The following is a 105,307-nucleotide window of genomic DNA, read 5'->3' on the forward strand; positions in this document are numbered from 1 at the left end:
ATAACTTAAATTTTTTTTTCTGAGTTTTGAATTTAGTTTATGCCAAATGAAGAGTTATAAATAATATTTTGTCAATTTTATTTAAAACTCTAGAGACGAACATTTATCCTGTTTATTTGAAACTATTCGATCATGCACAATTCTCTTACTTGTTTCCTTACCCAAAATTTCTTTGAATAAATAAATAAATTACCAAATTACAGTTTTGGGTCAACTCATATCCTTTGCATGTTATTTGATCATTTTGGATTTGGTGGCCCACAATTCCCCACCATTTTTCAAAATCCAAAAATAATACTATTTTTATAACAGTCGGAATTTGGTGAAGTAAATTTATGAAAAAAAAAAATTAAAATTTTCTAGTGAATGTAGGAATGTAGAAAACCATAAAATTTATCTTTTTAATTGTATTTTTTATAATGAACAAGCTATGGGACGAAGAAAGAAAGTGACCCATGATACGTCACTTTGCCCTATATTTTTGATATGCTATTTTAAAAATCTGTTTGTATTTTTTTTTCAGAAAAAATTATGCGATTTATGCAATTGACAACAATAGTTCATTGAAACCCATCCCCGTATAGAATAGCGTATGCGTGTATAAAAAATAATACAAATTTAAGACGTCTTGGTCATCGTGTGGAAAAATTGAGCGTACCACCTTGAGCGTGTAAAAGAAAAAAAACCAAAACCGCCAAAACGTCACTATCGTTTCCGGTGAAAAATCGGACGGTCGGTCTCCACCAACCTCCTTGGCCACTTGACAGTTCTGGCGAGTTAAGTGTGCCTGTTTAAAATTCGCAGATGTCGCATGTGTAGGTACCACTTGTTTACATACTTTTTGAGCCATGCGTATGGAAAGGGCACATCATAAAATGTGGTGCGAATCATTCATTCGTTCGAATCGATTAAAAGAAAACGTATTTCCATATGCGTCCTTCCGGCATGTTAAGTCGCTTGATTTTCGATTTGACAGAATCAGAAACCAGAAAAAACTGGCACACACGATTTGTATGGGAAACGTCTAGTTGCCAGGGGGTTAGTCTCCATACAAGTTCGTGGCAGTGAAAAAAAGTGCGCGTTGATACCGGGTTTTTTTTTCTGTTTTGCCAAGGAAGAATCGCCTAGAGCCTGTTTCCAGTTTCAGCACATCACTAGGAGGTACGTAACAGCGGTCACCATCCTTTTGCGAATTTGCATTAAAAAATGCACCTTCATTGCAGCGCATACACGGTAAGGTTGGGGTCACGCCATGTGCAAATTTGTACCGAGTCAGTCGACGCAAAAAGGAGGATTAAAGCCAATATCAACGTAAAAATCTCTTGACAGAATGCCATTGTCCACCCCCTAAATCAATTCTTCGATTACCTCTAGGGTAGCCCACATGGAGAAACTCGGAAACTTCGGGCCAGAAAAAAAACTTAAGAGAATTAAAACAAGCTCTCACGCAAAGGCTACCCTTTTCAACTTATTTAACTTTTCCTTAGCGAATTCGATGCTGGATTCCGCAGGCTGCACCGTATCACTACCCAGTGGCAAAATCCCGGTAGGCAGGGTGCCGAATTCAACTGCGTCAGATCGAATCCGAGCGCATCCGATCGCTGCATCAGTGGCAAAAATCTCGGTGGTTCAGAGGCCGAACCCGAGACATTCGATCGCCGTATCAGTGGCGAAAATCCCACAGAACAGTCGCTGAATCCGAGCGAATTCGATCACCGCACCAGTGGCGAAAATTCCAGTGGAACAGCCGCTGAGTCCGAGGCATCCGATCGCCGCACCCGAAGCGAAATTCTGGTGGAACAGCCACAAATTCCGACTGCTTCAGGCTGTATCAGTGGCAAAAATCTTAGTGATTCAGGGGCCAAATCCGACCGCATCCGATCGCCGCACCAGTGGCTAAAATCCCGTCAGCACCGTTCGGCAACGGGTCCTTCAAGATTCGACAATCGGGGAGGAATTGTGCCGGTCAATCCCGTTTAGCAGGACATCTTAGGACGAACGTTCGGCCAGGAAAGCAGAACAAAAGATTATCACATCCCTTCCGGCTCCGAAACGCCACCCGGTGGCCCGTGTTTGTCGTCCGCGCTCATCATGCGCCCAGAAGAATTCGGTTGATCATCCGACAGAGCGAACGAACAATCGAGGAAGGAAAAGGTCACTGTCAGCACATCGTAAAGTTGTGAAAGCCAGTAAGTAACACGCAATCTTGGGAAACATGGGAGGGATGAGGTTAAAATGTTGGCCAATGCACGCAAAATTAATGAGAATCAATTTCTTTCATTTGTGGCCCCGACCACGATCTGCCCTCATAGTAGCTTGCGAGATAACTTTTCAGATCTTGGTACACGTACCTACTGTCAGTTGGATTACAGATTCTTTCAAATGAAATATAGATATGATACTGAAAAACCTTGAGCTTGATAGAATCAGTTCTTGAAGCATCCATTAATTCTGAAGTACGTATCTGTCATCTTTTATGATGCCAAGTGTAACTTGTAAAATGACGTTCATTAGACACCGGTTGTTCTCTACGGGCACGAAACATGGATATTTCTCGAGGAGGACCTGCGCACACTCGGAGTATTTGGGCGACGAGTGTTAATAACCATTTTTGGCGGCGTGCAGGAGAATGGAGTTTAGAGGCAAAGTATGAACTACGAGCTCGCGCGACTCTACGACGAACCCAGTATCCAAAAGGTGCCGAAGGCTGAACGGATACGCTGGGCAGGACATGTTGCGAGAATGCCGGACGACTGTCCTGCAAAACAGGTGTTCGGTACGAATGCGGTAGGAACAAGACGAGCAAGAGCGCAACGAGCGAAGTGTTTAGATCAAGTGGAGCGTGATTTGACGTATGTGAGATGCCCGAGAAGTTGGAGAATGGTTGCCATCAAACGAGTCGCTATGATACACAATACACAAAAGTTTAATCAAGAGTATAAAGTCGAATAAATTTAAATGAAATCAAAAATTCAAATAACTACTATATGATTTAAATCACCGTACACAGAAATAATTTTTGACTATTACGTGTCGCTGAAACCGCAACCTATAAAATAAATCAACCTGTTATTAACAAAACCTATAAGTTGTTCACGTAAAATTAAATGTCACGTAATTTGTTTTTCAACCTGTAAAATTACGGTAAATGTCCTGCTCCTTTTTGTTACAGGACATTTGCGTAAATTTACAGGAAATAATTTTTCTGTGTATATTTATGATTCGAAATATTATATGGCATGTTCCGCGGGATAATATTCTAGAGAAAAATTCATTAACATATATAGAATATGAACGAATGGTCCCCCAGGCTTTTTAAATCCCCGAACGAACAATTTCGCGCGTAAGGCTGCGTTTGATGCCAGGGGATTTATTTTATTTGGCACTTTTGTTATTCACTCAATTTTTTTTACTGAAAAACGAAATGACATGCAAAAAACAAGTGAATAAAGTAAAGGCAATCTGAAGATCAACAATTCTTATCGAGATTATTGATATCAGCTGATCCTACTTGCCCAGGTAATAGGTTGAGTTCGTCTCGAAAACAGAGTAATTTACAAAAACCCGCACTTAGTTCATCGCACTTTGCACCCTTTCATTATTTTGCGTTACCTTCCCTTCAACTCTATAATGCAGGTGTGCATCACAAGCGTTGAGTTTTATCCGGCTAATGACATAGTCGTTATGAAGAATGTGAGAACACGTTCATCATTAAAGGATCGACCCAACTGCAAGTATTTTGCACCTCTACCTTTCGATCTAAGCTAGTGTTGGCTTAACGTTATCCGAAAAACTACTTAGTTCCACTTCCTAACGGGCCACAAATGAACCGTCCAAATTTTTCCGTTAAAACCCACACCTGAATCCGAAAAAATCCCTCCATTCGTTCACATAGATAGCTATCTCTAGACCTCAACAGGTTCGTTAAAGCGCCAAAATGAACGAAACGTTAGAGCTCAAAAATTTTGCACTTTTAATGACTAGACCATGCTTGTGCTAGTTTGATTGCTTGCAGACAACCAGACAGACGAAGGCAGCGCGTGTGCGCTCACACTGATGTTCAGCTATTAAGTTTTATAAAAGGTGAATCAGTCCGTTTCCAGCGGTTGGCGCGATCACATTCAAATGGCGGTTTGATTTTCCATATCGATAGTTTCTTTTCCGTGATTCAGTCATTTCGGAAGTTGGCAGCGCGCGCGATTGACAATCGAAACACTTGCCTGATCTTCAATGAGGGATAACCGATTTTGCCGGGAAAAGTAGAAAGAAGCAGAAAAACCGCTCACGCGTTCGTTCCGTCAATTTTGGCACGTGTTTGCAAGAAGTTTGACGTCGCGTCTTGGCGTATGCAGATTTTCTTCCGAGGAAAAAATCATAGTGGTTCCTGTATTGATTGCATGGTTTTGATGTATGGAAAATTGAGTGAAGACGAGGTTTTATATTTAACCCCAGTTGGCAAACGACGTTGGTGAAAGGCCGCAAAGCTGAACGAATTCAATTGAAGCAACAGAAGCAGCAGCAATATTTTTAGCTGGGTACACAACGCACATGAGTTAATACGTCAGATGACAAAACTAGCATCATGGAGAACAAAGCCTACATAGGAGAAGACGCTGGACAAACCAGATTGGAAGGAACCATCACCGTAAGTAATCGTAATCGGGGTGTTAATGGCTCAAGGATTATGAAGACATTAAGATAAAAATCTTGGCAGTGTTTAATTACGTTGTGCATCCGTCGCAGGTTTTAAATTTAATGAGCTTGAGATATTCTTCTATGAAAATTTTAACAAAGAATCATTATCTACACGTAAAATAATTTTCACTTAACAAATAAGTGACATCTGTAGGAAATTCTCGCCATACGTAATTTCATTTGAATTTTAAGTGATGGGTCAAGTGAATTATACAGTTACAATTGACGTTCGAGTGAAATTGATCTGAATTTCTTAGTAAGTTTCAAGTTAATTATCTCTCGCGTTTTTAAATGAAAGAACATTATATAGAACACCACTTCGAATGTACCTATATGGCCTCCAAAATGATACGTATATACTGGTTTTGCTACATTATATACGATATGTTTACACGTATATTTGCACGTATATTTGCGTTGCAAATTCGAAATACCCACCAAATGGTTGTCTGGGTCACCTCCATTTTTTCGTAGAATCGAAAAACACGACTTCGAATTTGACAGCATGTAAACAATACACTTCAATGAAAAAGTGTGCAAAATTTGGCAGGGGAAATGAGAAGGTTTAAGTTAAAATGAGAGAAACCAGTGCTCAGAGAGCGTGAAAAAGTGCTAATTGTTCAAATTGTTTCAATTTGTGAAGCAGTTGTGGAATTTTGATCATTACCATTCCAAATGTAAAAAAATCCCTCTCCACTGCAACCCCTCGAAATTGGGTTGATTTTTACCCAATGGTAAAAAAGTTATGCCCTGTAGAATGTGTTGCAATAATTTCATGTTTGCCCTTTACCAACTATGCTGTAACCTTGGGAGAGTAAAATAGTTTTTCATAAGAGGCTTATGAAATTTTTTCCATTTTCATACGATGTTCTTATGAATAATAGAAGAAACGGCATTGTGAAAAAATAATGAACACATTCTTTCCACTAGTCGTCGTCGGAAGCAATAATCAATTGTAAATTTTACAAATGTGAATGTGATTCTGATATTCCAATTGGTAAGTTTTCGTTGAATTTAATTTCAATGAATTTTGAGAATACTTGAAAGCTCAATAGATACATTTGATTTTTATATTAACATTTCAGATTGGTCACCGGCAAGAAGCGCAAAGTCAAAGGACCGAGGTGGCAATAAAGCATCTTTCTAACTGGGTGTAGAAGGGCTGCTGATTGTCGCCATGTTATTTCAAACATATATAGCAAAAAATAGAATGATTTGAAAAATAATCTTGAATTATTTTGACTGTATGCGGAATTTTCTGTTCCCATAAGGACCATCCATCATTAAAATCGGTGTTCATCCTTTGAGTTCATTTCCATCATGAGACAATCTTATTATTTTCATTTTTTTTCTTATGGCGCCACTTCATAAGTGAATCTTATATTTAAAATATTTAAAATTCAATTTAGGAAAAGTCCAGTCCGGCTCGGTTGCCCGGATTACATTGGAAAAGTCATATTTTGCAATTCTCATTCTGAAATCAAAGTTTAAAAAACAAATTGTTTTGTAAAAATTTATTACTTATGCGTCCAAATTGAAATTACTCGCAAGTTCATAAAAACAATTATGAAAGGATTTTTGAAAGATTAAATACGATTTAAATCTCCTAATAAATATCGATGAAAATTTTTATTTCAAGTTTTTTTTCTTGATTTCCAATAAGTAATTCCTAGTTTTTCACCAAATTTGCCCAGATATTGCACGGATTATGGTCGACAATTTTGAAATCAAATGCCTTGATTTTCTCACGTTTTATAGATAAAATAGCCCGGATTTTTCCGGCCTGGATACTTGCTGAAAAAAGTTACCTGTAAAATCTTCGAAATAATTTTTTTTCGTATATTTTACTTTGGTAAAAAATTAACTCTTCTTTGCATGTTTTTTTTTATCATTTCCTAACGTTTCTAGTTTTACAAAAATTAAAAAAAAACATTTCTTTCAACATGAACATCATTTCAGATAAGTATGTGTATTGTAACGCAATATTCTAAGAGAGAGGATCGAAGCAACCAGTTGTTGAGAAGTGACGTGTTTTTGTCAAGCTGCTACAAAACAGCTCGAAAAATTGAAAATGTTCGAGAAAAAGTTGTTTATTGAACCTACAACTGAAACAGATTAAGACGGATTCGTACGTTTTTGTTTTTACCAGAGGATATGGAATACTCTTGTGAAAAGAACCATCTAAATGGCGGATGGTGATGAAATTACAGCATATAAAATAACCGGAGCCACCCTCAAAAGATTGGGATGTTATCGTGAACATTTGGTGAGTTTGTTCCATTTATCTATATGTTCCAGTAAAATATTTCGGAAGTTCAACAAAGTTTTTGTCTAGAGAAGGAAAAGAATTTCAAAAGTTCACTGAATCTACCGGAAATTATCATCCAAGACATTCTTTCATTTTTGCCTTGTCATTCAAAATTTTGAATCGAGGTTGTTGAGTTTTCGTGAACGTTATTCAACCGTTATTTTTCAATGAAAAACAAATGTCCAATTCATTCATTCAACTAACCCACGGATACAAGAAGAATAGATTTTCCATCGATGATAATGTTAGCTTATTTGGTAAGATCCATCCTTTTTACTATTTTGAACTTTTAAATTGTATAGGTTGCGTTCCAGTTCTTAAATCATCAACATATATATATTTTTAACCTTTATGAAGCATTTGATAGGGAACTCCACACTTTATTCTTCCCTTTGTTCCAGTATCTTTTGCGGTATTTACCACATGGTTGGCCTGGCCGTAGTAGTATCTGCAATGCATGTTCTATGTAACAGTTACTATGTTGAAAAGAAAAATGAAGAACGCAAGTTTTTCATTTTCCAGGATGCTTACATGTTTAGGCTATGTTGGTAAAAGAAGAAGAAGAAGAAGAAGAAGAAGAAGAAGAAGAAGAAGAAGAAGAAGAAGAAGAAGAAGAAGAAGAAGAAGAAGAAGAAGAAGAAGAAGAAGAAGAAAGAACATTATATAGAACACCACTTCGATTTCAAATACTTACATTACGCTTTCGCCATAAATTTATTGATTGGAAAATTCCATCGTAATCCCAAGGCAGATCGGTTACTACGGCTAGTGCGACTTGTAAATCTTCCCTGCTGAAAACCAGAAATTCTGTCCAGTCCAACCCACAAGCTAAAACATGATAACACTTTTAAATATCTCTTTAGAATTTGCCATTTTGAACTCTGAAAATAAACACAATTACAATCCGACATACACTTGAAATCCAAGTGATGGGGGAGTGAATATTTTTTCTCACTTCAAATTCAAGTGACGACTGAAGTGAATGTGGATGAATTCATTTGAAGTTTAAGTGACTGCCAAAGTGAAATGTATATGTCGCACTTGAATAGAAGAAAATCACTGGCTCCTTGTTTTTAAGTTAAAAATCATGTGTATTTAAAGAGTGAATTTGGGTTCAGTGTAGAATCTGATGAACTATTGGATTTTGTAAAAACTACGAAAATAAGAGCTAATAATTATCAATTGCAGGTTATTTTATTTAACGCAAAGGAAATTCATAGAAACATTTTGAATAAAACATCAGTATGCTACCTAACTTTCAGGTTTGAAATGATTGTTTCTAGAACTGAAATGAATTGTTCACACATATTGATCTATTTTTTAAAGCAGATATGTAGCGCTTGATGATTTTTACTGAACATGAACTAAATACGAAAGTCAACGAGAAACCCAAACAGAATAAATAATTGAATATGAATACAAATTTAAAAAGGTGAACGAGAACTTTTCCAGGATGATTGAAGCAATTTTCAATAACATCCATAAAACTGATTATTAGCTTCAACATTTAAATTCCTTTAAATCGAAAACCATGAATGGTAAATGAAAAAAATCACCTCGACCAGGAATCGATTTCGAGTCTTCAGATTACCTCTCCGACACCTTAGACTAAATCGTCAGAAGTAAACTAGTCAAGCTGTGACTCCATAATTCAGTTGACTTCATCGAGTTGACTTCGCTGCTAGATTCTACGGCAGAAAATGCTCATCGTACCCCGATCAACGGTGCTCTGTTCGACCGAGTCAATACGTTAAAATAAGAACGCGCTTTAAAATTGATTAGAGTGAAAATCAAAAATTGAATGATGGTGAAAATTGAGGAACAATGTGTACATCATGATGCAGTGCAATGTAGATCAAGGTGATTTAACGATCTTAAAATCTTATTTCCCTGTGCTCAAAAATTATAATATTTTCGTTACTTGAGAACTACGATAGATTTTTTTTAAATATTTCGCATAGCTAAGCCCAAGTACCGTCAACTGGGGCATCATGCAACACTTTTCAACTTCATTGGCTTCTTGAAACTTAATGTCCACAGATAATCATACAGCTTGTACATCAAAAGTTTTTAGGTTGGTGAGACATCAAATCGAAATAGTCAGAAAAAATATTGATTTCACCAGTTATTTCTAAATTTACAAAAACATACGATTTTCAGGCTACTAAGAAAAAGGGTAAATTGCAACATACTTTATTTTCAATGAAAAATCAAATGGAAATGTATGAAAATGTTGATGATTGTATTCAATTTGATGAAAAGAAGAAAATATTTAATATTTTATCAAAAGTGCCAGAGATCAAAGGCAGAGATAAAATCATTTTTAATATTCAAATTCTACCAGTGATCAAAATAAAAGGCCAAATAAATAAATTTTTAAGTTCACAATACTTACAAATTATACAATATGTTCAAATAATCATTTAAAACATAAACTGACATAGCACAGGTTGGGATATGGAATATTTTTGAATGATCAAATGCAAAACTTATACAAATAAAAATAAAGATTTCCAAATTTTGTTGAAGTTTATAAAAATTTAATCTCAATTGCGCAAAAAATAAGGCTTCACATTTGCTACTTTCAATTATTTTCGAACTTATCATTCATGAATTAAAAATGCGTGATTGATTAAAAAAAAGATTATTTGTTAAAATAACAAAATGATTGAAACGTTTATAAATTTTCATGCACTTTTTGGATCTAGAAATGGACAAATGGTAGAAACTATATTTTTTTATTCAAAACTTAGATCTATAGGCTTCCGAGAAGATTATGCTTTCAGAACATAAAAATTTAGAACTGGAAAACAAAGACCAATTTAATAAAAATACCTATTTCAAGAATTTATATACAGACCCCGTTCGTTTTTGGCAACATTCGATTTTGGCAACATTCGATTTTGGCAACATCCGATTTTGGCACATGTGCCAAAATCGAACGGTTTTTAAAAACAACATTACCTTTTAGTTTTGGTTATAAGAGGACCAATTTAATTCAGACAAACATCATAAGTACGTTTTTATGCTCTGAAATGGTGACCAAAATTCAACAATAAAAACAAAATATTTTTAAAAAAATTTAAAATACTCAAAAATGACAAAAAGATAAAAAATTCAAAAAGTTAAAAAACAAATTCAAATAAAAGGCTGAATATGACAAAAAACAACTGAAAAATGATGAAGAATGACAAAAACAGCAAATATGACAGAAGAAAACAAATATTATAAACAAAACAAGAAAAGTGCAAAATGCATCAAAAACATGATGAAAAAAATTAAAAATTACTACAAATGGTCGAAAATTTACTGAAAACAACGTTTTAGATAATAATCACAGTTATTTCATAAAAATAACTAAAAAACTAGATGAGAAAAAAAACCGTTCGATTTTGGCAACATTCGATTTTGGCAACACAAAATGTACGGGCATGTTGCCAAAATCGAACGGGGTCTGTAGTTGGACTAAAGGATGATACGGTCAAAATTTGGTCAAGGGAAAACGCGTGTAATTCGGTGAAATCGTTTATTTAAAAAATCAAATTAAATTTCTTTTCCAAGTTTAATAAGTATAAAATTCAGAAAAAAATATTGAGTTTGGCTTCCGCTTTTCCAAATCCGAATTGCCGGGTCTTACGCTTAACCCCTGCCATCAGATTTTGTACAGCCACCTTGTTCACCTTCTTCGCCGCAGAAAGCCAGTTTGCCTTGAACTGCTGCTCGTCTTTAGCAGGTTTTTTGGTCTTCTTTAGGTTCCGCTTGACAATAGCCCAGTATTTCTCAATTGAGCGAAGCTCTGGCGTGTTGGGAGGGTTCTTGTTCTTGGGAACCACCTGCATGTTGTTGGCGGCGTACCACTCCATGGCCTTTTTGACCGTAACGGCAAGATGCCACATCCGGCCAAAACAGTACCGTGTTCCTTCAGAAAAGGCAGCAGACGTTTATTCAAACACTGTTTCACGTAAATTTCTTGGTTGACAGTCCCGGAAGCTATGAAAATGCTGCTTTTCAAGCCACAGGTACAAATGGCTTGTCAAACCAGATATTTCTTCGCGAACTTTGACAGTTTCATGTGCTTTAAAATATCTGGTACCTTTCCCCTTCCTTTTGCCGTATAAAACTCCTGTCCCGGAAGCTGCTTGTAGTCGGCTTTGACGTAGGTTTCGTCGTCCATTACCACGCAGTCAAACTTCGTCAGCATCGTCGTGTACAGCCTCCGGGATCGCGCTTTGGCCGTCGTATTTTGTTTATCATCGCGATTTGGAGTCACTACCTTCTTGTAAGTCGATAGTCCGGCTCGTTTTTTGGCTCGATGCGATGCACAGTTTTAGACGATACACCCAGCTTATTTGCGGCATCTCGGAGAAAGAGGTTAGGGTTTCGCTTGAAACTACCGGCAACTCTCTTTGTCGTCTCGACGGCTTCCGGTTTTCGATTTCCCCCCGATCCAGACTTCCTGGCTGACGGCAAACGTTCCCCAAACACTTTAATTACATTTGTAACGGTTGATTTGGAAACTTTTAACGATTTTGCCAGGTTTGCGTGCGAGTAGCTCGGATTTTCGCGATGCGCGAGCAAAATTTTAATACGCTGCTTTCCTTCCTTAGACGGCATTTTGACAACAGAAGAGTGAATCATTCGACACACACACACACACACACACACACACACACACACACACACACACACACACACACACACACACACACACACACACACACACACACACACACACACACACACACACACACACACACACACACACACACACACACACACACACACACACACACACACACACACACACACACACACACACACACACACACACACACACACACACACACACACACACACACACACACACACACACACACACACACACACACACACACACACACACACACACACACACACACACACACACACACACACACACACACACACACACACACACACACACACACACACACACACACACACACACACACACACACACACACACACACACACACACACACACATACACACACACACACACACACACACACACACACACACACACACACACACACACACACACACACACACACACACACACACACACACACACACACACACACACACACACACACACACACACACACACACACACACACACACACACACACACACACACACACACACACACACACACACACACACACACACACACACACACACACACACACACACACACACACACACACACACACACACACACACACACACACACACACACACACACACACACACACACACACACACACACACACACACACACACACACACACACACACACACACACACACACACACACACACACACACACACACACACACACACACACACACACACACACACACACACACACACACACACACACACACACACACACACACACACACACACACACACACACACACACACACACACACACACACACACACACACACACACACACACACACACACACACACACACACACACACACACACACACACACACACACACACACACACACACACACACCTCCAAAATGCAAAATTGAAAGAAATACGTCAAGTTGATATTGACCAAATTTTGACCGTATCACCCTTAGACTTTGATAATTTTATTTAAAAAAAAAACTATACCTTAAAACTCGGCAAATTTATTTGAAAACTCTAACACTATATGAAGATAAAAAATAAAAGTTTTTGAATATTGAAGATGGAAATTTGTTTCATTAAAACGTTTAACGATTTCAAAAACCTGTTTATAGTATTCAATTGATAACTCAAGAGAACAGCATTCTAACACTTAAAATCATTCTAATAATTCTGGCGTCCTGAACTTGAATCTTGTAAGATTTAGTCCATTATCTTGATTTATCTTTTTTATATCGAGTTTAAAAAGTTAAAATCAATCAAGTTGATTGAATCAATGATACCAAATGAACTTGCAAATCTTATTGAAAAAAACAAATGGTTCTCAAATTGTTTATTATACTTAGCTCTATTAAGAGATGATTTTTTTTATTATGAAGATGAATGATCAAAAAAAAAATAATATTCTACAGTTATAGGAAAATTGAAAAGATATTGTTTCAAGCTTTCTACTGAATTATTTTACTGAATTTATTTTACTGAAGGAAGTTAAGAAAAGAATTCAATTTCATTCAACCAATTTGTAAAAAGCCAGCAAAACAATTTGATTTTTGGTTTAAAAAATATCCTTTGGTTTAAAACTTCTTTAAACATTCGTAAAACTTCCCGTATTCAACAGAATGGGAAAAAGTAAACAATTGAAAACTTCTATAACTTTTATCGATTTAACTTACGATTATGGTGAAAGTTGATAATTAATTTTAAACTTTTATTTAAAAATTTCTTTTGATGATTTTAGGTTTAGTCAAAAAGTGCAGAAACTTCTTAAATGATTTAGCCGATTTTCAAAAGCTGTTTCAAATAAAAAAAAACTTATGGAAAACATAAACTTCTTGCATATTTGGATTCAAGGCACCAAAAATAAACAAAATTAGCTATTAAAATTTGTTACCTTGTGTTATTATTCAAAACGCATTGAGAAGAACAAGAAAAACAAAATAAAATTGAGGCTGAAATTGGTTTTCTGGAAGAACCATGATTTTTATCACTTTAACGATTTTAATTTTAATCAAAATGATAAGTAATAAACTGATGGATATTAGGTTTTAGTCTTTTTTTATGTTTATTGTGTTGACTTTCGTGAGTAGAAAACACATGTGATATGGCTAACAATTTGTTGATGTGTAAATAAATTTCGATGAATAAATTTTTGAAGTTAGTTTCGTATTCAAAACCTGTTAGTTACACTTTCTACTTAAAATTCATTCTAAAGAGCAAGAGTAATTGTGTGAAAAGATTTGAGTTCCAATAAGAAAGGTTTGTTGAATTTCAAATCGAATTTTAAAATATATAAAAAAAAAATTTAATTCGTGTGCATCATAACTAATTATTAATCATAATATAGTGTCGAGAAATGAAATGTTTCTGGCCTAAAGTGATTAAATATTAGATTCCGAGCTGCATATTTAGTACTTCTTCTGGAGGCTGGCGATTTTTGCATTTAAAGCATGCTAGCTGCCACTTCTGGAAGTTTGTACGCTTGAGTACATAAATATGGATGAATCTCTCAAGGAAACATAAGATAACGTTGGATTACACCAAGGTAATGTTAGGTTGCACTTAGGATCTAACATACATACGTGTGTGCTCATCAAATTCTCAACCAGTGTTCACCTGGCGCTTAACAACTGCATAAAGTTAAAAAAAAATAACGCGGGATAATGCTATAAAAGATCTAACAACTGGTCACAGTGTTTTCTTCCAAAGACAAAAAAAATAATCCAAAAAATCTATCATAAAATTTTCCATTTAAGAAAATTACAAGGATGCGCGGTTTCTTTAACCGGTTTATCGAAAAAATAGTCGATAAAAGAAAAAGCACAACATATTTGTCCATTAAGTAACCGAAAAATCGATTGTGATATAAAAACATATTCAAAATTAGTTATTTTTTAAAAAAAGGGATAGGCCCAATCAAAGCTTATGAATTCAGCAAGATTATTTTATTTTAACGAATGCCATTCCAAAACCCTTTTTCGGAATAAAGAAAATAATCATGAACTTTATGTTCTGTGCATAAAGAACTGATTATCTAGTGCAATCTTTGAGCAAAACTCTTTCAAGACCATATGCTTGTAAAAGGTTTCTAGGATTAAACCTCTTGTAGGTGGGTGTCAAAAGCTTGTTTGTGTTTTGAAAATGATTTAATGTGGTTTATACGGCGAACCGTTGTTTTATAACAAAGTTTTGAAGAGCCCTTCCAGTTTCTTTTAACACTTACATTTTTACTTGGGTGATACAATAGTCTACTATCAAGAATTCAGAACGTTTATAAGAGTGTTTTGGGCCTTTAAAAAATTCATCCATGATTTTAGAGCTAGGAGAGAACCGGATCCTCTTATAAAGACCAACTTTTCTCAAAAATGTAGCAAATTAAGAAAACTCCATTTTGCAGTTCATTCGTCTTGTTTTCGTAATTGATAATCTTTGGTTAATTTTTAAACAAAATGTGACTAGCAAAATTATTTTCAAAAGTTTTTTTTTTAATTTTTATTTGAAGAAAAACTATTTCCAATAAGTCAATCGTTGGAGACTCATATGATCTCCATTAAATTACTTGTATTTTTATAACAACTATCAACTCTCAGTTTTTTATCAGGTTTTTTTAAATGTTATTTCTGGGTTCGATTGCACCTTTTGGTCCAAAAGAAATATTTTTAGATAATTAAGATTGCTTAGCTAATTTTTTTTTTTGGTTTTGCATAATTTGATTATCTCGATCATTAACGGTGTGGGCCTCAACCTAGTGTGGGAAGCGTTGTATGAATCATTTTAGAATAAGTCTTTCAAGTCGAATATTGGTTGTTGACTTTGGTTATGTGAACTTTTAAACAATATATTGAGTCAAAATCTTTCAGATTTGAATAAACAATTTATTTAAAAAAATTGGTAAAAACATAACAGTGTGAAATAAAATAAAATAAAGATGATGGATCAGCTTCACATGAAGGTAAATTCACAGTTAAAGTCATGTAAATGATTTGATGTTTATATGTTCATATCATATTAAATGCGCTTAACTGTAATTTATTTTTCTAGGACAATTTAAAAGATCACGTTTCCAACATTCGAAAACATTCTCGCGCGAGCTTTCATTACGTCGTGTAGAGGATAGATGAAATAAATAATAAATAAAAGGATGTGACAATAAAATAAGAATGTTTAAATTGGTCATAAAATAACGAGTTATTGAGTTTTGCGTTTCATCGTGTAAATTGAGAGTGAGTGAGAAAGATCTCAAAGCACGCAAACAGGAGCAAACATTTCAGTTGTTCTACGACTATTGTTATATACGGATGTGTGTTGTCCATGTGGAAAAATAAAGAATGGAAAAAAACTGGCGGATTCGACAATGGCGTAGTTGAGACTCCCTTCGCCAGGTAAGTTAGTGATATTATCGGAAAAGAAAATAACCTTCGGTGATGCTTTCGGATGAATTAATAGTGAAATAAATTGGAAAAATTGTGGGTTTTGATATGGCAGTGCTCTGACGCAGGGGCAGAGCTCTGGTAAAAAGTAAAGATTTTGTTAAAATGGCTGCCTGGAGCTCTGACGCAAGGGCAAAGCTTGAATGCCAGGGCAGAGCACTGACGCAAGGGCAGAGCTCTAGAAATACTAAACAACTGACTCTGACGCATGGGCAGAGTTTGGAGATGCCAAATTTTGATAAACAAGCTATTGAATGGAAAACAAAAAGAACTTTTTAAAAGTTGAGGCTCTGACGCAAGGGCAGAGTTCTGGAACGCAATATTGAATTGGAAGAGATTGATTAAGGGGAGGTTCTGACGCAAGGGCAGAGCTTCAAAGCAAAATAAGAAATCTGACGCAAGGGCAGAGTTCCAACAAAATAGAAGAACTACGGAGCACGGAAAAACTCTGAAAGAAGAGTCGCTTTAGTTTAGTGAAAGGAAGCTAAAACGTACTTAGATTAAAATTGAAGAAGATGGCGAAAAAATAGTGCAATTTTGAAAGATTTTAAAACCTGATATTTAAAAAAAAGGTGATTTAAAAAAGGTGAATGGTTGAAATAATGTAGTTGTGATAAATTTTAAAAGAGTTTTTTTAAATAAAACAAAAATTGAAGAACTAATGAAAAACTATAATTTTGTTAAAAAAAATATATTAAAAAGAAAATGAAAAAAAAATATGTTTAAACCCGATTTTCTTGATTGTGAACTCTGATGTGAATGTACCAAGTATCAACAAAAAATATCCGAGAAAGAAGATTCAAATAAACTGCGTGATTGAGAAGCGTTAAGAAAAATAAAATAGAGAATATAAAAAGGCTAATTACTTGAGCTGGGGTTAGTTTAAAATAAAATAGAGGGTTTGAAAAAAAAAAACAACTAAAAAATTGGTAAATGAATGAGATGGAGTAGCCATGAAGTTTTTATGGACAAGAAATTAGTAAAATTAATTTTTGGAAAGAAAAAAAAATCCCGATTTAAATACACTGTGAGCTTAGAGGTTAGAGGTAAAAGGACATAAACAAGAGATTTTTGAATATAAAAGTGAATGTTTTAAATGGAGTAGTATTGACTTTTAAGCTTTTGAAAGTAAAAGCTGTGAATAAAAAATGGGATAATTTTCAAAGAAAAAGATGAAAGAATATTTTTAAAGCAAATTAGTGGGTTTGAGAATGAATTTGCAAGAGTGGTAAATAATTAAGATGGAGTATAGCTCAGGAAAGCTATGAAAACTAGAATCTTGAAAGAAAAAAAAAACAGAAAATGAAAAAAAAAAGATTAAAACGGATAATTAAAATTAAAAAATCTGAAGTAAAAGTAGGAAGGATATAAAAAAAGCGAAGTGACTAAATATGCGACCTCTGGAAAGTAAAAAACTTCGTAAGTGAAGATCATTTTGATGGTAAAATATAATAATTAAAAAAAAATAAATTACCTTGTTTTGGCAAATTTAAAAAAAAAAGGAGTGGGAGATGGATCAGCTATTAAGTTTTGTTGAGCTAAAACTTAAAAAAAAAAGAATTTCAAGAAGAAAATTGAGATCTCTGACGCAAGGTTAGAAAGAATATTTCCTTGTAAGACATATTTATAAACAAAGATTAATTATTAAAATACAATTGCTTTGACTTGAAAGTCGAGCTTTGGAAAGATAAAACTTCGCAGTAAAACAAAATAAGCTGATAATTTTGAGAAAAGTAACAAAAAGAAGAGAGGCACAAAATGGACCTAACTATTTTAATTAAAAAAAACTGTTAGACGAAAACAGAATTAAAAAAACAAATAAAAACTGGATCAGCAAATGGTTAAAATTGAAAAAGTAAGTGACATATGTAAAAAAAAAAAAAAAAACAGAAGAGAAACTATTTAAAAAAAATATTTACCAACAAAGGAGGGCTTCGAAAAGCATTCGGTTAACTGGATGTGAAAAAAAAAACAGAGTAAAGAAAAAACATGTCTTTGACGCTAGTTTAGAAAGACAATTTCTTAACGTTTTTCATTTCGGTCCCTTTTTCAGAGGGAATGTGGTATAGCTCAGTTGGCGAGTTTGTTGCTTTCTGAGCCGATGTCCGCGAGTTCAAGCCCAACAGCAAAACTTCGAACATAGTTGTACCAGAAAAATTACCGGGTAAAGTCGCGAATGCCTTAAAGATAGTAAAACGACTAAAATCGTAAAAAAAAACTGTCCTTTTTGAAATTTGGTTCGATTTATTAGAATTGATACTTTTGAAAAATAGTTTGATTTAATTTTCTAACAATTCGGCATCGGAAATATAATTGAGAGTAGAGGAGGAGATGAATGTAGAGGATAGATGAAATAAATAATAAATAAAAGGATGTGACAATAAAATAAGAATGTTTAAATTGGTCATAAAATAACGAGTTATTGAGTTTTGCGTTTCATCGTGTAAATTGAGAGTGAGTGAGAAAGATCTCAAAGCACGCAAACAGGAGCAAACATTTCAGTTGTTCTACGACTATTGTTATATACGGATGTGTGTTGTCCATGTGGAAAAATAAAGAATGGAAAAAAACTGGCGGATTCGACACGTCGTATGAAACATCTTAAGATTCACAGAAAACTGCTGCAAACGTAATCAAAACAACTTCAAAATTTGTATTTCACATACAGAATATGTTGTACTGGCTTTAAATATTCTAAATGGAAAGAAGTTACAACTAGTTTATGTCAGTTTTTGTATTCGTAATAAAACTGTTCGTTTACTTTTTGTTTCATACGACGTAATGAAAGCTCACATGAGACTTCTAGATTTGTATTACCTCCTTAAAATCAAGATGTTGAGATGAAAACCTGCAGAAATCAATGTTTATGTCAACTATCGTTTGCCATTGATGAGGCTTCTCGAGCTCGTGCATCTTCGATAGGAATTTATCATTCACACCAACACTCCCCATTCATAATGGCAACGGAAACTCCATAGCGCTCGAGCATCTGCATCTGCACTGAATGCGGGCACGACATTTGAAGGTTGTTGCATAATGCCTACCTAATATTCACCTGCCTGCCTCACCACCGTATCTAAGCTTTTAGAGATGAATCGACGCTTTTGGTTCGAAATTACATCGATGTTGGCTGTTGTTAGGTTGGGTCTTGGAAATATTTGTAAATATTTTTATTTATTTTTTTTTTATTTTAACTTAAGGAAAAAATGAGAAAAGAAATTTAAATAATAGTTAACTTTATTTTTCTATCACTTAGGACAAATTGATCAATAGGCTATGCGATTTTACTCTGGATAGGCAAAACAGATCAGCGATATTCCAGTTTCGAGAGCGTTGAGTCACCCAAAACAAGTTTCGTGAATAGTTAAAGTTGGGGGAACCCCTCTTTTGATGGGTTGCATTTTTTTTGCTCATCGTTGAATGTCGTTTTGAGAAGCTTGTCTTCAGGTTGGCATAAATGTTTGTTCAATCATTGAGCGTATTCAGCTTCGTAAGATGAGTGTTTCCGAAAAGGAATAAATTATTTAAAATTTTGACTCCCTCAAATTATTCGGCTATTAACAAATAACGTAAATTTACTTTTTGTTGATCATATCCTCCTCCTTTCAAGCACACTTTGGATGAAATCATCCATGAAACAATTTTAGCGGTAGCTATCGTTAGAATGCAACGCCATGTCACAAGCTATCAAGAAATGCCTAGTCTGTCGTTGGCATTTTGACCGCAAGTAAAAAATCAACGAAGTTGGGTTTTCTTTACCCGGTCCGGTTTGGTTCCGTTGTGGATTTTCCAACTCACGTTGTGGCTCACGACTAGGGTGAATGACTCATTAGTTGGAGTCACTTACAAAAATAAAACAGTTAAAAAAAAATTGTTTGTTTTTTAAATATTCTTATAGAATAAAACGACAATGAAAACGTTTTAAAGCAAACATCTACCCTTCATGTTTTGGGTGCCAGTTCATACCACCCAAATCGTTGCCACTTCAACAGTGGAAAAAATGGATATGCTTATGCTTCAGTGGTTCGATGCAAGTGCATCAATGAATCTATCGATGTGCCTCAACAGTTGGTAGTGGCAGAAAAATAGACAGTCAGAGAAGCAGTCAGAAGTAGTGTTGAATTTTATGAATCATTCAGTGGTCGCACTGATCGCATTAATGGCGCTGTTATGGCATTTTATGATGTGTGCATCGTTATTTCCGATTATTTAATAGAATGGGAATACATTCAATACAATAACATAGGAAACTTACAATTCCGCATAACAATTTGTTCAATTATTTGATTAAAACTTTTTACTTAGTAATATTTTAGGTTGCTTTAAGGGGGGAGTAGGGTCTTACACTTTCAAAAAATCGATTTTTTTATTTTTTTATTTTCTTATTGTAAAACATTTCAAGAATGTTGTGTCAAATTTTCAAGTCAATTGAAGCAACACTGTAGAAATTATAGGCCTTTATCTCCTCTTATCTGCAAGAATTCTAGAGCAGAAACTTCAAACGCGTTTTATCGAAAGCACATTTTTAAAGTCCGTGGACATCGTCATTTGAAAACTAATTCACCGATTCTTTTCAAATTTGGAACATGTTTTCTACATATAAAATACCAAACCCCAACGATTTTCTTTTTTTTTACTTTAGGAAGATTTTACAGATAAAAATGGCGGATTTTTTCGTGAAAAATCGTAGTTTTTACTTCAAACAGCCACCAAAATTTCATAAATAAAAATTTAAGTTAAATAAAAACGTTGGGGTCCAGAAAAACATCTATTAAAAATATTTTCCTCTGATTTTTTGACTTCAGATGATTCTGTGCTGATATACAGTGTCCACCACAAATCCTGTTTTCTAAAAGGCATCCTCGAAAGTGCTCCGTCACCGGCTCATCTATTATATAAAATTCTCTTGTAACGGTGTTTGTAGTTCTACTCCTCCAAAATGACCCAAACGATCCGAATGAAATTATTTTTAGAATATTCTGTAGCCGTGCGAATCGGTTTATATCGAATAAAAACAACAAATTTGAGACCGCTTCCTTATTTTTTGGTGGAGTCGGAAAAAAGGATGCAAGTCTTTATTCATATTATATTTGACAAAATTTGAAAATTTATCAGACAAATAAAGCGACATGTTACGTCATTATTTAATAGTGTTCGTCAGCACTTTATACATAGCATGAGGGAATGGACTGGAAGTCCATATCATCAAAACACAAATTTGACTCCATTATAAATTCTTTGAAGTTTATAAAAAACAGAGTAAAAGTTTCAGATTTAGAAAAACAAAACTAGAGTTCAATTTAATTTTGGGAGGTGTAGCAAAGCACACCGGGTCAGCTAGTTTTTCAATATTTTTTTAACGAAAAAATTACTAAATGTTCTTTTAACAATGCTTTGTATAATGCAAAAAATTTGAATACATTTGTTTGAACGATAGCTCTAAAAAAATCGTGAAAATGGTGTTTTTTTTTACCCATTAGACCCTACTTCCCCCTTAACTACAATGGAAAATTTAGAAAATTTAGGAAAATGCCCGGAATTGCTAGGCACGGATGGGAGTGGAAAAAAAATCTGGCAACCTTAGGTTAACTAATGAAATTCCTAAAGTCCAGATAGTAAGGTTTTTCCAGGTTTATTTTCACCTTAAATTTCGCTGGAAACCAATTGAAGGATGTTGGACTGTTGTAATTCATGTATCTTAAAATTTCATTTTACCAGTAGTTTTACAAGAAATACACATCCCAAGCAACAAAAAGTACCACATCTACCTAAACGACTGCTTCCAAAGTTTCAACTTCGCTGTACAATAGTTCCAAAGGGAATTGGTACCGAATTATCTTGAATTCATCAAAGTTACATAATGGTCCTCAAATAGCCTTTTATGTTAAATGCCAATCGCACCGTTTCAGTATAAAAGTTACAAAATATTCCTCAAAAATCCTTTTTGAGACACAGCCATTTAATAAATATGAATTGTAAACTAACATTATTTCTGATGTGAACTCAGTCACCTCGATCAAAAAAATTCCATTTTTTACTTCAATTTAAAACATCTTTTGAAAACAATCAATCCTTAAATCCGTTATATCCAATAATGATGGAACTCACAAAATTGACAAAATTGTCAAAATAGAAATAAAATTCCTTAAATGGCAAAAGTGACTTAGCTGACCAGATTGAAAAAATTTACAAAATTTACAAAATTTACAAAATTTACTAAATTTACAAAATTTACAAAATTTACAAAATTTACAAAATTTACAAAATTTACAAAATTCACAAAATTTACAAAATTTACAAAATTTACAAAATTTACAAAATTAACAAAATTTACAAAATATACAAAATTTACAAAATTTACAAAATTTACAAAATTTACAAAATTAACAAAATTTACAAAATTTACAAAATTTACAAAATTTACAAAATTTACAAAATTTACAAAATTTACAAAATTTACAAAATTTACAAAATTTACAAAATTCACAAAATTTACAAAATTTACAAAATTTACAAAATTTACAAAATTAACAAAATTTACAAAATATACAAAATTTACAAAATTTACAAAATTTACAAAATTTACAAAATTTACAAAATTTACAAAATTTACAAAATTTACAAAATTTACAAAATTTACAAAATTTACAAAATTTACAAAATTACAAAATTTACAAAATTTACAAAATTTACAAAATTTACAAAATTTACAAAATTTACAAAATTTACAAAATTTACAAAATTTACAAAATTTACAAAATTTACAAAATTTACAAAATTTACAAAATTAACAAAATTTACAAAATATACAAAATTTACAAAATTTACAAAATTTACAAAAAAATTTACAAAATTTACAAAATTTACAAAATTTACAAAATTTACAAAATTTACAAAATTTACAAAATTTACAAAATTTACAAAATTTACAAAATTTACAAAATTTACAAAATTTACAAAATTTACAAAATTTACAAAATTTACAAAATTTACAAAATTTACAAAATTTACAAAATTTACAAATTTACAAAATTTACAAAATTTACAAAATTTACAAAATTTACAAAATTTACAAAATTTACAAAATTTACAAAATTTACAAAATTTACAAAATTTACAAAATTTACAAAATTTACAAAATTTGCAAAATTTACAAAATTTACAAAATTTACAAAATTTACAAAATTTACAAAATTTACAAAATTTACAAAATTTACAAAATTTACAAAATTTACAAAATTTACAAAATTTACAGAATTTACAAAATTTACAAAATTTACAAAATTTACAAAATTTACAAAATTTACAAAATTTACAAAATTTACAAAATTTACAAAATTTACAAAATTTACAAAATTTACAAAATTTACAAAATTTACAAAATTTACAAAATTTACAAAATTTACAAAATTTACAAAATTTACAAAATTTACAAAATTTACAAAATTTACAAAATTTACAAAATTTACAAAATTTACAAAATTTACAAAATTTACAAAATTTACAAAATTTACAAAATTTACAAAATTTACAAAATTTACAAAATTTACAAAATTTACAAAATTTACAAAATTTACAAAATTTACAAAATTTACAAAATTTACAAAATTCACCAAATTCACAAAATTTACAAAATTTACAAAATTTACAAAATTTACAAAATTTACAAAATTTACAAAATTTACAAAATTTACAAAATTTACAAAATTTACAAAGTTTACAAAATTTACAAAATTTACAAAATTTACAAAATTTACAAAATTTACAAAATTTACAAAATTTACAAAATTTACAAAATTTACAAAATTTACAAAATTTACAAAATTTACAAAATTTACAAAATTTACAAAATTTACAAAATTTACAAAATTTACAAAATTTACAAAATTTACAAAATTTACAAAATTTACAAAATTTACAAAATTTACAAAATTTACAAAATTTACAAAATTTACAAATTTACAAAATTTACAAAATTTACAAAATTTACAAAATTTACAAAATTTACAAAATTTACAAAATTTACAAAATTTACAAAATTTACAAAATTTACAAAATTAACAAAATTTACAAAATTTACAAAATTTACAAAATTTACAAAATTTACAAAATTTACAAAATTTACAAAATTTACAAAATTTACAAAATTTACAAAATTTACAAAATTTACAAAATTTACAAAATTTACAAAATTTACAAAATTAACAAAATTTACAAAATTTACAAAATTTACAAAATTTACAAAATTTACAAAATTTACAAAATTTACAAAATTTACAAAATTTACAAAATTTACAAAATTTACAAAATTTACAAAATTTACAAAATTTACAAAATTTACAAAATTTACAAAATTTACAAAATTTACAAAATTTACAAAATTTACAAAATTTACAAAATTTACAAAATTTACAAAATTTACAAAAGTTATAAAATTTACAAAATTTACAAAATTTACAAAATTTACAAAATTTACAAAATTTACAAAATTTACAAAATTTACAAAATTTACAAAATTTACAAAATTTACAAAATTTACAAAATTTACAAAATTTACAAAATTTACAAAATTTACAAAATTTACAAAATTTACAAAATTTACAAAATTTACAAAATTTACAAAATTTACAAAATTTACAAAATTTACAAAATTTACAAAATTTACAAAATTAACAAAATTTACAAAATTTACAAAATTTACAAAATTTACAAAATTTACAAAATTTACAAAATTTACAAAATTTACAAAATTTACAAAATTTACAAAATTTACAAAATTTACAAAATTTACAAAATTTACAAAATTTACAAAATTTACAAAATTTACAAAATTTACAAAATTTACAAAATTTACAAAATTTACAAAATTTACAAAATTTACAAAATTTACAAAATTTACAAAATTTACAAAATTTACAAAATTTACAAAATTTACAAAATTTACAAAATTTACAAAATTTACAAAATTTACAAAATTTACAAAATTTACAAAATTTACAAAATTTACAAAATTTACAAAATTTACAAAAGTTATAAAATTTACAAAATTTACAAAATTTACAAAATTTACAAAATTTACAAAATTTACAAAATTTACAAAATTTACAAAATTTACAAAATTTACAAAATTTACAAAATTTACAAAATTTACAAAATTTACAAAATTTACAAAATTTACAAAATTTACAAAATTTACAAAATTTACAAAATTTACAAAATTTACAAAATTTACAAAATTTACAAAATTTACAAAATTTACAAAATTTACAAAATTTACAAAATTTACAAAATTTACAAAATTTACAAAATTTACAAAATTTACAAAATTTACAAAATTTACAAAATTTACAAAATTTACAAAATTTACAAAATTTACAAAATTTACAAAATTTACAAAATTTACAAAATTTACAAAATTTACAAAATTTACAAAATTTACAAAATTTACAAAATTTACAAAATTTACAAAATTTACAAAATTTACAAAATTTACAAAATTTACAAAATTTACAAAATTTACAAAATTTACAAAATTTACAAAATTTACAAAATTTACAAAATTTACAAAATTTACAAAATTTACAAAATTTACAAAATTTACAAAATTTACAAAATTTACAAAATTTACAAAATTTACAAAATTTACAAAATTTACAAAATTTACAAAATTTACAAAATTTACAAAATTTACAAAATTTACAAAATTTACAAAATTTACAAAATTTACAAAATTTACAAAATTTACAAAATTTACAAAATTTACAAAATTTACAAAATTTACAAAATTTACAAAATTTACAAAATTTACAAAATTAACAAAATTTACAAAATTTACAAAATTTACAAAATTTACAAAATTTACAAAATTTACAAAATTTACAAAATTTACAAAATTTACTAAATTTACAAAATTTACAAAATTTACAAAATTTACAAAATTTACAAAATTTACAAAATTTACAAAATTTACAAAATTTACAAAATTTACAAAATTTACAAAATTTACAAAATTTACAAAATTTACAAAATTTACAAAATTTACAAAATTTACAAAATTTACAAAATTTACAAAATTTACAAAATTTACAAAATTTTCAAAATTTACAAAATTTACAAAATTTACAAAATTTACAAAATTTACAAAATTTACAAAATTTACAAAATTTACAAAATTTACAAAATTTACAAAATTTACAAAATTTACAAAATTTACAAAATTTACAAAATTTACAAAATTTACAAAATTTACAAAATTTACAAAATTTACAAAATTTACAAAATTTACAAAATTTACAAAATTTACAAAATTTACAAAATTTACAAAATTTACAAAATTTACAAAATTTACAAAATTTACAAAATTTACAAAATTTACAAAGTTTACAAAATTTACAAAATTTACAAAATTTACAAAATTTACAAAATTTACAAAATTTACAAAATTTACAAAATTTACAAAATTTACAAAATTTACAAAATTTACAAAATTTACAAAATTTACAAAATTTACAAAATTTACAAAATTTACAAAATTTACAAAATTTACAAAATTTACAAAATTTACAAAATTTACAAAATTTACAAAATTTACAAAATTTACAAAATTTACAAAATTTACAAAATTTACAAAATTTACAAAATTTACAAAATTTACAAAATTTACAAAATTTACAAAATTTACAAAATTTACAAAATTTACAAATGTTATAAAATTTACAAAATTTAAAAAATTTACAAAATTTACAAAATTTACAAAATTTACAAAATTTACAAAATTTACAAAATTTACAAAATTTACAAAATTTACAAAATTTACAAAATTTACAAAATTTACAAAGTTTACAAAATTTACAAAATTTACAAAATTTACAAAATTTACAAAATTTACAAAATTTACAAAATTTACAAAATTTACAAAATTTACAAAATTTACAAAATTTACAAAATTTACAAAATTTACAAAATTTACAAAATTTACAAAATTTACAAAATTTACAAAATTTACAAAATTTACAAAATTTACAAAATTTACAAAATTTACAAAATTTACAAAATTTACAAAATTTACAAAATTTACAAAATTTACAAAATTTACAAAATTTACAAAATTTACAAAATTTACAAAATTTACAAAATTTACAAAATTTACAAAATTTACAAAATTTACAAAATTTACAAAATTTACAAAATTTACAAAATTTACAAAATTTACAAAATTTACAAAATTTACAAAATTTACAAAATTTACAAAATTTACAAAATTTACAAAATTTACAAAATTTACAAAATTTACAAAATTTACAAAATTTACAAAATTTACAAAATTTACAAAATTTACAAAATTTACAAAATTTACAAAATTTACAAAATTTACAAAATTTACAAAATTTACAAAATTTACAAAATTTACAAAATTTACAAAATTTACAAAATTTACAAAATTTACAAAATTTACAAAATTTACAAAATTTACAAAATTTACAAAATTTACAAAATTTACAAAATTTACAAAATTTACAAAATTTACAAAATTTACAAAATTTACAAAATTTACAAAATTTACAAAATTTACAAAATTTACAAAATTTACAAAATTTACAAAATTTACAAAATTTACAAAATTTACAAAATTTACAAAATTTACAAAATTTACAAAATTTACAAAATTTACAAAATTTACAAAATTTACAAAATTTACAAAATTTACAAAATTTACAAAATTTACAAAATTTTCAAAATTTACAAAATTTACAAAATTTTCAAAATTTACAAAATTTACAAAATTTACAAAATTTACAAAATTTACAAAATTTACAAAATTTACAAAATTTACAAAATTTACAAAATTTACAAAATTTACAAAATTTACAAAATTTACAAAATTTACAAAATTTACAAAATTTACAAAATTTACAAAATTTACAAAATTTACAAAATTTACAAATTTACAAAATTTACAAAATTTACAAAATTTACAAAATTTACAAAATTTACAAAATTTACAAAATTTACAAAATTTACAAAATTTACAAAATTTACAAAATTTACAAAATTTACAAAATTTACAAAATTTACAAAATTTACAAAATTTACAAAATTTACAAAATTTACAAAATTTACAAAATTTACAAAATTTACAAAATTTACAAAATTTACAAAATTTACAAAATTTACAAAATTTACAAAAGTTATAAAATTTACAAAATTTACAAAATTTACAAAATTTACAAAATTACAAAATTTACAAAATTTACAAAATTTACAAAATTTACAAAATTTACAAAATTTACAAAATTTACAAAATTTACAAAATTTACAAAATTTACAAAATTTACAAAATTTACAAAATTTACAAAATTTACAAAATTTACAAAATTTACAAAATTTACAAAATTTACAAAATTTACAAAATTTACAAAATTTACAAAATTTACAAAATTTACAAAATTTACAAAATTTACAAAATTTACAAAATTTACAAAATTTACAAAATTTACAAAATTTACAAAATTTACAAAATTTACAAAATTTACAAAATTTACAAAATTTACAAAATTTACAAAATTTACAAAATTTACAAAATTTATAAAATTTACAAAATTTACAAAATTTATAAAATTTACAAAATTTACAAAATTTACAAAATTTACAAAATTTACAAAATTTACAAAATTTACAAAATTTACAAAATTTACAAAATTTACAAAATTTACAAAATTTACAAAATTTACAAAATTTACAAAATTTACAAAATTTACAAAATTTACAAAATTTACAAAATTTACAAAATTTACAAAATTTACAAAATTTACAAAATTTACAAAATTTACAAAATTTACAAAATTTACAAAATTTACAAAATTTACAAAATTTACAAAATTTACAAAATTTACAAAATTTACAAAATTTACAAAATTTACAAAATTTACAAAATTTACAAAATTTACAAAATTTACAAAATTTACTAAATTTACAAAATTTACAAAATTTACAAAGTTTACAAAATTTACAAAATTTACAAAATTTACAAAATTTACAAAATTTACAAAATTTACAAAATTTACAAAATTTACAAAATTTACAAAATTTACAAAATTTACAAAATTTACAAAATTTACAAAATTTACAAAATTTACAAAATTTACAAAATTTACAAAATTTACAAAATTTACAAAATTTACAAAATTTACAAAATTTACAAAATTTACAAAATTTACAAAATTTACAAAATTTACAAAATTTACAAAATTTACAAAATTTACAAAATTTACAAAATTTACAAAATTTACAAAATTTACAAAATTTACAAAATTTACAAAATTTACAAAATTTACAAAATTTACAAAATTTACAAAATTTACAAAATTTACAAAATTTACAAAATTTACAAAATTTACAAAATTTACAAAATTTACAAAATTTACAAAATTTACAAAATTTACAAAATTTACAAAATTTACAAAATTTACAAAATTTACAAAATTTACAAAATTTACAAAATTTACAAAATTTACAAAATTTACAAAATTTACAAAATTTACAAAATTTACAAAATTTACAAAATTTACAAAATTTACAAAATTTACAAAATTTACAAAATTTACAAAATTTACAAAATTTACAAAATTTACAAAATTTACAAAATTTACAAAATTTACAAAATTTACAAAATTTACAAAATTTACAAAATTTACAAAATTTACAAAATTTACAAAATTTACAAAATTTACAAAATTTACAAAATTTACAAAATTTACAAAATTTACAAAATTTACAAAATTTACAAAATTTACAAAATTTACAAAATTTACAAAATTTACAAAATTTACAAAATTTACAAAATTTACAAAATTTACAAAATTTACAAAATTTACAAAATTTACAAAATTTACAAAATTTACAAAATTTACAAAATTTACAAAATTTACAAAATTTACAAAATTTACAAAATTTACAAAATTTACAAAATTTACAAAATTTACAAAATTTACAAAATTTACAAAATTTACAAAATTTACAAAATTTACAAAATTTACAAAATTTACAAAATTTACAAAATTTACAAAATTTACAAAATTTACAAAATTTACAAAATTTACAAAATTTACAAAATTTACAAAATTTACAAAATTTACAAAATTTACAAAATTTACAAAATTTACAAAATTTACAAAATTTACAAAATTTACAAAATTTACAAAATTTACAAAATTTACAAAATTTACAAAATTTACAAAATTTACAAAATTTACAAAATTTACAAAATTTACAAAATTTACAAAATTTACAAAATTTACAAAATTTACAAAATTTACAAAATTTACAAAATTTACAAAATTTACAAAATTTACAAAATTTACAAAATTTACAAAATTTACAAAATTTACAAAATTTACAAAATTTACAAAATTTACAAAATTTACAAAATTTACAAAATTTACAAAATTTACAAAATTTACAAAATTTACAAAATTTACAAAATTTACAAAATTTACAAAATTTACAAAATTTACAAAATTTACAAAAGTTATAAAATTTACAAAATTTACAAAATTTACAAAATTTACAAAATTTACAAAATTTACAAAATTTACAAAATTTACAAAATTTACAAAATTTACAAAATTTACAAAATTTACAAAATTTACAAAATTTACAAAATTTACAAAATTTACAAAATTTACAAAATTTACAAAATTTACAAAATTTACAAAATTTACAAAATTTACAAAATTTACAAAATTTACAAAATTTTCAAAATTTACAAAATTTACAAAATTTTCAAAATTTACAAAATTTACAAAATTTACAAAATTTACAAAATTTACAAAATTTACAAAATTTACAAAATTTACAAAATTTACAAAATTTACAAAATTTACAAAATTTACAAAATTTACAAAATTTACAAAATTTACAAAATTTACAAAATTTACAAAATTTACAAATTTACAAAATTTACAAAATTTACAAAATTTACAAAATTTACAAAATTTACAAAATTTACAAAATTTACAAAATTTACAAAATTTACAAAATTTACAAAATTTACAAAATTTACAAAATTTACAAAATTTACAAAATTTACAAAATTTACAAAATTTACAAAATTTACAAAATTTACAAAATTTACAAAATTTACAAAATTTACAAAATTTACAAAATTTACAAAATTTACAAAATTTACAAAGTTTACAAAATTTACAAAATTTTCTAAATTTACAAAATTTACAAAATTTACAAAATTTACAAAATATACAAAATTTCCAAAATGAACAAAATTTACAAAATAAACAAAATTTCAAAAGTTTACAAAATTTAAAAAAAATACAAAAATAACAAAATTTACAAAATTTACAAAATTTACAAAATTTACAAAATTTACAAATTTACAAAATTCACAAAATTTACAAAATTTAAAAAATTTACAAAATTTACAAAATTTACAAAATTTACAAAAATTTTCATTTTCATTTTCATTTTCATTCAATTTACTAAATTTTAAAATTTACACTTGAGACTCAAGTAACCCTAACCATCGTCTGTTTTACTCAAATTTGGCATGTGACCTTCGGGTAAGTAAATGTACATAACTCAAAAATTCGACTACTAAGATTCAGCGCCCGATTTCACGTTAAAAGTGATCTTTTGAATACTAAGATCGAAAAACTTGTGTAATAAGTGAACTGAATCAAAGCAATCGAAAGACCGGTGGTTGAATAAAAAGGAATCTTTCGATTGATTTGATTCAGTTGAATCATTCAACCAAGTAGGCTCACAACACAACAGAGTGTAATAAGCAGTGAATCAAATTGTCCTTGATATTGTCTCAAAACAAGCGACAAAGTAGACGTTTATCTTTATTCTCTCTCTGTGCGACAACATTTTGTCTCTTCCGTATGAATAGCATGACAAAATGAAAAAGGTAATCAAGGATTGTCCCGTCGTTGAGAAGATAATGACAAATTCTAATGTGAAATTGTCCTGAAATTTAAAACTTGGGATAATCCGCTTCGCTTATGTGGGTAATTTAATCTATCTGATTTCGTAGTATTGAAAAATTTTGTGACCAGATCCTAACCTATCTGAGAAGAGCTCCTGGCCTAACTTTAAAGGAAACCATGCTAGAAGTGGTACAGGGACACTGGGTAGAGGCCGTGGCCAATCTGGCCGGTTCCGGAACGAAATATGTAAAAGTTTTCAGATTGAGACTTGCAACATATCAATAGAAAGCTCTTGGCCTCTTCATGAAGGGAATGGATAGGAGAAGCGATTCGGTGACACTGTGTCGTGACCATGGCCAATCTGGCCGGTTCCGGAACGAAAAATGTCAAAGTTATCGAATCGAGACTTGCGAAATATCTTGGCTTTTCATGAACGGAATCGATGGGAGAATCGATTCGGGGACACTGTGTCATGACCATGGCCAATCTGACCTGTTCCGGAACGAAATATGTCAATGTTATCGGATTGAGACTAGCACATATTGATAGATAGTTCTTGGCCTTTTCATGAAGGGAATCGATAGGAGAATCGATTCGGGGACAATAGGTCGTGGCATTGGCAAATCTGGCCGGTTTCGGAACAAAATATGTCAATGTTATCGGATCGAGACTTGCGACAAATTGATAGAAAGTTCTTGGCCCCAACATGAAGGGAATGGATAGGAGAAGCAATTCGATTCCCTTCATGAAGAGACCAAGAGCTTTCTATTGATATGCCGCAAGTCTCGATCCGATAACTTTGACGTTTTTCGTTCCGGAACCGGCCAGATTGGTGTCCCCAAATTGCTGCTCCTATCCATTTCCTTCATGTTGAGGCGAAGAGCTTTCTAAAAATATGTCGCAAGTCTCGATCCGATAACATTGACATATTTTGTTCCGGAACCGGCCATATTTGCCAATGCCACGATCCATTGTCCCCGAATCAATTCTCCTATCGATTCCCTTCATGAAGAGGCCAAGAGCTTTCTATTGATATGCCGCTAGTCTCGATCCGATAACTTTGACATTTTTCGTTCCGGAACCGGCAAGATTGGCCATAGCTACGACCCACTGTCCTCGAATCGCTTCTCTTATCGATTTCCTTCATGAAGAGGCCAAGAGTTTTCTATTGATATGTCGCAAGTCTCAATCCGATAACTTTGACATATTTTGTCCGGGACCGGCCAAATTGGCCGTGGCCACGACCCAGTGTCCCCGAATCGCTTCTCCTAACGATTTCGTTTCTGAATAGGCCAAGATCTTTCTTCCAATATCTCGTGAGCTATGATCCGATACCTTTAAGATGGTATTTTCGGAACCGCTTATACTTATATTTTTCAATAGCAACAAACGAATGTTCTGAAAAAATATTATCGGAATCCTTCAGCAAAGAAATTTGTCTTTATCGTTGCGAGCGTCCGACAACGACAAAGATTTAATTTTGTTTGTCATGAAAAGTTCAAGTTGCGACAATGTCATTATCTTTCGATAGTAGGCGATTTTTGATTCACTGGTAATAAGTGATTTTTGAATGACTGGATCCTTGAATATCCTGTATGTTCCATTTCTATGATTTTTTTAATTGGTATAATCTCTCTCAATATACTCTTTTTGGTGCCACAGCATATGTAAACTTCAAAATCAAAGAGATATCAAAAATAAAAGAATAATTTAAAAAACATGCCCAACCATGAGTTTGAAATATTTCAACGTTTGCTCTTAGTAATCTCTGAAGTGAAAAAACGAGTTATTGAAAAATAGACAGGTAAAATTACAATCGCTAGAGTATTATACGATGCAATAACGTAGGGTACAATAATCGATTGAATTAACATTTGATTTTGTAAATTATGACAAAAATGACAATTCCTAAAATTTTGTCAATATTTTCAAGTTTGCCTCACAATTTTGCCATTTTCGTCATTTTTGTAGGGGAGAGTGGGGAAACGTGGGCCACATTGATTATCTCGGATGTGTATTGAGATAAAAATCTCAATCCAACTGTCATAATCGTCGCTTTGCGGCACAATTTTCCCGTTTGTTTGGATAACGTGCCGCTATCAAGCCTACCCCTTTTCTGAAGCATATCTTTTCTATTATATAAAATTCTCTTGTAACGGTGTTTGTAGTACTTCTCCTCCGAAATGGCCCAATGGATTCAAATGAAATTATTTTTAGAACATTCTGTAGACATGCGAATCAGTTTATATCGAATAAAAATAACAGAAAGTCGCACCAATAGTCCGTAATAATTAAATTTGTTATTAATTTGAATCAAATAAAAGTCATGGCTTCCATTTTTTAAGAAGTTTTTTTTTCCTATGGGCGGTTTGTTTTTCGTCTCCAAGGTCGAAGCGTCGCGAGCAAACGTCGCGAGAGGATAGTAACCATGGCATAGCATACTGATAAGTGGGAACATTTGGGCGCGTATTTCTCAACCAAGCATATTTTTAATGCATGTGGTGGGGCTATGAAGCCTAGATGTGATTTTTTTTCTTCTTGATTCCTACCTCATGGTGATGAATGACGCCTAGATGTGACCCGGATTGATATTTTTCCGATCAAATCAAAACCATTTAAACGATTAAAAAAAATTAAACCATTTAAGTTCATGTTAATTAAAGTAGCAATTGTTGTCTGATAAATATGAGCTTAGTACTGATGTATGTGAAATGATGGTATGACTCTTTACGGACGTTTGAAAATACGCCTAGAAGGTGAATTTTGATTCATATCGATAACTAATAAAACAATAAGATTTTTTTGACAGAAATATATCGATTATATTATTTGAACATGTAGACATTTACCTAACTGAAGATGTATCAAGCGCCTTTAAGTTTTCAGAACAACAAAAAAATCCGATGAAAATGAAAAGACACACGAACTGAACAAGAGCCTGTCCTGTTCCTATTTTGGATTATATAGTAAGATTGATGTATTTGAAGGCCGAATTCTGCAAACATAAGATTAAGTTATCAAAAAAATAATCTACTCTTTCATAACAAAAAGTGGGATATGCATTTTCCGTAAAAACAAATTCAGTTTAGATGGTAAACTTCAGCAAGTGCAAACTTTCAATAAAATGTATAAATTATTTCTTCAATAACTAAATATACTCAACTTTTTTATTTAAATCATTCCCTGAAAAACCTGGTTTTTGGAGTAGGCGTTGGCTGGATAAGACGCGAAAAATTTTATCTCGTGTCAAAAATTGGAAATAGAAATTGTTCTTTAATTTAAGTTGTGAGTGACATTTGTGATATTGAAAATGTTTGCAATTGTACCGAAATCCAAGCAGGAAGTTGCTCCATATTTTACAGGATTAAGAATGGTCTGAATGGAAAATGGATCGAAGCTAAGTATCATTCTATTTATTTGTTTGAACTCTGACCAAATGAGTGATTTCTTTTGATAGTTTTCTGTTCATTACAGAAGAATCAATGGGTTTTGGTTTGGATTTTGTCTCTGGCGGGGTCTTGTTTGTGCTTTGCTATTTCTCCGGCTAAATTTCAAGGTACGGGATATTTTTAGAAATTTGGCTGAATTATTGAAAGACAAATTTAGAATTTTATCGAAAATTGAGACCGATCATTCATGCGACAAAATGAGGGGTTACGCGTGCACGCGCCCGTGTGTGTGGTGTGTGTGTGTTTGTGTGTTATAACCTTCCACCATCTACATAAACAAATAACAAAACCCGATTTAATACACTAAATAGTGGATTTGAGCCTTTCTTTCAGATTCAAAACACATTTTTTTTTTTTTTTTTTTTTTTTTTTTTTTTTTTTTTTTTTTTTTTTTCTTATTATAGAGACTTTCAGCCTTGGGCTGGTTCGTCTCTTTCTAAGCGCACATCTTTCGAAGTAATGATGGCTAGCATCTCACAAATGCTAAAACCACCAGACAACAGAAAGTGTACTATGTATGCCATGACCGGGATTCGATCTCATGAACTTTGGCGTAGATGACTTGAACTCTAACCACTACGCCGAAGCCGCTGGCAATTTCAAAACACATTTGTTTTGGGTGTTTTCATCCATAACGGTAGAATGTTTACATAAATCACTTTTGTAAATGATTTTCGTTAAATAAAGCTCTCAAACGGAATAAACTATAGGGGATGAAAAAAAACTATAGGAGATAAAATTTGTCAAATTTGCCAAATTTGTCAAATTCATCAAAAATGTCAAATTTGCCAATTTCGTCGATTTAATCAATATTGTCAATTTTATGGATTTTGCTGGTTTTGATAATTTTGTCGATTTTGTCGATTTTATAAGTTTTGTAATTTTTGTTTATTTGACTCAGTTTTGTCAATTTGTTCAATCTTGTCAATTTTGTCAATTCTGTAAATTTTGTCAATTTGATAACTTTTGTCATTTTTGTCAATTATAATATTTTTTTAAAATTTGTCAATTTGGTCTATTTTGTCAATCTTGTCAATTCTGTCAATTTTGTCAGTTTTGTCAATTTGGTCAAATTTTTCAATTTCGTCGATTCAATCAATATTGTGATTTTGCGATTTTTGTAAATTTTGACGATTTTGTCGATTTAATCAATTTTGTCATTTTTGTCAATTTTAACAATTTCTTCAAATTTGTTCAGATTTGTCAATTTTGTCAATCTTGTCAATGTTTACAATTTTCTAAATTTTGTCAATTTGGTCAATTTTGTCCATCTTCTCAATTGTGAAAAACTTGTCAATTTTGTCAATATTGGCAATTTTGTCAATCATGTCAATTTTGTCAATTCTGTCAGTTTTGTAAATTTTGTCAATTGTGTCAATATTGTCGATTTTGTCGAAATAGTCAATCTTGTCAATTTTGTCAGTCTTGTCAATCTTGTTAGTTTTGTCTATTTTGTGAATTTTGTCAATCTTGTCAATTTTGGCAATTTGGTCATTTTGTCAGTTTTGTCAATTTGGTGAATTTTGTCAGTTTTGCCAATTTGGTCAATTTTGTAAATCTTGTCTTTTTTGTCAAATTGGTGAATGTTGTCAGTTTTCATATATTGGTCAATTTTGTCAATTTTGTTAATTTTATCACTTTTTTCAATCTTGTCAATTTTGTAAGTGCGTCAATTAAGTCAATCTTGTGAATGTTGTCAATTTTGTCAATTGTTTCAAAATTGTCAATTTTGTCGAAATTGTCGATATTGTCAATTTTGTCAGATTTGTCAATTTGGTGAAGTTTGTCAGTTTTGTCAATTTGGGCAATTTTGTCATTTTGTCGGTTTTGTCAATTTTGTTAATCTTGTCAATTTTGTCAATCTCATCAATTTTGTCAACTTTTTCAGTTTTGGCGATTTTGTCAATCTTGTCAATTTTGTCAGTTTTGTTAATTTTGTCAATTTAGTTAAATTTGTTCTTGGCCAGCCTGGCCAAAATGGTTAATGCGTATTTATGTGCCTTTTCCAAAAAAAAAATCCGAAATGCTTCAAACACTACTATGGAGGACTTGGTGGCGCCACTGTTTGGATTGACTCCCAAGCCGTTTTCGTCAGACACCAACCCCAGGAATTGTAGTTCAAACAATAACAAACAAGTTTGTAGAAGATTGTGATGCGATACGAGTTGACTGTGATGAGTTGTCCGCAGTTTAATGTGTAATTTTTTTCGCATTTCTTTGATATATCTTGAACGGAGTATTGGCTAATAGTCGCCCTAACTTGATCGCATCGTCACACAATGAGAATAACAGATAGAAAGTTTGTGACCTTTCTTTCAACTTTTTGCAGATATTTGTTATAAAATATGCTACAGCTTTGCCTAGGACACAAACTTTCTATCTGTTATTCTCATTGTGTGACAATGCGATCAAGTTTGTACTATAATAATAATGCACCTATACACCGTTCCCGATATATCGACAAAATGCGAAAAAATCACACCTTAAATTGCAAATAACTTATCACAGTCAACTCGTATCGCGTCATAATCTTGTACAAACTTGTTTGTCATTGTTTGAACTACAATTTCTGAAATTCTGAGCTTTCTTGCATACTTGTAACATATTTAAGAACACAAAGAGTGAAAGTATGTCTATTTTTCATACATTTTGCCGAAAATCTCCATACAAATTTCAAGTCCTTTGCGCCAGCTCGTGCTTCTGTCAAATGACCTGAAACTTTCAGAAAGTCATTTTTTCACCTAAATGCACAAATTTAGGGGGTGCTGCGTTGAAAAAAATGTCGTAAAAATCATCCCATACAAATTTGGGCCAGTCTAATGTGCATACATCGTCCGCGTACCCGTGTTGTTTTCCCCTTCTCAGAGCAATCTGTTTCTGAATATAATGTTGGCCGAAGTTACTATCGCTTTCGTACCATGCAGTGTGGGCATGACGTACTCATCAACGACTGTAATAATTTCGGGGTCGTACCCCTTGGTGAAAACCATTTTTATCTTTATGATTTGGAGCTTCGGTTCCGAAATTTTTGATAAGGTTCGGTTTCAAACTGAACCATTACAATGAAAAAAATACAACCAATGGCCAGGAAAATTTAAACTGCCGTCTTCCTCCCACACGGTTTCTGTCACGATGACATCAAACCTGAGTGGGAGTGAAGTCTATCTGTTCTCCCTTCCACACATCGACAGGACCATAGTTTTAGCTAGCAAGCGCGTATCTATGACGTCACGTATAATTTGACGTCATATATACGATAATCTTGATTTTAGTGATTGCTGGTTTTGGCTAGCAAGGTCAATTGACACGTTTTTTGGAGTGATGATTTGATGATAATTACTATGAAAATTTAATTTTCAAACTATTTTGTTATTTTTTCTTTCTTTTATAGACCGAAGAAGAAAAAAAAAACAAATTTTTTAAGATAAAAATCATTTTTATTGTACTGCCCAGTTTCGCAAAAACATGCAAAAAAGTTTACAAAAAATCACACCAATACACACAAATACACAGGCATCGTCTGAACTCGACGAGCTGATTCGATAGGTACCTATAAAGGTATATCTAAGACCCATAATTAATGATCTCCCAAATCGACCGATAACTATACCTTTCTGAAAGAAAGGCAAAAAGTTAAAACTGCACAGGTTGATTGTAATATTTTTAAACCTGTACCATATTTTCCAATGTGTGATGCAATTTGGGAAATAAGTTAACTTCAAACACGCTTTGGAGTACAATAAAATATTTTTAAGAATAAACTGAAAAATTGTTACAAAATTTCAGATTATTATGTGAACATACCGAGTTTAAAATACATTAACATTAATCTTTTGACGATTTCTGGAAGAACAGATAAAAATCAATTAAATTCACACTCTCTGTCGGACCGTTCCACAGCCCAGATTAACAAAAATTAAAAATAATTTGTAACCTTGCTTATGACCTTGTTTGAGACATTGTACATTTAAAAATAGCGATTGAAGCGAAAAGTAAAATTCGTGTTTAAAGTAAAAATTGGAAGACTTAAATTATTTCCAAACCCTGTGCTTTCTTGGTTAGTTTTATCTGAGAATGAAACGCATTAAGTTTTTTGTTTAAGATAAATTCAATTCCATCTGTTATTTTACTTTTGATTCATTTAATTATAAAAAAAACCCATCAGTTTGTGTAAATAAGAATTTAATAAACAGAAGAAATATTTAAAGTTGGATAAAGATATAAGATAAAGTAGATATTCTATAGCAAAGTTTTTACAAGCCGTTTGTTAAATAATAGTAAACAAAAGTTATGAATCTGTACACCCAAAATTCAGCCTCTGTGCCAATGGCGTGTAGTCAATTACATAGCATCATTGGTACAAGAAGATAACGCGATCGGTGCTGATTCGATTTGCTCCCACCGGCATTAATCTCCCAAGTTAACCGAATTGCGTATGTCTGAAAGAAACAAAATAAAAACGCTTTCACGTCCCTCCCTATCGCATCACAAGACGAAGAAGGATGGAAATAAATACCGGCCAACACCAGGCACCCAGCGAACCGAGCACTGTGCGTGTGAATGTAGCGAAAGCAATAACAAAAACATCCTTCTAATTCAATCCCTTCAATCTACCGGCAAACAACCACGGCCGAGCTGAGCGTGTGTATGCAGAAAAATCAACAACAAAAAAACATTCCTTCAATTCAATTCGCCGGCAAACAACCACGGCTAAGCTGTGCGTGTGTATGTAGCAAAAGCAACAAGAATATATTCCTTCAATTCACCGGCAAACAAGCACCGGCCAAGCTGCCCGGCTTTAGCAGCTGTGTATATGTAGCGTGTGTATGTAATAGCAGGCAGTAAGCAAAGCACAGTTCTCATTCAATGGGTTTCCCGTTTCCTCCACTCCCGTTCCCTTTCCCGTTTCCATCGCAAGACAAATGAATACCTTGAAAGGTGGCCAAACGCCGGGAAGCCACTGTCGTGCGTTTCTTTTGTGATTGATCGGTGGCAGAATGCCTATGACAAATATCCCTCTTTCTGCATGAAGCTCGTATAGTACACTGGTTAAGATGTCGGTCTGGCAAGACCATTTGGTTAGTGATTTGAGTTCGATTCTCCCTACGGGCGCCTGTGGTTTATATTTTTATTTTCTTGTTTCTGGGATGAATTATCCAATAGGAACGAAATCCCATAAAATGTTTTTCTTGTTTTGCTTGGATGTAGTGGTCATGCATCATTTTAGTTGGGAGCCGAGTCCTTATGCCAGTTACGGTTTTTCAAACATATCATCTTCGGCACAGTGCACATTTCAGCGCATTATCGGCACAGAGATGTGCTAAAAAGGCATTGGATTTTTGCAACCTCTTCTATGGGTGTACTACCGAATCAAATTCTTTTATAAAATAAGAAGAAACGTAGGTTAATATAAAAAAGTTTGCCATTGTTTGATTTTTACACTAGTCAAAAGTGTCTCCTGATCATATCCCTTCACCCATCCTCAAAAAATAATTATTTTCTAGGATGCAGAGGTAACCTCGGTCCTAAAGCATGAATTTGTTCTTTGATCCCTTTCTCTCTATTGACTACTAGGACGTGGCCGGCGCCGTTATTGATGTTTAAAGAGAGAGTATCAGTTTTGTTCATTGTGAATGTGCTGTCAATCCCAGACACCATTCTTTTGACCTGTGGACAAAATTGATGGCCTCGGTCAATCACGGAGTAGCAACCATTGGCGATGTGGAATTCGTTCTACTGAGCCACACCTACGATCATGGAATTCGAAATGCGGTTGTTTCTAAAAAATTTCCATCATTTAAAAAACATCAACAAAGTTTACGAAGCTTATTAAAATACATCGAGCTTAAATATTCTTCAGGTTGTATTTCGAGTTCAATGATTTAGGGTGGATGTGAGTAGTCAATCAAGCTAAGCTAAGCTAAGCTAAGCTAAATCATTCCCTGAAAAACCTGTTAACACGTTTACTGTTTGTTTACATACAATTCAAGTACGTACTTAACATGAACAATGTGTTTTTGTTTTACATATTTTTACAAACACGTGAAAAGGATCTATCTCCATATATGGCGAATCGAGAAAAACGTGTTTGAAAAAAATACAAAATATTTTAAATCGCTAATAATCCTCTATATGTTGGAATAGAGGAATATCAATTTTCATGGAAAAATAACGCGCTATCGTAGATAGAACCTACTTCACGTAACATTTTGTCTAACCTGTTTATACACCTTTTGCTATTTTCTTATTTTTAGCTTAAGTTACAAGCTCGCATTCATTTGTAACTATGTTTTAATGTTGAATAAAGAGTTAAATTGATTATTTTGAGTTTGTTGGCGGAGTAGTAGCGAAAAATGGTTTCGGAGTAAAGGGTGTACATCCGTGTAATGGCAGTTCTGGTTTAAGAATGTTTATAGATCCTTTACTCAAATTGAGTTTTTAATGTAACGGAATATTATTTTCTCAAAAGGGTTTTACCGTTAAGTAGTGCAAGTGTTGGCCTATCGCGAGGTACTGAAAATGGTTTTTGTTTACTTTTGGAGATAGATCCTTTTCACTTGTTGGTACAGATATCTTGTCTACATAGAACAGACTTTCGATCCGCTTTTTAGTTGAAAAGTTTTTTTGTGATTGATATTCCAATGACAGCAGATTTTGTTTTGATGATTTTTTTTAAAGTGAAAGTGTAAAAAATAATATTAACTCCTGTCATTTTACACGGTGGAGCCATGAAACATCTTACATTTAAGAATTTAATCTCCAAAATGGCTAGAAAGGATATTCCGAGTGTTGAATCTGAAGCGGATATTCAAAATTATTAAATGTCTTTGTAAATCAATGTGGTTAAACAGCATTCAGTACCAAGCATTGATTTATTCCGAGAACTGCAGATAAATCAATGATAGTTGATAAAACAGACAAACAAAACAAAAATGTTATTGAAATTATTCCACACTCTTAAATAAAATCGCAAGTCATCACCAACAGCTCAAGAAATTTTGAAACCAGAACATCCCAATGATTCTATTTAAATTTCTAAAACAATTGGTTATGACTTTTAAGAAAAAAAAAAGAAAAAAAAGGCTGTAATTCAGTTCAGTTACAAAAAAAATCTAAACATATGTATGTTTGTTTTCCCTGCTTTCAAAACCAATCGTTTCCTCGATTCATTGGGTTAAATTTCAAAGGAATTTAATATGCATTTTTTACTTGAATAAATAGAAAAAAAAAGTCATTTGCTGTATACAAAATCGCTAGATTTCATGCCATGACAAGTGTTGTTTGGGAACACTTAAAGTGAAATGTCATGTTTATAAGTTTGGTACATGATTTAGATGAAAATATGGATATTAATTCAAACTACTTCGAAAAGTGAGGATTGTGAACAAAAAGCTGTTTGAAAATAGTTATTAAAAAATCTACTTTAGAGAATATTCATTTCTTCAGCTCTAAAAAATATTCCATCCAAAGCTAATTGCTGAAGCGAATAGCTAAAATCGCTGCGTTAGACAAATATTAGGCAAAATTTCCAAAAATTGTACCGATATTCAAAATTCTATTTTCATAAAGTTTCATATGCAATAAATTTCAATAAATGAGAAACTTTTTAATATCGATTTCAACCTTAATTTGAATACAAACAAAGCGGAATAAATCAACTAAAAAGTATACAATAAATGAAACCTACATATTATCAACATATTTTTAGAACAAGTTACAAAAGCGGTTTTTTAGTGAGTGTGTTAACGAAACTTGAGAATAACGGTGGCGCATTAAAGAAGTGAAAAAAAAACGGAAATTTCAAGAAGTTTCTGAATATTTGATAAACGAGTACGACAATGGCGCTGTTGGTAAGTGAACTAGTTTAACGTTCATCAAAAATTGATTCCCTGACGAGGAGTACAATCATGGATTGGCAAAGTTCGGGTGCTGAAGTTTTCAGCCATAATTATTGGACATTCCGATGAAAGATTCGGATGTGCTTTTTTCAAATTCCGATGAAAGACTCGGATCAGTTTGTAATTCCGATGAAAGACTCGGATCACTTTAAAAAAATCCGATGAAAGACTCGGCTCATTTTTAGATATTCCGATGAAAGACTCGGGAACAGTTTTGAAATTCCGATGAAAGACTCGGAACAGTTTTGATATTCCGATGAGAGACTCGGATAATTTTCGAAGTTCCGACGAAAGATTCGGATCCGTGCTGATTATCCGATGGAAGATTCGGAAAACTTTTCAGAATATCGATGGAAGACTCTGAAATATTTTGTGGTAGACTCGGATCACTTTCAAAAATCCGATGAAAGACTCGGCTCATTTTAGATATTCCGATGAAAGACTCGGGAACAGTTTTGAAATTCCGATGAAAGACTCGGAACAGTTTTGATATTCCGATAAAAGACTCGGATAATTTTCGAAATTCCGACGAAAGATTCGGATCCCTGTTGATATTCCGATAAAAGATTCGGAATTTTTTTTTCAGAATTTCGATGAAAGACTCTGAAATATTTTGTGGTTTTCCTCGATCGAAATAGATTTGATTAACATCAAAGTGTACTTGAAGGCTATTGATTAGCATTCGAGCTCAAGTGATAAAGAGAGGTGGAAAAAGTGAATGGGATAAAATTAAATAAATAGAGAAAATAAAGATTAATGGAGAGATTAGAACAGAAAAAGAGAGTAAGATGAAAATGAGATTTGATAATGAGAACAAAAAAAAAAACCAAAGGAGAGGAGAATTAATATGAAGAGAGGAAACCAAAAGACAATATAATAAGAGGAACGGTGAAAGAATTAACAGAGAAGAGAAAAAAAAAGATAAGTGAAAAAGGCGAAACATTTAAAAAATGTGAAAGAAATTATCGGAAGAAGAAAATAAATAAGAAGAAAAAAGAGTAATCTACTCGTGAAGAAAATTAAAAATCGGATATTTCATTGCTAAGGACTCCTAATAATGACTCGATCATACATTTTTGTATATGATGAATATTATTGAGGGACTTGGGAAAGTGAAATACTCCGGAGATAACTCCTGATGGCGGTGGGTGGTAGTGCAGAACCCTGGTGAGAGGTGTAGTGGGTCTTAACACGGTGCTTGTTAAAACTTAAATAAATGGTGTTGGAAAGTTATAAAATTAGTATCCAAGTTATCAATAGCTAGGTGAAAAGGAGTGCTAATTAATTGCAGTGAAATGATATAAACTACTCTTATCAAAAAAGAAATATATTAGAAAGAAAAAAGTGGAACATACTGTGAAATGGAACGGGTTGTGAAAAAAGATGGCCACCAAAATTCATCCACTCGGAAAGCTGTTTGCCCACCTTGGATATCTACTTGTGCTGGTTGAGGAAAACCGTTTGAGGGCGGAAAGAAAATGGGCAGAAAAATGCATGCTGTTTTCGGGTGAGATCGTCCAATTTTAGATTTATTCTCATTTTTCAGCCTCTATTTTTCAATTAATCGACCTCATTCGGTAAGTACCTAAGTGTGAAATATAGATATGCAGGATCTTAGAAGAGAAACCAAAGTTGTCAATATATTGCACCAATACATGAACAAGCTGATAATAGGGTTTTCAGGAATCTATTTTACTTGGTATGCACTCTGATGCTTCATCATAGTTCTAGCAAGCATCACTTATTGATTAATGGTGATAATCTGATAATGATTTTTTTTTTTTTAAGTAATATTTCATCCATTTTCTTCCCTAAACCTTGGTTGCATTCTCGTTTCAACTGGTTCTTTTCAGCATTCAAATTCCTTAACCTAATATCATTTCACCCAGAAGAAAGCAACGGGTAAAATTTGTCACCCTATTTGAAACGCATTTTGCTTCCCGCAATCCGATACTGACACACTATAAAAACTTTATACGCGATATTGTTGGCAGCTGCATATTAACACATACAAGGAAGGCAGGGCAATTCTAACAAGAAACATCCGAAACAGCATGGAACATAAATAGCTGTGACTGTGAGCTAAATTTAGGAAGGTGTGCGTGTGTACCCAGAGTAAATCTGAAATTGGGATAGGACAAGGTAAACGTGCCTTTTTTGTCCAAAACATTGTCATTCGTGTGAAGAATCAACTCAACCGGATTATGAAAGTGCATTCAATAAGAGGTTTTAGAAAATTCGCTGTTCGTTTTGTAGACTTTGGAACTCTGTTTCGCTAACGGATGTTCCAGTGAGAGATACTTACTGGTGGCTTGTGTTTTTCGGTTTTTACTGCAGATATTAACAGGCTGGAAATGTTTTGTGGACGGTTTTTTAGCTGACTTAATTTTTGATATGCGCGTTATCTGTTGTCGTTCTGCTGAAGTGTTATAAGTTTTTATTTATATTTTTAAGGCACTATACAATTGCAAAATCTGAACCAAGAATATGGTTCTTTCCCTTACGCCTACTATGATAAAAAAGAGAATTGTGATGGTGTTGAAATATATGGAGAAAATACCATCGAGACCAAGGAATATTTAAAGGAGGTAGTGCCGAGGCAGCCTTGCTTTAGTATTAGTACCGCCTGTGACGTCACTGTTGCCAATAATCTGTGAATTTATATGGAATTTTTTCAATGTTTGTTAGCAATTAAAAAAAATTGAAGATTTTTTCAACTTTGAAGGCTCACAATTCTAGAAATATTATTGTTCTTCAAGGCTGATACTAAAAAAGTTGAATGTAGTAATTGTTTTGCTTTAATTCAGACGATTGAAGTTGCTGAGGTATCCTAACTCAAATTGACAAAACTTGATAATTAGTTCAAAATTTTGCTTATAAATGTTGAAATCAGTTAGGTTTGAACCGTTGATAAAATAAAATAACCAAAAATAGTATTTTTCGAATCCAACCACAATCTTTTATTGGAATTTAGTAAACCAAAGTTGCAATGGTTTTATTGGGGTTAATTGTTCTAAATTAGAAATTTATATGGTACACCTTGTTAGATTCAAATCATGACGATGAGGTGCACTGCCATAAACTACCAATCAGACCTTTTGAAAGGGGAAAAATATTATTTTTGCTCGTTTCACATAGAGCATGACTGTGCATTCAATAACAAGTTCAAGAATAATACACACTGCAGTCTATTAAACACAAAGAAACCTCATAGCACAATCAACTAGTGGCCTTACAACATAATCCGAATCAAATGGGATTTTAATTTAGTTCTTTAATGTGTTTAACATTGAAATTTGAGTTCTACCAGTATAAACCTTCGACAGCTTGGCAACAGTGACGTCACGAAAAAAATCCAATATGGCTCTCGGCACTACCTTCTTTCAATATTCCTTGCATCGAGACAATGTTATTGGATGGAAGATGATTGTTGATGTGTTGTTGTAATTAGGACCTGAATGATATGTTTAGTAAGAGTGAAAGTAGTTTTTGTACTCTCACGGCACATTGAGAGCGAGAAATTTAGATGTTGATAGCAACGAAACACACCAACAAGAGGCACACCCGTACACAGCCATAAAACAACACATATTGACCCTTTAACTGAAAACAATTCTCATTGGAATATTTACCCAAATAGAGCGTTTCTATGTGAATTTTTAAAAATACACAACATGTTACTGAGGAGAAGAAACGATATTGAAACTCGTTCCGTTTACTCCATTGTTATCATAAAACAAAAATAATTTAGACAAATCCTATCTATTTTAATACATGCATAACTTGATATCCAGTACTCGCCTTCTCATTTGCATGAACAGTCGACTGAAACTTCGATTGGCGAACATCATATCTTGTACTGTTCAATTGATGCTCGGTTACATTGAAAGAAGGGTTCAATAGCAATTAAAAAAGATGGTTTTATGAAATACATTTTGAGAGAAAACAATTTAATAAAAGTGTAGAATAAACTTTTTTTCACAAAGCTAGTCCCCAGAAAGCAAATTAGATGTTTTTTTGCGATTTTCTTATTCTTTTATGAAATTTATTTCGTGTATACAGAAAATACCTATGTACATCAAAAAGTTTTTTTTTATTATTATTACCGGTGCGTTTGAATAGGAACATAGATCAGTTAGTATTTTCCGTTCAGAAAAGAAATATCAAGAATATGCAAAACAATTTTTTTAAATCAGGTTATCAATATTCAAAGTGTTTATTTAGAGTGAATTAGGAATCGACTGGAAATTGAAGAAATAAGTTACAAATCTCAGACGATCGCACTAGTCAAAAGTGTCTCCTGATCATATCCTTCACCCAAACTCCCAACAACATTTTTTTTTGCTAGGATGCAGAGGTGACCTCGGGCTCGGACTCAATGATTCACGGTGGATATGAGTAGTCAATCAAGCTAAGGTAAGCTCTAGTATAATTGTTTATTTTAGGATGCTGTCTTAGCTCTGGGTCCTTTCTCGGCTGCCATACACTTCACTACTTCAATAAAATGCCCTATTAACCTTTTTATTTTGTTTTTATGCTTAGTGTAAAAATTAATATCATGGAAACGATGTAGTATCTTGAATGTTAATTTAACTTTTAGTTTGCAAAACTTTTTGTAATTTACTTTATTTTGCAGAACATTTTACAACTTCGATTTTATGTACTAAATTTTCAAATTTTTCTAGCTCTCCAGAAATGATTTACCGTATGATCTAACGAATGAGAATTTCACCAGATAAGTAAAATAACCATTATTTATATTAAGTATGACATTCATTAACATTATTTAGATCTTTTATAACTGATTTATAGGCATTTCATTAGGCCGGAACAAATTTCAAAACCTTCTTTTGTCACTCGAAGTTCGAACATCGCGAGGGAGGGGATAATAAAAAAAAGTAATGCGAAAAACACATAAAATGCACGAAAGTTTGTATGCAACAAAACTGCATACTGTATCATTGCACAAAACCTATAAATCAAGTAATTTTTCATCGAAAAATTAATAAAATCAACAATACAAAAGGTTAAATAACTCCCATCTTCCACAATTCGTTTTTAGGTCTTGTAATCTTAAGGATATTTGATTTTTTTTTCGAAATTTAAATACTTCAAACTTTGTTTATTTCCCCCTTCGGTATTTTTGGAAATTTCGAGGGGGGGGAGGGGAAGGTGCCAAAAGAAGAAATTGAAAATTGTTCCAGTCCTATTCATATTAAAATTAAGAGTGTTTTTTAAATTTAATTAACAGAATCTTACTTCGAGGCACTCGTGATTTAACTATCATGGTAATTTTTATTTCTTTTGATTTGAAATAAATTAAATAAATATCAACCAGTTCCAAGTCCTTAACTTATTAAATTTGCGTAATATGTTTTGCGATTTCAGTTTTCACTAGCAGTCTTCATCGAAAACCTTAAAATGCTGTTTGGAAGGCTTTTTTAATCAGCCAATAATTTAATCTAATAATTTAAAGGAATCTATTACAAATAACCAGAAGTTTATTTTCACTAACATTGAACGCATAAATTGAAATTAAATTTAAGGAACATCTAGCAGAGGAATCATATTTTCGTTATATCGACATGTTGAATAACCCAAGTGTTATATATCATTTTTACATAAATAACAGATGTTACTATAAGATGTTTCAAATTCATATTCATTACATTAATATTCATATTCGTTATATTCATATTGACTATATTCATATTCATTATAATCAGATTCATTATATTCATATTGACTATATTCATATTCATTATATTCTCGTCTAAAAACAAATCTTTAGGAAGCCTTGGCGTACATACATAGGTACATACATACAAATGTTTTATTAATCATGTTTTTTTCCAGCAAAATAGGATAACTACATATTTTCCAGTTTCCAACTCTTTTGACCATTATTCAATTCTTTAATAAATCCTTTTTTTCACCCATATTAATTATAATTGAAACCATAAACTAAAAACATGTCCATCTTTTATTGGACGTATTAGGGTGCTAAGTTTATATGATTAGGCAATTATATTTATGAAGTTCCTGGATATGTCAACAATAAAAGATGGAAAGACTAATCATAATTACATGACCCATTTGGTTATGCGGCTATGATTGGGCGGGGCTTATTGGCAATGAAAGTAGCCTCGGGATGTGCAGGTGCCATTCTGAAATGGGCTACTGGAATTTCAATAGAGCTAACACCACCAGCACCCGCGATTGAACAATTTTAATCAAACGGATTAATATTGGTTCTTTTGCATAACATACCTGCCAGCTCAGGGGGTCGTTGGATGGATTATACATACATACATACATACAAGTTACAAAAGCGGTTTTTTAGTACGATTATTGCCAAGTAGGATGATTACGACGACTGCTGAAAAAAAAATCAAATTTGCTACGAGAACCTGATACCTGATCATTCGGCGATTTACAAAAAAATCGAATTAAAGAAAAGTATTTAGATAAAAAAGTTTTCATGTAAAATGCATATAAGATTTATTGAAGGTTTTTTATTTTGATGATTTAAGTCCCGTAGGATTGAGTTGAAATTCTTTGGTTTTATTTCGATAGAATGAAGTGGGACAATTCAAGTAAACGGAAAGAAGGGAAATGTAAAAAGCTAGGACATGTTCACAAAAGCGAGACAATTAACAACAACTCAATATTTAATTTTTTTTAAAGTTAATCAGCGAAGAAAAAATGGAAAGTGGACGTCAAGTTTAACATGGTAAGATGAAGTTTACCGGGTCTGCTAGTATTTCTATATATTTTGTACTTAAGTACGCATCGTAAGCCTTCTTTTATTCAACTTGCACAAAAAAAATTTAATAACATAGTAGAACAAGCATCTGCCATTGCATTGAAACCTGAAGTTCATAATATAAATCTGTTCATAGGCTAATGGTATAAGTTTTTTCTTATTCTTTCACATGGAAAAATAATTTTTCATGAAATATGAATAAGTCACTCAAACGCAACCTATTTGCAAATCATAGCTTGTGGGGAATCATGGGCCACATAATGTGGGGTATTTTGAGCCACCTTGTGGTGATTTTATACACATTCATAACTTAAAATACATTTCCTCCGTCTGTAAAGTTTTTTGATGCCAAATGTCAATTCTATTCAATGCGATATAGACGAACATAAATCTTGTCTAAAGAATTTTGACAAAACGTTTGCGAGCCTGATTTCCAAACATCATTTACAGGCCGTAAAAAAGGCTACAATTTACTGTCAAGTGTACAAATCGGGGTTTTTTTTGTTAAAATATTTATTTCACATTTCAACTAAAGCTTAACACACACGCTAAAATAAAACAAAAACATTATGAATAAGACTGCTTGAACAAAATAATCATCAATTAAGGGCAGTATCAAAGCATCATAAAAATAACCAAGAATTTATAGTGAAATTCTTCTCTCGTCCACAGAACGGAACAAAAACCTCAAATGGAACAGCCAACTACACCCACAACAGTACCCTGCCATCCAGTCCCACGGATCCACCCGTGACAGTTCGCGAAAAATGGGGTAAAAACATCGAATTCCTACTTTCCTGCGTGGCCCTTTCGGTGGGATTTGGAAACGTTTGGCGGTTTCCCTATACCGCATTCAACAATGGCGGTGGCGCATTCGTAATACCCTATCTGATAGTGTTGTTCATCATCGGTCGGCCAATTTACTATCTGGAGATGGTTCTGGGACAGTTTTCGAATCGAGGCTGTGTGAAGGTGTTCGATTTGGCTCCGGCAATGCGGGGAATTGGGGTAGGACAAACGATAGCCATTTTCACCGTTATCACCTACTATGCAGCCGTTCTTGCCATTACGGTGCGATATCTAGTGGCTTCGTTCAGTGCGGAACTTCCCTGGTCCAAATGTGACCCCAGTTGGACGGATTGCGTAGATTCTAGCTTCATTGGATCGATTCCCATTGGAAATGGGACCAAGGTTAAGACTTCTGCGGAGTTGTATTTTAAGTAAAGGATTTGAGTTTAACAAGCTAAGCTACTTCTCTAAATAAAAGTGTCTTTTTGCAGAAACACTGTTCTTCACAAAGTGGACAACTTAGATAACGGAATCGGAACCCCGGACTGGAAACTTGTCATTTGTTTGATAGTTGCATGGCTGTGCATCACAGCCATTCTCATCAGAGGTATGAACAAAGTTATAGTCGTTCCCGTAGTATTTTAAAAAAAATTCTTCTCAGGTATCAAATCCTCGGGGAAATTTTCCTACTTCCTGGCCATCTTCCCCTATATAATCATCTTCATTCTGCTGATTCGATCGCTCACGTTGCCGGGAGCTTGGACCGGAATCAAATACTTCTTCATGCCCCAGTGGGATAAACTGCTGACCATCGAAGTTTGGTACCAGGCCGTTACCCAGTGCTTCTTTTCGCTAACGATCTGCTTTGGAGGACTCATCGTGTATTCATCCTTCAATGATTTTCACAATAATATCTATCGGTAAGTTGAAAAAGAACGACAAAAAAATCTTAATCTTACAATCGAAACAAACTTTAAGTTCCTTTGCAATTATCCTATCGACTTTTACTCAAGTGATTTATGATAGAAGCATTTCTAAATAGACCAGCATTTTTGCGTGTTTTCAACTGTCTGGTATTCCAGGCGCACGTGACATTTGCTGGCTCAGAACCATCGTGAAGTAATTTCACGTTTGGCGCCTCAAACGACTTCCAATCAAGTTCTTCAATTCAAAGCAATGAACCCGTATGATATAATAAATTTTTTATAGATGCCGCGGTGTTACATATTACGGCGTAGATTTTAATCGAATGTATCAATTGTTGCAATGGCTAGCACACTTCTTGGTATAACTGGTACTAGAAAAAAGCAATTGATAAAATCCCTAAACATTTATCCTCGTTTTTAAAAGCTTTTCTTCTATACACTGAATATAAAATTTTATAAAATTTGGCTATTATTGATCGAAGCAAAATATAAAAGTATTAGATTTTCAAATAGATTTTCAAGCCATATTTAACAATATAAAGAGCAAACACGAAATTATTGCGACACCGAAAATGTCATAACTATTTTCTTATAATGTTTAGAATCAAACCAAAATTTTATGGAGAGTTTTATACATATATTAACTTCAAAAATCAAAAGAAAAGTTAATCGATGAAGTGTCATCCGAAACCAGTTTTTCTGTTTTTTGTTCATTTTCTTTACATGTCCTTCTCGTCTTTGACTGTCTTCCTGCCCTTCCGAAGTTCCCACTTCTTTATTGCTCAGTATTGCTCCACCGGTCGCAGCTCCGGACAGTTTGGTGGGTTCATGTCCTTTAAAACAAAATGGACAGAATTGGCTTCATACCATTCCAGGACACTTTTAGAACAGTGGCATGATGCCAAAGCTGGCCAAAACAGCGGAGCTTTGTCATGCTGCTGCAAGAACGGCAAAAGGCACTCCTCGAGACACTCAGATTTGTAGATCTCGCCATTTTCTGTGCCCTTTGTTACGAAAGGCTCATTCCTCAGTCCGCAAGAGCAGATGACCTGCCATCGGCCATCAACATTTTTCCCAACTGCCGGTGCGACAGATCAGGAAATTCCAGGTGATTGGAAAGAATTTGTTCTCTCGACTCGCGTTGGTTTGCCTCCATTTTCGTTGAATCGAAAAACACGACTTTTAGTTTGACAGCATATAAACAATACACATCAATAAGAAAGTGTGTAAAATTTGGTTAATGTTTACCCAATTGTCAAAAAGTTCAGCTCCATTTAATGTGTCGCAATAATTTCGTGTTCGCTCTTTATTTGTTATGATTCTTATCGTGATTTTTTTCTCTGGATTTTCATCCCTCTCTTAAAGTGATGCGGTGCGTACTGCAGCTGCACTTTTTGTCATCATTCAAGCTTTAACACTCATCCGCATTAGAGTGTCATTTTGACACTATTGCAAGTTTGAAGGCTTGTAACTTTTTTCAGAATGTTCAAAATACAAAAATTTCTTCAGGGATCCTAAATGAATTCAAAAACTCTTTAATATTGTATCTTTGCTTTTTATGGACGAACCCTACGAGCCTGGACAAAAAAACCCCTTTTCCGACTTAAAGTGTCAATTTGACACTCCAAAAGTAAAATCTATCTAAGTCGTTTGAATTATTATAAATTTCATTTAAAACTTATATAAAAAAAAACCTTGTAATGTCAGTAAAATATGTTTAGAACATTATATATAGCTAAAGCTTCTAGTTTTATCGTTATTCAGCATGAAAGAAAAAAAAATCCGAAAAAACATGCCTCAGGAAAACTGCTGTGGTTCATATATTACACGTCTGAAAAAATAATTGCCATATGCATATGAAAGCTGAAGTTAATGTCTACATCATGGAGTCAAGAAATCATTATTTCTTCTCTCGGCTTGGCACTCTGCCCAAATCACCACCCAAGGCACCTACTCGGAGAGCAAACAAACACGTTCTGCTGGACGTGCTGCTTGTGGTTCAGGAATGATTTTACGTTTATAATTTTCATATTTTTGTGAAATCTCACAGCGTGAATTGTTGCATCTCACTAGAATGAAGATTAAATAAGCTTTCCAATGAATATACTCTTCATTGGTCCAAACAAAGTAAAAGCACTGAAAATCCGGGTACAATCTGACGGTGGACCACCAAAACAGATGAAATTTCAATTTGTTAAAAAATCGCGCAAAATAGTCAACTATGAAAAATACCAGTTAATTTCATTTTTGTTGTATCAAAACTCTAAAGACAAAAAATGTTGAATAAGAATAAATTTTGAAGTCATATTTTTTCAAAAACTCTACCATCGCTCAAACAGTTTTTACTAACAATCAAATGAAAAGTAGGTTTTTTTTTACTTTTTGTGACCATTTCATTAAAAAAAATTTAAAAAATATTTCTTGGCTTCATGATGTAGACATTAACTTCAACTTTCATATGCATACAGAAAATATTTTTTGGACGTGCAATATATGAACTACAGCACTTTTCCTGAGGCATGTTTTTCGGATTTTTTTTTTCTTTCATGCTGAATTACGAGAAAACTAGTAGCTTTAGCTAAATGTAATGTTCTAAACATATTTTACTGACATTACAAAGTTTCTATTGATATAAGTTTTCTTAAGATCGGTTCAACACGCCAAAAGTTATAACGATTTTAGCTTGTAGTGTCAAATTGACACTCCTAGTGCTGATTAGGGTAATGAAACCTGATGCGGATGACTGATGAGAATTAAGAAACCCAATATTCAAAAGTAATTGATTGATATATGGAGATTATCACCGTAGGAACGGGGGGGTGTGGGGGTTAAACTCCCCCCATGAGGGTCCAAAAAAGCAAGCGAGTTATTCTACTCTACGCTCAAAATTTTCAATTCATAATCAAATCATCTCACTTGTTTCTAGAAATTGTTTATAGAAATTCAGTTTTAACCCATTTAACCTATTTCGGAGGTTCTGGTTCCATTTTTTCAGTACCAACACTGTATTTCTATTTTCGTATTTCAGATTCGGTATCCAGTTGAGGTCTCTTGATTTTCAGTTCGAATAATCATAAGAAATTAGATATAAAAAGCTGCATTTTATATCAAATTTAAATCATGCTTTTCACAAATCATATACATTTCCAATATTTCGATGAAAGTTTTCCAAATATGAAATAAGAAGAATTTTGTTTTAAATTCAAAAACGAAGTTCTTAAACTTAATTACTATACAAAATTTATACATTTAAAGCTTCTAAATGGCGATCCCAAATTGGAAACTCAGATTCAGATTCTTCATTTGATATCAGATTCACCATACAGGTAAAAAATAAATAATTGAAATAAAGAATTAAGATCAAACCAGAACTACAGAATTTGAATAAAACATTCATGAATGAAGGCTCTCAAACTTGGATCACAAAAAGCTGATCTGGAGTTAAAATTCGGAAATTGTATTTTTTTACATTCCAGAAATCGTATAGAAATACAGTAACAAATTGAAAGTCCAATTTTTGAATTCAAGTTTAGAACTATGATTCGGAATGCAGATTCAAATTTCTGAAAAATATTTAGCTTTAAAATGAGTTTTCTAATCAACATATATTTGTTGAGAAATTTAAAAGAATATGAACTTAAAAATTTGCTTGTCAATTCTACTTACGATTTTTTTTTACCAGAATAAGTTTATATACACAATTCAGCTGGAAATCACAAATATAAATAGAATTAAGTTTATTTTATAAGTTTTGTTTTAAGCAAATATCCTTTTTTAAAAATTCTATTAAATTTTATTTTCAAAAAATCATCCACACGATTTTCATTATGGAATTGATTCTTTATGAAAAATATTTGTTGTTAAAAAAACATGTACCTGATCTTCACCTAAAAAATTTGCAAAAAATCAATATTTTCTCAGTGAATTGTTTAACATTATTAATATTGCAGTTTTTTAAAGCCAAATTTCTAATCAAAATAATGAATTTGGTTTAAGTTTGCATCAACCAAATTTGATCCGAAAAATTTTTATCGCTTACTTTTTTTTGTAAATTTTATTTATTTTCATTTAAGGTTAGAATCTTGGAATTGGCAAAAGAGTTTGGAAGATTGAGCTTGTTTGATTTGGGTATAGAATGGGTTTTAATTTTAAAATTGAAGGCTACTCTAAAATGATCTTATTTTATGCTCTATTTAATTTGTTTTATCTACCAGACTCTTAAACAAATAAAAAGATTTTTACCATAGATGAAAGAAATTCCATATTTTGTTTTTTTAGGTTTCATTATAAAAATTCAGGCCACCATTTAGGGTAAAGACCACTTTCTAAAGTCATGATTTAATGCGAAAACTATTAAAAAGTATTTAAAAATTTAAAATCATATAGTTACAAACATAATTTGTTTTAATTTTTTTATTCGTGCATTGTTGGAAAAAAATCATAGGTAAAAATCAGTCACTAAAACACCCCCCCCCCCATGAGTCGATTCTTCCTACGGCCCTGTTAATGCAGCCTAAATTTGGCATGTAACCTACTGATAGAGTAATATTCATTTCTAACATGGAGCAAACGTCAGATTTATCATGTTTTATCTTTACCGTTCTAGCGAAATTTCAGTTTCTCTGGCCAAATTTCGTATAATTTCTTTAAAAATACTAGAAACTGATAACTTTAATTCGATAGACCTGTTATTTTAGGAAAACTAATGCCTTTTATGCTTGAAAAAATTAAATAAAAGTTAGAGTTGCCATATTATGAAATCAGTTCATCCATAAAACCTATAAAGTTTATCTAGTCTGTTTTGAGGTCTTCAAATTTCTCTTAACAGATTGCGGACTAAATACAAGATATCTCGTTTTTTCGTTTGCAGCTTGTATGCTTTATTAAGAAGCATAACTCAAATGTTACGAATCTAATAATGATACTTTATCCTGCAAAATTGAATTCCACTCGTTCAGTTTATTAAACTGAATTAGTTAATAGCATTTTTGTGCAGTGATTTTTGATATAAAATATTCCAAATATTGGTGTTCAATGGCTTAGTTTTCTTTGCTGTCCTTAATGTGTTAAGATGCTGATAAGAGCTAAGATTCTTTAACTTATTCTTTTTCACCTGTTTTCGAAAGAGGGTTATTTAACAAACATAATGGAAGCATACAAAAACACTCTATTATTTCACTTTCTAATCATTATAAAACCTTGTTGAACTTAGGGTAAATGTACCTAAAACAACGGCTTAAGGAAGCTGTTTTCATTAATTCAATAGAATTGCCTTCCATGTTGATTTGAAACTGATATTTATTCATTGAACTATATTTCGAATACTGTAACTACTTCATCTGAATTAACCATCCCAGTTTTAGTTTTGAGCTTCTGTATGATTTATTTTTAAAGGTCATTAGACTACATCTTAAAATATCAAAGCCTTATACGAATTTTGATTTTTTTTTGAGTTTGTAAATTCATATAATTCTTACATGCCTTATGTTCAGAGCGTATTACCCTTAAAGTTTATCGATTAGGTATAATGCCCTTGAAGCTATAGGGGGCTAAATGACAAAATTACAAAATTTGAGTAAAGGTTCAAGTGCTGCACTTGTTCCCCTCTAGCACCAATTTGTGTACTGATACTTCTCAACGCGTTTAACTATGTTCATCATATGAACGCTCGTTAGACAAATAGTTTTGTCTGCCTTAAACTAAACGTACTAGAGAGAATTTTGAATCAAAAAATGGCAGAAAAAACTAATACCAAATCTCTTATATCTTCCGAACCAAAAGTCAAAATGTTTTGCGTTCATTAACAAAGTTGCTGAATGGGTTAAACTCTTCGAAAACTTCAAAATGATCCTCAATGATGACAGAAAATCCTGTAGTGCGTCTATTAAATTTTATAATGAAATTGATTTCGAAACGTTCTATCTCAGAAATTAAAACATGGAATCCAAATCTCTCACGTGATTTACAACAAGAATAATGTGGTTTTTGTGTATCATGTGTAAGGTTGCCAGATTGCCCGGTTTTATCTGGTTTCGTCCGGATATTTAATACAAAATTTGGGGAAAGTCCGGTCCGGCCCGATTGCCCGCATTTCGTTGAAAACAGCTCAGATTATGTCCAGATTTATTCACTTTATTTGCCAAATCAAACAAAAAAAAAACAATTATGTGCACTTTTTTTTATTTATGCGTCCAATTCGAAATTTGCTGAGCAATTTTTGATAAAAAAAAGTCTTGAAAGATGTTTTCAAAGTTTAAAATACGATATTATAAAAACTGATGAGTTTTTATGAAAAAAAAATTATTTCAAGTTTTTTTTTAATTGATTTTTGTAGAGTAATTCCCTAGTTTTGAACAAATTCACCCGGATATTGCCGGATATTTTATCGATAATTTCGAAACAAATGCCCAGATTTTGTCTGGTTTTTAGATAAAATTGGTCTGGTTTTTAGATAAAATATCCGGCCCGTATTGGTTCTGATAAAAATTTTGTAACCTTAATCATGTTGTTATCTTTGTTTATTAGTTATAAGAGGTTAATTTTCCTACATACTAACATACTTTTCATATTTAAACCGCCATAACACCAAAACTTGAGCTCCTAGATTAAATGTAACACCATAGTCGAATTCTGGACGTTAAATTCCTTCAAAATTCATATTTTGTGATTCAAACCAGATGAACTATGTTCCTATGTATCTAAATAAATATTACGAACCCGTCCAAATGACGGGCTGCCGCAAAAACAGGTATATCACATACATATGTTTATCCGTTTTAAGAAAAAATTAGAAAAAAAATCTCTTAACTAGAGAATGCTTGTCTTATTTTCATATTAATTTATAGTTAAAAAGATTTCTCCAACACACAGGTTTTTTTTATAAAATACTAAATGAAATTCCAAACCCGTCAAAATGACGTGCTCCGTAAAACTAGTGTTAAAAAGGGATGTCATGAAATGTTATTGTTATGAAAATTTGTATAAAAAAGCAAATGTTTAGAAAAAATAGGATTTCATTCTTTGTCAGTGTCCGTTTCTTTTCAAAATAAGGAAAAACCAGCAGCACTCTGGAATATTATTCTATTTTGGAGCTTTTACCCTCATAATTTTTGAAATTTGCATGAATAAAAGATTGATTTTTTTTCGCTTCGATAAAAGAAAATCCTAAACAACATTACAGCAACAAAGATAAAAATTTAAAAAACTCTGATTTTATGTTATTAAAAAAATTTTTTACTTCAGATATTCAAACTATAGAACTAAAAATTACTAATTCAAAGATTTATAACACGAACACTTTACGTTGGGTTACTTCTGCTAAAATGCTTGTGATGGCAAAGATGTTAATGTTTTTTTTCGTATGCTATTTTGAATGAATTTCTTTCGAAATAAAAATTTTTCCTAAGAAGAAAAAAAATGATGTGAAATCGAGTCCCGAAAAGCGACCTTCTCTTAAGCAACGGCTTAGTTCCGAAAACGACGGAAAAGACATAAAAGTTTATTAATTTGAAAATTTGATCAAAATTCAAGAAATTTGAGTATCTTCAGAGTATTTTCAAATGCCTGTGATCTCTGATTCACATCCTAAGACAAAAATTTCTCCAAAATTCTATAAAATAAAATATTTCTTTTTGATTTAAGGAAACTTGCTATAAACCTGAAACGCTGCCAGGATGATCATTTTCATGTCCTATCATGCCAAGCTCGAAATATTTTAGAATACAATTGAAAAACTGTATTCCTGATTTTCGATTTTTAGATGCGGGAATCACCGTATTTGTCTCTCTTTGCAATCAACCTTAATTTTAAGATTTTAAATTAAACGAATAAGATACACCGGCATAAGTTTGGACGATGGCTATTAAAACAATATTGTGCAAAATTTTTTCAAACTTTTAATGCAGAATGTTTAATTCACTTGTAATCTATCCATTAACTGTGAAAAAGGTACAATTCTGACAACAAAGGATGTATACAGCGACTTTTTGGGAATTTTTCATTTTCAACTATGATTTAGAGTTGGTGTGCATCTATTTCAATTGCAAATTTCTTGTAAACTAACTGGCTCTTGACGAAAAATTCAACATTGAAACAATCTTTTCATTCGAAACAACCAGGAGCCGGCTAAAAAAAAGTTTATTTGCAAATTCGGATCATGAAAAGTTTGGTAAAGTAAGGCTATGATCATTTAGAATCTGGGCAGTTACAAACGTCTGTATTTTAAAAATTATTCATTTGATCGAAAAACTTTCTATGAAAGAAATGAAGGTGTTAATATGATATTTAATGTAAAAATATAAAAAAGATATTTATCAATAATTTCAAGAAATACTCTTTTTTCATAAAATCTCTTCTTAATCGTTGCACACTTTTTTCAGTCATGTATTGATTTTTTTTTTTACCACAGAAGCAAAACCTTTGCAAAATCATGATATTTTACACAAACTCACCTAGAAAAAGCAATTGGAATCTGATTGGAACCTTTTCATGAGTAGGCATCTCAAAGAATTTGATCTCTTAAATCCGGTTTTAACATTAATTTTTTTGTCCATCAGAACACATCTGTCATATTGCATAAAACCCGGATGCACAGATTGCAATCTTTGGAACTGATCTTTATGAGTTATTCACTACGTGTCTACTAGTCAGACAACACTTTTTGCCTGCCGGAAATGGGTTTTTTGCATCATTTAGGGAGTCTGCATTCAGTTATCCCCAATAGCCATAGAATTTTAACCATATTTAAGATCAAGGGTTGCACTCCGATGGTTGGTTTGAACTCCGTGTGGATCCTAGATTGGCTCATAATACTTCTTAATCATTGGTCCGAATAAAAATCAGAAAAAATCAACAGTTCATGTCAACAATGAAGAATTTTCGAGGCGCAAGGAGCAAATTTATGCAAAACTATTTTTACCATGTCTTTTTGCATCGTAAATATCTCAAACAAACGTTTACTTAAAAACCTATCAAAAAACGGCAAAAAAGTCCATTTCATAACCAACACAACGCTGCTAAAGTCTTGCATATCCGAGCTCTATTAAAGTAGCTACCGTAAAACGGGGTAACTTTGATCACCGGGGTAACTTTGACCATCAATAAATTTTTCCACATTGTCATTAATAACTTCGTCTAAAGTTTGAATTTTTGAAAACTGTTTTCTACGTTTGAAAGCCTATTAATATAGTATCAAATAGACAAAATTTGGTTTGTATTTGAAATTTTTCTCTGTTAGTAAAAATGCAATTTCTAAATCTTAAAATATCTATTTTTTTCTAAGGCTCACAAAGAAACAGCTTTCCTAATGATACTAAAAAGCATTCAGAAGCAAATGGGTTGTTGAATGTGAAAGAACAACTTTTAACCTTTGTATATGTACAGTTATAGTACTATTTTTATAGTCGTTTAATGATAAATTTTTGATATTTAAAAAGTAAGGACATTTTCCAAGAGTAAACCGTTATTGGACAAATGGATAGGAATCCTATCAAATGAATAACTTTGAAGAAAAAATGAAAATGGAAATAATGGGAGGGCCTAGGAGAATGTGTGAAGATAAAATTTCATTTGTATTTTGAAGCTTAAACTATTTAGCAAACATTATAATTTTTGCCCCTAGATGTATGCAGCAACATTGTTTTTTTTCGATTAAAAATATTTTCAAAAGAAAACATTAAAAAGCTAGGTAAAATTGATAAATTAGAATTTGTAAACAATCATGAAGGTGTTTTGTATCCTTTATGACCAAGAAAACTCGTTAAAACCGTCAAAATGGAGACTGATCAATGTAACCCCAAAGCATCAATTCCTAAAAAACGATGAAATAGATTTTTAAATCAAATTTAAAGCAATCAAATAAATTTCTTTAACCATTTTTTACGTTCATATGAGTCCAGTACTGGTTTTTAAAATATGAAACATGCCACATTCCCATTAACAGGAAAAATATCCGTAAAATATTGAAAAAAGTGATCAATATTACCCTGGATTACGGTATCACCAAAATAAAGTGCTCAGATACTAAATGATCATAGCCTTACTTGTTTGTTCTGTAGTAAATATATAAAGCTTAGTTCTTTTAGAAATGGGACAGTTACGAATGCGTGTATCTCAAAAAACATTCGTTTGATGGAAATACTTTCTATCAAGAAAATGAAGGTTATGTTATGATATTTCATGAAAAAATATCAAAAAAATTATTTTTCGTTTTTTGTTAGAGAAATTTCTATTTTATTCTTGGTATCTCCCATTGGCCGGCGCACACTTTTTTCAGTCATGGTATTGATCAGTTTTTCCATATTATACTTCGTCAAATCTATATTTTAGGTTGCTTCACCCTCCTTCTTCAATTTCTGATACTTTTCGGTCCAATACTTCTCTTTTAAAAGAAACTGAAAGCATTTTAGTGGATAAAATTGTTTCGAAATTAACAAATTTGATTATTTTTAACCACATTTTTGAACGTTTTTAATGAAATTTCTTTTGGCAAAATCTGACAATAACGAAGTAAAACCATCATAAAATTGAACTTGAAGTAAAATCGGTTAGTATAAATCGTAGGTTGCTGATGGTACATACAAGATTACTCTTTTTAGGCTCTTAAAAACAGCGAAAACCGAAATTTCGTTTTGAAAATTTTTGTTTTTTTTGCAGGAGCAGAATTTTGGCAAATCATTATAATTTTATACAAAATAACCAGCAAATACATACTTTAATATACTCGGGATCTTGCAACGAGCAGACATGGTATAGGATTCAAACGCTGGAATTTGTTTAAAATAGGGTATTTCGTAAGTTTAGTCGTTCATCAGAAATCATCTGTCCCATAGCCTCGGTACTGGCTTTACAGCTTACGAGCTCTGGAACCAGCAAAAAAATGGTTGTTTGAGGTTAGGTTTCAGTGAGTCATCACTAGGCAACACTTTCAGCTTATCGGAGAAAATTGTTTTGGACATTTCAGCGATCTACCCTTAGTTTTTCGCTCATTGAAAATTAAAAATGCTGGTATGAGACTTGGCTTCCCTGATGACCCTCAACCGTAGTTGCCGATCATGTGCTTCACTCCAATGCTTGATTTGAACTTTGTGGACATTATTGACAGTGTTTGCATACTTATCCAACACAAAAACTCAGTAATTCTTTGAATAATCAACGGTTTTGTCAGCTAACAATTTGATAATGACGAATTTTAAAGGAAACTGTGCAAAAAAACTTTTTTCTTTTTCTCTTGCACCGTACATATCTCAAAAACGCGTAAATTTTAAATTTAGAAAAAAATATGTCGAATAGTACTTTTTACAGGCAACAAAATGCTGTCAAAATTTTGAATATCCGATAACTAGTAAACGAGCTATTAGCAAATGAAAGTGTCCCATTTCTAAAAGAACTAAGCTTTATTTACGATAAAATCGAATATCGTGTGTAGCAACATGAATTATACCATTATACACAATTATAATTGAAAGATGTCTTACTAATAATATCATGAACTTTTTAAAAAAATATGGATGGTTCGAGCAATAAAGTAACGTATTCAACCAAGAAATCACGTATTTGTTGAAATATTGTACAAAGCTCATCGCTCCACCGTTGGTCAACAACATGTTCTGCATAACATTGAAAGTAATTTTATCAAAATTGATCCACTGCTGATTTTTAAATGATTTTTTAAAGTTGAACTCAATATATGAAAAACCATCCACACTTAACCCGGTGTACCTTATAACAAAATTTCTCTTTTCAGACATGCCGTCATCATCACCTGGTTGGATACGTTCACATCGATGATCGCCGGATGTATCGTGTTTGGAGTTATCGGTCATCTGGCCCATGTAACGAATCAGTCGGATATCACCGGGGTCGTGAAAAGTGGTCCAGGATTAACATTTGAAACCTACCCGGATGCTTTGGCTAAATTCGACTGGGTACCGCAGCTTTTTTCGGTGTTATTTTTCTTCATGTTGTTTTTATTGGGAATTGGAACCTTGATCGGTATCGTAACTTCCGTCATAACGGCTATCCACGATCAGAACCCCCACTGGAAACGATGGAAGGTTGTGTTGGTTGTGGCTGGGTTAGGATTTTGTATCGGACTGGTCTACGTAACTCCCGGAGGTTTGTTCATTCTGGATTTGATGGATTACTACGGAGCAACTTTCGTGACGCTAACGTTAGCGGTTTTTGAGCTACTGACATTTGCCTGGATCTACGGAGTTGATCGGGTTTGCAAGGACATTGAATTCATGCTGGGCATCAAGACCAGTTTGTTCTGGAGAATTTGCTGGGGCATTCTTACACCGTTGGTGGTGACGATTATTCTTTTATTCAGTATTATCAATTACGAGGCTAAAAAGGTTCCCGCTGGTTACAATGGTGAGATCCAGATTCATAAACTATTTCATTGCATCAACTAATGGCGTCATATTTTTAGCAATGGGATGGATCCTGTATACAATAGCAGTATTACAACTTCCGGCGTGGGCGATGTACGCTTGGTTCAAAAACTCCCACACGGATCCGAGAAAACGACTCAACGCAATCGTCAGTCCCCTTCCGGATTGGGGACCAGAAGATCCGAATACCCGCTCAAAGTACAATACCTTCATGGAGGAACAAGACGCAATCGCGGCTGCCAGCGCTCCCGATAGTTTTAGCTTGAAGTATTACATGCAAAAAAAGTTATTCAATTAGTGATTAGTAAGACAGCAAACTTAAGCAAACTGAAAAACGAAAGACCAAGTCTTTCCATTTGAAACTGAGATTAAGATATTTGATATTCGAAACTATATTTATAAATGAGATCTTGCTTCGACTTCGTCTGAAGGAAGGAAGAGAGGACTGTGCAAGACAATACGAAAGAAAATTGTCATCCAATGTGACTGCAGGTTGTAAGTTATGACAGCTGTTACCGGTTTATTTATAAATAAATACATGCATCATGCATCTTTTCTAGCGTATGTGTGTCAGCATGCTGAAAGAAATTCACTTCTTTGAAAAAGGAAAAAAATGCGAGTACCTAGGTACATACTGATACGAATGTGGTAATCAAAATAAAAATGAAATATAGGAACTTAAAAAAAGTAGAAAAAATAGGGTAGCTTAAATTTAAAATGGGAATATCCTTTATGATACCGTCAACTGGGGCAACATGCAACAATTTTCAACTTCAATGGCTTCTAAAAAACTTATGTTCACAGTTAATCCTACCCCTTATGCATCAAAAGTTTTAAGGATGATGGGGCATCAAATTGGCTTAGTTAGAAAAATTATTGGTTTCTTCAGTTATTTTAAATTTTCAAAAAACAAGCAATTTTCACCCTCCTTATAAAATGGGGTAACTTGCAACAAACTTTGTTTTTAACGAAAAATCTTATGAACACGTATGAAAATTCATAATTTTCAATATATTTGCGATGCCTTAAAGACCATTACGCATAAAAACACCAATTGCAGTAATTTTTTAATCTGTAAAAATTTATTTTCATATTTTTTCGGAAAATAAGGATGCTGCATACATTTAGGGGTTTAATAATAATACGAAAAATTCTGCAAGCTGAAATCATAAAAATAAATGTGTGGGTGAATGAAATTTCAATGTTTACAAACGTGTGATGCAAAACATACATATTCCAGCATATGGAATCGAGATTTACAAGGTGTTTCTTGGATTTGCATTTTGTTGCATTTTGCTCCAGACACCTAACTGAATTATAAAAATATTTATTTAAAAAAATTGAGTGATTGCTCGAAATATATTTTTACACCAACAGTATTGGTATAGCATGAGGAAACCAGTAAAAAGTTTGTAGATGATATTATCAAGCCAATCCGTCATACTGGGTAAAGTTTTTTACGTCATCGAAAAATGTTAAAATTTGTACATTTATTGCTCGATTTTTCAAATTTTATATAAAAATAAAAAACTTTAAAAAACTAGCTTAAGATGCGAGAAATTATGTCATCATCATTTAGTAATCATTAAATGATGACTTTATTACAATACATTAAATTGGAAAATGATTCAGTGTGGTGTTATTTAAATGTTGCATACAACCCCGCTGTTTCATGATGCCCCGTTTGACGGTATTCTACATCACATTCTGGTGGTATCATTTAAAACTGTGGTGAATAAATTGAATAAGGATCATTGCAGCGATAGTAATTTTGTATGTATCGTAAAACGGGTAACTTTGATCACCGGAGTAAATTTGACCAACAATAAACTTTTCCACATTATCATCAATAACTCAGTCTATAGTTTGAATTTTGTAAACTGTTTTCTACGTTTGAAAGTCTCGGAACTTGACGAATTCCAAAAATCGACCATTGTCATCCGTAAAAAGTAGTTTTTTTCGCTATTTGGGCTTTATGGTCGAGAAGACTTGCCTGACAAACCTCTCAGATCTATCGATATTTCATACATAGATGCAAATTTTGAATGTGAGCAATTCTGCCTAGTGATACTAAACTTTTCACGCCTAACTATAATTATTTATCATATTATCAAAATTTAAACCTACCCAAAGCTTAGGGACCATTCAAATATTATGTATAACGTTTAGGAGAAATGAGTATATCAGCTTGTTACGGCTTGTGGATTTGGGACAGGAAACCTAAAAAAATGGGTTACGGGGGGATCGAAAATGTTTGAAAATTGCGTTACGTGATATTTGAACGACCCCCTAATAGTGATATTAGTTTTTTTACCAGTTTATATCCGATAAACAGCATCAGACACATTCCACCGTGATGAAATTCACTTTTCCAGACTTTTTGGAACTGTTGTCATTCTAAAAAGATGTCAACGTTTTTATTTGAAAATGAAAAATATTGTAGCAAACGGTCGCTTATTGAACTTCTTTCAAAATGAATATAATTTGACCATTAATTTCTTTTAAATTTTTGAGTTGTGATAGATTACTTTCGTGACATGGTTTCACGCTAGAATTGAATATTTTTGACTCCAGTACATACTACTTCGATTTCCTGTTCCATCTGTGGAAAAAAGTGGAGAGGGTAGTAATTTAACTACGACCGCTAAACGTAGAATTACGCATATGTATAGAATAATAGAACTTATGGTGTATTTTCGAAATGACCAACATACGACTCTCGAAATTTCAATAAATCACTGACAAATTTCAACAACATAACAGAATTTAACCATGTGACATAAACTTATCACCAGCAATAATCTGAGCAAGCAGTCCATGTGACATAATCGGACCATGCAACATAATCAGGCCATGTGACATAATCCGATCGTGCAACATAATCGACCATGTGACATGATCCGATCATGAAACATAATCGACCATGTGACATAATCCAATCATGCAATATAATCGACCATGTGTCATAGTCTGACCATGTGACATAATCCGAACATGCAACATTATTGGACCATGTGACATAATTCGACCATGCAACATAATCGAATCATGTGACATAATCCGGTCATGCAACATAATCGACCATGTGACATAATCCGACCATGTGACATAATCCAACCCTGTGACATAATCGGATCATGCAACATAATCGGATCATGCAACATAATCGGATCATGCAACATAATTGTTAATGCTAAATAATCCGATCATGCAACATAGATCGATCATGTGACATAATTCGACCATTAAACATAATCGGATCATGTGACATAATCCGACCAAGAAACATAATCGGACCATCTGACATAATCCGACCATGCAACATAATCCGATCATGCATCATAATCTGACCATATGACTTAATTTAACCATGCATCAAAATCGTCCATGTGACATAATCCGATCATGCAACATAATCGACCATGTAACATAATCCGATCATGCAACATAAATCGACTATTTGACTTATCGGATCATACAACATAATCGGACCACATGACATAATCGGACCATGTGACATAATCGAATCACGCAACATAATCTGACCATGTGTCAAAATCCGACCATGCAACATAATCGACCATGCAACATAAATCGACCATGTTATATAATCCGACCATGTAACATAATCCGATCATGTAACATTAATCGTCCATGTGACATAATCGGATCATGCAACTAATCAAACCATGCAACATAATCGGACCATGTGACATAATCCGACCATGCAACATAATCGAACCTTGTGACATTATTCGATTTTGCAACATAATCCGATCGTGCAACATACATGACAACGCCACTTGCGATGACCTGTAGCATTAGACTAAGTCGATTTCGGGTCATTTTTGAATTTCTCAAACCCTGGGGTCTAAAAAACTTCGTTTGGGTCCAAAACTCATCCATGATTTTTTGCAAAATTTTTAACTAACGTTTACATGAGTAAATTTGAACTTTTAGGTTTGTATGGAAAAATTGAATATTTTGTACTGAAAAATCAACATCATTTTTGTTTCGTCTGTGGAACCGATCCAGCTGATGGTTTTTGTGCCAATTTATAAAATTCGTTAAGGAAATTTTCAGCTGAACAACTTTGTCGAAGAGCATAACTTCGTATCTTATTAGACAAAAAAGTTATAAGCTGTTGAATAGGGATATGTCTTTTCACACTGATAAATAATAAATTCAATTGACATCACTGCAGGGTGTCTAGCGAGGTATTGCGTGACTACTTTTCATGCAATACCTCGCGAGGCTCAAGCAGTGATGTTAATTGAATTTATTGTGAATTTATTGTGAATCAATGCGAAAAGACATACCCCTGTTAAACCGCTAATAACTTTTTTTCGTAATCAGATACGAAGTTACAATCTTCGACAAAGTTGTTAAGCGGAAAATTTCCCTTAGGAATTTTATAAATTGGCACAAAAACCATCAACTGGCTCGGTTACACAGAAGAAACAAAAATGATGTCTATTTTTCAGTACAAAATATTCAATTTTCCCATACAAAACTAAAAGTTCAAATTTACTCATGTAAACGTAACTTTAAAATTCTGCAAAAAATCATGGATGAGTTCTGGACCAAAACGAAGCTTTTTAGACCCCAGGTTTTGAGAAATTAAAAAATGACTCCAAATCGACTCAGTCTACTGTAGCATCCCTGCCACTTAAGTCCTCCGCCACTAGACGCCTCCGCCGCTGGCTGTCTACGCTGCTGACCATCTACGCTGCTCACTGGTCCACGGTTGCCTCTGAACTACTGCAAATCGATATCTGAGTCGGATTACCACTGGTGGGCAGCGATGCCACACATACAGATTTTTCGGTATTTATACCGATTTTTGAGAAAATTTTCGACCAAGAATTGGTATATACCGAATACCGATTTTGGCGAAACATACCGATTTCATACCGATTATTAACAAATTTGGTTAAACAGAAAAAGTATTTCCAAAATGCAATCAAAACAATCGTTTTTTATTATTATTGTCAAATTTCGAACAAATCTGAGGTTAGTTCTAAGCTAGCAAGCCTCAGCTTAGTGGATAGGAACATTGTTTCTATGCCAATTGTTTTAAGATGAAATCTTGGTCATCAAAATAGTATATTAAAGAAAACAGCAGTTTCCGAAGTTAATAGATCATATCTTGAAGATGAATGTTGAAACATTAGGAACTAAGATAAGTGTGCGCTCGAGATAAAGAGAATTCAGTATAAAAAATTCAATAACATAAAAATGATAATAAAGCGTTTAAAGTGAATTACACAATTTGGCTGAAGAGGACTGTGTCCTAAACAGAAATAAGAATTTTTTAAAATCGCGATACTAAGCAAATTTCAAATCGCTAATAAAACTTTGCTTTAAGTCTGACTAATGATTGATACGAAGATTAATAACAGATGCTAAATTTTCATAAGAAAAAAAAATTGTAGAATCCTTTACAAAATTCACAAATAATTTCTATGTACAGATTTTCAAGCAAACAGAAAAGAACTAATTTTCAACTACCCAACATTTAAAGAAGCAGCATATTGAAAAACTTTTAACTAATTGATTATTAAATATCGAAAAAAAAATATTTGAACCAGAAAAAAAGCTAAACATGGATTTTAAGATGAGTTGGTTATCAAAACTATAGTTTTTGTTGCTTCGGCATTCTATTGAAAAGGGTAAAAGAAAATTTCAATTTGTCCCTCTATAGTAAACGTAAGACGTAATTCTACGTCAAAAGATATTAATGTCTTCATATATTTAAATTTAGACATCTCAAAGCGGGTTGCTTTCGAGTATCACTTGCATCCGACAGTACAAAATTTAGCACTTCTTGCTTGAAGAAAATAGCGTTTAACTTTTAAGAATTTTTTTCCACTATTCAACGTGACGAAAGTGTCACGAAACTTCAACAGCATTTTCTTGTAACATGCCAAACAGTTCATACGACTTGTTCAAAACTGACTGGTTTTGACAGTTCTCTTTGGTGTGTTTGGAGACATCTGGTGGCCCAGCCAAAATCAAAAATCAGTTTAAAACGTTCGTTGGAAATTTTACACAAGTTTCGTTAGCTAGCTTGTACGTCTGTTCTCTGTGCTAACGTCTTTTTGAATAGGAAATTTCTGAAAAAAAAAGTTTAAATATTTCTTATCTACTGTTGTTTGGGATGTTTTTAATGGTTTTCAATATATGATTTCAGAACGATTTTTATGACACAATCCGATGTTTCGGATCGAACCGTCAATTGAGGCATCACGCATCACTGCACTGTTCAAATTCAACGGCTTTAAAAACACTTAATGTGCACAGATAAACATAACGCTTGTACACAAAAAGTTTTAAGGTTTATGGGACATCAAATTGACGTAGTCATAAAAATTATTGGTTTCACCAGTTATTTTATAATTTACAAAAACCTGCGATTTTCACCCTACTAAGAAAAAAAGGGGTAAGTTGAAACAAATTTTGTTTTTAAAGAAAAATCAAATGAAATCGTTTGAATTTTTTTTATGTAATGGTGATGTTATTACGCATAAAGCACCAATTGCAGCAATTTTGGGTTTCGTTCGAATTAAATTTGAATTTTTTTCTGTTAAAAATGTTTTTAAAGAAAAAGTGTAACGGTGCTGCATACAATTAGGGGTAAAAAAAATACTACTAAAAATTCTTTAAGTTGAAAAAATAAAAACTCATGCTTGGATGGATGAAATTGTCAAATTAACAAACGCTTGATTTAAAAAAAATATATTCCAGCATTTGAAAACGAATCCATGATTTTTATTTGAAGCATTTAGCCAGATTGGTTAACTGAATTATAAAAATATTTTGTTCATCTATAGCTCCATTTTTCAAAATTTCTATGAGAATATAAATCTTTGAAAAATGTGTTTTTTATCATTAAACGATACCTTTATTACATTATATTACACTAAACTGCCATATTGTTGCATGATACCCCGTGATTAGCCGTTTTTAATACCTAAAAATTGTATGCGCAAAAAATGTGGGTTTTAGACATTTGCATGTATTTGAATCGAATAGACCAAAATGCTTTTCAACGAATCAAGAAATTTGAACCAGTTCAAACTGTCGTAAAAAAAAAAATTTTGAAGATCAGAAACTAATTGCAAATAATTCACTGACAAAAATGTAACGATGCAGAAATTTTTTTTTTAAAATCAACAATCCGACACGGTAGAAAAACCTTGTGAAAATAAATCTTTACTTTCCATTTTAGTCACCTCGCGTATTAGCTCGCATCTGGTTGCCCCACATTTCCACCAAGTGAGCGAGTATGCAGTTCTTGAACTTGACCTTCATCAATGAGAAATGCGTTCAGCGAACTGTTTGGCTTCCATTCTCAGTTGAGAGCAGCACAAAAACCATTTCCCCAGCTTGGATTTATTTTTCGTGAATCAACAAACAGTTAAGGTTCACCCGCCATGAGAAAGACAGTGAATGCGAATTTGGCGCAAAAATATTCGCCTTGTGCGTTTGCGCAGCTTTAAAAATAACATGGGGCATTTGTTCCCCTCAAACTTGGGAGAGGGTGAATGGGACTGAAATAAGATTCGAGTTAAGAATGTTGAACTGTGGAGAGTGTTTCTACAACTGAGTTCATTCCAAATTGAAAATTTATTTTATCACATGGTTGTTGTTTTTTTAATTCACACTTAAGGTCATAACGTACTATTCGATATGACCTCCGACGATTTTTCTTCTGCAGATTTTCTACCACGATTCATTTCTTCCCGCAGTGCCTCGATAAACTGTTTGCAGCCACCGGGTGATCCTAGATCGATCTTCACTCGATCAATCAGCCAACGATCAGTCCGATACTTGGAATGGGGAAGAACCGAGAGCGTAGAAATGGCACACGGATACTTGGGATTGACGTGCCACAAATGGCGATTACCAAGTTTGAAAACCTCGTGCGGTTCCCGATAGATCACCCGCATCCGTTGATCCAGCAGCTGCCTAAACTTGGTTAATTGGTTAAAATCGATACACTCCTGGGTCCTGGAAATCAACCAAAGGATCGGATAGCTCTGGTTGTTTCCCGACCTGGTAGAACCCCAATAGACCAGATAATCACTGGTGAAGGTATGGAACATGTTGAGCAGCGGAAACGGAGTCAGCTTGAAGGTTGTATCCGGAAAGGTGATTTCCGAAAGATTGTCTATGAACGGTTTTATGAATGGGTTCGGGTTGGATTTCAGATTGTAAAAGAACACCAACGAGAGTACGCCTCCGACGACTTGCAGAGCTTCATCAAAGCTTTCGTAATCGCCTTTGAAATGGACAACATGAATTTCGAACGGTAGCGGCGACTCGTCAATCGTGTGTTCACTTCCTTCCGCTCCAGTATTGCCCCAGTGAAAGTGCAACTGGGCAAAGATATATCGTTCTTCCAGAAATGCTCCCCGCAGAAATGGATGCTCCTCGTCTTCATATTTGGCACTAAGTATCACCGTTTGACCAGTGTTGGTAACTTTTACTTTCCTTGGCACTTTTTCATAATTGATCCATTCCAGCTCCGGAAAGTTGATAGGTGTAGCGTCGCTGATGTTGATGTCAATAGGAGAAAACTGCATGAATTCGGTATTCGCATAGTGAAAAATCGGATTTGAAATTTCTTCACTAAATGAGGATGAATTTTCCTGGGAGCCTTCGTTGCTCTCTTGCTGATCGGACATTTTATAAACAGAAAGATCGACGAAGCCACGACTCCTTGGATGAAAGACTTCTTGACGCGATGGGAAATTAACACTCAACCTGTATATTATACATGCAGATATAAACCAAAATATGAGCGCTAATAATCATAGCAGCTTTGCCTACTAGCGACACGGCGCATACGTCGCGACGTTGAAAATCATATCGACGTATAGTGAGTTTCCAAGGAGACTTGGAGTATGCGATTGTCTCAGGTGGCGATAGAAATCCCGTGCTTAGAGCAAGTTCACTGGTGTTGGGAAAAAGTGGTAGAAATTTTGTCACTTTTTGCACATTTTGAAAATTTTGCCATGCAAAAACATTTTCAAGATCTGTGGCCTTCCTGTTTTTTAACAACACGTGTTATAGTTCCGCATGCTGTGATGCAAAAATAGCAATATTTCTATCACATTCGTCTGAAATAGAAACAGTGCTGTAAAAAAATACAACGCCAAAAGATCTTGAAAACATTTTCGCATGCTAAAATTTTCAAAATGTCCAAATTTCTACCATTTTTCCCCAACACCAGTGAACTTACTCTAAGTGTTAGTAAAAATCACTTCCATCTGTACCGTTGAGCCGTCAACACGTACGCCGGAGCATCGTATCGTTGCTGTGTACCTGCAGGAACATTTTACATTATTTATTTTATTCTTACCTGTTTTTCAATCAGCACTTTTCAGTGCTAAAACTATTTTCATTTTCTTTTGATCATATTTTTCTCTTTTCTTTCCAGCATGGGGAAGTCATCGGCCGGCTCAAGAGCCGGAAGAAAACGAAATGCCGAACCTAATTCAGATCCATCGCCCAAAAAAGTTGAAATTTTCAATTCATTCGATGTCCTTCATAACCCATGTGGTTTATGTAGAGGTGGGGACAAGACTACCCTTGCACGAGTGTGAGAATCAGTTTTTTCAATGTTTTGATTGCTACGTCACAAACGTTCACGGGCGTCTTGACGTTGGAGTCGCCTTGCGACGACATTTTCCATACGTACATAATACCATCGAGGTTGGGTATTCAGTGGAAGTCATAATAATCAAAGTACTTATGTTCAAAATTTAATCTTATTATCCTTTCTGCAAAAGCAATTAAATAATTTCCAAATGATTCCAAATACTAACACAGCTCGTACCGTTTGTTCATTTTGAGTAGTTCAATTATGAAATTTTTGTTAGAAATTCGACAAACTGGCACTTAACTTTATTCAAAAGGTGATACTACATTTTGCATTCTATATAGGCTTTTTCGGAAATTTGAAACAGAAGCTCTTTTTGAAAACGATAAAATAATTTTTATTTGTGTTCCTAAAAAATAAAAACTGACTTCGGATTTTTATTTTAATAATAATTTCGAACGGATTCTTCTTAAGGCCCCCAACATATTCTACTCCGCCAGCTTCTTCTAGGAACTTTTGACGCGGCTGTTGCTGCTGGTTCTGATTTCATAAGAGTTTTTGCCGGAAAAAATTGAGAGCAGACGAATCCTTTTGCAGCGGAATCTGTCAAACTACTTCGAAAACCCGAAAAATGATATTGAAAACTAAAATTTTAAACGCACCGAGAATCATTACGCATTCCACAACACGACGTCATCTTGAAAACTTAGTAACAAGCTTTCATAGTAACGTCAATAACAAACATTCTGGGACGTTGCTACGGTTTCATTGGTGCGTTGAACGTTCGCCACCGCGACGGCGTCGTGTTACGTCACAATCGTTCATAAACAACTGTATGGATACAACGAACTAACACTTATGTGTTTGGTTGTCCCCACCTATAGATAAACCACATGGCTTCATAACATCGGTGATGAGGAAATATTCATATTTAATTCTGATAAGAGTACTACGAAACCTCTTCTTCTTCTTATACACTTAAAAACGAAAAGGTTCCACCAATTACGGTCACGATTTCAGACTTCAATGCCTTTCGAAAAGAAGTCGTCACTTCCGTCAAGGATGTGAAGATTTCTTTTCAGATCGGTCGAAGGGGAACTGCTCGTATATTGGCGGAATCTTTTAATGATTTTCAAAAAATTTTGAATTATTTGAATAATAAATAAACACCAATGTTTTACGTACGACACTAAAAGTGATCGTCCATTTGAAGTTGTACTTCGTGGTCTTACCGGCGATCAGACACCGGATGAGATCACAACTGAATTAAATTCTTTGTTAGGTTTTTCTCTGCTTCAAGTAATTCAAATGAGGCAAAGAACCAACACGAATAATACCAGTAGTGTTGGTTTTGCTCCTGAGCTCTATTTGATCCATTTTAAAAAGGATCAGGTTAATTATTTGCAAATTCTTAAAAAGGCTTTTCTTATGTTTCATTGTCGAGTCAAATTCGAACCTTTTCAAAAATCTTCTATCAATTATCTCCAAAATATTACGCAATGTCGTCGTTGTCAAGCTTTTTATCATGGCACTTAAAATTGTAGAATGAATGCCACACCACCCTCAGGAGTTACAGTCAAAGTAAAAAAAAATGTCTTGAAAAAACAGTTTTTTGAACCTGACACGTTGTAGATTGGATAAAATGGTTCGCTGTCTTTGAAACAAAGTTGTAAAATGCCACTATCTACAATTGTCTTATACATTACGATGGGTTTAGAATAAGCTTGCCAGATTGCCCGGTTTTATCCGGGTTTGCCCGGATATTTGATGCAAAATTTTGAGAAAGTCCGGTCCGGCCCGGTTGCCCGGATATCGTGAAAAAAGTCCGGATATTGCCCGGATTTATTCACAATTTTCACAAAGAAACCAATAAAAATCAAAGTTTTTGAGTAAGTTTCAGCAAAATCAATTAACGGTATGGAAATTTTCAACGGTTGTTTCAAATAATTTCGCTGATTCACTTTTATAAACCTTTAAATATTTAAGTGTTCCAAACAGTTTTTGGAAGTCTGCAATTACATTAATAAAAAATTAATTTCATTTTTTTTGCATTTTTTCTTTGCTTTTATATATAATAACACCTAAATTTTGCCCGGTTTTTGCCCGGTTTTTGGATTTGAAAAATTGAAATCCATGCCCGGATTTTGCCAGGTTTTTTTGAAAAAATGCCCGGAATTGCTAGGCCCGGACGGGAGTGGGAAAAATTCTGGCAACCTTAGTTTAGAAGTTGCTGAAGCCCTATAGAAAGCATTTAGTGCATTTTATTGGCAATTTTGGAAGACTCGTCCATTGAAAAGTGCACATTTTCGCAACACCCCTTTTTTTGTGATTATTTTTGATGATAAGCGAAACAATTTCCATTTGAAATTAGAGGGGAAATCGGTGGAACTAGTAGAGATTTGAATGATTGAAAATACATTTTTTATATAAAAATTACCTATTTTACTTATAGAAAAAAACGTTGAAAACATTTAATTAACTAATAGTATTGCAGTTTTCTTTTATATGTTTTGTTTTATTAAAAGAAATTTAAATTCGATTTTTCAAATCATTTAAACTCCAAAAAAATTAATGGAATTGATCTGTTAAATTTTGTAGAGCACTAAATTAGTATTTGATATCATAGAAATGAATAATAGAACCGGTTTTTCCAGTACACAGTAGTGCTCTACCGAGTTTAACAGATAAGTTCCATCATTTTTCTTGGAGTTTAAATGATTTGAAAAATCGAATTTAAATTTCTTTTAATGAAACAAAACATATAAAAGAAAACTGCCACACTTTATTATTTAATTATAAGTTTTCAACGTTTTTTTCTATAAGTAAAATAGGTAATTTTTATATAAAAAGTGTATTTTCAATCATTCAAATTTCTACTAGTTCCACTGATTTCCCCTCTAATTTCAAATGGAAATTGTTTCGCTTATCATCAAAAATAATCACAAAAAAGGGGGTGTTGCGAAAATGTGCACGTTTCAATGGACGAGCCTTCCAAAATTGCCAATAAAATGCACTAAATGCTTTCTATAGGGCTTCAGCAACTTCTAAACCCATCGTAATGTATAAGACAATTGTAGATAGTGGCTTGTTACAACTTTGTTTCAAAGACAGCGAACCATTTTACCCACTCTACAACGTGTCAGGTTCAAAAAACTGTTTTTACATGAGATTTTTTTACTTTGACTGTAACTCCTGAGGGTGATGTGATAGAACTTCGACATATTGAACAAACTTATGTATTTTGATTAGATAAACAACTTTGTCGAGGACATCAAAGCCCTAATATGAAAAACAGAAAAGTTAGCATTTTTATCTCGCTATCGGTGGACCCCTTGGCAAAAATTTTGATACTAGAATATGCTCTGTGTAAAACTGAACAATGTTGCTCAAGACATCAAATGTCTATCTCTTCATCCTTGGGCGCTATTAAATTCGTACAGCTAGATTGATGCTCTGCACCACTGTGCATTGGAATCACGACTTGGTAATGCTCGAAGTGATTTTAATGTTACCTGTGCTGATTCTGCGCCACAAACTCGTTGTTTATCGTTCTCAGAGGTGGTTGAAAATGGGTTGCCCTTTCCAGGCATAACTAATAAAAATGGGGAAAAACCAAGTCTCAACGATCATGCGAAGGCTTGGGAAAATCCCCAAAATTCAATTTCAAATACCTGTTCTTCTCCTTCGTTTTATGATCCTAACAATTTTGTTGATTTGGGTGAGATTACTGAGGAAAAATTTAAATTTTTGCATCAAAATTTAATGGAAATGATGCAACTTATGTTGAAAGCAAATTCAATGTTTGAAGCTTACCAAACTTCTTTTAATTATGCTAACAAAATTATTATGACTTTACGATTCCCTCATGGATCCAAATAGATGTTTAAATATTATGAATTGGAATGCTAGATCTTTGCTGGCTAACCAAGATGAATTCTTTTTATTTTTGAAAACTCAAAACGTACATATTGCTGCCATCACTGAAACTTTTTTAAAGCCAGACAATAACTTGAAAAGCAATGTTTTCTTTAAAATTTTGCGAAATGATCGACTTGATCGACAAGGTGGGGGTGTAGCTATTGTCATCAATAGTCGTCTTAAATTTAGACTTCTTCCTTCTTTCAATACAAAAGTCTTAGAAACAATTGGAATTGAATTAGAAACTTCTATGGGGAAAATTATAATTATTGCCGCATATTTGCCTTTTCAATGCAGCGGTGAACAGAAAAATTTTTTGAAGGGAGATTTACAAAAACTCACCAGAAATAAATCAATTTTTTTTATTATTGGTGACTTTAATGCTAAACACCGATCTTGGAATAATATTTCATCAAATTCTAATGGGAATATTTTATTTAATGACTGCTATGCTGGATATTATACTGTTGAATATCCTAATGGGCATACTTGTTTCTCTTCGATTATAAATCCTTCCACAATTTATTTGGTTCTAACGGATTCAGGCGAGCATTGTAGTCAATTAGTTACTCATGAGGACCTCGACTCAGACCACCTTCCAGTAACTTTTTCATTATCCGAAAGTCCCTTTGAAAACCCTTTAAAATCAACTTTTAACTTTCAAAAAGCTGACTGGGAGCGATATTGGAATTTCATTGAACGTAATTTAGATGTAAACGTTCCACTGATCAATAGAAGATATTGATTTGGCTGTAGAAAATTTGACAACTTCAATAGTCAATGCTAAAGCCGCTTCAATACCTAAAGTTAAACATAAATTTAATCAACCTTTGATCGATGATGATCTTCAGTTTTTGATAAGACTGAAAAACATTCGTCGACGCCAATATCAACGTACTAGGGATCCTTATTTGAAATTTATTTATTGCGACCTTCAAAACGAGATCAAACGTCGTTTAAATTTCATTCGTAATGAAAATTTTGCTAAAGCAGTAGAGGACATAAAACCCTACTCAAATCCATTTTGGAAATTAACTAAAATTCTGAAAAAGCCCCAGAAGCCAATTCCTACTTTGAAAGATGGGGATAAACTTTTTTTAACTAACGCAGAAAAAGCTCAAAAATTAGCGCATCAATTTAGATCTGCTCATGATTTTAATTTAAACGTTGTAAGTCCAATTGATGCTCAAATTTCCCTTGAATTTGATGATATTCTTTCTAAACAAAATGTTTTTGAAAGTTCCTGTGAGACAAATATTGATGAACTAAAATTGATTTTCAAAAAATTTGAAATATGAAAGCTCCGGGGGAAGATGGGATTTTCTATATTCTTATTAAAAAGTTGCCTGAAAGCACTTTAAATTTTTTAGTTAAATCTTCTATAAATGCACTTGGCATATTTTCCAAATAAATGGAAAAATGCCAAAGTAACTCCAATTTTAAAACCTGGAAAAAGTGCTTCAGAGCCTTCAATTTATCGACCAATTAGTTTGCTTCCATCTTTAAGTAGACTATTTGAGAGAGTTATTTTGAAGAGAATGATGATTCACATTAATCAGAATTCTATTTTCCCTGATGAACAATTCGGTTTTCGTCATGGACATTCTACTACACATCAACTTTTGAGTGTAACTAATATGATTAACGCTAGCAAATCTGAAGGTTATTCAACTGGTGTTGCTCTTCTTGATATTGAAAAAGCTTTTGACAGTGTTTGGCACAAAGGTTTAGTAGCTAAATTAGCTCGATTTGATTTTCCTGTATATCTCACCAAAATTATTCAAAATTATTTGACTAGCCGAACCTTACAAATAAGCTATCAAAATTCATGCTCTGAAAGGACTCCCATTAGAGCTAGGGTCCCTCAGGGCAGTATACTTGGGCCGATTTTATACAATATTTTTACTTCTGATCTTCCTGATGTACCAGAAGGAAAAGGTAGAAGATTATTTGCTGATGATACTTTGCTTTCAGCCAAAGGTCGGAATTAACGGATGGTACGCTGTCGATTGCAAACAAAATTTAAATTCCTTTTTGAATTACTTGAAAACTCAACTTATTTTATTTCCCCATAAGCCAAGAGCTCAATTTTTAAAGTGTTATGAAAATCACTCCATAACTTTCAATGGGGTTTCATTAGAATGGTCTGATCACGTGAAGTACTTGGGACTCACACTTGATCGGAATCTTACTTTTAAAAATCACATTGAAGATTCAATCTCAATGTAATAAATATACTAAATCTCTTTATTCTCTCATCAACAGGAAATCCAAGTTGTGTCTGCGAAATAAGATGCTGATATATAAACAGGTCTTCCGACCAGCGATAATGTATGCAGTTCCGATTTGGTCTAGCTAGCTGCTGCGCGACGGGGAAGAAAGCCATCCAAAGGATTCAGAACAAGGTTCTGAAAATGATTTTGCGGCTTCCACCTTGGCACAGCACCGAAGATCTTCATCGGATTGCGAGCATGGAATCGATCGAAGAGATGGCCAACAAAATCATCTCCAACTTCAGAGGCAAATCGATGCAGTCTTCCATCGCAGAGATTCGCTCTCTCTACAATTAAGTTAGTTTCTAGGATCTAGGATTAAGTTTATAAATTTTTTTTGCTCTACAGGATATTCTCCTACATATCAAATACTTTATTGCTATAGCATATTTAAATCAAATAAAAAATATTTAGAATTTACTGAATCAAAGAGTTGAACTGATCATAATTGAACTGAACACTTAATTTACTTTAATAATGTAACTTAAATGTAATGATTAAAAGATTAATAAAGACATATTCCAATAGTGTCATATAGACACTCAAGAGCGGATAAGGGTTAAACTACGATACCATTACGAAGTTGCAACATGCAGTTAGACAGAAACACTAGTCATTCTTAAAGCCCACATCTTATTATAGAGCGAAGCTGCCTACCGTCAATCTTCAAAATCAGTAGAGTGTGACAAGACTTACAGTTTGTCTTTCTGCTTCCCACCCATTCATGAACCGCAGCGAATTTAGTGATTTTTTTCAAATTCAGAACTCTTTTATTGAAATGAGATTTATATTTGACATTAGATCTGCAATGATTTGGTTCTTTGATGAAAGGTTCCTGATATCGATTATATACTGAAACTTTTTATTGAACGACATAATATCGACTAATCCATGAAATAACACATAATTTAAAAAAAAAAATCAAAAAAGACTCATTTGACTTTTGAAATATCAATAATTGAAAATCTTTCAAAAAAAAAAACATCACTCATCTGCACACAGTGCTAGGATTGATATGCTTACTTTTCTCTGTCTACACACTAAGATTGCAAATATTCCGCTCGGAACCACGATTCTCTGAATTACAGGAAAACGGCTCAAAATGACACTTGAACTGTCAAAAACAAGAGGTTTTCCTGTAGCACTGGGAGACAGCTAAACGATTTTCGTACCACTCAATTTCTCCCGAAATTCGAAAGAACTCTGCTTCGAGTGCTCAGGAGCTCGATAAATCTCAAGGCAACAATCGCCTGTATCACTGTTTAAATGACACGTGTTTTATTGTTTTTTTTTTTCGGTCCCTTTGGTTGTTCGTTTTTTTTCAAGCCAAGCGAACTTGACCGGTTGGAAGCGTGGGGACAAATCCATGCAACAAGAGCCACCATAGGAACTGCCCATGTCTACGAGGGAGAGATTTATTAAATAAGTAAGTTTTTTCAGATACTTTTATTGCTTTTATTGATGCTCATTTGTCTATTTTGCTTCCCCAGATATGGCCGAAATAAGTGGGGCTAATGAAGTCGCCGAATACAAACAGCAGGAGCTGCTCGAATCGTTTTCGCCAAAGGGTCTACGAAGATGGCGCCTGATTTTTGCTCTGAAACATCATCAGCTACAAATGAACAGACTGCACTAATATGAACAGTGATGTATTTATTTGAATTATGGTAATGGTATAAGGTAATAAAACATAATCATAAAAAATATTTGCGATTATTTTTCTTGAAAATAAATAACCTGAACTGTATGTATAATTCGGAAAGAAACAGTCTTGAGCCTACAGGATAATTGGAAAAAGTCCCTGAAAGTCACAGGGAAAAACCGTTTCGAACATACGGGGCAATTTGACAGTTGTTTTCCTGTAGTGTTTTGCTGTCCTGAAATCGTCCTGTAATTTCAGCTGTTGAAAATACAGGACGAAATCGCCCCGACCACAGGAGAAAAGATTAAGTGTGTAGGGAAATAAGCAAAAAAAAACCTCCACCGGGCGGCGTTCTAGATAAGGGGCTTAAAATCTTGTTCTAAGGAGATGAGATAGACATTTTTTTTTCTTAACCGTCCAACTAGCATAGGCACACATGAAGCTCCAATGTTTTACCGTTATCAGCTCTGTAGGTACCTTGTATGAACCATTCGTGTTGTCAAGGGTATTTAAACATACCTCTTTTGCTGGTGATGATTCAGTTTTGTAGCAGAAAGCAATTGGATAATATCAGTTTTTCAAGTTATGTTGAGCATAGGTTGGAGCGTTTTTTGCTGCAGTTTAATTTTGGTGGTAGATATGTGCAAGTTTTTTTTATTTGTGACTACAGTTTCAATTATAGTTTTTTTGTTATAGATCGTATACTTCTTCGAGTTAGTGAGTCTACAGTCATCAGAAAATTCAGACAATTTTCAGTATAGTCACCATGATCCAATCAAAAGTGAGTGTGTACATGAAAAATGTTTTAAAAGTTGTGGATTTAAACAATTATCCCTCTTTGATTAAATTTTCAACCCAATCCAGATTCATATGAATTTGGATACAGTGTGGAACCGAATCGGAACTTCCATCACGAGAAACGGGACCAAAATGGAATCACCTTTGGATGTTACGGATTTGTGGATGAAAATGGGAAACTGCAGGTCACCCACTATCTGTCCGATGGCCGTGGCTATCGAGTTTTGGATCCCATGAAACCCGTTCAGGTGTACATTCCATTTGAAGCTGCCGACGGGGATGAGCCGATTGAGACGAAGCCCTGGATGGCAACGTTTCTGCCGCGAGGTTGTAGCCTGATCGCGAATCGTCGAGGGCCGGCGATGATTTTTAGACCTCCATCGGCAACTAATTTTGGGAGTCTTCCTACCACACCTGACGTTACCAAAAGACCTGCAACCATCGAAGGATCAGCTTCAGCGGTCGAAATGCAAACAAATAGAACTGAAGCTGACATTTGTAGTGGCAATTTTACCTTTAAAAGAAGTGCAGGAAAAAGTTAATGATAGATTTTTTTAATCTTCCAGGCTGTAAAACAATTATCCATGGTGATCAGTCAGACGAACATTGAAGGATGCAAACCAAGCAGAAGTTGTTTTATGACATAAAAATATTATAAATAGTATTAATATATTTATAAAATTGCAAATATATATATTTAAGGATAAAATATTTAAAACATGATTTTGTAAAAATAACATTTGTTATGGAGGTGTATGCATATAGTAAAGGTATTTCGGCTCCGTTAGATTTTGGGAATACGCCCGAACATTTTGTGTTGCCAAAATCGAGCGATTTTTCTCAACTATTTTTTCCTTATTACTACAAACAAACTGTTATTACCATCATTTAAGTGTGTTTAATTCAATTTTTGATAATTTTTAACCATTTTGTATTTTTTATATCACGTTTTAAATGCATTTAGCACTGTTGTTGTTTTGTTTATGATATTATTTTGTCATATTTGCTATTTTTGTCATTCCTTGTCAGTTTTTAGTTGTTTTTTGTCATTTTGAGTGTTTCGTTTGTATTTATTTTTTTGATTCTATATGAAATTTTGATCTTTTTTGTCATTTTTTTTTGTTGTTGTATTTTAACACCATTCTAGAACGTTAAAAGGTATTTATGGTTTAAGTCATGGGTGGCCAACTTTTTCAACAGGCGGGCCAAATTTAAGAAATGAGATTGGTTAACGGGCCAAAAAAAATCAAATTGTTGTGGAGTATTAAAAAAAACAAATAATAAGAGATTTTTGAAAAAAATTCTTGGCCACATCGAGTATAACCTTCATCTTAATGAATCAATTTTGTTATTTGCATATTCTCACAAATGTTGCTCCATTTGAAAAATACTAGAAATATTACGCCATTTGAACCGAATTATCGTTCCCAACTTGTATGTACGTCAATCTTTTCAAGGGATTTAAAACCTCCTCGGTGTATCCATCTCAAAAATATTAAATTGCGTGATTACAATAAACATGCCACCAATTTTATGGTCTTCAAATACAAAAAAATTACTGCCTATTTTCTAAAGTTCTAAATTTCACCGTTCTTCTTAGAAAATATTATGACAACTTAAATAAAAACCACAGAATGGAATTGTTGAAAAAATAGTAACATTCACTAGCTTTTGACATTTTTAAAATAATATTTTTTTAACGAACTTTAGTTACATCATGAATAATATAAATTTTTAAAAGTACAACTCAATCCAACTCTATTCAAATTTGCCAGTATCTCGATTTGACAAGTGTATTGGGGAAGCCTTCTATTAACAGGATGAAAACGAATTTGATTGGTTTATTTATAATCATTGCACCTTTTTTATGTAAAAATTTTCCTATATAAAGTAGTTTTTCTGAGAGATTTATCAGTACCAAACTGGTTCTAGTTGAATTCTACTACCCAACTGTAAATTCTGTTTAGATTAGCATTATTGATGTACATAAATACAGAGCGCGTTGCCAATTTAAATATATTTAAATTTGGTTCAATTTTCATAAATCCATAAATATATCCTTCAATAGAAAAGGCAAAAGCAAAAATAGCAAATTGGAAAAATTTACAGAGTAAGCTTTCGAAATGTTTCATAACTCACAAAAGTAATTGAATTTTGATGGATGAACGAAGTTGTTGAAATGGGATACAAGTTACAAATGTTTGAAGCTGTTTTAAAAGCATATTTTTAATTGGGATGATGATATGATTCGATGATATTTTTTTCGATTTTTAAACAATCTTCCTATCTTACTGAGGCTATCCAAACTCTTCAATATTTAAACTAGAGTCCGCTTGAAAGCTTTTCATACCAATGTAGTCACCAAAACCCAATCGGAAAATATGAAAAATGTGTGATGGAATTATCAGATTTTGTGTCAAATGCCGTACAATCTTGATTATTTAAAAATTGATATTGTAATTGTTTTTTTTTTCTATTCAGCGACAGAAACCTTTTTTGTTAAATTAGATATATGAAGTTTTCAGAGCCAAAGGGTTATAAGCGCAAATACGATTGATTTTGAGTAAATAATGCCAATCGATTATATCTGTTGATTTGTTTTATTATATTACATTTACAAACTTTTACGTTCGAAAGAAAATTGGAAATATTCGAAAAATATATGGAAAATGGCCAAACACAACAATTTGAAAGCGCGTTTTCTCGAGATTTGTTTTTATACACTTTTTCCCCTTTGACTTATATCAATTCAAAGAGATTTTCAGATCTTAGTTTTGATTAAGTTAGTGTAGATTCAGATATATTTATCCAAATGATATATGCAGACCAAGAAAAACGTTCAATTCTTAGAATATGGTTTTCCCAAAAAGAGCTTCGCGGGCCATAAAAAGTTGGTCGCGGGCCACATGTGGCCCGCGGGCCATGGTTTGGCCACCCATGGTTTAAGTCTAAATTATATTGATTATGTAATAGTGAAAATTATAGCTTACTGAGTCAATGTTCGCGATCGCTAAATTTGCTGAATAAGTTAGCCCTACTATCTAAAGCGCTAATCGCTAATTACTGACCAATTAAAAGGCAAATTATTGAACAGTTATGTTTTTTCTAATTTTATGATATTCTTAAATGATTTGCGATTTCGATATGGCAAAGAAATTGAAATCTTGTATAATTTGGGTGAAAAATATCCCACGCTGGCTGAGTATTGAACTCCAGCCCCCAGGGTCCTCGATCTACATGACTAACCATTCAGTTTGTTCGAGTTAGGTTAAGCTCTATCATTAAGTGTTGTCCAAATTTTAATTTTCAAGCCGATAAAAGCAAGAAAGGCAGAGACCCGATTGAGTGTCAATTGGAGGGACGCTCATTCATCTTAAACCATTATCCTACATAATAAATCAACTTGGTTCTTAGTTGATGAAAAACAATATTGCTCTAATTTATTTAAAAATAAATATTACTTGAACTTGTTCACTAGGGGTGACAAGATCACCATTAGATAAGGAAATTATAGTGCTACCTACCTACCAACCAAAGGGTCCGGCGCCGATTGACCGACGCATAGGGCTGAGATAAAAGATCACCACTGCTGGCGATCCGGAGCCAGCGTCTTCACTTGCTGCCAGCCAAGGTTCTCGTCAACTGTGTGGATTTCAGCGGCTAGACGCCTGCCTCGGCCTGCTTCTTCTTCGATGCCCATCTGGATTCCAGTCAAGTGTCTCTCTGCAAATTTTGTTTTCATCTCTTCGCAGCGTGTGCCCAATCCACCTCCACTTACGTTCCCGAATCTCGATTTTAGCGCGTTTTGATGACATCGGCGATGTAGTTCCACGTTTGAGATTCAGTTGCCAGGCCCCAAGCGCGGATGATGTTCCGCAGGCAGCAATTCACAAAAACTTGCAGTTTTTGCGTCCAGTTTGTTGCCGTCGGAGTGTAGCGTCGTTTTTCTCCTATATCCTGTTTAGGGTCTCTTTGCAGAGTACTTTGAGAGTTGTACAGATCAAAGTTATGTCACACCAGTTACCGCCCTCTATCAGGTCTCCTTTCTTTGGGACCATTACGAGGATACTCTGCATCCAGTCGGCCGGGAATGTTGCAGTATCCCAAATGTCAGCGAAAAGACGGTGCAACATTTGTTCTGACATCCATTCCAGTTGGACTGCATGTCTTTGATTGCCACTTCTATCTCAGCCAGCGGGGCGCCATTGACGCCATTAAGGCGACTTACTGTTGGCGCTTCGAGCTGCAGGTTCTGTTGACCATCGCTATTTGTGACTCGGAAGAGTTGTTCGAATCGCTCAGTCCAACGCTTGAGCTAATGTGTTCGACTGACCTGCTCGGTCTTTTAGCGGCATTCTTGCATTAGTCCTTGCAACACTGAAGCGGCGAGAAATATGATAGAGTTATCGGATATCTCCATTGGCGGCAGCTCTTTCTCCCTCTTCGGCTAGGGAGTTTGTCCAGGCTCTCTTGTCTCTACTACAAGCTCGTTTAACTGCCTTTTCCAGTTCCGCATATCGGAAGCGGGCGACTATTTAGACTTACACGGTACATACATGCTCAATTCCGACATTCACCTTTCTCCGATCATCGACCATCCTCCAGGTTTCATCCGACATACATTCACTTTTTCTTCCACAGACTTTACCGAGAGTACCATGGCCCAGCGTGATAAAGGCATTCTTGATTCTACACCACTGTTTTTCGACTGTTCCGTCTGTCGGCAGTTCCGAGGCTCGGGATTCAAGCTGTTCTATATAGGCCCTTTTCACCCTGGATTCTCCAACCGGCCGGCATCGTATCGACATCCGACTTTCTCCTCTCGCCGCTGGACAAGCGCGACTCTCAGTCGAATCTCACCAAGGACGAGGTGATGGTCAGATGCTATGTCTGCGCTTCGTTTGTTGCGGCATTAAGAAGGCTCCTTCTCCATTTTCGGCTGATGCAGATGTGGTCAATTTGATTTTCTGTTCGGCCATCTCGGGATACCCAAGTGACCTTATGTGCTGGTCGATGGGGGAAGAGCGATCCACCGATCACCATGTTGTTGTTGCCACAAAATTCTACAAACAGCTTTCCGTTTTCGCTCATCTGTCCTAGGCCATGGCGCCCCATGATGCGCTCAAAGTCCTGGTTATCGGAGCCAATCTGTGCGTTGAAGTCGCCTAAGTGGATTTGAATGTCATCGTTCGGAATTTTCTCAACCACGCTGTTCAATTGACTGTAAAACTACTCTTTCTCCTGCAAATCGGCAACGTCAGAATTCAAAGTCAACACTCTAAGTAATTCAGAGTCGGGTAACCAAACTCAAGCAGCTGAAACTTGCAATTCCCTGGACCCCTGGATTATATCAATCAACTTCTGTTGAATTAATTCAAAGTCAACACTCTAAGTAATTCAACAGAAGTTGATTTATATAATTCGGTCCAGGGAATTGCAAGTTTCAGCTGCTTGAGTTTGGTAGCCCGACTTTTCTTCAATCTTGAGCATTAAAATGATAAACAAACTTCTTCGTTGAATAAAATTTTTGAAAATTCAAAAGCACATCTACTAGGGGAAGTTCAAAGTTTTTAAAGAAATTAAAGCATTTACTGGTATTATGTAACGTTTTTTTGGCGCTTTGGGGAGGGGGGGGGGGGGTGATCACCCCGATAACCCCCCCCCCCCCATAGGACCACGCCTGTGTGGGATAGATGCTCAACACCATTTCCCTGGAAACTTTATCATTAATTTCCAATATTTTAAAAGGTGTTTCTGGAAGAAAATAGGCCAAAGCATGTTGGCTGTTCGCCAAATCCGGATTAGCAATAACAAAACTCGATTTGTTCTGTTCGCACATCCGTCGGACTTTATCGCGGTGGACATACTGGCCCTTGCTGTTAAATCTGTTAGCGATTTCGGTACGTGAACCCAACATAGAAACCCATTCCTTGATGCTATGCCCCTTGGTATCTTCCAAGTTTTCCGCCACTCCTTCAACAGCTTTCCCAGCCGCTCGGCGTTTGGCTCGGGGCCCATAATCGTTTTCGTCATACTTTTCGTAGAAAAGTTTCCGATCGTCTCGATGAATTCCGGTTGCGTGATCACGACGTCGCATCTCAGCCTCAGTGTTTGCTGTCCGCAAAATTTGTGGACGAATGCTTGAAGCGCACAGCCGAATAAAAAATGAAATCAAACTAAGCGCATAAGTATAGGTGAGTGGCTGTTCAATCAGCGGCCCGATAGAAATCGATCGAGGTCAATTGGAAAAACAGCTGTACAACTGTCGATTCATTTCAATTGGTTTCGATTGAATTTCATTGAACATACCTAAAGTTCATTCACAACAAAGTTTAGTTTTGTTAATCTTAATGAAAAATTGCAAAAGTAAAAAGTAAAAAACTTCCTTATTTTCATTCCGATTTTAAAAACATCCTCCGTGGCTTTCACGAACAAACCACGTTAAACCTACTAAAAATTCACGTTAAATGTAGGTGCGTTCCATGAAACACAAATTTTTATAGGGACGAGTTTACATATTGATTTAGTAGCGTCTACGTGAAAATCAATTGGATTAAATTATGTAGCTTTTCACGTAGCCACTACGTGCAGATTATTTTGGGTGTGGAATTGATTGCTCGTCACTCAAAATACATTTGTACACATTTTCATTGCCATACATCGGATTGCAATAACGCCAATATCGCTAAAACAATATTTATTATGTATGGACGACCCTCTTCATGTCTGGTCCTATTGATGAACGATTGATCATAGAATAACAGAAAAGTCAATAGTACGTTACCAAATAGGGACAATGCCACTATAATGAAATTCGAATTGTAAAAGTGTCTGTATGTTCATTATCATCCTTGAAAATTTCAATTTTATTTGACCATACTGAACACGACCAATGCCCTTGGACCGAATAATATAACGCTGACGATTGTTCTCTTATTTTAAAATTCACCCGAAATGTGTTTTGAGCCGACTTACGGTGGGGATACAGCTAACCTCCTAAAACACAATGTTTCATTGTAAATAGAAACACATTTTCCTCAAGGCATAATCCATAAATTGGGCAACACAACAAATGCACTTTTTGGACCCCCTTCCCACCATAGGCTACAAATTGTAACGCTTCATATATATACATCTTCCCCTCCCCTATGTCATATTTCGTAACGCACCCTCCTCTCCACCGGCCTAAGTGCAGAACGTTATTTATGGACACCCTCCGAGGTTTGTAGCAATGGCGAGCAGCTTAAAAACTAAGTTATAAAAGACCAACCTGGACAGCGCGCCGAAAATAGTTGGTTGTTCAAATTTGTGGTTCACTGAACATTTATCGGGAATAACCATGGCGCAGCTGAAACTGAGCCTCATTGTGGTAAGTAATTTTTGAGACAATTTATTCACCAAAATGCGTATTTCTGATAATCAACTTAAATCACCAACCATTTCGATATACATCACGAGTGAACATTAGACTGCTGCAAGCTTTGTATGAAAATTTCAAATTCTTGTATATTTACACCTCCCATAACTTTTTTTGATTGTTTTTGCTGCCAGAAATAGCAATAAAATTTTTTGAAGCAATCCATCTAGTCCTGAATTAGCGCAACGAGTTTTAATTTTGTATGGATATTTGTACAGGAAATCAAAACTTTTCATTCAAAAATCGCCAGAGTTGTACTGAAAGTTCCAAAAAATATAACTTTGGATGAAAAATATTCTTTGATTCTTGCAGTACAATTCATGTGAACAAACCACCTACCTTACTTTTACCCTAAGAAAGATATTCGATGTAATACAATTTTTTTGTTTTCAAAATTATTTTTTTTAATTTTAGCGTTTTTGACTTTTTATTTGAAAGCTGTGAAACCGTAGGATGAGAATAAAAAATCTTAAAAATTTGCTTTGCATAGCTAGGAAATTTATTGATTTGTATAACATTTGCAAAAACATGCCATGATATTATTAAAAGCTCTAGTAAGCAAAGTCTGCTATTTTTAAATCCTTTTAACTGATTCAGACTTTTTATTTTGAAATGGTTATAACTTTTTTCATGAACATCTTAGCTGTTTGTCATGTTAGCAAAAAATTAAGCTTAGGAATAGTCAAAACCAAAAATCAAAGACCAACTTCATTTCAAGTTTATTTGAATTTTCTGGATGATTTAATGTGCAAAAATGTCTTCTTCCATACAAATTTCCATACAAAATTGAAACGCGTTGCGCTTACTCAGGAATCAACCAAATCATCTCAAATTTTACACTGATTCTTGGTGACCCAAGAGGCATCAAAAAACATTTGGTAGCAAAAAGTCATTTTTTGCAGCGGTCTAGTGAACATGTTGATCGGATAACAATTTGTGTCACATAATCTTGAAAACATGACATGTTCAGGTTTGGTCACTAGGAGGATTAAATGAAGTTTTTTTTTTAACTTCTTTTTTTGGGTACAAGATTGCTTGCCATTAAAACAGTATTAAAGAATTTGAAGATCGTTTATCTAGTACCTGCTACGAAAACAATCAATAATGTGTAGATTCTAGTGACAAAATTAAAACTGCGATTATATTTGAATTTCAATTAATTGTATCGATTTTTGCAGCTGTTCATCGGTGTTTTCGCCGTCGAAACTGTGTTCAGCGTTGGGGTCAGCACCATCTTGACATCACCGGCGTTGAACGTGCTCAAGTCACCTGCAGCACCATATGTGCCGAAAACAAGAACTGAACCTGCCCTCATCAATCCGATCGGATCGGACATTCCATTGGGTTTGCCGACTCTAGATCGATTGGTCAGAAGTCCTATTATTAAACGATTGGTAAGGAGAGCGAGATCAACCGACTCCATTGCTGCCAAAGTATCGATAAAACTGCCTGAAACGCTGCTCACGCTGTTGCCTGGTAATCGAAATGTACAGAAGCCCATCCCCGTTCCAGAAGATCCCAAGCCGGAAATTTTCATCGCTGACATCGGTACCAGGCTGAAGCGATCCCTGAAGGACCTCCCTGTCGTAGTGCCAGCGCCCAAGGCATCATCAGTGAAGATTCCGGAAACCATTTTGGGACCGAAAAAAACCGAATACAAGCCCAAGCCATTCCGCCGGATGTCTAGATCGGCGAATGCATACTTGAATTTTATATAAAAATGTACTCCTTTCTCAAAATGTAGACCGTTCTGATGAGGATTCTTTTGAAATCATTACTATTTCCTACTTTCAAGATTATATAAACGTCTTTAAATAAAATTACACTTGAAATCTCGGCTGGATAATTTTTCTTAGAAAATGGTTTGATGACTATCATTTGACACAGTGATAGTAATTTGGCGCTCGATAGTGTTAATACTGGGAATCTGAGCTCGGACCCAATTGCCGCGGCAGAAACTTTTTCTTACATCATAAATTACATTGTTGATCGCCACGTTCCCAATTGTTTGATAAATGGAAATTACATATGTTCATTATACTGAGTCGATTTGGGGTCATTTTTGAATTTCTCAAACCCTGGGGTCTAAAAAGCATCGTCTTGGTCCAAAACTGATCCGTGATTTTTGGTAGAATTTTTAAGTAACGTTTACATGAGTAAATTTAAACTTTTAGGTTTGTATGGGAAAATTGAATATTTTGAACTTAAAAATCAACATCATTTTTGTTTCTTCTGTGGAACCGAGCCAGCTAGACTGTGCCAATTTAAAAATTCTTAAGGGGGGGGTAGGGTCTAACACTTTCAAAAAATCGATTTTTTTATTTTTTTATTTTCTTATTGTAAAACATTTCAAGAATGTTGTGTCAAATTTTCAAGTCAATTGAAGCAAAACTGTAGAAGTTATAGGCCTTTATCTCCTTTATTCTTTTCAAATTTGGAACATATTTTCTACATATAAAATACCAGACCCCAACGTTTTTCTTTTTTGATTTTTTTACTTTGGGGAGATTTTAGAGGTGAAAAATGGCGGATTTTTAAGTAAAAAATCGTAGTTTTTACTTCAAACAGCCACAAAAATTTCATAAAAATATTTTTAAGTTAAATAAAAACGTTGGGGTCCAGAAAAACATCTATTAAAAATATTTTGCTCTGATTTTTTGACTTCAGATGATTCTGTGCTGAGATACAGTGTCCACCGCAAATCCTGTTTTCTAAAAGGCATCCTCGAAAATGCTCCGTCACCGGCTCATTTTTCAATATTTTTCTACGAAAAAATTACTAAATGTTCTTTTAACAATGCTTTGTATAATGCAAAAAATTTGAATACATTTGTTTGAACGATAGCTCTAGAAAAAAATCGTGAAAATGGTGTTTTTTTATACCCGTTAGACCCTACCCCCCCCCCCCCCCCCTTAAAGGACATTTTCCGCTGAACAACTTTGTTGAAGATTGTAACTTCGTAATAAGAGTAAAAAAGTTATAAGCTGTTTAATAGGGGTATGTCTTTCCGCATTGATAAACCATAAATTCGATTGTCATCCCTGCATGGTGCCTAGCGAGGTATTGCATGACTACTTTTCCTGCAATACTTCGCGAGCGTCCAGCAGTGATGTCAATTAAATTTATTGTTTATCAATGCGAAAAGACAAACCTCTCTTAAACAGCTCATAACTTTTTTGCCTAATAAGACACGAAGTTACGGTCTTGGACAAAATTTTTCGGCGGGAAATTTCCTTTCGGCATTTTATAAGTTGGCACACAAACTGTCAGCTGGCCATACAAGAAACAAAAATGATGTTGGTTTTTCAGTACAAAATATTAAATTTTTCCGTACAAACAAGAACAAGGCAAGGCGTTTTAGACCCCAGGGTTTAGGAAATTCAAAAATGACTCAGTCTAATGTTCATGTCATTTGAACTGGTTTGACCCGTCCTAACGCGCGGTGCTATGGAGGAGGGGCGGGGATCTATTATAGGGGTGATCACCTCCCCCCTTCACCAAACGGGAAAACCCATTGAAAAAAAACCGAACTAAAAAAATATCGAACTTCATAAAAATTTTAATCTTTTACTAGTCGGTATATCCACGAATTAAAAAAAAAATCCACTCAATGAGAATGTTTCCCAAAAAAATTGCGGTTAAATTTTCCATTGAGAAGATCACCCAGCAAACATAAAATCGCATAAGAAATGATAGAAATGAAGTCGTTAATAATGTTAATGCGTATCGCAATTCATCTCAATTGAGTAAAGGATCGTAAAAATGGTTACTTGAAGTCAGTATAAATCAAATGCGATAAAAAGTCTGCAAAAAATCTTCATATGTTTTTTTATTAATTCTTTTTGAGTAATGTCTAGGTTTGGACCAAATTTTCCCGGATACTGCTCGGATTTTTGGTCGCAATTTTGAAATCAAATGCCTGAATTTTGCCAGGCATTTATATTAAACTGCCCAAATTGGTTCGACTTGGAGACGTGCTGAGAAAAATCTGGCAACCTTACTCTAGGACCCTTGTTTTCGATGAAAATTAATAATACATATTTTTTTTGTGATCACAATAAACTTTTGCTCCACAAAAAAACCTTCTTGATGGAAAATATTTAATTTATCAAACAAAATATTTTTAGACAAGTTTCTTCATTTTCAACTTACTGCGGTTTAAAAATAAATCAATCCTGCATTCATTTACATATATTTAAGGCTACATACATATATGTTTTAGAACGAAAAACTATATAAAAATATGTTTTCTAAGACTTCAAAAATGATGATTTTCGATAAAATAGGCAATTTTCTCGTTTTTTAATTGGCTTTTAAGCTTCTCTTAGCTAAAGCAAACGCAACGTGCATGTCAAACATCTGTCACCATGAAGGAATCTTTGAACAATATCTTTTCAATATTTTAGCGATTTTTTTTTGGTAAATATATTATTCCTTGTGATTTTATGACAACTCTAGTAATCCCCGAATGAAAAACGGGGATGAGAACTATAGGGTTAAAAGTGTTTCAAAGGATTAAGAATTGAAATATATTGAAAGGTTTTCGCAAGTAAAAAAACACATATTAGGTAGGGAAGAGAGAGGATACCTAATCCCTGGGGATACTTGATTCCTTAGCTATATCTCGAAACTGGAATGTCCTACAAAGATCAAATGTTCTAGAAAAATGTGCAAAATGGAGCAAAACAACAATGCTTAAAGCTGAAAACATTTTGACAAAATAACTGTTTGAGTAATTGAACTTTGTTTGAAAAATTTCTTGAAATGTGACTTCAAGATCATTTTACATCACTTCAAAATGTTCCTTACATGGAAAAATTATAATCAAAATATTTGTTCCAGTTTATCAAACGTTCGAGTGTAATATGAACGTCATAATATCATATTTTCAAAGCAATGAAAAACTTTAAACTTTTTTCTGGAAAAGTTTTCTACAATTTTGATTATGGGTTCAATTGATCCCTGGAGTTAAAAACAGTATATTTTTCTTCTGAATTGAACGTGATCATTGCTGATTACGAGATTACTAATATTTATCCAATAACTTATATTTATACAACAATTGTCTGAAGAAAGGGGCCAATATAATTGATTTTCTCTAAATTATAGAAATTAGCGCCTTTAAGTATGCAATGTCAGTAACGTTGAGACAAAGTTATAGAATTTTCTTCTTCTGTCAGTTATAAATAGTGAAATGAGAACAAACATAACCAATATAGTCAATTGACATTCTATCTTAGGGTTTGTTTGATTTGTTTTTCCAAGGATTAGGGCTTCCTGAATAAAGGATCAAGTCTTCTTCAATAGAGGATAAAGTCTCCCTTAACTTCAAAAATATCGCAATTTTTTTACTCACAAGAAAATGCTTCTAGTTCCTCTACAGTTCCAAGTATCGCTCTAATTTTTGGAGTATAGAAACTTGAAGCTACACGCTGTCAGAAAATGTAAAAGACGATGAGTTGCTAATTTTTTCCAAAAAGATATGGTGAAAATAAAGAAAGGGCAACACTCGTGGTTTCGCGCATCTCGAGCAGTAAAAGTAGTGTGTGAGAAATGTGAGAAACCCGTTGGAAAAAGTGAGGTTATTGGTGAATAAGTTGTCCCATTGGAAGTGGTTTTGTTTTCATCAAAGAGACCAGACCGTCACCTCTAAGAACAGTTGGTTACCGCCAGGGCCGCAAATTACCATCAACTGATTGTGTCCAGTACGTTGGGGCAGCCACCTTCTACCAACAAAAGGAGACCACGTGATTGGGTTCATCGACACTGAAGGAACCGATAAAATAAAAAAGTGCTTGATTAGCTGGTAATTCTTTTTCATTTTTTCCCTTTCTATTCTATTATTCTTCTCTTTATTATTTCGAACATATTTTGCTCCGCTCATATTTTGTCACGGTAGACATTCTTGTCTCCGCGAAAAAATATGAGTGAAGGCAGGGGGTTTGACCCACCAGTTGGAGGTGATAAGGGTATCATCAACAAAGATGAGGAGCATCTGGAGGATTCCGCAGTAGCTGGTCCTTCGAATGCCCCTGTTTCTCCAGTGAATGGTTCTTCCTTACCACCTACAGCTGCGGAAAAAACATCCCGACTCCGAACCTATCCGGAGAACCTTGGGTGGTTTTTATCCGGCCCAAAGCTAATGGTAAAGCTTTAAATGTTGTACAGATAACGAAAGATCTGGCGAGGTGGCCCTCCGTTACCAGTGCTGTAAAGGTAAGGCCAAACAAATTTCGCGTTGTTGTGGCCGACCGCAAGGCCGCAAACGCAATTCTTGCGAGCAATTTTTTTAATTTGAAGTATCAGTTCTATATTCCATCTCGAGACGTAGAGATCGAGGGTGTGATCACCGAATCGAGTTTTGAGGCTGAATACGTTAAGGCTCACGGCGTTGGCAAGTTCAAGAGCCTTGATTCGACTTCGGTCCGAATCTTGGATTGCCGCCAACTCAAGACTGCCACCGTTGTTGATGGCGTTAAAAAAGTGGAGGAGGTAGTAATTTGGCTACGACCGCTAAACGTAGAATTACGCAATTGTTTTTTGTCAATGTATAGAATAACAGAACTTATAGTGCATTTTTGAAATGACCAACATATGAGTGTCAAAATGGCAATATGACGTGACAAATTTCACTCATTTAACAGAATTTAACCATGTGACATAAACCTATCACCAGAAATAATCTGAGCATGCAGTACATGTGACATAATCGGATCATGCAACATAATCAGATCATGTAACATAATTCGACCAGGTGACCTAATTCAACCATGCAATAAAATCGACCATCTGACATAATCCGACCATGCAACATAATCGACCATGTGGCACAATCTGATTATGCAATATAATCAACCATGTGACAATATCCGATCATGCAGTTAAATCGAAGATGTGACATTATTTGATCATGCAACATTTTCGACCATGCAACATATTTTGACCATGTGACAAAATCCGACCATGCTACAAAACTCGATCATGCAACATAATCCGACCATGTGACAAAATCCAACCATTCAACATAATCGAATCATGTAACATAATCGGACCATGTGACATAATCCGATCCAGTGACATAATCGACCATGCAACAAATATGTGACATAATCCGACCATGTGACGTAATCGGACCATGTGACATAATCGGATCATGCAAGATAACCAGACCATGTGACATAATCCGATTATGTAACAAAATTGGACCATGTGACATAATCCTACCATGCAACATTATCGACCATGTTAAATAATCCGACCATGCAACATAATCGACCATGTGACATGATTCGATCATGCAACAAAATCGACCATGTGACATTATCGAATCATGCAACATAATCCGACCATGCAACATAATCGGACCATGCAACATAATCGGACCATGCAACATAATCGGAGCATGTGACAGATTCTGATCATGCAACATAATCCGACCATGCAACATAATCGGACCATTTGATATAATCCGACCATTCAACAAAATCGGACCATGTGACATAATTGCCCATGCAACAGAAATGGACCATAAGACATAATCTGACCAAGCAAAATAATCCGACCATGTGTCGAAATCCAACCATGCAACATAATGGGACCATGTGACATAATCGACCATGCAACATAATCCGACCATGCAACATAATCGGACCATGTGACATAATCCGACCATGCAACATAATCCGACCATGTGACAAAATTAAACTATGCAACAGAATCGGACCATGTGACATAATCGGATCATGCAACATTATCGACAATGTGACATAAATCGATCATGCAACATAATCGGACCATGTGACATAATCCGATCATGCAACATAATCCGACCATGAGACATAATCTGATCATGCAACATCATCGAACTATGTGACATAATCGCCCATGCAACATACATGGACCCTGTGCCATAATCCGACCATGGAACATTATCGACCATGTGACATAAATTTGAATCATGCAACATAATCGGACCATGTGACATAATCCGATCATGCAACATAATCCGATCATGCAACATAATCGGACCATGTGACATAATCGCCCATGCAACATAAATGGACCCTGTGACATAATCCGATCATGCAACATAATCCGATCATGCAACATAATCGGACCATGTGACATAATCGCCCATGCAACATAAATGGACCCTGTGACATAATTCGACCATGCAACAATATCAACCATGTGACATAAATCAATCATGCAACATAATCGGACCGTGTGACATAATCCGACCATGTAACAAAATCCAACTATGCAACATAATCGCCCATGCAACATAAATTGACCATGTGACATAATCGGACCATGCAACATAATCCGACCATGGAACATTATCGACCATGTGACATAAATTTGAATCATGCAACATAATCGGACCATGTGACATAATCCGATCATGCAACATAATCCGATCATGCAACATAATCGGACCATGTGACATAATCGCCCATGCAACATAAATGGACCCTGTGACATAATTCGACCATGCAACAATATCAACCATGTGACATAAATCAATCATGCAACATAATCGGACCGTGTGACATAATCCGACCATGTAACAAAATCCAACTATGCAACATAATCGCCCATGCAACATAAATTGACCATGTGACATAATTCGACCATGCAACATAATCCGACCATGTGACGAATTCCAACCATGCAACATAATCGACCATGCAACATAATTCGACCATGTGACAAAATCCGACCATGCAACATTATCGGACCATGTGACATAATCCGACCATGTGACAAAATTAAACCATCAACATAATCGGACCATGTGACAAAATCGGACCATGTGACAAAATCGGATCATGCAACATTATCGACCATGTGACATAAATCGATCATTCAACATAATCTGACCATGTGACATAATCCGATCATGCAACATATTCGGAATGTGACATAATCCGACCATGCAACATAAATCGACCATGTGACGAAATCTAACCATGCAACATAATCGGACTATGTGACATAATCGACCATGTGACATAATCCGACCATGTGACAAAATTAAACCATCAACATAATCGGACCATGTGACATAATCGGATCATGCAACATTATCGACCATGTGACATAATCGCCCATGCAACATAATCCGACCATGCAACATAATCCGACCATGTGACATAATCCGACCATGCAACATTATCGACCATGTGACATAAATCGATCACGCAACATAATCGGACCATGTGACATAATCCGACCATGCAACATAAATCGACCATGTGACGAAATCTAACCATGCAACATAATCGGACTGTGACATAATCGACCATGTGACATAATCCGACCATGCAACATATTTCGACCATGCAACATAATCCGACCATGTGACATAATCCGACCATGCAACATAAATCGACCATGTGACGAAATTTAACCATGCAACATAATCGGACCATGTGACATAATCGCCCATGCAACATAAACGGACCATGTAACACAATCCGACCATGCAACATAATACGACCATGCAACATTATCGACCATGTGACATAAATCGATCACGCAACATAATCGGACCATGTGACATAATCCGACCATGCAACATAAATCGACCATGTGACGAAATCTAAACATGCAACATAATCGGACTATGTGACATAATCGACCATGTGACATAATCCGACCATGCAACATAATTCGACCATGTGACGAAATCCAACCATCGACCATGTGACATAATCCGACTGTGCAACATAATCGGACCATGTCACATAATCCAACCATGCAACATAATCCGACCATGTAACAAAATCTACTATGCAACATAATCGCCCATGCATCATAAATTGACCATGTGACATAATCCGGCCATGCAACATAATCGGACCATGTGACATAATTCGATTATACAACGCCACTTGCGATGACCTGTAGGATCCCTGCCACTGCCACTGGAGTCCTCCGCCACTGAACTCCTCCGCCGCTGGCTGTCTACGCTGGTGTGGTGGCCGTCATCGCTGCTCACCATCATCGTTGCTCACTGGTCCACGGTTGCCACTGAACTACTGCAAATCGATATCTGAGTCGGATTACCACTGGTGGGGTCCACACTCAGATCGAAGTGCAGCAACGGTCTGCTCAGCTTGACGGCTAACAGAGAAAGAAACCGAGTCGATCGACGGGCCCTTTGTTTTATACCTTTCGTAGGTAGGGAAAAACAAAACCCATCAAAGCAGGCGTTGGTGATGACGTCATAATCCTTTAGATAGGATGTCTGTCAAATGGAAAGCTTTCGTGACGCGAGATCTGTTCGCAAATTTCAATTTGCCCCCCTATAGTGTTGCCGTAAGACGTAATTCTACGTCAAAAGTATATGCCTTCAGCCTCGATTCGTGTGACCTTCGCGGGAACAGCCCTCCCTCACTACGTCTTGATTGGCGGAATTTTAAGGCTTCCAGTACGCCTTTATGTGCCTCGCCCAATGCAGTGCAAAAATTGCATCAAGTTGGGGCACACTGCTTCACATTGCTGCAATAAGCAGCGATGCTCGCACTGTGGGGAGAGTCATGGGGAAGGAGCGTGCTCAGCAATAGAACAGAAATGTGTCTTTTGCGGGGGCTCATCCCATGATATCTCCTCTTGCGAGGCTTTTAAAGGCCTGGGATAAACAGAGGTGCTCTTTAAAAGAACGTTCTAAACGTTCTTATTCCGCCATATTGAAGAGCGCCTCTCTACCGGCCCAATCTCAGTCTGGTAACATATTTTCTGTGCTGCCAGTTGATAATGATGACACAGACACGGCTGATGAAGTTCAACCAGTCTTCTCTCCAGGAGGCTCTCGGAAGCGTACTAAGCCGCTTTCTCCCAAAGTACCATCAAAAATTCCAGCTGTTATCTCCCCAAACAGGGTTGAGAAAAATCCGACTGTTGCTGACAAAGAAAAACATATTCCTCCTGGTTTTCGCGGTAGAGAATCACCACAGAACAAATCATTATCGGCGGAAACCTCGCAAAATCAGAACGCTAACGTAGTTTTGCCAGAATCATCAACCCAATCTGGGATTTTTAAGTTGTCCGACATTCTAAATGGAATATTTACGTGTTTTAATGTAGCGGAATCCATCAGAGGCATTGTTACAACAATGCTTCCAGTAGTAAAGACATTTTTGAAGCAATTGATGCAAACTTGGCCCCTCCTTTCAGTGTTTGTCTCTCTCGATGGCTAATTTAAGCCGAGAGGTCGGAGATATCACTGTTCTACAGTGGAATTGTCGTAGTCTTATTCCAAAATTGGATTCATTGAACTGTTTACTTCATAACACTAACTGTGATATATTTGCGTTGTCCGAAACTTGGCTATCTTCTCAATCTAACATCTCATTCCCCAATTTTAAAGATATCCGTCTGGATTGTGACGATTCTTATGGAGGGATGCTTTTGGGGATCAATAAGCGCCACCCTTTTTTTAGAATTCACCTTCCTTTATTTGGCGGAATTGCAGCTGTTGCTTGTCGTACAACTATAAGAGGTAAAGACTTATGTGTTGTCAGTTTGTACTGGCCTCAGAGAGTTGCAGTGGATCGAAGTCACCTAGAGGACCTGTGCTCAGTGCTCCCTGAGCCAAGGTTGATCCTGGGTGACTTCAATTCACATGGAACTGTTTGGGGAGAACAAATTGACGATAGTCGTTCTACCCTTATCTATGACATTTGTGACAGTTTCAATTTAACGGTTTTGAACACGGGTGAAAAAACACGAGTACCTAAACCACCTGCAAGGCAAAGTGCAATTGACCTCTCGCTCTGCTCAAATTCACTATCATTTGATTGCCAGTGGAAGGTGGTCCATGATCCTAATGGTAGTGATCACTTGCCTATCGAAATTACTATCACCAATGGGGTCAGCTCTTCTCCTACAATAAATATGACATATGACCTTACAAGACACATTGACTGGAAAAAGTACTCGGACGCAATAATAACAGCTATCAATTCTATGCATGTTTTACCTCCTTTGGAGGAGTACCACTTTCTTTCCTGTTTGATACACGATAGTGCAGTTTGCGCTCAAACAAAACCCATCCCAGAATCTTCTGTGCGTCGAAGGCCTCCCAATCCATGGTGGGACCCCCAGTGTTCCAAGCTCTATAAGCACAAATCAACAGCATTTAAAGATTTTCGAAAGCACGGAACTCTTGTCCATTTTGAAGCATACATTTCCCTTGAAAATCAGTTCAAAAAATTAATCAAAGGAAAGAAAAAGGCATATTGGAGGAATTTTGTGGGTGGTTTATCACGAGAAACATCCTTAAGTACCTTGTGGAAAGTGGCACGAAGCATGCGTAATCGAACATCTACGAATGAAAGTGAGAAATATTCACATAGATGGATATTTGACTTCGCACGGAAAGTCTGTCCAGATTCTACACCTGTGCAAAAAATAATCCGGAACGTGCCTTCAGATAGGTGTGGTCTGGACTCCAGCTTTTCGATGGTCGAATTCTCACTTGCCCTCCTTTCTTGCAACAATTCGGCTCCGGGAATTGATAAAATTAAATTAAACTTGTTGAAACACCTTCCAGATACTTCTTGGCTCGCAGAAACTCTCTTATCAACTGGCAGCGCAAATGGGACGAGGATGAGTTGGGTCGGTGGCTCCACTCGATTATCCCAAAGGTAAGCCTTAAACCCTGGTTTAAAAGGTTGAACCTGAGTCGGGATTTTATTCGTATATTTTCCCGCCTCATGTCCAATCATTCTTCCTTGAATGCGGTACTCTATCGTATAAATATTGCTGGCAGCAATTTATGCGGTTGCGGCCTAGGTTACCATGACATCGAGCACATTGTTTGGTCGTGTGAGGACCACCTTATCGCCAGAGCGAACTTCATAGATTCCCTTCGGGCCCGAGGAAAACCACCCAACGTTCCAGTGAGGGATGTGTTAGCTGTGATGGACTTGGACTATATGTTCGAAGTACACCTTTTCCTAAAAGCTATTGATCTTCGACTATAATTCTTTTTATTTTAATATTTCTCTGTCTATCTTCCTTTTTCTCCTAAACAAGTGTTAAGCTAAGCATACAAATTGTAAAAATACAAAAGAAGTTTGGCTCCTTAAAGCCTAAAGGTATGAGCCGTTTCAAATAAAGAAATTATAAAAAAAAATAAGGAAAGGGGATCAAGTATCCCCACTCTCCCCTAATGCCTCTCGTTTCAATGTTTTTCTTTTTTCTATTAAGATCGTGTTTGATTGACAATAATAAACATTAACGGATGAATTATTGAAAAAAAGTGAAGCCTGTTTATGTTATGTATGCCTGTTTTCAGTTGTTTTTTCATGAATAAAAATCGAAAATCTACTAAGCCTTTTAAAATCCTACTACGCCTTTGAAAGGGGTTAGATAAAATCAGCATAAAAACAATGGAAGTGATTATTTTAATTAACTTTTTGCGCAAAATATGTTGATTCAACAAATCATACAAATGAAAACTTGTCAAAAGCTAGGTGTAGAAAGCTTAAAACGCGGAAAACTGGAAATGGACCAATTTTTCGAAAAATTATCATTTTGGTAGCGTCAGAAATCTTTTATCTTGCACTAGCTGACCCGTTGTGCTTTGCTACACCTTCCGGAAATAAATGTAATTTGTAAAAATTTGCAGCATTTTTTTAAATCAAACCTCAGCGTACTTCAGAACCAACAACTTTGAAATTAGAGCTGCAGCTGCAGTTCTGAATAGCAATTCAAAGATTGTTTATATTATTTACTGAAATCTGATCTCTAAACTCGTTTTTCAAGATCTGAAATTTGTACTCTGTACCCAAAAAAACCTTTTTAAATATGGTCCCTTCTTTGAAAAGCTCTTTATTTTAAATTTACATGGGAGCTCTCCCATCTTTTTAAATTTTGTCCCCCACTTCTTGAAGAAGGTAGGCAAATTTAACCGGCTCGATACCCAAACAGCACTTATCATGGTAATGAAAAATATATTAAATTAGTTATGTATTAAATACAGTGCAAATTTCTTTTTTTTTTTAAATAAAATTACTACGGTAAACATATAAATATTTAAAAAATATCAGTTGCATCACTAAATATGTTCTCAGCGTTTTCTTTTATTTTCTCTTTGAAAGTCAAATATTCAAAAATGTAGGAAAAAACAATTTCTAAGTTTACATTTGTACCGTATATTGGGACAAATGTCAATGCAAAGCTTATTTACAGATGCGTCAGAGTAATGGCTTTAAAATGGATTTAATACGAATTCCTGTTTTTTGTTCTATCAAGTTTCACTGATATATCTGCAGTATTCCTGCAATATAAATTTATGTTTGTTACTCTACTTTTAACGAATGCTGTTCAAAGGGAATGACCTTCGTTTACAAAGACATCTAAGAATTTTCAATATCCGCTGCAGTTTCAACATTCGGAATACCCCTTCTGGTCTTTCCAACATATTGAATCATTTTGAAGATGAATTTCTTAAAAGTTCGACGTTTGCCCTCGCCCCACCGTGTAAGTTGACAGAAGGGAATATTGTATTTAACACTTTAAGGGTAAACTAAAAATTTCTCTTAAAAATTTTGCGTCCAGTTGAATATCAGTTCTAAAGTCTCGCTTTTCAAAAACGAAGCGGATCAAAAGTCTCTTTTATGCAGCCATGTAACACAAAAACACTTTTCATGTTAAGTACGTACTTGAATTCATATGTAAGAAAGAAGTACGATGGTTTTTTCAGAATTAATTAAAATAAAAAGCTCTTATTTTCATTTCTAAATTCGTTTCAGTTGTGTATTTGGGCCGAAGTAACAATTTCTAGAAGAAAACATAATTTTTAATTTTTTTTAACAAAAAAAGTTGAACGTTTGAACATGTTCTAATGTTCCTTGAATGAAAAGTCGAATGCTACCTACATTAACACGAACTAAATATGGAAGTATTTTTGCAAATCTTTCAATTGGTTTTTATTCGATTGATAAAATACAAATCCGTGTCACATCTAGGCGTCATTTATTACCACGTGCTGTGTACAAATCAAATAAGCAAGAAAAAAAAACACATCTAGGTTGCATATCGCCCCACGTGTTTGAGAAACAGGCGCCTTATTGATAAATTTTCCAGCAATCAATGAACAGTGTGCTTTGGTTACTATCCTTTTGCGACGACGTTTGATCGCCCATGGAGACGAAAAACAAACCCCAGGTTGAGAAATACGCGCCAAAATATTCCTACTGATCAGTATGCTATGTCTGGGTTACTTTCCTTTTGCGTCGTTGGCTGGCGACGCCTCGACCATAGAGACGAAAAACAAACCGCCCAAAGGAAAAAAAAATCTCAATAAAATGGATGTCATGACTTTAATTTGTTTCGAAAAATCACAAATTTTGTATGG

General features: G+C 32.9%; 5 protein-coding genes across 6 annotated transcripts; 3 read left to right on the forward strand and 2 right to left on the reverse strand.

The window, feature by feature from the left end:
* Positions 1 to 4,105: 4,105 nt before the first annotated feature.
* On the forward strand, positions 4,106 to 64,832 carry LOC129746988 (sodium-dependent nutrient amino acid transporter 1-like). Its single transcript, XM_055740995.1, has 6 exons — positions 4,106 to 4,645; positions 50,848 to 51,395; positions 51,456 to 51,571; positions 51,626 to 51,884; positions 63,634 to 64,262; positions 64,321 to 64,832. The coding sequence occupies exons 1-6, from the start codon at positions 4,583 to 4,585 to the stop codon at positions 64,578 to 64,580; spliced, it is 1,875 nt and encodes a 624-aa protein (XP_055596970.1). The 5' UTR covers positions 4,106 to 4,582; the 3' UTR covers positions 64,581 to 64,832.
* Positions 64,833 to 71,892: 7,060 nt separating this feature from the next.
* On the reverse strand, positions 71,893 to 72,997 carry LOC129746991 (carbonic anhydrase 1-like). Its single transcript, XM_055741000.1, has one exon. It carries the CDS (start codon positions 72,970 to 72,972, stop codon positions 71,956 to 71,958), a length of 1,017 nt encoding a protein of 338 aa, XP_055596975.1. The 5' UTR covers positions 72,973 to 72,997; the 3' UTR covers positions 71,893 to 71,955.
* Positions 72,998 to 82,277: 9,280 nt separating this feature from the next.
* LOC129746992 (uncharacterized) lies at positions 82,278 to 83,225 on the forward strand. 2 transcript variants are annotated; one of them, XM_055741002.1, is made up of 4 exons: positions 82,278 to 82,355; positions 82,419 to 82,503; positions 82,587 to 83,018; positions 83,087 to 83,225. In XM_055741002.1, the coding sequence occupies exons 1-4, from the start codon at positions 82,308 to 82,310 to the stop codon at positions 83,128 to 83,130; spliced, it is 609 nt and encodes a 202-aa protein (XP_055596977.1). In that variant the 5' UTR covers positions 82,278 to 82,307; the 3' UTR covers positions 83,131 to 83,225. The 2 variants fall into 2 exon arrangements, with proteins under 2 accessions (XP_055596977.1, XP_055596976.1); XM_055741001.1 differs by having other exon boundaries at positions 82,587 to 83,024; positions 83,087 to 83,223.
* A 1,876-nt stretch (positions 83,226 to 85,101) lies between these two features.
* On the reverse strand, positions 85,102 to 88,617 carry LOC129743031 (DNA replication licensing factor Mcm2-like). Its single transcript, XM_055734974.1, has 2 exons — positions 88,201 to 88,617; positions 85,102 to 85,107 (listed from the first exon to the last, which is right to left on the reverse strand). Exons 1-2 carry the CDS (start codon positions 88,615 to 88,617, stop codon positions 85,102 to 85,104), a joined length of 423 nt encoding a protein of 140 aa, XP_055590949.1.
* A 1,174-nt stretch (positions 88,618 to 89,791) lies between these two features.
* On the forward strand, positions 89,792 to 91,743 carry LOC129746993 (uncharacterized). Its single transcript, XM_055741004.1, has 2 exons — positions 89,792 to 89,889; positions 91,116 to 91,743. The coding sequence occupies exons 1-2, from the start codon at positions 89,860 to 89,862 to the stop codon at positions 91,653 to 91,655; spliced, it is 570 nt and encodes a 189-aa protein (XP_055596979.1). The 5' UTR covers positions 89,792 to 89,859; the 3' UTR covers positions 91,656 to 91,743.
* The last annotated feature ends 13,564 nt before the right edge of the window (positions 91,744 to 105,307 follow it).

The sequence above is a fragment of the Uranotaenia lowii genome, chromosome 2 (assembly GCF_029784155.1).
Source record: "Uranotaenia lowii strain MFRU-FL chromosome 2, ASM2978415v1, whole genome shotgun sequence".
In the NCBI taxonomy this organism is placed as follows: Eukaryota; Metazoa; Arthropoda; class Insecta; order Diptera; family Culicidae; genus Uranotaenia; species Uranotaenia lowii.

Coding starts and splice junctions, on each gene's coding strand:
- LOC129746988 (XM_055740995.1), top strand. CDS start 4,583: ATGGAGAACAAAGCCTACATAGGAGAAGACGCTGGACAAACCAGATTG. Junction 4,646..50,847: donor GATTGGAAGGAACCATCACC/GTAAGTAATCGT, acceptor TCTCGTCCACAG/AACGGAACAAAAACCTCAAA. Junction 51,396..51,455: donor TCTGCGGAGTTGTATTTTAA/GTAAAGGATTTG, acceptor GTCTTTTTGCAG/AAACACTGTTCTTCACAAAG.
- LOC129743031 (XM_055734974.1), bottom strand. CDS start 88,617: ATGCGACGTCGTGATCACGCAACCGGAATTCATCGAGACGATCGGAAA.
- LOC129746993 (XM_055741004.1), top strand. CDS start 89,860: ATGGCGCAGCTGAAACTGAGCCTCATTGTG. Junction 89,890..91,115: donor TGAAACTGAGCCTCATTGTG/GTAAGTAATTTT, acceptor CGATTTTTGCAG/CTGTTCATCGGTGTTTTCGC.
- LOC129746992 (XM_055741001.1), top strand. CDS start 82,308: ATGTTGAGCATAGGTTGGAGCGTTTTTTGCTGCAGTTTAATTTTGGTG. Junction 82,356..82,418: donor GCTGCAGTTTAATTTTGGTG/GTAGATATGTGC, acceptor TTTTTGTTATAG/ATCGTATACTTCTTCGAGTT. Junction 82,504..82,586: donor TCACCATGATCCAATCAAAA/GTGAGTGTGTAC, acceptor AACCCAATCCAG/ATTCATATGAATTTGGATAC.
- LOC129746991 (XM_055741000.1), bottom strand. CDS start 72,972: ATGTCCGATCAGCAAGAGAGCAACGAAGGCTCCCAGGAAAATTCATCC.